This window comes from Styela clava, chromosome 2, assembly GCF_964204865.1.
Source record: "Styela clava chromosome 2, kaStyClav1.hap1.2, whole genome shotgun sequence".
Classification (NCBI taxonomy): domain Eukaryota; kingdom Metazoa; phylum Chordata; class Ascidiacea; order Stolidobranchia; family Styelidae; genus Styela; species Styela clava.
Genome location: NC_135251.1, coordinates 12,092,708 through 12,235,377, shown reverse-complemented (window position 1 = coordinate 12,235,377; position 142,670 = coordinate 12,092,708). Strand labels below are relative to the sequence as shown.

General features: G+C 34.8%; 3 protein-coding genes across 3 annotated transcripts; 1 reads left to right on the top strand and 2 right to left on the bottom strand.

The window, feature by feature from the left end:
* Positions 1-37,494: 37,494 nt before the first annotated feature.
* Positions 37,495-72,658, bottom strand: LOC120336711 (IgGFc-binding protein-like). Its single transcript, XM_039404446.2, has 42 exons — positions 72,539-72,658; positions 71,697-71,872; positions 70,731-70,966; positions 70,107-70,295; positions 69,529-69,667; positions 68,204-68,294; positions 67,324-67,494; positions 66,354-66,471; positions 65,744-65,873; positions 65,012-65,106; positions 64,746-64,924; positions 61,935-62,075; positions 61,166-61,260; positions 59,823-59,991; positions 56,523-56,700; positions 56,038-56,177; positions 55,312-55,419; positions 54,454-54,625; positions 52,993-53,110; positions 52,027-52,171; positions 51,725-51,854; positions 51,145-51,255; positions 50,943-51,034; positions 50,365-50,506; positions 49,582-49,835; positions 49,291-49,470; positions 47,267-47,424; positions 46,661-46,805; positions 46,120-46,286; positions 45,366-45,630; positions 44,840-44,937; positions 43,914-44,073; positions 43,336-43,457; positions 42,772-42,933; positions 41,927-42,201; positions 41,028-41,132; positions 40,751-40,842; positions 40,347-40,485; positions 39,730-39,858; positions 39,313-39,462; positions 38,441-38,594; positions 37,495-38,259 (listed from the first exon to the last, which is right to left on the bottom strand). The coding sequence occupies exons 1-42, from the start codon at positions 72,596-72,598 to the stop codon at positions 38,106-38,108; spliced, it is 6,234 nt and encodes a 2,077-aa protein (XP_039260380.2). The 5' UTR covers positions 72,599-72,658; the 3' UTR covers positions 37,495-38,105.
* A 20,067-nt stretch (positions 72,659-92,725) lies between these two features.
* On the top strand, positions 92,726-118,357 carry LOC120336719 (uncharacterized). Its single transcript, XM_078109866.1, has 9 exons — positions 92,726-92,740; positions 99,380-99,530; positions 103,791-103,926; positions 108,341-108,486; positions 109,358-109,481; positions 111,901-112,172; positions 114,300-114,457; positions 115,263-115,347; positions 115,761-118,357. The coding sequence occupies exons 2-9, from the start codon at positions 99,410-99,412 to the stop codon at positions 116,522-116,524; spliced, it is 1,806 nt and encodes a 601-aa protein (XP_077965992.1). The 5' UTR covers positions 92,726-92,740; positions 99,380-99,409; the 3' UTR covers positions 116,525-118,357.
* Positions 118,358-118,905: 548 nt separating this feature from the next.
* On the bottom strand, positions 118,906-133,953 carry LOC120336723 (uncharacterized). Its single transcript, XM_039404480.2, has 8 exons — positions 133,743-133,953; positions 132,496-132,631; positions 131,628-131,782; positions 130,102-130,222; positions 129,149-129,429; positions 126,128-126,309; positions 120,426-120,475; positions 118,906-119,434 (listed from the first exon to the last, which is right to left on the bottom strand). Exons 1-8 carry the CDS (start codon positions 133,879-133,881, stop codon positions 119,374-119,376), a joined length of 1,125 nt encoding a protein of 374 aa, XP_039260414.2. The 5' UTR covers positions 133,882-133,953; the 3' UTR covers positions 118,906-119,373.
* Between the last annotated feature and the right edge of the window lie 8,717 nt (positions 133,954-142,670).

The window sequence follows — 142,670 nt, the reverse complement described above, 5'->3', positions numbered from 1 at the left end:
ACAGAGATTTCAATCAAGACCAACGGGGCGAAATTTCCACTCGAGGTAGAGTTAGTTCTATGTATATGAAATAAAATACTCACTGATTGAAGTTGAAACTAATATTCGAGTAAAAATATGAAATTTCACTGCTTAGCTGAACTTTTGAATATATAAGAATTTGTTTACACTCCACAAATTCAAAATCAAGTCTTAATAAAATCTTTGATTTATAAAAATGAAAACAAATTATATTTAAACCTGCTGGTCCATCTTCAAGAGATTCATATGCTATGTTTACAGCTTGCTCTGCAGTTTGCATGAATTCTGTCACAGCTCGAAGTCTGCTGTTAGCTTTTTCAGCTGCTTCTAAATCTGTAAAAAAATATGTGAGAATAGAAATAAAATATTTTACGCTTGAATATTATCAAACAAAAACACTGGACTATAATTCCATTATTACACTGACTGTTGTTTTGAAAATGTAATTACAATCAAATGATTTTCTATAGTACATCAATTCTATTAAAACTACACTGGAATGACGTTATGACGCTATGATACATTTTCATGAAAGAAAAAATTGAAAAAAAATTAAAAAGAATCGTAGCAGATTTGCGCATATTTACTTTCACAAATTTGCCACGATTGTATGTTCATTGCATGTCGAAAACATAGTACCATCATCTACTTTTAATAAGTACCATATTTCTCTGCTTATTTTACAATTTTCACGTTCATTTTGTCATGAATGAGTCTAGACATAATTAATTTTTTATGTAGTTTATAGCATTACCTCCTCTATTACGACTATTTTCAAGCTTCATAACTGTATTTTTTATTTCATGTTCGACTTGTTTGGTTGTTTCTGTTGACATTTCATAGCTTGATTCTGTGTCGAAAATGCAAAGTAGAATATTCACAATGACGGATTTCAGTAAGGTGAAGAGGGGCATAAAAGCTAGCATAGTGAAATTCTCCACATTGAAATTTAAGATGTACAACAAAATTTGAAAAAACTTAAAATATTCACCGGCATTCAGAAAAAAAAATGAAAATGTTCACTAAATCATTGGGAGTCACAATAAACTTATACAGCGAAGTTAAAGTTGTTGTGTTTCAAGTTATTTTTAAATTGCAAAGGTATTATTAACCAGTAAACAAATGTTTCATTCAATTGGTATTCACATACTTTTTCCATTAAGAATGTTGAATAGCACTGGAATTGCTTAAATCAAGTATTAGTATGGGATGCTTCATTTTTTATCTCACCATCAATAAGATCACAAATTTTTTCAAATCCTTTGAGATAACCATAATTTGTTTTGGATGCCTCAGATTGTCCGTTGTTGCTTTTAATTTTGTTGCACTTGTCCTTTTTGTCTTTTGCTTCCTGCATCGAAAGTTCTCGCTTTGCTGCTAATTCTTCAATCTTAATTTCCATAGCAGCTTTTATTGCTTTCTCTGTAATACATGTATCACTGTAATCATCTAGATTCTAGATTCTACAATCTACACCATAAAAACAGCTTCTTAATGACAGTATAAGTATATGATAAGTAAAAATAAATACATATATATTTGTAAAATTTATCTCTCGGAAAGTACTTTTCTGCCTCAGTGCTAAAAAAATCCTGAAATTCACGTGAAAAAAACGGCGAGGTATAAAATTAATCAATTAATAGTGTTTAAATAATTTAATTATGAAGGCATAATTCATGGAAAAAGCAACTTAAAATTTGACTTGGTCACAGTAATTGACAATGACTCGCATATTTAAAAAAGATCGCTAACAAATATACTTACTTTGGACAGCAATTTTTGTATCGAAAATAACAGGAACTTCAACAACCTCTGGCATTGCAATAGCTTCACTCATTTTTTCAACTTTAGCTGTATCCATACCCGGTACTGTAAATCATAAAAATGTAAATCAATAATCTATACCTTATCATAGAAAGAAAATATTATCTTATTATCATTGCAAATATAATTAGCAAATTGTCACTTGTTATATAATGGAACAAGATATGATTTCACAGTTCACCACAAATAATTTATTCCTATATTGTTACACTTGTAAATTCTAGTAATACTCACACGATAGTACTTTGTTGATTTCTTTGTCACTCATTTTAGTTTCTTTGATCCCGTGATCCCAAACCTTTTTCACTTCCTCAAAATTTTGTTCACTTAATACAGTCATCATATCAGTACTCATGTCAAGTTTTGATACCATGCCTAGAATAAATCGAAAGATTTAATTTTGAGTCATACTTCATCTTGAAAATAGAATCTACCATTTGATGAATAAATTTACTTAAAATTCTAAACTTAATAGAGAGTCACTAAACTATAGAATAGATGAGTAAATTGAAGTAGATGAAATTGCAGTAATAATGTTTTTTGAGTTCTAGAAATAAATAATATCAATAGGTACAGTAATTTCCACCTCTGATTAGAAAGCCACCACATAATATATAAAAGGGACATTAGCCGGTGATTTAAAACCCTATGTTAATAGAGAATATTATTTTTTTTATTCTGCATTCTGTACGTAATCATAGCATTAGTATAGTTATGGCATATACATACATGAATACTATATAGTATACGTAAAAAATTTACAATCAATCGATAAATAATACACAAACATATGCATACACCTTCAAGAATTCGAGATTTTTCAGATATTTCTGAAATTAGTAATTGATCATATTTAGGAGTTTCACACTATCAATCCAAATGAAGATAGACGCTTATTCATGGAAGCTTTTATGTATAGTAGGACATGTTAATCATATCACATAACATTGACTTTTATTCACAACAATTTGATAAATTGTTATGAAAAATTGACGTTAACTTGAATTAGCCCAGCCATGATTCAATGAGGTATGCAATATGCTTACTCTTTATCTTCTCAGGCTCTACTTTCACTTCCTGTAGTTGCTCATCGGATGATTTTATTGTTTTTCTTGTATCAATATACGCAGCAAAATCTTGCAAAGAAACTGGTTCCTCAGTGACACTAGAATCTATATAAAAAACGATAAGTCCGAATTATATCTTTGAATTATATGTTACAATGCTGGATTCAATACATCTGTAATTGAAAAATCCATACCAATGCCAATTTATATTGAAATACGAAAAATAATGAAAACAAATAAAATTGGTGGCGGAACTTACCTCCAGAATCTGGTGTTTGTTTTGTTACTTTTTCATGCATTTTATGCATTACTTCTGACATTTTATTTTTAGTTAGAATTTCCAAACGTTTATCATCCAAATCTGTAGTTGTAGTTCCGTCTGTATTTTCAAGTTCTAAAAATTATATTACAAATATTATATTCAGCCGAATCATGCTGTAAATTCGATATTGTCAGCAGCACTGAATACCTACAGTGATAGGGTAGTAATTCAGTGATTGGTAGTAAGCAAATATGCGGGAAGTTTGACAAGTACGAGTGATCTCATTTACCTTTCACTAGCTTTCCGATGGATTTAGTACTTTCCAACATGTCTGTTATGAACGTAGTTTCTGCATATTGCCTTGCTCTTCTCACAGATTCTTTATCATCACCATCTGAAAAACAAACAGAAACGTTAGGGAATCATCAGATGAAATTATTGTGATTACATTTTTAATTGTTAATATCAGTTCTTTTATTATTACAAATGTGTGTTTGTAGGAGTCATTCCCAAGTTACCGTGCGATTTATAACCCACTGGTTTGTCTGTGGAAACTGTCGACTGGACAGATAGAGATTTGCGTCTTATATGAACCAATAGGTATTTTATCAATATCAAAAAATATGTATATTTATATATATTTTATTTGATTCAAATTCTCACCTGTCAAACTTTTCTCAAATTTATAGGCAGATTCCTTTGATTTCTGTTTAACAGCCATATCAAGAACTTCTTCTAATTTTTTGCCAGTATCTCCCGCAGTCTTGACAAGGGCAGCTAAAAAAAAAGATGGTATGTTCCTAATTTTACTGTTGAACAAAACTAAATTTTTAGCCGACACTGATATCATGTTCAACAAATCATGTTCATCAAATCAGAAACTTAAGTTTCTAATCTATTCAATAGAACAATGATAAGAAGTCCATTCCGTGCAAATATTTTAGTAAGAAGCCTAAAAAGAATTGAAGGGGAAAGTTTACGGCAACGGCATGTGCTTATATATTTAAATATTGTTTCCCTGTAATGACAACAACGTCAATATGTTTTTCAACTTAATGCATGATGTCTCACCTTTGAACTTGACTTCTTTCTCAGTTTCAACTGGTAATTCTTTCTCCAAAATTTCTGTTTGTGCTTTGAGTTGTTGTAGAATTACAAGATCTGTTTTCATCTTTTGTGATGGAGTCTCGGCAATGGATGTCTCGATATTTGTAACAAAATCTAAAGTGAAATCGATTCGCCATAATTAACAAGTAAACTTTGAAATGCATAATTCTTAAAACTAAAATCTGAAAAGTCTCTGAAAATTTTTTAAGTCTCCAATAAGTATGTGTGTAACAATATTTATTGTGTGAAAACTACCGCAAATTGTACCTTTTGATTTTGTGCATTGGTATGTATTTCCTTCCACCATCTTATAACCTGGAGGACATTTGCAGACAGTTTTACCATGGCTATTAGCTTGACATCCATGGCTACATTTAAGTCCAGTTATTTGACAAGAACCTTTAAACGAAAATATAATATCTCTTGAAAGCAAATCCTCAATCGTTACAAATCAAAATATTGCCTTTGCAAATTAGAATAAAAAAGTCGATAGACACTATTTCAGTAGTTAAATATTAAACAAGAATATCGGTCAGAGATCGAAGACTTATCGATCGAAAGTTAGGGGATCCCCCAAAACAGCGCTCTTACTCCATAATGACACCTTGAGTCCCATCACTAATTAATAAATAACTCGCTAAATATACGACATAATTCGCCCAAAATCAATAGGCTTCTGGTCCGAGATAAGATGAATGCACATGCAAAATCTGGAGCAGATTCAATCTCGCTTCCGTGAGATATCGCGTGCATCTAACGGACAAACAGACAAACAGACAGACAAATAGCTATCAACAAACTTGCCGATTAAAATCGATAAGTAATAATAGTTTCAAAGTAATCTTGCTGAATAAAGCAGGTTAGAATCCATTTATTCCCATTCAATGGCAATGGTCATGTGATAAAAACTAGCGAGTAGTGATATAACCAAATTTAAGTCACGTGTAATAGCTTGGTTTCATTATGTTAAAACTATTGATGTTGTAAATGAAAATATAAATCTTAAAACATTTCGTATTTCAAAGCAAATTCATCATCAGATAAATGAATGAACTGTCGTTTCAAATTAGGGTAACCAAAAAAACGTAAAATGCAAGGGAATACCAGAACTTAATCGTGCACAAATCTTACTGAGTTCAACTTTCGCATTAGCATCAATATTATTCGAAATAATGTCTGTGTAAGCCTTGATTTGATTGTTCTTAGTTTCAACGACCATTCTACGAACCACTGTATTCACAACATCATCGTCCTGGAATTCAGGCAGTTTCGAAAGCTCTGTCAAAATAAAAGTATAAGTTAGGAAGAAGTGAAATCACATAAATGTTGTTTTTTCATCATCAAAACATATTTAGGTCAAATGAAATTGCTATTTTTTAGAACTATTGCATACTATTTTAGTTTAGAAACTTTTCAGTTCAAATAAAAAAAAAATAACTTCATTTAGAAATTTCACATGAAAGTAGCATCTGAAATATTTTGTGACCTATGACAAACGTACCTCTAGTCACCACATTTGCATCTGGTATATTCTCACTTTCCCGTGATACTTTCAAAAGCAAATTGGCTTTTTGCTCGGGTTGAAATTCTGTTGTCTCAGAAGTGTCTATTAAATACAAAGTTTAATAGAGTGAAAATTTATAACATAGCAATGTCAGAACATAATGTCTAATGTCAATATAAGATTAGAATATATTGCTACATTTCATGATTCATTAGCTGCTCAAAGATGGGATCTCGAGTAACATGTTCCATCACATAGAGATAACCAATACGTAATAACGTGTTTTCGAAAGGGTTATATTACAATAATAAAATAATTGTAAGACAGACCTGTTGTTTTCTTCAAATATTCCTCGACTTGTTTTTCAACACCATCTACTTTTGCGTGGATATTCATAAGAACAGTAACTTTCTGTAAGTTTGCAATGCTTTCCGTGACTGGAGCATCTATGTAAATAAGAAAAATGATTTTAAAATATTCAATAATGAAGATTACCCAAATAAAAATATTAGAGCTTGTTTTTTTTAAACATAGACGTGTGTGCTTGCATGTATATGTATATGCCATTTATTCAAAATATATACAAATTAAAATATAAAACTTGTTCAAACTTTTACAAAATGGGAAATTGTGACAATTCTTGTGACAGTTGCTATGTGACATCAAATCATCAATTCGCACAAAACCTTATGTTTTCATATTTTTCTTCAAATGAACAAAAGAAAAATAACATAAAATGAAAATGAAATAAAGGTTAACATACCTGAACTAACAGAAGATGTTTTTAATTCAGTGACGATTTCTCCGATTTCAAACATCGTAATGTTTGAAAAAACTTCATCAGCAACAGAAACTGTCGTAACTAGAATTTGAGACATGAATTTAATTTTAAAATAACTTTTAGTTCAGTCATTTATTGAATAATCAATATTAAATTGAATCGGGATGTCTATAATGACGATAAGACAATATTTATGTGGCTAAGTATTCAATCTTTTTATGTGTATGTTATGAAGGTATGAATATAAATATTTTATCAGATGTTTGAAAATACAGACGAATTGTTGATTTTCAAATATTGTGGAATTGAGTGTGAAAGAATTAAATGAACACCTTCAGTTGATGATGTTTCTCTTGGTTCAGCAAGTTTGATCACTGATTCAGTTAGTATTCTGGCTAAATCAATCGTGGCATCTTTGAGTTTTTCTCGTTTTACATCTTCATCTAAACATGTAAATATATAAAAATTTAATCGTCAGAATTCTAATAACAGTTGATTGAGCTATGTTAAATACCATTAAAAATAAGAAACATATATTAATTGAATAATAATTGTAATGTGGATGTTATCATTGATAGCAATTTGAAATATGATTACAAAACATTGTCGGTATATGTAATCAGCTATAAAGACCGGGGATAAAATAATTGCAAATATTATACATGATAAAAATCATAGTAATTCTATGTTGCAATGCCAACTTACTTAATATTGTATAAGACTAAGCAATTTAGCTATAAAAATCCCGAAAAAAAAATAACCAGAACCTTCTAGATTTGACGATAGCCATGGGCTCATAAATCAAAGTATAATATTAGTTATATTCCTACATGTTGAACTGTCTTACCATCGAAGATGGTACTTTATAACGGTTCTATTATGTTATTTCTGATATAAGATATTGCTAGTTTGGTGTATAATGTTAGGCCGTGACACTTTCATAATCACAATACCTTTCAATCGGTTTACTGACCGAATGCGCTAGTGATAAATTATAGCGTTACCTGAGGGAGTAGTTGATAGTGGAGTACTGGCTGTTGATGTGATTTCAATTTCTTAAAATAAATAATGAACAATGTTAGTTATAGAACATCAAATCAAACCAAAATCACATTCCTAAAACAAGTAAATAACTTACCATCAGTCACTATTTGCTCCGATAACCACACCACACTGACAAGATCATTTGTCAGAGTTTCTTTGATATTGTTTGATTCAAACACAATACTTGCAATATCTAAGAATATTAATACAGTTTACATATAGTAGTTTGAATAAAATGTTCGAGTAAAATGTTTTTACTCAAAATAGCTGGAGTTAATTGTTTTTCTAGTCTTTGTCAAGATTTTAAAATATTTTGGAATACCAGTTTATTATACAAGCTATAGAAAAAAAAAAAATAGAAATACAACTTGAAGATAGCTACAATTTTACTGTTAATGGATAAAATCTAAATATCCTACCAAAAACAAAAATCCTCTTGTTACGTAATTAATCACGCCACAAAATAAACATTTTGTCACTTTAGATTATATCTACTAAATTTCATTTTATCAGAAAACCAAAATATTCTATAAATCATATTGAAGTGAGTAGACAACCTTTTATCTCTTCCGAATCCAAATTAAGTGCTTTTGATGCAGCAACCTTTGATTTCTTGATTTTCTCGTTTATTTGCATTATATGCCCTAACATATTAAGCCCGGTAGAAGATTCATCTGGTGATCCTAGATACGAAACAACAAACAAAATGATCAATTATTTCCGAAAAAACATTTATGTAAATAAAATACAGAAAAACGAGGTATATTTTGTTATGTCTGAAATAATAAAGTAAACTCGTTTTGCATTAAAAAAAAAATAATCTTGCACAATTGCTATTTTTTTGTTATTTCTGTTGCCAAAATGTATGTACATAAATGCAGTTGTCTTGTACAGATTATAAAAATAGTTGTTTCATCAGAATTTTGAACCAATAGCAATAGCAAAATTACCTATTTGCTTTTCATAACTGAATTTGAGAACTGCATTATCTATACGTGCTTCAGTGAGATAGGCAACGGTTTGAGTCATCGCTGAGCCATCTTCAAAAGCATCATCTAAAGAATAAGGTATGTGAAGCGTCATATTATTAACGAAGCATGATAAATAAAAAGTGAAAAATTTGGACGTTCAAAAGTGTTTCTGTTGAGCATCATATTATCTTTTCTACATCATATATGCTGTTAAAATGCCAACATTACATATATAATATATCAAGTCATCTATATTTAATAAAATGCTTTACCTTCATTGGTAACCACTTCAACAATTCCTTGCAAAGCCTTTGATTTATCCAGAACATTTTGAAGTATCAAGGCTTCTTCGTACTTTTCTCCACTATTTTGCAATGCAACATCTTCACCAGCTTCTGTGCCCCCTAATTTCAAAGCATTTTTGTACATATCTGCTGCCCTGACCTCTTCCATACTTACAAGAACTCGGGTGACGTCATCCGGATTTTTGCCTTTGGATTCTTCTGCTTTTATGAAATCTAAATTTAAAAGTATGGTTTACATATTGAAAGGAACTTTGTTGTGTATTTCCATTCGCATATTCCATTCTGTTTGTATCTCATGACTTCATTTTTGCTATATTGACGATGCAATCTTTAGTTTTTAGGTATATTTAGGAATGTGCCAATAACGTTGATCAAAATTCAAAGGTCATATTAATCGACATATCCAATTGCACTTACCTAGAATAGCTTTCTCATCTGATGTTATGTCTTCAGAAATAGAGTCTTCAAGAAGTTTGACTGTTTCTGCTTCTTGTTTATGGATTAAAATGATTTGCATTAAACTTGGAGATGCTTCAGAAACTTGAAGTTCTTCTGTAGGAACTGGAAAAAACAAAACAAATTTTTTTACAAATGATTTGGAAAGTCTTCGATCAAAACTTCCCGTCTAGTAATTTTATTTAAATTGATTTATGTAGTTTATAGATTGAAAATATATCTGAGTGCTATACAAATTTAGCAAAACGTACCAGGAGAGCAAGATTTGCCATCAGAGTCTAATTTCATATGTAGAGGACATGTACATTTCCCAGTCAATTTATCGCAATCGTAGATGCATTTATCTTGTAGTGAACATTTTCCTAAAATAATGAGGTAACGAGTAATTTAAATGTCATTAATCATATACAAAAGTTAAATGCGATAATCTAGTAGTGGTTGAACGTTGATAAAAGGATGTTGGATTCGGAGGCCTAATTATCGCAACATCTCGATCCTATCGCCAAGTTCACCTCAACTAAAGATGGAAATGGTAAATTGGGTTAGCTATCCTGTACCGAAAGGATTTCAGTCTTTGCAAAAATAGTTGTTCTTTACATATCCGTGGCTGCTTGCACTCAGCTTTTTCCGAATTGAAAATGTTAAAAATGTCTCATAAAAAACTAAAAGGTTGTGCGTCCTCAGCGAGAACGTGACTGAACTATATATACTTTATACATATAGAGACTCTTTCATGCATCAGAAGTTTTATTGAATTCAAAACACAATATGATATATATATATTTATAAACCTCTCGTAATTTCAGCAGCCTCAGTGATCATGCTTTGTATTTTTTCATCTAATAATGATAACTGCAGTTTCATTGAATTAACTGCTCTTCGTTTCACAACCATTCTTGTAGAATCAGAAGAGACATCTTTTCCTATTCCTGTTTAAAAAAAAATCATTATATTATGAGCATAGCTGTAAAATATCAATGAAAATATCATGATCAACATATATCATATCAAATTTTTTGAAAAGTAAAATTGTAATGAAGATAGAGTTTAAATTGTTGATATTCTAGAAAATAGGAAATTTCATAAAATTGATAATTGATAAGGTATCAAGTACCAACATCATCGAATTTCAATTGTTATTTATTAATTAATTCTCACCGAGTTTAATCTCTTCGTAAGCTTGAATCAACTGTTCTTTATCCTTTTCGTCTCTTTCCATTTTCTCCAGAATGACCAACTTTGTGTTTTCATCATCAGAAGGAACTATAAAATATAAAATCAGAGATAAGGTGATTTATTGGCTGAGTAGCTGATATGCTTTGAAGTTTATAGAAAAGCGAGTACCGGTGGTCTCAACTTTTGACCCCTAATGAGGTCAAAGTTAAGCCTTAAGCGGGACTTGGTGAACAAACTTGATTATGTTAACACGATTATGTTATCCAATGTGTTTATAGGAAGATCACCCGATAAAGTATTGGTATAAACAACCATACTATTGATTACATGATGATTGGCAATTAAGGAGCCATATTTAACCCAGCATCATTTATACTATCTTTAATAGCAAATATTAGTATGTTTTTCATCTTCAATTTTTAAATCTATAACATTATTATTACAGAACAAACCATTTGATGTTGTTGTACTCTTCAGAGATTGAATGATGTCATCTGCTTCTTTGTTGAATTCCATCAAAGCCGAAACTTGAATGTGTCTCTTGAGAGTGGATTCCACATCTTCAAAAAAATTTGGAACAAATTTATTCAAGTTTAAGAAGCTTAGCATATTGATTTGAAAAACAATATATATCGGAAAATACATTTACGATTCAGATTTTTTTTTCATATTATGCAAAGAAACTGTTTTAGGTAAGAACTAAGGTATTCATCACTACTTTCTTAATATCATTTACCCTAACAAACTTCATAGTTTAATTTATAAATTGATTTTGGATTTATAAAAATATATCAGTCACGAAAACAACAAATAATGAATAACAAAATTAGATAAGCCTACCTTGAACTTGTCCATTGACCAGATCATCATATTCTTGCATAAGCGTATTTCCCAGTTGCATGTTAATTTGTTTTGTCATATCGTACCCTGGTCCTGCAAATGCAAGAATGGAACTTGTGTGAATCAACATTTTAAATTTGATGTTATTGTATAAGATGATTTAAATGCTCATTACACATGAGTCGATATACTGTTACTTTCCGAATTGCCGCCAATATTCTATCTTGTGCACTCTCTATATTTATGAATAAAATATCTTTCTTAATTCAATAACTTGAAAATTCAACTCTTCCCGATATCATTAAATGTCAATTCCTTGAAGGCAAAGTCATCCAATTCACATAGTCAATTAGAAGAATCTCAAATAAAATAACTTCTTACTGAGTGAGGGTAATGTCGTGCAACTCAGCAAGGATTTGCCAAAGTTGAAGAAAAGGTTCAAATGAAAGTACATTTACCTTTAGCTCCAGAATTTTCTTTCTCTTGCATAAGAGCAAATTGCATTTCAATCTTAGACTTCAGATCTTGTTTCAATTCGTCTTCAATAACGCTTATTTTGGCCTCTATAATGAGTAAATTATTATTTTAAATCCACATTGTTATGATTATAACAATTGGCAATACAATTAAATATTGACATTATTATGGTTTATATATTAAAAAAAGGTTATTGAAAATACATATAATTATCAGCAGTTCATATGTGTCATAAATTTTGCAATTTTCATCAAAATATATGACATATAGGAAAAAATAAACATATGTAAGTTTCAACATACTCTCAGCTTGAACAATAGATTCGGGATTCAGCAAGTCGGGAAATGAGGCTTCACTTGTAATTGAAGTTAGTCGGATGGTTGATAGTTTCTTCCCAGTTACTGTAATATAAGTGATATAATTTTATATTTTGTAAAATTGCATCAAATCAATGTGTAGTTATAGAATCACTCAATAAAAGAATATATGTTCAGAAATATCGAATGTATAGATGAAAAAAAACGAAGCATGAATCAGGTTGGAGCGATAAGATAATCGCTTCATTCAAAATACAATTTAAAAGTAATTTTTACCTGATTCAATCATTGTTATTACATCTTGTGGCATTCCCAATTCCTCTATTGTTTGTGGCTGTTCCCAAACTTCATTTAATTCAGTAAATTGAACCTGGCTAATAGCTGATACAATATCTTCATTATCATCAATCTGATCAACAAAATCTGACAATAGGAAAACATATTTAAAAACCCACCATGAAATGTTACAAACAACAGTCAATTTAAAACATACAAAATATAAAAATCTGCATAATTTTGTGAAATCAAATTCAATAAACATAACTTTCAATATTACCATCGAGTTTTACGGGTGCACGTTCTGTTACTTCGTTGAGGATTTTGTCTGATGATTCAATAGTTTCATGAACATCCATAAAAGTTACGATATCTTTCAAATTCATTGAAGACGAAGATTCTGAACCACAGAGAGATGTGAATACATAATAAAATAGAGAAAGAGGGAGAGAGATTTATTGATTTGTCAACCAAGAACAAATAAATAAAAGCATACAAACAATGAATGAACATTGTTTTTTTGGTAAAGACGGGATCGACCGATACGACCATATACGGTCATCCAAATCAGCTCCCCTCAAATAATAGTATAATGCATCAGTAATATAATGCATCGGCAAGATTCTGCCGAGATTGCCTTACCTGCGATCTTTTTATACATTGAATCCACTGTTTCTGTCATAGTTTGTTTTGTTATTGTGTTCATTTGTTTGAAAGAAAGTTTGTCCTGAAGCATTTTTTTCTGTTCCGGTGTATCTGTAATTATCCTTGTCCGTTTAATAATTAATTTTTAAATTTCTTTCCATATTTTATAAGGATTAAACTTATACCTGCTTTCTCTATCTGCTCTTCAGCTTCCAATAACTCATCCATGGGCTCAGTTGATTTCAGCATAAACATGAGGTAATTTGATTGTGCCATGTTAGCCGCATTGTTGGCTGTGTCCACTTCATCTTTCGCTGAATGTATAATTTTCCGTGTTATGATAATACTGAAGAAGCTGATATATATGCAGGTGCAAAAATTCATTTATTGAAGGCTATAACAAGAACTACCCCAAGTGTTTCAAGAGTCTTGCTGCACACTAGCACAAATATATTTTTGTAACGTTTTAGTGTGCAGCAAGACTCGCGAATCACTTAGAATAGTTATCTTCACTCTTGCTACAGCCTGCTTACATTATATGCATACGGATCCACCGGCACAAAAGCATAGAGCCATAGACGACGGATTAAGTAGTTAGTCTCACAGAAACCAAATCATTAGCGCAAACTAGAACTAGGTTTTGATTTTGCAATATGCGTTCTCTTCGAGATTGCCAAACTTACCTTGCGAAAACAAATCCCTAAAACGTCAAGTGCCACTATGAAAGTCAATATGTAGACTTCAACCCGATAGAACAAAATTTGTGTGATAAACCTTATTTTTATATTTTTGATTAATTCGTAATTTTTCAATAAAATATTTTGATGAATATTGCTTTAAACTATGATTAAAGACAAATTTAATAGGAACCCCCTTTTTTCAAATAAAAACTGTTTTGAAATTTTGAAATTTCTCTTTTTTGAAAATTAAAAAAAAATGCTTGATTCGCAGACAATATACAATGAGAACAAACTGTACACAATCATAAATACAAATTTTCATTGTAAAAACGTTGAACGAAAAATACCTGTCAAAGCTTCTACTATTTGCTGCTTTGCTTCATGTTGCTGTTGCTGTAGAGTTGTTGAAAGTACTTCAATTATGTTAGTATCAGAGCCATCCACTGTATTGGCAATCGCAGCTGTTCAAAAATGTAAATGGGAATCGAAAAATTTAAATATTTTATACAAGTCCCAATACAATACATTCACTACTAAAATCATATGTTCAAACATCTTAACCATAGTAAAAAAAGTAACACTATGCTTTTTTGTTTTGTTTTACAAAAGTTTATTAAAACCATAACAGTCATTTTTTGTTTTGGATAACCTTGTTTATTCTATACGTGGGAACACATTTGGCCCCCAAGAGGTAATACGCATATAGTATTTCATGTATCTGTTTACCGTTCCAGAAAATTTATTTGCGGAGGACTTTTATAGGATAATTACCACTGCATTACTTATTTTCTTAACGCTTCCTTGAGTATTTTGGGTGGAAATGTTTGCTATAATAGAGCGAGAATATACCTGCCAACTGTAATTCTTCTTCACTTTCTTCTGGAAGTTGACTTTCTAGTCTTTTGTTTTCATCTTCAAGCTTCTTCAAGATAGTTAACTTTGGTTTTAATTTTTCGGGAACAGATGAAATAGACGCGGTCAATTCGACAGAAACTTAATAATAATAATAATAATAAAATCAAGTTAATAAATTTTTTTTTTTTTCATTTTTATTTATCAACAACATTGATTCACAAATTTATGATTTCAAAATAAAATATAATTCTATTGGTTATGATCAATTACAAATCATATATGACAGTTGTGTAGTACAACGATTTCACAAATTACCTCCAATGAAGGAACATTTTCCGTTTTCATCAAGCATTGAGTATCCAGGTGGACAATTGCAAAACGACTTTCCATTTTTTGTTTCGCAACCGTGGCTGCAACTCAACTTGGCAAAACCACAGGTTCCTACAAAGTAAAGTTAAAGAACATTAGATCTTGGTTAGATTTGGGTACGTATTTTTGAATTTATTAACAGCAAAGCAAAATAACAAACCTGCCAGCGCCATTGCACTTTCCTCAAGACTCCGTTCCACAGATCTAGTGTATGAAGTTAACTGTCCCTTCACTTTGTTTTGAATTTCCCGTGACATCATGATTGATATTAGTTCTGGAGTTCCATACTTTGTTATTGTTGTTACACCTTCTGGATAAAAGAATGCAGATTGAGTTTGAGTCTGATGAAGTAAGTATAACTTGATAATTAGGTTTTGTTTGTTCTAAAGAATGGAAAGATATTTCCGGTAGTATAGAAAGAACAGTGGCAGATTAAAATAGTCTTACTATGTAAAATAGTAAGAATTCTAATAATATTGGACTGCATTTCTTTATATAAATTTATTTTTTTTTTTTTTATATAAATGGTAGTGGTAATAGTTCTTTTTGGCAGCTTAATTGTGCCTTCACAGCCCTTTCGTATCAAAAAATTACATTTAAAAATAAGTTCCCAACCTTTGAGAACTTCGCTTGTAATTTCTGGTAATTTTTCTTCCTTTGTAACTTTTAGAATCAACCCAACTTTTTGTTCAGGTGTAACTTCGGTCTCAGCTGAAAATACATAAAACTATTTATAATTTGACCAACTTAACATTTAGTGCTAAACGGAAAATTATTTGAAAGTAAATAATTTTTTCATCATAACAAAGAAACAATAGGGATTTACTACGAATAGACACAAATTAATGGGGCGCCATTTCGGTCATGTTTTGAAATTTAACCGCAACTCAATTTATCTGGAAGGACTCAAAAGCCTTTTTTTTACAAGCTATTATATAGTATCTACATAATTTATTATGATATCCTTCATAATAAAAAATAACCGTTATACTCAACTCGGGAAAAGACAAACAGTATGAAAGTACTAAGAAGGAATTTGCATGCAAAATTGACACATAATTTCTATATATAAACATACTTGTCTCTTCTTGCATAATATATTCCTTAACTCTGTTTCCAATTTGGCTGACTTTTTCCTGTACATTCATCATTACGCTGACTTTTTTCAAATTGTTCAAACCCTCGGAAATAGCTGTAAAAAAAAGCAAAGTAAAATATGGTTTGTTAAAATTATTACAGCCAAATGTTTTTATTCTTGTATACAAATAAAATTAACTAACTGTTTTAGAGTATATATTTAATTAGTAAATTAACAGAAAACGATAAATTCAATGTAATATTATTACCTGCATCTGTATCGACATTTTCTAATTGATTCACAATTGTTGTTAATGTAGCTTCTGCTGCCTCATTCAACACAATTTCATTTTTGTCCAATTCTGTTGAATAAATTGAATATAAATAATCAGTTGAAATCATTTTTTAATTAATTGTGATATGTACAACATACTTTGTGATTTTGACTTGATGTTCATCAGTTTTTCCAGAGATCTTCCCATGCTTTTGGTCAGAGAAATTACGGCAGTTCTTACAAACGATTTTTGCACTGGAACTAGAAAACAGAAAAACTTGCAAATAACTGAAAAATTCAAAAGATAAATGTTGGAGATTATGATTTTATGTTGTTATGTTATTAAAAACCAACTCAAAATGAATTACATGAACACTCCAGCAACGTTTCCTTTAAACTGCGCCGCGTAGCTGGCCGAGAATCTCCGCGCAGTACTTCCGTTCTGCCGCGCACTGCTTAAGTATTAAAATGTTGTGTTCACTTCTATTTTTTCTAATTTTCCGCGCAGACCGTATTTTTAAAGCTCACATGGCCTTCTATTCCGCGCAACTAAGCAAGCTCTTACAGGGAACGTTGCACTCAAGTATTTTTACGTTTAAACGGCTGATTATTTAATTCAAGAATCACTAGTTCCCCACGTCAAATTGAATAATTTCAAATCTTACCATTATCAATTTTGATAGGTGTTGTTGGCATAGCAGTTGTAGTTGTGGCCACACGTTGACAGAACGGTTTATAATCATACTCTTTCAAAACTACGCACATCTCGTTTTTGTTGCATCCTTTGGTATACTTTATTTTCAAACGATTCATCCCCATGCAAGTTGTCGATTTTGTGCAATCATTGGATACAATTTGATAACCTAAATTTTAACAATTTTTGTTCACACAATAATTCAATTAAAAACTAATAAGTTTTTGTAATTAACTTTTTATTGCAAATAAAAAGGGGAAACTTAAGAAATTTAGCAGAAACTCCAATCGAATTTTCAAATTCAATCCGTGCGATATTCTCGCCTTTCATTGCTTTATCCAGCGAGGCTTTAGTTCAAATCCCACATGAGGATAATACATAACATGCGTGCGACATAACTGCGATGTTGTAGGATGATTCATATATCTGTTGGTCTGTTGCGGCTCCCTCAACCATAAAGTACATGCATCTGGAACGCGGGTTGAGCTAATTACCTAAGTCCATACCCAGATGGACTGGTAACAAACATGAGAGGCTATGGGTTCCCATAGGATTAAACCGTCTTATCGGCTTTCCTCCCCCTCCCCCGGATACATATGTGAATCATATTCTATCATGCTTGATGAAGCTAGAACGTCGGATATTGAATGTTGAATAATAGCTCAGTTATCAAATTCTAACTGGTCAAATATTGCTTGAAAGACAAAATACCTTTCGATTGATATGCGTTATTGATTTGACAACCACACTGGCTTTTCGGGATACATTTCCCGTTCTCAAATAGGAATCCAAGTCTGCAAACACATCTCCCAACTGTTCCTGGAACTCCACAACTGAAACAAAGTATTTCAAATGAAGAAATCTGATATATTTACATTAGTTTCATACAAAAAACGCCTTTAACAAGCACCCATGAGCTCGTAAGCAGATTCTATTTCATTTAAAGATCCGAAATATTCCCTGTTCAGCATTATCTAATATTTTATTACACCATGGGTCACACGGTTTGCAAACCTTATTTACATGCGATACCAACATAGTTTGCATCCAACGCTTCATTTGCAAGGCCACCGAGCCCAGTTCAATGCGCTTTGGCTTTGTTTATGAGGTTTTTATGAAGCTCTTTTTCAAAGCAATCAATGTTTTAAGAAATTTTGCCTAGAGTCGTGGCCAAAACATTCAAATATCCATAATTTGTTTTAATTTATAGACAGTTTAATTACTTAAAATATCGTACTTTCCCACTGCATCAAGATCATTGCATGTGTTAATGCAGGGACTCGCACATCCATCATAATAACTACTTCCAGTACATTTCATTTTCAATCCTGTTTCTTCTCTCCATTTACAAAGTCGAACGTCTTTTGATTTACATTCTCTGGCATAAGCAGCCACAATCTAGAATATATTTGGTATAAAATTATTGTTGTATTGTTTTGAATCATTTTGTATCGCGCTCGTCCCAAGCTAAACTGGTCCCGCACTAGTCTCAAGATAGCCCGATGGCAGACCAACGTTTTTCCGATGCTAATCCTATGCTTGTCCCACGCTAGTCCCAAGTTTATACTACGCTTATCCCGCGTTTGCACAACGCATTTCCTACACTATATTATAGCTTGTTCCCATCTTCATTTCTTCAGCATAGCGTAGCGTGATTAGGAATATTTCGACAAATTTTTTTCAACTAATCCTCGGTAAGGATGCTGTTATTACGAATCTCCTTCCAAATGTCATTCGAATTCCAAATTTGTCTAAATTCGAGCTAACTTTATAATTTTTAGCTGTAGAATAATGCATATTATACAGTTTGTATTACACATTTTTGCATTGCGGCTCAAAGTAGTATTTTTGAACTACATGGCATTGCTAAACAGAAACTCAATCTTACGGCCTCCAGTATATCCATATCTCCGCCCGATTCGCAGAGGTCTGTGACGCAGTTTTCGTAGAAGGCTGTCGGTGAAACGACGACGTGACATTTCTTGAAAGCCCCAGCTGTATCTGTAATCTTTCCGCAATATTTTGTTGACGACCTATAAAAGACGTTAAAGAAAAAAAGAGTGCAATACAAAATGGTAATACAGATGATATTTACAAGCTATTGTTCCGGTTTTATTTATTTCATTATTTTAGAATTATTCTGTATCTATAAAAGTCCCCGTCTTCGTAAAAACAAATTAGAAATAAAAGTAATATATGTGATATATGTACTAAATCAAGGGTTTTCAACTTTTTTCTGTTAAGAACCCCCCGAGTCACGAAACAATCAACGCTAACTCCCAGTAATCGGACACCAAACAAAGTTGTGATATATTGACTGACAATTTGTTGCAACGACAATTTATTGACCAACTGCTTTAACTAAATTAAATATTCGTGTTGATGTTTCCCGAGTCACGAAACAATCAACGCTAACTCCCAGTAATCGGACACCAAACAAAGTTGTGATATATTGACTGACAATTTGTTGCAACGACAATTTATTGACCAACTGCTTTAACTAAATTAAATATTCGTGTTGATGTTATTGTCCTTGTCCTCCACCTAACTAATGAATTCTAGGGATCTGTCTCAAGTTCTCTCACTTTCTGCAATACTCGCATCACTTTGTCTTTTGAGATTTCATAGTTTGGCTGAAAAGCTGTGCAATTCACATTGTTGTGTCAAAATCACGGCTAGATCAGGGAAAATCTACGCTGAGTTTCAATTGGCATGCATTTATATCTTCTAGTTACTTAGTTTTCCTTTGTTAAAGAATATTAAAAAAACACACACACACAAAAACTCGACTGCCATCCAAGTACCCCTGTAAATCTTCTCGTGAATTCCTGGGGGTTTTCGAACCCCTGGAAAGTCTAAGGTCCTGGAACATCTTTTCGGAAATATTGGTGATACTACAGATCTATGGCACGAGTCCATGAATAGATCACTTCTGGGTATTGGTGATACGGTGCTCGCCATCTTTTCGACTCCGTTTCGTGTTGTCCTACCACATGATCAGGGTTGAGAACCCCTGTACTAAATTATGCCCTGATTGGCAAAACTTTTTTTATCAACGCCATGTGACCTTTCTCTTCTTATATTTTAAATACTACTGGTACATTCCACTCCGCCCCTTTTCCACAAACGTTGTTCCCCCTTGTTCCCAATTAGTTTGGTTTTGTGATGTTTGCTCACACATAGCTTTTTTTCAGATAATGCGGTTTTGAGAGTGCTCAAGTCTCTATCAAACAGCCATTAATAGCATATGGAGGATAATCTTACATTACCCTATTATCAGCTTGCAATATTTATGGTCTGAGAGATGTACACTTTTATCTAAAAGATTATAATATTTTCAGCCCCAAGTTACATAGGTGTTAAAATTTGTATTGTTCAAACAATTACCATTTTGCGGCGAATTTGGGAGAGCAAGTAAACGCTGTAGTTGTTGTTGAAGCTGTGCATGTGTCGAGTCTGTAACTGTCTCCGAATTCATTGATGTCCGTGGTTGATAGACCCGAAGAAGTAACAAAATCATCAGTTCCAATTCCATTGAAGTTTCCACATAAACCGTTCATCTGAATGAAGAAATGCTCAATTTTGGCATTTTACTTACATGAATCATATTGTTAGAATTACCACTCATTATTAGTTACGAGCGGGGCTGTGGGTTGCAAATATTTTTTTCTGACGCGACTCCCAAACTTTAAGTGATTTATAAAACAACTTCCGATTCCTGGTTAACAATTTGAACTCTGAAACAAGGTCTCAACTCAAGTTTGACTCCGGCTTTAAATTTTAACTCGAGAAAACCAAATTTTGTTGACAAAGTCGTCGGCATATGCAGTGGGTTTTAATTTGTTTCTTGAACATTTTCAAGTAACTTGACAGTTTTTAGTTTCTGTTGGGAATCCTGACTTCGATTATCATCATAGAATGTCTCATATTCCAACTGCGAAATTCCGGTGGAGTTTAAGTATGAGACCTCGATTTCACGATTATGTCAATTTTTTTAAGTCCGATTACCAGTTCACAGCCCCGGACACGAGCAATGCTTGAACAATGATATAATCACACCGGCAAGAAAATGTCCAACGCACCAATGCAGTTCTATTTGGTAGAGTCGACATTAGTAAGATACAACCAATTTTTCAAGAGCTATCCACAAATCAAATCACCTTATATAGAGTGTATATACATAAAAGTATTTATATTGATATCCATAACAATACGTGTTTTATGCTTAAGATTGCAAAAACAACATACCTTTGACATATAATATGACGGGATGACAATTCTGACTTTTCTTCCGTTAAATTCAATTGAGAGGCCGAAGTCAGTTTCCAGGGACGACGTAGCGACGCCGCGTGGACGAAATACAACGCTGTAGCGTCCTAGTTTTGCAGACCATTCAGAAATCGATTTCCCTTTCACCTTTAAATAATATAAATGAAATAGATTATTCAGAATTATAATATCGAAACTATTAGTTTGAGTACATATTTTTCAATTTTCTTTTTGAAAGATACCTCACTCAGAAGGGAAGAAAACTTAATTAAAATTTCATCAATTTCATAATACTCCATTTTAAGAATGGTATATTGTAAAAGTTTATTGAAAATACTAAATTTGACACATGAAAAACGTCGCTCAAAAAAGGGCCGTTGTTACTTTTCCAGATCAAAGAAGTAAAACATTACTAGACATAAATTATGTCACATAATACAGCGTTTAACAATCGAGGAGGAATTACTCTCCAGGAAGAATTTTGTTGTTTTCGGAAAGAAAGTATCATTAATATTGTTCAGTTTTTTAGTATTATTGTAATACATATTTGAGCGCACTTTATAAACCATTCGATATTTGCAAAAGCCAGAGTTCGAGTTGCGCGCAACACCAGCTAAGGATCATTTGAAGATTAAAGAAATAACGGAAACATAGTTTGAATAGTGAAGGAGAAATAAAGAGATCCAAAATAGATAAAGGGGGAATATATAGAAGAAGATTGCGAAACACTGACATCATATTTAATCTGCTTCGAACCTGTAACATTACATAATATACCAGCTTACCTTCAATTTTGTATCTCTATCCATGGTAACAGTAACTCCATTGAAAAACGTTACTTGAACTGAGTGAAGTAGAGATACTTTGCCAGCCTTACTAGATCCTGGGCTCTCTTTATACACAGCCACACTAAACCACCGTTCATCTGTTTTCTCGAGAGCGATAGTTTCGGCCATCGTGTAAGCGCATTCTCCGGTGAAATCATATTTCGTGTCATCAAAATTGGTATAATGAGCATTTCCGTATGTTAGACAAACTCCCAATGCTAAAAATGTTGTAATTAAATAATATAATTACGTGTTTGGGAATATTTAGGACAGCATTTCTTAACCTGGGGTAAATTTATCTATTCTCCCATTTTTTTCAGGTCGAACTGAGACACGTCGAACTGCTCAATGAGTGAATTTTCGCGTTTAAAGTTAGAGCTCTTAAATACTTGGCTCGACAAATTTTCAGTAAAAGATCATCAATGGATGTATTGGGGGTAAATTTTATAATCTTTTCTGATAAAGGGGGAAAATATGAAAAAAAAAGGTTAAACCACTGATTTAGGATATATTAGTTGTTCTTTAACGATTACGATGCGATTTATTCAGTTTTAAAATTCAAAGAGTATTGATCTTTTGAAAAATACATAGATATTTTGTTGTGTGACTGAAATATCAGTCCTAGGTCTGGATGATTGTACACTGGCATTGAAATATGTGACTAATAAGTATTTCGCAAATGGCCAAAACTTACACATAAAATGGTACACAACCTGAGTTAATTTAATTGGATGCGCTGCTTTTTTTGTAAAAACAAAAACAAGGTAAAACCTACGACACCGTACCGACTTTTATTCCTAGTGTTTGTAATCACAAACAACCCAGTTGTCTAAATTGTGATGTCATAAGTAGGTTTAATAGTAAATTGTGTACGATTATGGTGGTTCACTCCGCCACTCATAGCTGCGATTCATCATAATAGGCGAAAACGCATTGGGAAGTACAGTTGAACATTTAACGCTAAAAAGTGGGAAGTAAAATTTTATTTATTCGGAAAGCATTTATCCGTACCAAACATAAGCCGATAATGACTAGGATAAAACTCTTTAGCAATTAATTTGTTAATATATTTATCATGTCATTAAACTTCCAGGCAAGAGTAACAAAATTTAACGAAGTTATGCCAATTCTACAACCGAACCTAGTACATAAATTTATTTCGCTTTATTTATATTCGGCTCTATTTATTATGCTTTAATATGCCCCCGGATAATAGTGTTAATATGAATTGTACTCAGTCACGAGCACAGCAAATATGAAAAAAACGGTATAACTAGTAAAATCCGAACGTGGTATTCACAGAATGTCCATGACTCCATACTTCCGAAAATACCCGACCTGGACAAGCAACCGGGCGAAAGGCCGTGGTTCGCCATATGATTAAGCCTTCTTATCGGCTTTTCTCTCCCCCAGGATAAATATGTAAATCTAATCCAAATGTGCATACTTACAAATCGGGACACATGAATATTTCCCCTTGTAATCGATCGCACATTTCTCTCCTTCTTCACAGCTCGTTTTTATACATGTTATCTCTCCCGTGTTCTGACAAGTGCAAAACTCACCACACGAACTTTCTGCGTTGTAAAATGTCTCTCCAGCCTAAAAGTACGAATGCAACATTCATTGGGGCGTGCAACACAACACAAGCAAAATATCGAAGCATGATCGGAGATAACGATAATTAGGTCAAAAGAAAAATTAGTTTATCAGGTAATGATACTGAGAACGTAGCCGTAAGCCAGACATGTTAAAGGTATAAACAGTCGAAATAAGGGTGACGGGCTCGAAAGCAACAAAAAATGTTAACATAATGCTACAAACCATCCAGTTTCGTTGTTACGATGCATCAGTTATATTACTTAATCATGATAGCAACAGCAGTAAACACTGAGATAGATCAGTTCAGAAATTAATCGAGACATCGTCTATTTAATTCTAAATTCTCAGCTTTTCGACGAATTTCACTAGATTTGAGAATATGGAAATTCTCCTAAATTACCTCATAATATAATCCATTCAACGTGCATCCACATTCAGACTCAGGAACACATTCTGTTCCCGACTGTATATAACCTTGATCGCACTCACAAGCTGTTAATAGCAAATTCATTGAATAAAAATTAGGTAGGATTATATAAAAGGTGACCGTGCATTTGAACCCATGTTTATATCCGCGGGTTCAATCTATATGCGGGTGCTAAAACCCATGGGTTAGGTTAGTATGGGTACAAATATCCGTGAAACGAAAAAAAAATCCATAGGTGCAATAGTATGCAGATGCAATTGTCGTGGGTTCAAATGTAATGGAACCGAAATATCACTATACTTGCTTTGACATTTAGCGACAGTCATGACCTGGGTACAATATACAGAAAGATAGTAATTTGAAGTTAGAACTAGCGGTGGATATGTTGAAAAAATCGCTATTTTAATTGCATATTAGCCTAGAAGGCATATATATTGATCCAGTATATAGACAGCGGGTTCGAACAGACCGCTAATTAGCATCAAACCTCGGATATATTAATTACAAGCAATTATGAATTAACTTTCTGCTGTGAATATGTTATTTAGTTACCTTCACGGCATGGCAACAAGCAAGGCGCTCCCATTTTTCTTGACGTGCAAGTCTGAGGGCAAGCACTTGCACATCGTTTGTACTGAGAGTGTGGTGGACACATCACAGCTGGAAAACAGAAATGTATATTTAAGCTTAGGAATAAATTCTTTGTAACAAATATTTGAGTAAAATAAAATGAGTGTTCTGTCAAAACAATATTTCTTTTTGCGCTTGGCTACCGGAACGCGGGAAATTTAATTTCTAAATATGGGTCAAGTGGAGCGGTGGGTGCGTGAGAGCTTGTTAAACATATTTATTTCCCCGGAAATATTTAATAGATCAATAGTTTCACATTAATCCTATGTTTTTTTTTACAGTAATCATTACTGTGTTGTCATTATTTTATTGCACGCCTCACTGGGTCACCAGTATAAATACTGTTCATTCAGCTGTAAAAGGGCAGCGTGTCCTTGATAATATGTCAAGCATGTGCTCTGTCTGTTTGAGTTATTTACTTTAATAATAAACTTTTATTTAACTTATCAGTATTGACCACAACTGCTTCAGGTCTTTCTTATTTTGATATTAAATAACGTGTAATTCACCATTATAACTTAGCAAACTCTGATCGAGCGTAACTTTGCTAAGAGATCAGTCTATTTTGCGTCTCAGTATGTCACTGAGCTAGGAGCAAAGTACGTTGCAGTTGCGTTGAGGGGATTTTATAGAATGAATGTCCTATCCAACACGCTCTCCGAGTTCTCAGGGGGTTCACCAAAGCAAGGGCAGTACCTCGTTATATATGAATGATGACGCTTAATAGTAATAGTAAAATACGTCTATTTGATTTTCTAAAGACGGCATGTAGTTAATGCTCAACGATTTATTGGTGAATTTGGCAAACGTGGACGGGAATTGGACGATGCGCTAAAAATGTGTTTCATCGGCCATTCATGATTATAAAGGAACATTTTATTGTAAGTCAAGCTATTACTCGAGCGTATGAAACGAAGACAAAGAAAAATGAACTCACGTAGATTGAATTTAGTTCTCCAATCGCATACCCAAATATCTTCGGCCATACATGCATCGGCATAATTTTTTATTGCACTTTCAAGGGTATCTGTGGATCCATTGTAGACTGCCATGTCGTACTGGCAATTCTGAAAAGCGAATGAGATAATGGTAAGAATTATTTTCATGACTGGATTACATCGGGAATATTTGTTTGGTTTAATGGTTGAGACATAAATGATACAATGTTGCGGAATCACAACGCATTATCAATATTGGTTCACACAATTATGACATACGAAGCCGTGCAAACAATCTCGTTGAAAGTGAAGATCAACAGGATATTTGAAGGAATAACATCTAGTTCTGCCCGACATCCCATACCCAGGTTTCTTACACTCTGAAAAAATTGTTGTTCTGTCACTCCGACATACGTAAACGTAGGTCAACGCGTCGATCACAAAACACTGCTTACTTATCGTGATTTTTACCCAACATAGCCTTTCAGATTGATAAAGGAATAACGACAACCCTCGCCCGGCTAACGTAGAGCCAATAAGGCTATAATTATCCAAAATATCAAAAATAATTATACGGTTTAAATCTCGTCTATACATTATTGCACCATAAAGGGATGATTGGGCGTCAGCATAGTGTTATAAGTATATATTCGAAAGGATTTTAAAATTGATCAACTATGAATTAAAATTCACAATATGAATAAAAAACATTGTGCACGATGTTGAAATTTTCAAATATCAGATTCTGAACAAAGAAAACATTGTTTGATATGCGAATTGACGCACGCAGTGACTTTTAAATCTATAGGAAAGTGAAGGCCGAAAATAGAAATATATTTAATGTGTTGACAGAAGGTGTTATTTTTTTACATGGCCAAGATAACGAACAATTTCAGTTCATACTAACTATTAAAATTGAAAATTTAACAAACACCATATTATAAAGCACGATGAATCTTATTTCCCACTATTTTCCCAATTTTTTATTTTGTATTGTCTGATTTGGCCAAAGCGAAACTATCTCAGACAAACACGTTACAGGAATGATGACAGAAAAAAGTTTGACTTTGGTTGGGCGAAACAATACTGAATAAAATTTGTTACAGAGTCATTATAAAAAAATGTTTAAAATCCTACCGTGAAAAATCCTTCGGTTTTGATTTGTTTGTGGCAATCAATAAAACATTCATCCAATAAATAACTGCAAGATGCACCAAACATTTTCTTCATCACTTCTGATACAATATCTGATACGTCTCCGTTTTGGCAGTCCTCTCTAAATTCAAAAATATAAATTGGTGAAATATTGTTTCCTCGATATTGGTTTCTTGATATTATGATCGTTTTTTTTTACTTTCCTACCCCTGTCCAAATCGCATTGTCTAGAATAGGACTTTGACTCAAACCTTTCAAGGCTTACCAAGACAAAGTTACTTTCAACTAAAGCAAAAGCAAATATTATTTCAAGATAATGAATCTATGTGGACCATAAATAAAGCTAACGAAGCTCTCTTGCAAAATTGGAAGCAACCATGTTCCAGGCAGCCTCAAATATGATTCTTTTGTGTGATTGAAGTTAATTTACATAGCCAAACTAGTTTAAAATTATCTAAGCTTTTTGAGCAATCTATTGACAAATTCAACTCATAAAAGTTTCCACACTTTTTCATATGTAATGAAATGATGGAACAAAATTGAAGTAATGAAACTATACAACTTCTTACATGTGTATCATTGCAATGTAATTAGTCCCAATACTCACGGTTCAATTGCACTATGAGAAGATCCAAATTCCACTTCATTTGCTGCCATTAAACCTGGTGTGTCACTGGCAGGTCCCAAGAGAAAATCGTCCTCTGGGTTGTCATTGTAATTTCCGCACAAACCTTGAGATTTCAAATAACATTAAAATTAGTTTTCCGTGTCTCAAAAATAGTGTGTATCAGTTGAACCACTTTTTTCTAAAGGGTTCTCTCGTAATGTGTGTACCAGGATAGGGTTAGGCCATAATTTTATTCCGATTTTCCTTATTTTAGTTCTATTACGAGTTCGGGGACTGTCTATGTTAGCCAAGTGAAGTGAGGTTTCAGTCCCTTTACACAACTTGATGTAAAGTAGGCGAAAAGTACCTCCATATCAGTACACACACTTCTGGAGCGTCTTTTAAACATCATTAATTTTCATTTCAAAATATTATATATCAAAACCAATGAAAACTACAAGTGAGCTACGCCCAAATATATGGACACGTCTGTTCGCAGTACAGTACGGTTTACCGTACCGTCAGATCACAGTCTACAAATATATTCACACCAAGCGAAGCAGTACAGTAGGACACAAAATGGCGTCCGATGTCCGCAGAATGTTCGGTGACGTCATAGCAAACAAAAACAAATCCCACAGAGCTAACAGAAATATTTGAAATAAATAAAATAGCCTTCTGGAGAAAAATTTCATCTTTAAAAGCAATTGGTCCAGTGATCAAAGAGAAAAGGGTTTTTTAATATTTCCACAAGGTGTCAAAAAAGTGTCAAAGAACAACAGGAACAAGAACAACATAACAACAAAACGATCGTTATGTCCACTAAACGTGTCCAATAAGATTAAGAAATAATAAATGAAGTCAGGTATTTCGCTATAATACACTGACCGGTGACAGATCCTTTATAAGCTCTAGGCAATCCAACTTCAACGATTGAGGATCCATCGTACTGAACAACAACTTTGGAAGAAGTTGTTAAAACAACATATCTTCCACTCAGAACGATTGAAAATCCATCTTTAAGTTTGACAGGTAGACTTGCACGAAGCCCATTAATCTAGATAGGAAAAGTTTTAAATGATTAAAGATCTGAAAAAATAGATTTCAAAGAAGCTATACAGCAAAAAAACATCAAAAATTTGCTAAAATATAAAAATAAATATTGTTCCTGTCTTATATACTTACCAATACTTGCGAGGATCTTTTAATTGTAATGACAGTGTTCGAAACAGTGACAATCAATGTCTTGAACCAGGATACTTTGTCGTTGCCTCCGCGATTTGAATTTTCAACCTAAACACGCAGAAATATTACCAAGACCATTTTACAAGGTCAAAGATAACTACAACGCTGTTCCAACGCTTCACATAATGATTACACAATAGTTTTCGTTTTTGAGACGACTTCAGCATTGGGTTCAGTTAACCTAAATCGGGCTAGCCTCTGAATAAATAAAAAATATTAATGAAACGTAGGTAGAATAACTTATCGCCGTTCATGTGTTTGATATTTTTAAACATGATAAAAATTGTCATATACAACGATATTTATTTGGCATTTTTTTTTCTTCCGGTAGCAGTCGGCATTTTGGTAGCTCGGAGCAAAGAAAGTTTTTTTATGCAAAAAAGATTTACCTTCACTGAGATATGTTCTAGTTTATCGTTATTCGGATCAGATTCAACTAGATTATAGAGACATGTTCCTTGAAAATCAAATTTTCTTCCATCGAATGAAACGTAATGTGGATCACCAGCAGAAGTACAATAGCCCATGGCTGGAAAAAATCAACGCGTTGTTAAAGTTAGTTTCCAAACTATCGTACGAATCATCCTATTTTGATAAATGGATCTATACTTAAGAAATAAGGTTTACAATCTTTAAAAAGAGTCATCCGTATATAAGCTGCAATTAATATGTTTTGTAAGCAGAAGGTATAAATTTGCGTCATTAACAATTGTTTTTTAAAAAATTTGAATATGCTTTACAAATTTGTAATATTCAATAAGTTTTCAGGGCATTGTAGAGAGCATTCAGTCTGTTATACGATACTTTGATTTTCTTGGTTTCGTTTTTAAAAGTTACATATTATGGTTTTAACAAATTCAAATCACGTTAGTCGCACAAATGAAATTGAGTTAGCCAGCATAATAAGTAACCGAAGCAGCTGATATTTTTCGAGCAAAGTTTCGGTAATGCAGTTATAACTTCTATGTTTACTCACCTACTGGAACATAGACTGTAAAACATCTTTCATACGAATATACTCTGCAAACAAAACAAAAAAGCGTAAAATAAAGTATACTTGCAAGAGAACTAAAAAAACGTACGGCCATTTTATTTTTGACGATAACCAAATATGATAGAAAGCTCTAGAATCGGTATATAAAAAATTGAGAAATAAATCTTACCCTCTGTCGTCCCTTGCAACCACACAAAACATATTCATTCCTGCATGCATGACAGTAGGCGTCCATCTGACAATGCTGTAGTATACTTTCTTTTGTACGTCAGTTTTAAGCTTCGTTTTGGAAAATCCAGTAGGGCCGACAACAAACAGGTTGTCAATGCTGGAATCGGAAAAAATGATTTATAGTGGGGAATAATGTTTTAGTTTCCGATAGTCATGAGATTCAGGGGGTATGCCCGACATTCTTGGATTGTCGTGATAATCAGTGAGCCCCTTAACGTCAGAGGAACGCAGAAAATGGGTTACGTGCATTGCAGCTGGCAGCTAGTGTTTCATAAGAAGTTTTAAAAGTTATGTATCAGATTGAGTATACGAGGTGTAGCTAAAAAGAAACGAGACTGACGTCACAGATTGCGCAACACGATTAACCATTGGTAATCAACACTTTTACAGTGTGGTGTAATATGTGTTCTTTGTTCAACAGCTTTTTTGACACAATATCGCAATTATTTTTGCTCTTTAGGAGCCATAGGTGAATGTGATTAATTGCTTGTTGAAAAAACAATTGCCGTGCGAGATCTGATTGAGTTTTTTGGCGATAGGGGGTTCAATTACAGAATGACGATTGAGCAATGAATTGACATTAAATTTTGTGTCAAACTTGGAAAAACGGCGACTGCGACTTCGAAGAAATTGTGTGATGTTTATGGATATTCTTCCATGTCCAGAACAAGAGTTTTTGAATGGCACAAGCGATTTGTGGGATGCAGGGAGGATGTGGAGGATGATTCGAAGTCAGGAAGGCCTTGCACTTCCACAACTGATACCAACATCGAAAAGGTATCAGTTGTGAGTTCAGTTGTGAAAGGCAGTTGATTCGCAGCGACCGTCGCTCAACAATTCGCGTCATTGCGAAGTTGGAAAAGACAAAAAAAAACGGTTCGCACCAGTTTGGTTGACACTTTTGGCTTGTGAAAGGTGAGTGCCAAAATGGTGCCAAGGCTGTTGACTGAAGAGCAGAAAGCTCAACGATTAAATGTTGCCCAGTTGACATGCATTTTTCCAAGTTTGACACAAAATTTAATGTTAACTCTTTGCCCAATCGTCATTCTGCAATTGAACCCCCTATCGCCAAAAAACTCAATCAGATCTCGCACGGCAATTTTTTTTTCAACAAGCAATTAATCACATTCACCTACGACTCCTAAAGAGCAAAAATAATTGCGATATTGTGTCAAAAAAGCTGTTGAACAAAGAACACATATTACACCACACTGTAAAAGTGTTGATTACCAATGGTTAATCGTGTTGCGCAATCTGTGACGTCAGTCTCGTTTCTTTTTAGCCACACCTCGTATATGTAAAGCGTGTCATGTTAATGCAGCTTACGTAATGATATACATATATATTCTAAAATTAGGTCACTGTTGTTAATGAGTTCGATACAAACGGAACCCACTCTTACAATTTTGAATCCCGACGCTTGATTCTGACAATAACTAGGTTCTGTAAACAGTAAACGTTTTAACGATGGCTCGATCTCAAGTTATACCTGAGAAGTGTAATAGCAATTTTGTTACATATATTACCGACAGTCGTTGTGTGCCAATCGTTAGCTTGTAGTGTTATTTTCAAAATAGGCCAAATTTTGAACCATATCATTAAGACTTTATGAATAACTATATCTCATCTTTACAATGATGTTCTCGCTTTTGAATCCAAATCATATATTTAATAGGCAGATCTAGATAACTTTGTATCATAAAAATTATGGGTTACCATCATTTATGTATAGCTATTCGAATATAAGATATTAATGTGAAAAAATTTAAAAATTCCAAACCCATCGACATTAAACCGTATTACAATCCCGTCTTTCAACTTCGTTGCATTGAAATTATTTATATTTCGAGGATTACCTGTTTAGCATTTTGCAAACACTGTTTTACTATTCTCACCTTTCATGATTCGAACTTGGTTCAATAGTAACATTTTGCATGAATTCACGATCTACTGCTCCACGGTAAACCATCAGATTTGCAAACCCGGAAGAGATTTGTGGCCGAAGTAAGCCAGCATTCGTTTTTCGTACTAAATTGTTACATATTATGTTATTGCACAACAAACGCTGTTAATAACGAACATTTTAAGCACGAAATTTTCATAATATAATAGGACAAGAATAAAGCAAACGCGTTCGGAGCAATAATAAACAAAATTCGACTAATCCGAACCTATAAATCAAAGCAGGTTAATTCCTCGCATAACGCACACTACCTATTTGATAACATAATATACAATGAAAAATCTCAGTCTCACGTATTCTAAGGTAAAAATTTCAATTTTCAAGTTAATGAAATCTAGTTATTTATGGAAGTGCATCTTTAAATTTTTTTTTCTACAATTCTAATTTGCGCTGTTCGCTGCAAAAGGACCTTGCACAATCAGCCACTGATATCTAACGATATGTAAAGAGCTAATATTTGCAAAAATAAAGATGAAAAGAAATATTTTTAAACTTTAATGAAGAAGGCTTAAGTATTGACCCAATTTCACCGACCAAAAATCCCCAATGATTATATAAAATTTCCTTAAAATAGATTGTTTGCCGTAAATTCCTCAGTTAGCTTACTTCTAACGTAATCATCTGAATATCACAATGCCCAAGTCACCAATATATTTAATATTTAACTCACCACTGACAAGAAATTGAAAAGGGTTTTTGCTAATTGCATCTTTCGGCGTCAATTTTTGTCCTTCGATTGTGATGTTAGAGTTTGGATGATCTTCTAAACTCAGAAGTAATGGATATTGACCCGGCTCCACTCCGTCTCCGAGATAAATAAGACTACAGGTTTTCTATTGAAGTTAAGTTCGGATTAAAAATGTTATTGATAAAAAATTAAATGCATTATACGATCGAATTTGTTTTTGAAAGTCAAGTAGTGTTTCAAAATTAAAATCTACATTGACAACAAGGTAATGATATCGCGCTGCAGGTGCGTAAAAAATAAAAATAATACTATAGAGTCGAGACAATCATATTTGTTTTGTCTTAATGACGTTATAATCCCCGAGTTTTGTCGTAATGATTGTTTCTGGGGGAACCTTGCGCTGTGAGAAGAGTGATCCACTAAAATAACGACACAAAGAATGTAGTTGTAGCGAGACAAGCATCATTCTCCGACCACAATTATTTCTCGTGTTTGTAAATTAACCATGGTTTCTGTAAATATTTTTCAAGTTTAATTTCAAATATCAATTGACGGTATCTCAACCGTACAATTATACCTCCTTAATCTGAATTCCTTTAGGTAATCTGGATCCTTCCTGTAGCTTACAGATGATTGTGTCACCATCAGAATCACGCACGGGAATAGAACGTAGTGCAGGTCGTTCGAGTTGGAATCTAGAAAATAGTACAAAAAATGCTCCATGATATATCCCTATTATTTTGGTTATTTTGAACATTAGAAGAATGTTCGTCTTGAATAATCTCATTTGACAACCAGAATCAAATATAATAAAATGCTTTTAATAACAAATAAAAGTAAAAAGAAAGACCCATTTTTTATTATTTTATATCAATTTAATTCAAAATTTTATTGCATCGGAAAGTTATTAGTTTTTTTTTTATCAAAACTAGTCTCGTCTGAAATAGACTTTATCAACAACCGACATGGAATATACTAGATTATAATCTAAACTGCTTTTTGATTGAAAAACTACGTCATACTGAGAACTAAAAATTCGACAACTACTTTGGCAAAGATGAATTTTATATTTTTATATCGTTTAATATCTTATTTTTTTGCTTCATCTTTTATTCCATAGTTTCCAAATATTTCTAGAGTATATAAAATGGAAAAAGACTTTAGACCTTGTAACAATATTGTAAAACTTTGTCATACTCGAATAAACTATTTTTAATTCTGTGAAAACCATTCCGTTTTATTCCAGCCAAATATAAAATAAACTCACTCAACAACAGGCATAGCTGAAGTAGCTGGTGATGAATTTGGAACTCCTGTGTCTGAACGTATTCCGACATTTGCTTGTATTGTCATCATCCAACTATCATCCGTACCATGCCAACAACATCCTCTTACACTGAAAAGAAAAGATTACAAAAAGTATTTATCAACTTCAAATGGATAAAAATCAGATGAAAGCGCAGCAATTATTTCCCAAATAAATTGTATCTGGGACACATGGTCATTATTTTTATCTAAACATTGATTTTAATATTAAATATTTTTGAGCTTGGTTAACTTTAGCATGATTGTGACTCGCCGCCAGAGAGAATCTTTGAGTCATGATGACCTGAGGTAACGTATCCTGAACCAAGTGCAGTTGTTTGGTTGCAGCCTAATACCGGTTCCGCAAAAAATTGTCTTGACCAGTATTATGGATTCTTGTTTATGTGCATTAGCTTTTCAAGACGAGACTCACGACTTCACGTACCTTATGTTGTGTAATCCTTTGGATTCAAAAACGTGCGTGAAAATATTGCTCCCAAAATTCCAATTCAACTTTGGATTGATATTTGAATCATCATATTCACTGCAGGTTAACTCTGTCATAAAATTTAGTAAAAATATAACTTCTGAAGTTGTCAATGGGTACAAATGCAACACTAAAACCTAGAATATACGCAAAAGTTACCTAAAACCCCTCATGAACGATATAATATTAGCTACAAATGGTAATTGGATACCATGGCTTACCAATCTAAAAATCAATAAGTAATTACCGATCTAAAGATCGATAAGTAACAACTAATCTGACGCAAAACATTATCGCCGAACTCGAACTTCCATATTCGCCAGAAATTTTTTTTTCCAGGCGCGACGCCGAGCGTAACGTAACGATGACCTTGCTATAGCGTGGCTATTAGGGGATATTCCTTATGTAAGTCACGTTGCCAGAATGTACCTAAGATGCATAGTCGAAAGGTTGCGTATACCGAAAATATTCCAGGTTCATCTCGTCCGCAACAGTAAAAATAAACTAATCCCGAAATCATGAATATTTAAACGCGGAGGTTGGGAATTCTCAATAATTGGACGATTCAGGCTTTGCAATTTTGCTCGGCGTCGCGTTTTAGAACGAAACTTCCGCTTAATACCGACTGCCTCGTTTCGGCGTCAGGGTTTGGCGTTGAGTTTCGTGTCTCACATATACATGCGGACACACTCGCTGTTACAGTAGTATGCATTTATCAGTTGGAACATACTACAGTTAGATAATCAACATCTAGCACGGTCGTGCTCATGATTAAAGTTGCGATGGAACATATGCGTTCACAGTCCCGGATGAAGGTAAGAAATACAAATTGTGTGACCGACCACAAATGATGATCGCAAAACCACCCGAACATACTGTCTTAGAATACTAAGTGAGCCGGAGGCTGGATTCAAAATTTACATGAACTGGTTCTCTTTTGTGTCGAGCTCATTAAAAACAGGTTCAAATTGTTATTCATTGGCCATTCCTTCGGTTTTTACCTTTCTAAAAGTATGTGCGGCCCACCAATGACTTGCAACATTTAATTTTGGCCCGCGAACGACAAAAGTTTGCCTACCCCTGCTTTACATAAATGAACCTAATACCAAACTTTGAAACGTCAGATGTAGCAGTAGTCGCCAGCTACCGACGTATACATACGTGCGTATTGCGTAATTCAATGTGAGTATTGGAACAGTATGAAAATGGCACAAAACGTTCAGAAGCAGATATGGTATTCGATTTTAGGAACCAGTAGTTCTCTTTTTTATCGAACCCGAATTTGCTACAATCTTCAGCCGTATAAACCAAAAGTACCGGTTTCGCTGATGACACGACATCCCAAGAACGTAATACTTACTTTTATGACCCAAATCGCAATCAGTGGTGCAAGGTGGATTTTTCTCCCATTTACCATCAAATTCCACTTCCAAATCATTCAATATGGAATCTGCATTGCAAGTGTCGGTCGTTCGTTGCCACCCGACTTGAAATTCAAATATCATCTGAAATTGAACTCGTGTTGAAATCGTGCAATCGAAAGTGGATCTAATTTCACAAACAGATTATTGGGCTTAATTTATATAATTTACAAATTGAACGCATGGGTAAGTAATTATTTTTGTCAACGGCTCTATCGAGATGATTTATAAATACAGATAAAATTGCTGATTAGATTTTGAAATAGACCATTTTTCAATTGGTTATTTCCGTCTGATGATTATCATTGTGTTGCTAAAACCTCAAAATAATGTTGTTTTGTGTTATGTTGCGTTAGAAGCAAAAAAATGGAATAATATACTTACTTCACGATTCGTTTTTCTGTAATTTTCGCTGGCTTTCATTGTCATGGATCCACCGAAAAAATGTCTTCCAGCTACGTGGTCACTAGCTTCAACCGGATTTGTGGTCGTTCCAGATATCATCATCAGATATCCAATCACCACCCATCCAGTTGTCCGGAAACCGGATTCCTGTTTCATCGCTGTCATTGCAGCAAACACCACCACAGCGATATTGATTCAACACTTTCTTATTAAATATTTAATAAATTTTCGTCTGAGTATTTCACGTGAAAATTCTCCTTCGGCGATTGTTAATAATCTGCGAGGACTTCAGAAATGCGAGAGGTTTTAAAGCATGTTAGTCGTCAACATCTTCAATCAAATCGATATCTAATAATAATATTATTTCGATGAAAAAAAATGTGGATTTTTTTTTCAAAGAGAAAGTATTATATTGCCATTGCTATTGCGTCAACAACAAAGATTTGCTTGCTCTCACGACAGCTGACAATAACTTTGTGGCCAATGAAGTTCAGCAAGATATAATTATACCGTAATCATATTTTATGAATTTGAGTTTAATTACATGGCTGTGTCTCGACTAACGCATCTCAGAGGATTTATCCATTGTTCGTCTAGGTGTGGTAATCTCAATGAAAGACACTGGGAGACATGTCCCGACAAGACTACGTTAATTACAACAATTCAAAAAATCCCGAAAGGCAATCCTGTCTCTATGCAGTGCGAAATTGAATCACATGGACTTGAAATTCTCGTGCGTACGTGTGTACAGTACGATATAATATTGTCTGTTTTCAATGGATTCGAACCGTATATTCGTTTACACTAACGAATATTCAATTAAGGATTATTCGCGTTTACGCAAGGAAGTTTTCTATATAAATATGTACTCCCGATTATTGAACGGAAGTTGCGTTTGTGACGGGTCGGGAATTCTAAATATTTGACCACAGTAACATCTTTAAAGCTATTCGTATATGCTAGTCTATTTCGGACTCTTAAGCGTGGCACTGTGCAGTCTCACTTATTAAAATGGATTCGCCCAGTTAAAGCTACCCGGTAAAACTGCATTTCAACGAAATGTATATATTTATATACATATCAGTTTCACAAATCAAATATAACGACATAATTTATTGTGAAACTAAAATTTTCTCTCCAAGTTATTTTAATTTTCAACTCATTCGCAAAACAATAATAACTCTAGTCCTGATAAGGCATTTTGCATGTATTCATTCCTATATTAAAATATAGGCTCCTGGTAGATTTATAGCTTCTGAAAATATAACAGATGACGACCTAGACCAAGCCAAATTTAATACAAAATATTGTATATAAAGACACTACAGATTTATTTATTTAAAAATCAGAACTACATGGTGGGTATAAGGTGCATATTTCATAAAACGATTATTTAAACAAATTCTGCTTCTCAAGACGAGGAATAAGTTGAAAAAATGAAAAATATTTCATCTCAATTTAAAGGTGTTTTTTCTTCAAAAAATGCAATTTTCGGGTTTATTGGAGAAATAAACCCGACATTGATGTGAGGTATATTAACGATCAGAAGATGAGAAATTGAGTTGTTTCCATTATCGTTATCATCTACGAGTATTTGACATTGTTAAACACATTTACACTCACTAAATATACAAAATTGAGAAGCAAAATTTTCAAAGATGACCTTGGCGAGCACTAAATAATTAGTAATGTTAATGTAGACTTAAGAATTGAAGCTTATTCTTATATAAATACGATTAAGGTATAGCACAATGCTAAAGATATACATTTTCCAAAAATTAGTGTTTGAGCATATGATTTTAAGTTCTACAGAGACTCATCACAATTAAATGTAGCAATGAATAAGAAGCTATTTTTATGAAAAAGAAGTATGATAGCTATTAAATTCTTCAACCGCATCTTGGAGCTTCATTATCTTCTTTAACCGGACATAGGAATCTGACTGCGAAATCAGGACATTTCTTTCCTTTTTCTTGATCAGCATTTTTACAGATCAATCCCGTATGATCCACCGAAAAGTTAGCTATTGCGGTTCCGATTTTCCTGTGATGGAGTGAATAAATAGGAAAATGAATAAATTTAAAAAAAAAATTAAAAAACCTTTTCGAGAGAATAAAATTAGAATATAATTACTTTACATAGCCTTGCCATTTCAAATTAAATTCAGGAAGAATTGTTTTAAAACTGAAAAAATCGAAAACAAAACAAAATATCGAGTGCTTACTTTTCGTTGGCCATTCTTCCTTCTCCAGCAATGGGTTTGTCACAAATTTCAGGATATTCTCGCTTCAGATATTCTAATTTCTCTTCATCTCCCTGCCCTTCTGGATCGTCAATGTCATACCATTTTGTCCACGAATATCGGCAAAGATTCATAGCTGAATGAAAAATAAGAAATTAAACTAATAACAAGCGTTAACTTCGACCTGAACCCAAATAATATTGTATAGTTTGCCAAGCGTGATAATTTGAAATATGAATGGTTGTACCTTTGAATTGAATGACTGTCCTGAACATATATGATTATATACCAAGCTCCTTGGTACAATAAAGGATGCTCCAGGAATATGTGTACCAATATGAAGAACAACCTGAAGCCTAACCTAGTACACATACTGTATTCAGGTTGTGCGCCATCTTGGTACACGTACTACGGGAGCACCCAATAGAGAATAGTATTTTATGGGTTGCAGTTTAAGCAGGCCCGCAAAGTAAAATACAAGCTCACGACAAGACTGTAGTTTAATTCGAATCACTGTAAATAAAAGCTTTTGAATCAGTTGACACAATAAATGATGTTTACCAGTGAAATTAAGTAAATGGTGATAATTGGTCAGATTATATGGTCTGCACTGTGTTGAGTGCCGATGACGCTCAAAATTATGTAAAACTTTTGTTTACAACCAAATTACATTTGCAACAATATTTTTTCCTGCCAATTTAAATTAATATTTATGTTTTTGCTATAATTTTAAAACTGTGGATTTGCATATACAGTACATCGAATGTACAAACCCACTAGTAATAACAAAAACAACTCATTGAAATAGCAAAAAGGAAACATGAAAAATGTGTATAGGTTTAGTGTTTATTTACCATCTGAAACAATTCCCGATTTAACATATTCTTTGTAGGCTTCCAGTTCTTCCACCCATGCCGACAAATATGTGTTCTTCCAGTTGTAAAATTCCTGTCTCCAAACGTTAAATTCAGTGTCACATTTGTTCTTGCCTTCTCCAAAGAAACCTGTTAAAATAAACACAACTAAGATTGGCGGAAATTATTAATCAATGTCTCGTATCTGACTCAGAAAGTAGTATGTAATAAATCAAGCGGGTAATGCACGATCTGTAGATCAACTTCGTGTCCAATGAAAAGCAAAACGCTGCGCAGAGATTGTATCACTTTGCTTCAATTAATGTCTACAATCTATATACTTGATCAAAATATTTTATGAGAGACCAAGTTAATAAAGATGATTTTTATATTCGAAAATTAACAAGAAAGCCTCACTTGGTGAAATACCGACGCATGTTCTGTTATCCCAAGTTAAAATGCGTCCAGGGTAGCAAGTACAATAAGCAACGTTGTCAATCGATTCGCAGGAATCTTCACACCCACCGTTGTCGTACTTGCATTTGTCTAAAAAAATTATGTATGATTAAAATAATGTATAATTGAAATCTCCGACTTTTTAGCTTAATATCAATCCTTCCTCCAAATGAACCAATCGAGCTGGATCAAAATGCTCGCATGCAGCTAGGATAACTTCGACAGCGAAGTAGGCCAAAGTCTGTGGGGAAATTTCTCTACCTCATAGCATATAGGTAGAGTGGAACTTTGAATAAGTGATTCGAAAAGCTCATTTTTGACAGATTGTGACTATCGGTTCCATAGAAACGTAAAATATTTGAAATATTGTTTCAAAAAAATGTTAATCCAAGTTGTATTTTAGATTCATGAACATTTTCCAATTTATTTTCAGTAGAACGAAAGCTGATACTATCCAATCGGTTAAAATTTGAACAGGAGGTAACAAATTTGGATTGAGTTTAAACTTTGACCCCTAATGTTTTAACATTTTTCCCATAAGCGACACATAAATTTGACTGCACAAATACAATTATTACCTTTCCAGTAGCAGTCATGAGCTCCATTGAACAATTCGCACATTTGGTCGTCGTTGCATTTGATGTCTTCACAATCCCAATCTCCATAAATACAAGTACAACGGCTTGTACACTCAGAATCGGTTCTAGATTCTCCATGCTGAAGAAAAACATAATGAAATAAATGATGTTGCATTGAGATGAAATTACCAGCTCTGTCTGTCTGTCTGTCTGTCTATTAAATAAATGCCTGAGAGTGTCTATAGTCTGCGAGTGTCGCCGTGGACAAATAGGATACCAAACTTAATTTAAACGTAATTTAAATCTTGTTCAATTTGGGCTACAGTGTTGAGACAATGAGCAGGAATAAATTCTCCCTAACAATATATTTCCATAATACATATATATCAACTAATGTAACAAACCTCGAAATAGTAATCGTCTTCCATGCAACCACACTTATCTTCATCAACGCATTTTCCATTGCTGAGAATATAGCCATCGTCACATACACAACCTGCAAAATTATTTTTGTTTACAAAAAAAATGAACTTTGAAACTATTATGTATTAAAATTAAACTTATTTAAAGAAATACCGGTAATTGAATATAATTAAACATTTGAATAAATAAAATTCCTCAGATTTGTTTCATATCTACATCATTCTTTTTCAAAGAATCAAGGAGAGACTCTGCGCTTACTTTCTGCACAGGTTGAGGTTCGGCAATCTGGATCTTTTTCTCCGCAACGAGGTTGGCACTGGCTTGCACATTCTACATAATGACTGTTCTCAGGACATTCCATCGCTGTAAATAGACAAAAATGGAATGTCAGTACCACTACTAAGACTAATATAAGCGGCTCTTCTTAGAATGAAAAATTAATAATGTCCATTTATTTAAATATGATTATTTGGATTAGTTATCGTATTGTAATTGCAGGTACTTTCAGTCGCCGTGATCGGTTAAAGCCTTAGACTTAACTGTATCAAATGGCTTAGGCTGTGTCGAGTCGGTTCTGGTTCTGCCAAATAAAAGTGGCTTTGTTAGATAGGAGTGTCAGCTTGTATAGGGGATTTTTTGAAGTGAAAGGTGTGAATGAGCGCCGTTTCGAACCTGCGATTCCACGAAGGGTAGTCAGAGATGCGGTGGCGAGCGTATTCCTAACGCTTAGCACGATGTGCCACACCGACGAGTCACAAAGCCACATCTTATACCTAGGCTCTATTCAATTTTCGAATGAAATTTATTCAATGTACCTTTTGTATTTCTAAATAATTGTCTACTTTCGCGCACTATTTTCTTTGTCCACTTCATAGAATGAGCGGTAATTACACACATAACTTACCACTGCTACGCTTGAGTAGGAGAGTTGGCAGAATCGTACGCAAGATGCTCCCCATATTTGCTTTTTAGATGGGTGGTGGTCCCAAATTTAGGAGTGGTAGATATATTGCTATTAGCGATAAAACTATTTGTAACTTATATAAACGTTATATGACTGCCCCTATGCACTGGTAGATACGCCGATTTATGGCTATTCAAGTTAGGAGTTACGTGTGTTGCCACATCTAAAAATTAGGGAACATTTGAAAACTTACGTATAGAAACAGCCTCTCTCCATTTTTCAATCTTCACTCCTTTTCCGAGACAAGCAAAGTAGTAAGCTTTCATAATCATTGCAATAGCCAACGACGATCCCTGGTTTCTACAAGCACTCAGCACACAACTCTTGAAGAATGGTTGAGCGTCCATCTTTTTATGACAGGCAGCGAACGGACCATCGGTATCAGTAAGCACACCACAGTCGCAGGATCTCTCATATCTAGCTTTGAGGGCGCAGGTTCGATCAATTTCTTCAGTATCTTTATTGCATCTTGTTATAATTTAAAAAATAGTATTAATTCAATGTTTAATTTTTCGGAAACATTATTCTCACCCTTAGTGGAAACGAGTGGCTTAAGTAGAGTTGATACCATTTGCGACAAAATCCTTTGCGCGAATTGAAAAATTTCCATAAAAGTATATAGCCTACTATATATGTATATACAAATTTATGTTCTTATTAAAGTCATTATTCTCCTAAAATTTCAGATCTATTATAAACCAGGTAACGCAACCGAGGATTTATCCTACTCGAACGAAGTGAGTATGTTGGATGCACGGTGCATATAAATATTCCTAATTTATATATTTCACCCAGAGAGTACATATAGATAAAAAGACGAAGAGTCCCTTTGTGTAACAATATGTCAATTCTAATAATAATCGATCTTGAAAAATAATTCTTTTTTTGTTGTATATAATAGACATTCAAACATAAATTAGTTAACAAATAAGTTAAGAATGTTGAAACGTGCGAATCTATCAGCAAACTGATATTGTCAAAACATGTCATTTCATTTTCTTTCAGAAATACAGTTTTTTTAAATATTTTCCAGCTAACCTGCTACAGCTAAATTCGGCCATTCTCCAATGATCACCCCATTGCCTGGGCATAAACATCATATCACCTCCTACAAGCATATCATCACCAGGTTGATCATTATAATTTCCACCTAAACCGTACATTTTCTCCTTGTACTTGTGGTCAACGTCAACGCGAACCCTGATTGGATAAAAAAAAAAGGCCTAGGTTGAAGATTCTCACCAGATGTAATACTTATATCTCTACTAATTAAGTGTATATTATTATTATCAATACCAAACTATCACTAGTAATGTAATGGTGCCGGACCACGTTATAAAACTATTTATTCCCTAATGTTATTAGGGAACGAAATATTATCATCCAGCAAAAACGAAATACCAGAAAAGTTTTTTTTCGAGGATATGATTTCATGAACTGCGTAACGGAGTTCGACAAAATATTTGATTTGAAACGTATCGAAATGACGGTTATTTTTAATTACAAACGAAAATGTATGATTTTTAAACCGTTTATTTTTCTTTGACGATACTTAAACTCATACAAGGAAATAGCGATTCAGACATATGTACCAACATGTACCAATCGTATCCATTGAATAAAACATGAAGTCCGAATTCGAAGCTGAGAACAACTTTTCCTAATTTCTTTCCAACAGAAAGTTGTCCAACTTGAGACCCAGCGGCAACACGGACGTCATCGACCTGAGAAATAGAAGATTCAGTTTTTATGTAAGTCAAATATTGAGGAGTTGAATATTGCGTAAGAGTGAGATATAGTATCGCTTTTCACTAAATATGCATCCTTTTGCCCTTCCGTATGGTGACTATTAACAATTAACGGCAACCTATTAGACACTTTCGACAAGTTCAAAGCTTACATTTCATTGTTTACCTGCCTTTTTCAGCTTGTTAAAGCAGCAAACTTACAGAGTCGATATTTTTGGCAATAAATTTCGAATGTTACCTGCATTATTTCATCACAAGATTTTAAAAATTTAAAAATTTATCAATTTACAACGGCACGAAAATTTGATATAACGTTACAAAATTATATCAGAACATTAACTTGGAAAAGCATACAATCAGGAGGAACTAATCCTCGTGTACCGGGACCCAGAGCCCAGGTGGTGGCTATTATTCTAAATAAATCCGACCTACCATGACAATTTTCTTGGGTGAAACTTTTATTACGTTTTCCTTGTCGCCTTTCCATACTTTTACTACAAGTGATATTCCTTCGTTGTATTCCCATCCACCGTTAAGGATATAAACCGCAAAAGCGAGTGAATCTTTTTCGTCAGAATCGGGTCGGCCATATCTGAAAAAATCATTATGAAATCACAGAAGCTTGAAAAATAGAAATAGAATCCAAGTACACTTTAAAGATAGTAGATGTGCTTCGAAAACATTTCGAAAATAAGTTTTTTCCGTATACGAACTGAGCGTTAATAATTTTGGTGATTGAAACCTCAACATGGCAGCCCACCTCAGAGTGTGACAAATCGGGTAGACAATGACGAAACAGAAAAATTTCGGTCCCTCGTAGGGCCGACCTTATTTGAAGTGACTGGCCCAAGTAAGCCTCGTATAAAAACTTAGGCTTAAACCTTTTCCTGCGTGTGTGTGTATTCTCCACTTTTATGTAGATTTTTGAGAAAAATTAGCAATATTTTAGCAATATTTAATCATGGATTATCGTTTAATGGCAATATAGATAATTTCTTGTACTGATAATATACTTGCACAGATAAGCAGTTTGTATAAGCTGCTGATATGCAATTAGCCATTAATCGAATCAATGCATTAGATTAGATATTTGCGCTAATAATTTGATTTGTGCTGGACTAACTACTTTTTTATATGCTTTTGTGCCGATGTATCCGTTTGCATATATTGCAAGGATGCTATAGCATGATTATTAAGATAGCTATCTTAAGTAATTCAAGAGTTTTGCTAGACACAAACACAAATATATTTCTGTAACGTTTGTTTTACCTTGGTGCAGCAAGACTCTTGAATCACTCAAGTTAGATTAGAAAGTTGGCCAAAGAAATAGGTATGTACACAATGACTACTGATATTACCCTGCCAATAAATATCCACAGTCGCCTTGGAAATCGAAGAACTTGTTGTCAAATGTCTTGAAGTGTATTTTTCCGTAAACAAGAGCATATGCAAATTCCTGAATCAAGAAATTTTCAATTAATTAAATTAAATTAAGTATTAAAAATAATTCAGTTTATTTCAGTTGAAAAGATGTTCTTATTCACGTTAGGCCAAGTATACGCAGAACTATTTATTGAAGTTTTAGTAAATGTCAATTTCACCTCCATTTTGCTATTTTGTGTATATAATGCACCCACACGGGGCCATCTTTCAAACACATCAGCTGCTCAACTAAGGTCTTATTAATACCGCGTATAGCTACGGTTTTAGACTTGATTTAAAGCATTTGATTAGCCGTACAAGATATTTATTTCTGTGTGGGTCGCATAATAGGCTACCGGTTCTGCTGCACCGGGGTTAATCATTTGATCGTCCATATATTTGATATTGCATACTGTTATTTTTATTTATTGAATGGTTATTTACACAAATAATAAATTTTACATCGGGAATGCATTGATATTCTCCAGAATTCGACAGCTTGCAGGTTGCTTCCTTGCCACATGGATCTTCCTCTCGTATAGCAGACCCAGCACCAACGCACCTATCAGAGTACGCACATCCTGGTGCCATATAAAATGCACCTTGCTCGACGTAGCCATCAACTTCGAAGTTACACCCACAAACAGAGTCTTCGACGCATTCACCGTTGTTTAAAACATATCCCAGTTCACACACGCACCGTGCAACTGTTTCTACCGATAAACACCTTGAAAAGAGAGATTTGAAATAAAGTTTAAACTTTCCGTTTAGAGTCGAAGAACGAAGCAGAACAATTTTAAACGTGTATAAAAGTAGACCTGGGCATTGTCGAATGTTTGACAATTTTAGAATTAAATCGAATATTTTTTCAAATAGAATCCCGACTGCTTCTTGTAATATATGTAATTGTATGCGACCTTTGTATTGTAATGGATCCTCCATACACATAAATTACTAAAATCATATAATCCATTACTCATACAGATCTCTGAGTGTTCGCACAAAACAAGAAACATGCTTCATTATTAACTTGCCAAGAAAAAAAGCGGTAAGTCAGAATTACAGTTCAAAATTATGAGGAATTCACCTACCCCTTGGAATACAAAAAAGTGAAAATTCAAAAATTGAAAAACTCTGCCTAAACCGTTTCGAATAATTTACTATTCGAATATTCGTTTTGAAAAGCTCAGTCCTATATATAAGTTTATAAATATACCCTGTGGAAGCTTCTGGATCTTGACAAGTATTCACACAAACAGATGCACACGCATCGTATCTACTGTTATCTGGGCAGGCTGGTAATGTAAATCCTATCTCTTCTTCCCATCTGCAAGACAGATCAACGTTCTTGTCTTCGCAAGCTTGTTTGTACACAGAGATTGCCTGTTAAAATATTTGTTGTAACAATTATTACTTTATTTTATTCAAGAGTCTTGTTGTTTACTAACACAGTAATCTTCATTCTTGCTTCAGCAGCCGTGTATTACACACACACAGATCCACTTATGCAAAAGCATACATATGATACTAAGGTAGTTGGTATCGCTTAACCCCGTTGATTGTTTCCCAATTGTCTATATACGGACCGGTATGAAAGATCATTATTCTGTATAATTGACACACCCCTTTAAAATTAAGGAATGCATACGATACATGACATTTGTATTAGAATTTACTATCACTTTTCATTCTAAAATACCATGCTTTCTATGCTAAGGAAGCTTTATTTTAAAAATTAACTGATAGATAATGCTTACATTTTGTATTACATCTACATCCCCTTCATATGCACAGGCGTCAAATACACAATCGTCAAAGTATGGTTGAACGTCAACAATATCATAGCAGTATTTTAGAGGACTATCGGGATTCTTCAACTTTCCACAAAATTCTGCTCCTCCCCTGTTACACAAAAGTATATTATGAAATTTGATTACTTTTCATTTATAAAATTAATTTAGCATATTAGGAGGAAATTTTTTAATTGAATTAAAAATAAATTTTTTTCAGTTTAATTATAAAACGGAGAACAGCCCTGACAAAGGCCGTCTCTAGGATTAAAACCCGTGTCTCACAACTAAAAATAAAACAGCAAAATTTTGATTAAAATATCACATCTCATAAAATTCATAGAAGAATTAGGAATAAATAAAAGTAATAACCTTCTAGCGACAAAACAATCACTCACCATTAAACCATTTCAAAGCAATTGGTCCAGTACTTAAGAAGTAAAGCGTTTTTTTGATAACAACATGATGAGGTAATATATTACCAACTACAACAACAACATATTAATAATAATAACAAAACAATTCATAGGTTCATGTCCAATAACTATGTTTTCTGTAAGTCGGTCGTCTTACCATTTAGCTTTATCAGCATCGGTACAAACTAATTCTTCTCTGTCGGGATCTTCACCGCATCCGTCAGAATACAAATAATTCTTTGTGAAATTCATGAGGGTTCTTCCGCCAAAATCGTCATCTTTGACCCCGGTATAATTTCCGCACAATCCACCAACCTGTAACAAGACTCAAACATACAGAGAGAAGAAAATTAACATAACTATCCTGGTTAGGCTTGCACGTAATTTACGGAATTACGGAATTATTTCGAGTTACGGAAGAGACCGATGGACGCCAACACACCTGGTTTCAACTTCTTCGGGTGAAATGACTAAAGAATGTAAGAGACAACTTACCAAACATGGTTTATTTGTAAATGCCGTTATAATTAATGTCGCGCTTATCAAACAGCAATATGACGACGGAAGAGAAATTGCGTAATGAACCAACGCAACTTAGTCTTTTCGGCATCGGTGAAGCGATTCAGACGGCAGAGAAACAACAAAAAGACGGGATTTCCCATGTTTATACTGCGCGAGAGCCATTTTCTATTACAAAATCTTGATGTTCTGTTACCGGTTTTATCGTTATATATCTGTCCGGACTTGGCCTTGTTTTCACAATGCCTCGCACTATTTCGGCCAAATATGTCTTTACAATATCTTTAAGTCTTTACTAAATGCGGCAACTTACTTTGATTTATCGTCGACTCAAATACCACCGGCACTCGATCAAACTTGTGTCGACTTGAGTTAGAAAAGTAAATTAATATTTTCGTGAGTGCAAAATAAATGTCACCAAATGCATTGTTTTGCGATATAACTTTGTATTTTCGGAGAAGGCATGTCATATAAGTACGGTATTTAAATTATGCGCAAATAATTAATATTTGATCTAAATTTATCGCAAATAGGATAGGATTTACATATTTATCCCGGGGGAGAGGAAAGCCGATAAGACGGTTTATCCATATGGCGAACCACGGCCTCTCGTCCGGTTACCATTCCAAGTCGGGTATGGGATTAGTTTTTACTGTATTGTTTGTTTTCGGAAGCATGGACTTGGTGGTGGAGGAAGCCGTAACCGACCAGCGGTTACGTGAACCACCCAACGACGGCGAGGAGTCCAGCAATCCTCTCGCACATAACCATCCCTGCATGGGATTCGAACCTGCGAACCCATGCAGAGTGACTAGAGGTGCGGTGGCGAGCGTATTCCTAACGCTTAGCCCGTTGAGCCACACCGCCGTTATAACATTTAGGCCACGAAATGATTTAATGTAAAATGAAGCATGGTAATCGGAATATCGTAAATAAGTCGGCATCAATAATTATTATAAAATGCTAACTAGGTAGTAAAGTCGGATAATGTAAAAAAACGGTACAATAACAAGTCTTCGTCGCGAGGCAAGCGCAAGTATAATCAAACGAGAGAATACGCTCGTCGTTGATTTATAAATTAGAAACCCGGAACCACTTACCAGTGTTGGTAATGATAAAATTGATCACATAAAATTGGGTGATAAAGTTGATAAAGGAAAATCAAAGCTAACTAACACAAAAGATAAAAATCAGAATAAAATTAATTTGAATTCACTCCTTGATATTTGTCTTCAGCATCTGTCGCCGGCGTATAGTACTGGCGGAAATATGAAAACCAAACTGTCCCAACTGTCGATGTCCCATTCGGAATAGAAGTGGATTAAATTGGTTGTTATGATAGGTTTAAAAGTGTGAAAAAAATATCGCAATTACGGGGTCATTACGTAATCGATTTGGCCGTAATTACGGAATTGATTTTTGTCAATTACGTGCAAGCCTAAATTCCTGGTATTAGAGTATCCTGGTATTATATCATAGTTAGGAATAACAGGATGATATTTTGCAATATATTCTTCAAAATACGGGTGATCGCTAAAAATACAGAACATTTGTCTAACAGCTATTTATTTTTCAAAGAATAACTTCCACGAATTTTTTCAAAGGCATATGTTATATTACATAGAATATTACAGCATGTTATAGTAATCAAATAGAAGATACCTTGTGCATATAGTAACTCGGTACATTGATGTACAAATTTGTTCCATCAAACTTGACTTCAACACCAAATTTAGTTGAAAATCTTGCTTTTCTCCCCAATATTTTAGTCTCGAACAATTCATTATCATTTGCAAACTTTTGTGTTGCTGGTAGCTCGATCCGTGTTCCGTTTCGTTTTATCTGTATTGAATGAAGAGGTAGAAATGAGGATAAACTTGAACGAAACAAAAAGGAAACTGAAATACAAAATATGCACATTTTTCAAATCGCTGTATATATATAAATACGTACCGTAAGAGTTTTTCCTGGTCCGAGTTGTATTTCGAAATCCAAAATTTTGATGGTCACGAGTTTGATGTATGATACACGTGTATTACCATTGCGATTTTCGTTTTGTGCCACAATGACAATTCCTCTGTTGAGATCAGTGATACCCATGCCATCTGTTGAGACCATGATATAGGAGCATACTCCCATAAAATCGAATTTGCTGCCATCTAGCGTTTGGTAATGAGGATCACCAGTGGCATAACATACGTCGACCTCTGAAAAAATTACATATTATTTTTAGTTGCTTCGCAAGTGGTAAGTCGATTTCAGCAAAGTCGTATCGATGGGTCAAGGTAAGATATGTTAACAATATATCATTTCTAATACTTCCATAGCGCGATTTATACTTGTACCTTGAACTAATCCTTATGCTAGAAGGACGTTGGTCATGAATAAACATTTATTACGACTGCTATTCACTTTCGCTTTGAATCTTCGTCATTCGCTCCGAACAAAGAAGACATAAGTCCCGGAATCTTTCTGTTTTGTACTGACTATCGAATTTATTATACCTTAGCTGGGGGGAATTTAATGCCGACACCGTTAAGTATAAAGCTTAAACCGCCAGGCCATCGCAAACCTGCATTGACCCGGTATTCATCCATGATTTGAACTGTCTTCATGCTGCCAGCCACATTCATATTGAGCACGAATAGGCAACGTATTAAGCAGATTTCTAAGTAATTAATCCAGCAAAAAATACATTATAACCGCAAATACAAATTTCTATCAACTATATTTTACGTTTCAGTTGGCATCCATATTTTCCGGAAGGCAGAACCCTGCATTCTCTATCTTCCTCACAAGATGTCGCTTTACATGTCAGTTTTCCATTAGTACATTCGCAACGTTGCAGACAGTTAGATGTTAAGAAATTTTCTCCTTTCTACAGAGCACAAAGAAATATGAATAAGAATGTTTAGCAATAAAAAATCTATTTCCAATACGTTGCTAGAGAATGAAAAAGCAGCAGTGAAATTGAAATGAAAACTACCTCAATATTTTCCGGGAAGGACCGGGAAAGAATGGCTCCACGAGGAAGGAATTTTGATGTTCTCATGGAGGATATATAACTTTGTATTTTTTGTAGTTCAGTTTAGTTATTCAATATTATTGTACCACGTATTTATGCATTTATGATGAAATATTTAAACTGCGCAAAATCCAAAGTACGAGATATGGGTATCAGTAGTTATGGATCCATTAAAGATTAAAATTAAACCAAATATTGGAGTTTTTATACGTAGTAGATGAGAAATGAAGAAATTCGAAATAGGCAAAGATTGGAATTTATTGAAAAAGGTTGGAAATCACTGATTTACCTTGTAGTATCGTCCATTTGCTGAGCAACCACATTGAGAAAGTCGAACACAGTCGTTTCCATCCCTCACAAATCCTTTGTTACATACACAGCCTGGATAAAAAATTTACGTTGAGATGATTTAGTTAGATAAGTTTAAAATAACCCAAATTATTACAGGATAAATATAAATAACTTATACGGAAGGTAGATAAATTCCAAACCTTCTGTTTTCGGTTTTCTAACGCATCTTGATTCTGCATTTGGATCAACGCATGTATTCGGACATCTGTTTGCATGTGATTTGTATTGAGAGTTTTTCTCGCAAATTTTCGCTGAAAAAAAAACCAGAAATATGAAGTTATGATGCCAATTTTTACACAAAAATAAAATATTCCTGATTCTTGTTTTTATAATGTTGTATAAGTTTTTCAATACGATGTTGATAAAATTAGTTTTTTTTTTTTCATTTGTAAACTTGTTGTGCATGTGCATCTTAGTACATCTTAGTGCATATTAGGTATCTTAGTACAGTACTCAGAAACTTAATGTCACTCAATAACGCCAATAGATATCGCTGAATTGGCTGGCCCCCGGTTTCGCAAAGTCAAAACGAAGGAAAGCCTTGTCGTAAGATGTTCCCGTGAATAAAAACAAATAAATAGCCTTTTAGCCACAACAATAATGTTTAACCACTTAAAAACTTTTGATCCAGTAGTTAAGGAAAAAGACCACAACAACAAGTAAAAAACAACAACAACAACTATCCATAGGGCCATTTCGTGTCCAATGATTACGACTTACGATAATTGAACCTGTCTCTCCAATCGCATATTTGAATGTTCAAATCTGCACAAAAATCTGCAAAAGTGGTCAATGCGTCTTCGACAGTCTTAGAATTTCCACCGGTCGCACACATATCGTAGACACATTCCTGTCATAACAATAATACTTTGATGATAGGCTATATATCCAATTCATATTTAGTTTAATCAAAAAGAAAGTCATATTTGCTCTAATATAAGTCCGGCCGTCATTGATTATTGCTGTGAACTTATATGGGACAAAACCTTGGATATTTTCTATTCTTAGTATAGAATACGTACATCGAAAAGTTCCTGAATACGTTCTTCGCTAGCACAATCCATAAAACAGTCTGTTTTTATCGCCGCACATTTTTCAGCGTATATTGCTCTCTGTGCTGGTTCAGTACAGCCATCAACATCATCTCCGACCTCGCCTTGTCGACATCTGAAAGACAGGGAAATATTTTTATTTATGTTTTCATTAATCTCCAGGTTACAAGACATTTCGTTACATTCTATATCTGTCGCGTATCTAACTGAATAAAATTATTATTTCGGTTTTAGAAACGATTTAACAAAGCTTAGAGCAATCACATAAATGGAGCTTGTAACACGGATACTTGAGTTATAAATTTTAAATCGTTTTGATAATTAGTTTTCTCTTTATAAGAATGAGGAATCGGATTTTAGCTTGCTTTCAATGCAGTCTAAGTCCTAAAGGGGCGTATATTTACACTTTTTTTGAGCCAGGAATCGGATCCGAAATTTTAAATTACCGGTAATCAGAAACATTAATTAAAAAGATTAAGTTGTCTAACGTTTCCTAAAGAGAATAAGTTGTCTGACGGTTCATAACAGCTCATTGAATAAGACTCCCATAAGCAAATATTAATCAGAAACATCGAGAGATTAAGTTGTCCGTTGTCTGACGGTTCATAAAAACCTATTGACGAAGGCTCACGCAGACAAATTTAAAATCTGTGAGTTCCTCGGAGTTCGAAACAAGAGTCGAAGACAGGACGGGAATGTGGAAAAAAACCAGGGCAGCAGCAAAGGCCAATAAAAAAAAAACGAAAAGAAGTGACTGAAAACATTTAGCGCCCATCAACAGTCTAAACCTAAAGGTCCTGTTTCCATCGACCTGAAATCGAGAGCTGGAATCGAAGTAATTTTATTTTAAGTCGGAAGTTGGAGTTGATTTTCCAACTGGATGACCCTAATCGTTAGAGCAGTATGATTCATTCAATCTAAAAAGAGAATTCATACCCTGGTTTCAGCGATCCTACTATTTCATGGGCATTTCCAAACAAAGCAGCATCAGTGAAGGTATTGTTACCGAACATGAAATCATTTGTTACGTCGTCATCATAGTTTCCGCAAAGTCCTGTAATATTATTTCAGATAATATTAATTGTTTTGTTAACCAATATTTTGAGGAATTAAACATTTACAATCCATTTGTCCAATTGTTTTTTTGAACAATATTTTGATTATTTTGAGGGATAAAACATTTACAAAAAAAATGAATAAAACGATATATAAAGCAGTGATAATTATTTTTTGGCGCGTCCCCTGGTTTCGTTAAAGAAAACAAAAGTTCTAAAGCTGTATATAATATAGAACAAAATTGTGTGTTGTGTGTGAAAGCGTTGAGTGTTGAAAGCGTTTTACCTAAATATGCTGGGTCACAGAGCTGATAAAGTGTAAATCGCGATTTTTCGAGCAACCACTGAAATATAAGAATATTTCAAAATATTCTTATTCGATATTTTAAAATGACCATAATCTTGTATGTTTCGAATTGCCAATTTATTACACCCTGAGCAAAGTGGTGGGCATTGGATTCGAACCCGGGATTGTAACGATACAATGCCAAAATAATTACGTTCAACACTTCAGCCACAAACAAAGTAGTTAGTTGCCTCTTACAAATACAAAGAAAATATGTGCAACGTATAACAACCATATACCGACATGTACATAACAAGTAGGACCCATTAATTTCAAAAATTGATTCCATTAATGTTAGATTTAAAAGCCAATCAAACACTTCTCTTTGTTCGACCGGAAATTGGCGGCTTCCGCAATGAATTTGTAATAAGAAGAAACCATAGAATAACAAGTCAATAAAAACTTTTAGTAACGACGGACATAAGTTCAGGTTAGTGACACTCAATAAGATAAATGGGCGTTGTAAAAATATCTCTATATTGATAGGTACGTGACAAATCCCGTAAATAACGGATACTTTTGTCAAATTGTTGATGTTCGCAAACTCTAAAAACTCGACTACGGCCCATGTGCGACACTGAATTTGTTTTCCCGTGTATTATGACGCCTCGAGTCTAAAAGTTTCATTTTCCTATTACGACGACAAGAAGAGACAATGTCTATGTCAATATCTAAGTTTGTATTGTAATATTCAGTCAATAGTTCTAGAAAGGGTTTTCAACTACGTACATCACCACGATACAATATAACCGCGATGTAGTTGTCGTGTATTTTACTTTTCTTGAATTGTATGATATTTTTGACAAATCTTGGTTTGTTTGTATCCGTTTGTAATTCAAATAAGACTTTATCTATGATTCAAATAAATAATTTTTTTTTCAATTTATTGTGGAGTTCCATGAGCAAGGGTCAACCCCTTCACGAACTCCACAACAAAAAAGGTTAGAACCCCTAAATAAATAGCAGACGGTCCCATTATTAACGAATGCAGCATACCTGTAACTTTCCCTCGATAGCTCGCTGGCAACTTCACCCTCAAATTGTGTTTTCCATCGTAACGTACCGTCATTTTAAAATCAGTAGTCAAAATAACATCTCCACCATCCCGTTTTATCTGAACATTTCCTCCGAGCAATAAAGCAGGTAAATTGATTCGAATGCCATCAATCTAAATAATAAATGCATGTTGCTGGACTCTGTTACCAATAAAAATACTTGGAACGAACGAGAAATCATATTCTAGGTATTTATCGGCATAGCTACAAAAAGCTGTTGACTTTTGCAGCTTGGGAGAAGATCAGAAGTAGACTGATTGTTTCCCAAGTTCGCCAATTCACATTGGTGAGTATCTACATTTTCTTAATGCTTCCAGATATTTATTATCGGACAAAAAATGGATATATGCACCGTTTTGCTAGACTGTTGTCGATGTGGAGCCGTCTATAAAAAATCCCCGTTTTTCAAATTTTTGGCATTTGAATATGAAAGGAATCGATAGACTGAAGTCAGTTACGGAGGCCGATATTTCACTCAAAATGTTTTGTTTCAATTCATGAGAACACTGTCTTGACTTTTGACCCTCGTGGCATGACGTCAGGCTAGTTCGCTATCTTCTCGCCAAGCCCCGTCGACGCTCGGCTGACACTTTAACAGCACTACCGTGAAATCTTCTGGCGTGGGGCCTTTATTTGTAATTTTGATTCAAATCATTCGAGAATTCAGATAAAAATTTCTATGTAGGTAGCGTAGATAATTGATGTATCACGTAGTCATTGATCTTTCGTGCCCTTTTTGAGCATTACTCTCTTGTTTTGCTTTCCTCATAGTATCCTTGTTAACTATTATAAAACTCACCAATACAACTTTTCCGTATTTAAAATGAACTGTGATGTTATACACGGTCACGAAAAATTGCTTCAACCAGGATACCTTTCTTCTGACATGTTGTTCAGTGTTCTCCGTCTGATAAATAAACGAATAGATGAATGATATGATATCACAAAAAATATTCTGAACCTACAGCTTTTTTATGATAATAAAATTCATCACATGTTTCCATATAGATTGTATTAATTATTACGAATACTAGGAGTGTTATACCAGAATCCCTAAAGTCATGCGTCTTTGTTGCGTTACGCTGATGATTCTAATTACTGAACTACTTAAAGCAGCAGTGTGCAACCTTTAGTGCAGGAGGGCCATATACAAAAAACTAGGCGGAATTTTATTTCACATAGGCTTTCCAGTAGTTTCAATCACAAAAGCCTTGAATATTGATCTTATAACACGCGTTGTTCGCTTCGTACAAGCTCACTCAGGTAGATGCTTTTCAAAGCAAAGAAATTGAAATTACTCGAACGTGCTAGATTAAACTGATCTAAAAACTTGTTTCACGGTATTTTCACTTGGCTGACACAGACAGTCCCCGACCTCGTAATAGAGCTAAAATAAGGAAAATCGGGAAAAAAAATTATGGCCTAACCCTAATCTGGTACACATACTACGCGAGTACCCAATTGTCAATAATCGTTCAAATCGATAATTCATTACAATTTACAGTTACTTCCATACAAAACTTACCGAACAAGTGATTGGCTCGATTCCTTGCGCATCCTCCACAGTTTGGAACAGAGTGTACAAACACGTTCCCATGAAGTCAAATCTTCTTCCATCGAATGTTCGATAATGTGGATCACCAGACAGACGGCAAGTTTTAGAACCTGCAATAGGCGAAAAAAAAATGTTGAAATATATAAACACGGGGGTTAAATGTCATAGAACAGTTTTGCCATGTATTTAAATTAAATAAAATTTAGAGTTAAATAATGAATCACATAGCTCTCAGAGAAAATTTGAAAAAGAGCAATAACATGTCAGTGACTTCTATCATCTTTATGCACTAACATTTAAAACTGATCGGTCCATATAATTTGGAAAAAGTTCATTTTTATTTGTTATATATTACTATGTTACATTCATTATATTTATATATTACTATATTTAGATATATTATACATACATTATACATACATTACAAAAATTTTATTGTTCCTAATTCAACTTACGTAAAAGTTCGCAGCTTCCAATAGATTTTAAACTCCATGATCCATCCAGTCCGCATTCGACGGATCCGGCTCCGTGTTGTAAGTACTCCGATCCGCAAGTAAGGACGCATCTTGAACCAACTGAACGACCATTTGTACATTGCAACGATCCTCCGCCGGGACTGATTAAAATTGGACACTAAATATTGAAAAGATAAATAGAATTTGATGAAATAGTTAACCAATTAAGCTAACCAAGTGGTTTTCACGTTATCAGATTTAAGTCGAAAACAACTGGTGAATAAAGTATCTACACATGGACGCTGTATACAGATATTTTATTAGATACCGGCGGGCAGAGTACTGGGACACTAAACATAGAAAAAGGAAAAAGCTTTCTTGGAATTTCCAAAACTTTTGGAACCAGTTATAATGTTTTGTTATTCAAATTTGCCCAAAGTAATTTTTACGCCCTAGGCCGGAATTTGATAAATCACTCATGAATAAAGGATCTGCGTATAGATTCATTTCTACAGACAGATTTGGCAGTACCCGTTGTCAGAAACATTTCAATACAATGCTGTCATGCCACAATCATCCATGTACAGTATATAATATATGAAATTATAAACGCTAATTGCATAAAAGTTAGCGTAGAAATGAATTCGAAAATGTGATAATATTTTACGAAAAAATCAACTTGGTATTTTTCTCAATTGAAGCGTTTAGAAAGCTTGATTGGTAATTTTCACTCAAACGTGACTTTTTGAAATTTGACATCATTTAGATATTCCATATTTTCATGAGCTTGCTAATTTTTGTACAAACCTATTCTTTTCTTAATTTATTATAATTTTTTGTTATTTAGTTTATTTATGCTCACTTTTTTTATTTGGTCAAACAAAATAAACAAACTTTTCCACCAAATTCCACAACAAAGGCAATGATAAGACAGGGATTTCGGTTCAGTTTTCCGCGGTTTACCCGAAGATTTGTAACTAATGCGGCGTATATAATAGGATCGTATATGTGAAATTGCGCGGTACATACAGATATAATTAAAAATATAAAAATATTTAAATATGTATAATAATGTCGTACATTTCGTTATATTCGAGGCGTGTTTTTGTCTTCGTTGACGACCATTTTGTTCAACACATATTACTAAAATATTACTCGCAACAAACAATGAGTCTTTTCTAGTAAATTCTTACCCTGTATATGTGGAAAAGAGCTGATACCACACATAACAATAAAAGTTGCAAACATCTGCATTGATGACCATAAACAATTTTTATATTGATATTCGTTGCTAGTGCAAATTACAATTGAAAAAGAAGAAGTTATGTCAGCTGTCCTAACAATCCGAATTTGAAAACATCTGTAGCACAATATTTTTGTGCGTGCAAATCAAAAAAAGAATAGAAGAACTTGTATAAACTGGATGGTGAACGTCTTATGCTCTGAATTATCGACATCCGCACGCAGGGTTTGAAAAAATAGGCAGGCTAGGTGCGTGACACACCAATCAACAACTCAACAGTTACTTAGTATCATTATAGTAAACGCCCTAAATTGGCAGAAAATATTTAAGCCTATTCATAATCTTAGAAAAACAAGTATTTACCTCCCGCAGATATGGAAATAAATACATTGATGTGGGAGTTTTTGGCAAAAATTAAAACATTGAATGGTGCTTGCGGCAATTTAAAAGACTAATCTACATTTCATTTTATCCCACCGAAACGAATAATATTCAAATTTTGGCAAAAATAATGTTTACCACCAACATTAGAATGTGTTTACCAAAAGATTGAACACACTGTTGGTCTGTATACTTTAAATTTCAATTTTTACGAATGCTATTTATACGCTGATCGACGTCATGAATTAAAGTTTATTTTTCATACTGTTATTGGACATAATGGGCAAAAAAAATATTGAAAAATGCTTTTTTTTTTTATAAACACTGGTGTGGTTTTTCGCACTGTTACCATTTCTCAGGACTTTGAGTGACAATGAATTGTGGTAACGGGTGTTGAAATCTACGCCCAAAAATACGATATAGTTCAATGCAAAGCAAACAACTGCGCCAATGATAACAGACCATGAAAGGAAAGTCTTTGCACGCACATTTTGAAAGGATTACATCGTTCGAGCATTCCCGTTATGTAGCATCGACCTAGTAAGTGCGCGATTTCAAAAAGAGACTTTATCGCTTGCCATGATTGGCATAATATCCCCAAAAAATAACAACATGATGAATAGTCCCAGGCTCTTAATATTAACGACATATTTGACAGCAGACGTGAAAGGTGTGATTGACTGTAGTCGCGGCTCCTCATCCACCTACGCATTACGTGCCCACGTACGAACAAAACCCCACCCTGCGTGGGTATGATCATTATTCTTTGGAATGTTACGCAATCCAGTACATGGTAAATTATATGTTATCACTTGTACTTAATTTCCGGTATAGGTCTGACGTTTTATTGCAACACCAGTTATTACCCTGTCATCGAAATCCATATTACAAATATTATATTATATATGAATATATATATAAAGAGTTCTGGGAAAACATTTTGGAGCAGTAAGAAACTTTAGTTCAAACAGAACAGAACTAGAAGCGACAAATCAGAATTATCGCCGAAAATAAAATTAAAAAATTCTATATTGTACTTGAATCAATTGTAGCCCTTATTTCTTTACAGATTGTAAAAAGAATTTACTATTCATAAAGATTTCGACAAACGCGAACAATACAAGGGTCCAACTGTTAACGCTCAATTTATTCTTGAGAGTTCGAGAAAAATTCCGATTAAATAGGGTTTCTATATCTCTAGATAGAAAGTCTGGGAAAACTACATTATTTAATGATTCGTTTACACCTCGATTTAAAATACAACCTGAATTTGTACAAAACAAAAATGAATCTGGAGATAAATTCAACGGTTCATTGGAAACAGGATTCTTCAACTATCAGATTTAGGGAATCGAGTCATATGCTAAAATTCCAATTCTTGAAACCGTGACAAAGCAAATAAATTAAATGCCGAAAAATCTCAACAATAATTTATATGCATTGTAAATAGTTTTACATTTTGAATTCTGAATAAAACAAAAAGTTTCGTTTCAGTTTTAAGTAGAGAACAGAACACTTGATAAATTTTTCAAGAAAGTGCTAATAATTTTTTTTATGTGATGATCACACCAACTTTTTCTCCGAAAGGTGATATGTAAACAAAATCAGCAGAAAAAGAAAGTTTAAAAAACTCGAAGGACGATTAAAATAAAACTAAATGAAACATAGAATCTCACCCGTGTTACTCCGTCGATGACGCTCACAACAAATGTAGTAAAAATGTAGTAGTTAGACGTGACTCCTGTAGCTGTTAAAAGAACTTTACTCAAAATTCCTTCTTTTGTTCCAGCAGAAACTCGAATTCGGATTTGAATTGTTTTCTCAGACCCCACAGTTGATGAGAATCTATTGAAATATAGATTGTGAGGTGCCACTCTGGTATGCGATATCTGCATAAGTTATCTCAATGGGATACCAAAGTGGTACCAATTGTGGTGACATTTCGATATTCGTTTATTCTCATAAAGACAATTTCACAAAATTCAGTTCCTAACCCTAACTAAAACCACAGAGATCACACAACCGATGACATTGGATACCAAAGTAGCACTGATTGTGAATATATAAAAAATACAGAAGATCTATTTTCCAATATATGCACACGAAGTTCAAAAACCCCATAGTATCCTACAGGTATGCGATCTGTCACAGTAGACAAATTGAATCAGCAGTCCAGATGTCATAAACACTGGAAGACATACATCACGATATCATAAATGTCTGTATCATAAATTCATGGTTAACAGCGCATTTTGGATGAAATATCAGTTCTCACAGAAAATTGAGTAATAAATAAAGTAGTAAACATTCTAGCATATAATACAATCTTTATAAGTAAATGAGAAAAGGTGACAAGAAGAAGAACAATAACAACAACACAATAACAAAATGATTCATAGATTCGCTTCGCGTCCGATAAGATAGTCATGATAGCAAAATCACGCTGGATGAAAAAGTTAGGACAGTAGAATTGATAAATCGATAAATCCTAAATGATTTGTCACACTTCTGATATTCGAACACACACGTGCACAAAATACATTTGAAGTAATAAAGTTCTATTCCACAACTTTTGAAATTTGACCATGTATATACGAAAAATGCTTTTGCACCAAGATTTTTCTGATGACGCAATATCCGAGAGGGTCATTTAACGTTAAAACCCACCCGTTATTCGACCCCGAACGACTCGCAAAATATGCCAAAAATGTTACTATCTTTAATGGTCGCAAATTCTTTAGTTATCTCAAAGATAGTCCGAATATAATAAAAATGAAATCTCGTTCGCTAGTTTTAAAACATTGTCTATACATACCTCAACTAAATCCATTTCTAGCAAGTTAAAAATATACGTGGTATAATTTACACAGAGACTCGGTGACCTGCCTGTAGTTTTAAAAACAAATCCATTGCATATATATACCTCGAGTAAATCTTCTGATAGCAGGTTAAAAATGTACGTGGTATAATTTGCACGAAGACTTGGGAATAGCAAAATCAAAAAGAAAAATCGACTCACTTTGGATTTCCAATTATAGTTGTAAAATCTTGATTATCTGACAAACCAATAATGATATCGTCGTCTTCTTGCATATTGCGAAACGTTGTTGTGACCTGACAAAAGTAAAGTTTTTGTTGAGATGTCAGTAATTACAATTATAAGTTATTTATGCTATTCCGATTATCATATTGGAAGAGTAAAAAGTAATATTGATTTATATATTACTGACAAGTTATCTCGATAACGCAAATTCCATCAAAATTATAGCATTTCTCACTTTTTACCAAAAGCAGAACGTTTCCCCAACCGGGGATAAATTCTTTCCAGTGATGAATTCTGTTATTCTTTTGAAGAAATTTTATTCTGTATTTGCTGTATTAGTACTAATATCTTTAGTTCTTTATTGTTACTAAAATCATTATTCAGGTACACAATAAAAACGGGGCAAAATGTTGAAAAGCAGGAGTACGACTTGTACATGATATCTGCTACTGTGCCAGGATTCATTGAATTGATGAATTACTTTTTTGAAATACGTTGATTTTGGGAGTTGGGAATAAATTGAAATTAAAATACTCTACCCCAGGCTAGGCCTCGTATAATGTTGAATAAAAAGGGTGGTAATACGAAATCGATCCAAAATTGAGGTACACTTTATTAATAGTCAGTCACTCACTGGAATTGGATCGACATTTTTGAATTTAAGTTCAGATTTATAGATTGTGCGATTGGTTTCGCGTCTCGAAATTACAAAACACATGAACAGAAGCTGGAAAAACAATCTTACTGTGATAGTATCCCCAGACTGAACAATTTGATCAGGGATAATTCCCAGTAATGAATTTGAAACTGTTGGTGTGATAGCACATGGATCCACTCTCTCGATTGGCCATTGTTGTTGTCCTTCTTCATAAACTCCTACCAATCTCTAAACAAAAAATTCAGAATTTTAGTATAATTTCAGTATCATTAAAACTAAATTAGACGCTATGTAATATATATATATATTGCTGTAAGAAACAACATGGGGAATTGTATGGCATAAGGAGGTTTAGTGGTCTACGTTTACATACTTCAATCTACCAGTTCAGTTTAATATTATTAACATGCCAAATAGCAAAAATTGACCAATTTTGCCACATGTTACAATTTAAACTCTTTGCAATGAGAAGTAAACAACCATAATTTGTAGTTGTTTTCATCTAAAATAAACGTGCAAAACTTTAAACTAATAATTATGTATATTCAGCATGGAAAATCCCATTGTTTTACCATTTCTGTTCTACCTATTCTTAGAATTCGATAAAATCTTGGAAACAACCTTCGAAATTGATTGACTAATTTGGTTCATTTATTGAAAAAACTGTTTGCATAGTTACACCATGGTTACACGCAGGGCTTTCCCAGAAGCACCCAAATGAGGCCACAATAGCTGAACTAAAAATTTGACTAATAGCTGGAGAAATAATTACAGCAAAATTCGTTCATGTTTGTGTTTGCATACACACGTTTTTGCAAAAATTCTGAAATCAGACAAAGCACTTATAGTCGCACGCAATGCGGTACTAACGAGTCTCAAGTACAAATACCAAACAAGCATGGCGAGTGAACAAAATTGTATTGAAGAGTTTACATCGCCCATATGTAACATGTGTTATTAATAAGTATATTTTGTTTTATCCCAAACTAAATCTAGATATGCCAAGAGCTTGTAACTTAGTTAAATACTAATTATCTAAAGAGAATATTTTTGAGAGAATGGAGCTTCCTGGCTACCGTTGCGCCTCACGACTTTCAAACAAATGCTAAAGTTTCTTAATCTCAAATGCAAATATAGGTTAACACTGTATTCTATTCAGTCTCGTTTAATCAAAAACGCACCTTAGTTGTGTCAAACACAATCATTTTCTAGTTCCTACGATTTCTCACGATTTTTTGGGCGGGACCACAAATTAATACCTCATTGTATTCTTCGTAGACTGTAATAAATTATCATGAAATATGAAATGTGCTCAAATACATGGTTACCGCGGTAACAGCCATCTATTATGGAGTATAGGCAAATGTACGGAGTGCTCCACCATGAATTGCCCAAAAGACAATTCTGGATCTTTTTATTAGTTTTTTGACAAAAACGAAACAACACATTAATACCCCTGCTGTCATTTTATTTGATAGTTTGAGTACACGCCTTATATTATAAATCCCCGAGTAAAACGATAAATCACTATATTTGATGTTTGAAGTAATAATGTGCCACGGACATGAGCTATCAACTTATATAGTGCAAGAGGCAAAATATGCTGTAACAATCTATATGACACCACTCAGTGCGTATAATTTGATCTTTCTAAAGAAAACTTGGTGCTAACTTGGGTATTCACATTCTATTTCAAAAAATTTCAAATTACTGTTGGTCGGGTCCTGGATGACCAATGTTGAAACGATGGCTATTAAATAGCAATTATCTTTAACATACGTTTTCTGCCTAACGACACTCCCAAATTATCTGGCACATTACCTCTGAAAACACCTGATTCGAGAATTTGTTATAAATATTTACTTGACTGTTCGAAAACAATCTTCTGCGCCACGATTGTCACAAATACAGGGATATTGAGCGTGAAAGGGACAGCTTTTTATTTTGTCATGGTAAACGTTACGATGAAAACAATATTTCCTGTTGCCAATCCCTATTATAGCACCGCTCTGGTAAACTCGAATACATTATTGTATGTCGTTGATGCCAACCTAACTATTTAAAAAGTGAAAAAGTCCTAGAGTTTTTATATTTTAATTAGACGGAAAATTTTGTGAAGAAACATAAAGAGGCGGATAACGATTTTGGCGACGACCCAGCAAAGCTCAACCTCCATACTTTTAGAAGGTGTTGAAGCGTTTGATACTGACAGATACCGAATACCGTTCAAACGGCAAAATACAATAATTAATTGTTTTGCACCTGCGGTGAATTGTAGGGCTGGGCATTCTGAATCGAATCAAACAATAAATTATTCGAATCGATAAAAACAACAATTTCAAATCGTGGCCATCTTGTTTTTGTTGAGGTATTTCTCACACCATTTTCATTGAAAATATACTTTTGAAATTCAATCCTGGCATACCATTCTTTTCTTCCTAGTCAGTTATTGATGAAACATGTTCCTTAATGAGTGTGAACACTCTGACTGTCTGAGTGATTAATTTTATGTTTTCAGTGATGTATATTTCTGGAGAATTCATTAAAAAAAATAGCGATTCGTAAATAATTATTCGATTTAATACTGAAGTCATCTAGTATTCGAAAATGCTCAGACCTTGGGGAGTTGTAGACAAGGCCGCTAAACCGTAAATATTCTACCATTAAAAAGCAAGAATAAAATTTTTTAATGTATAATTGAAAAAGTCAGTATCTAATCATTTGAAATTTATTCCTCGTCTGTTATCTATTTGGTGTTGTCGTGATAAATTTTTCCTGTTTTTATGGACTTCTAACTCTCTACCTTTCAAGCAAATTAAAAGAAAAGTGCAAATATGCCTAGATTGCAGTTGTTTATATAAATTAATTGAATTGCTGTAAATAGAATCATACTCTTACCACAAACATTGGTACAGAGGGAAGATCGAATGGTTCTTCAAGTCCATATTCTGTGTGGCTTTTCTTTACGACGGGAAGATCAATTAATACAATTCCTGATCTTGAGACGAGCTGACATCGCTGGAAAATGACTTTCTCTGCATCTCCGTAAACGAAGAAGTCCGTCACAGTTTCTTTGTCTGAAAAAAAGTTTGAGTAAATCAGCATTTAAAAATGGATATAATACAAAATTCATCATTTGTTATTTATTTTCGCTGGCATCTTACGTGCTTTGAGTTGACGACTTGCAACAAACTTTTCTCCTTTCTTTTGACTCAAAGTAGCGTGAAATCCGAGTGTACTCTTGGCCCGAATGAGTACTCTAGAAAAAAAGCGATTATAATAAGGAAATTTTATTCAATACTGTTGTTGTACACTAACACTAATTTATTCCGGTAACGTTTCGTACATTGTGTTAGTGTGTAGTCAGACTCTTGGGGCAAACAGAATAGTCATTTTTCTTCTCGATACAGCATTCTTTCGTGACACGCATACGAGTCCACTTACGCAAAGGAAAAGACAAGGAAGGGCTATAAGTCTTGCGTAACCCCAGCTGATAAATAAAAAATTTAAATTTTAAAAGAATTCACCCAAAGCAAGGCCACACACACTCACTCGGGAGTAAATCAAAATCATTTTGGAGCAAAAAAGTCCACAGAAACTATGAAACTATTTATAGACAGATGGTGGTGCATAGAAAACCACCACGTTTTTTTTGACTTCAGAATTGTTTTGCGTTATTTTTCAAGCGTCTAATTTATGGCCTAACCTAAGGTTTCAGCCATTATTATGCTCGTTTAGAATTGTATGAATCTAAAAAAAATAATTTTTATTCAAATATATATTTTTTCGTCTTGTTTGTCAATGCAATCCAAGAAATGTCCTTTTTATATTCTATTTATTAAATTTAACTTCGCTATATGCCATGAATAAATGAAACAATAGTCAGTATAGGATACCCGTATTTATTCAGGGAATTGAAAGTTCCTCTATCCAAGTCAAACGTGTATGTTCCCGGAGTAACACCATCAAGTCGAAATAATTCCAGCTCGCTAATTGAAGCAAGACTAGTTTTGATGAAGGTAGGCCCTGTAAAGGCATAAAAGTAGCATAAATAGCTTACATCAGAGTTGTGCAAACTAAGGCCCGCGGGCAAAATGCGGTCCACGGCGAAAAATTATTCGGCCCACGGAGAAGTGCCAATTTTGAAAGGTGTGCTGCCCGCGAAACTAGTTTTCAATTTAATTTCATCTGGTACGTGCGAGTAAATCGAATTCCTTTGCATTGCAAGGCCTAGTTCAATAAGTATATATGTTTATGACGTTAGAATGATCCAAAAGCAAGCTTGTGCGAAGCGAACAACGCATGTTAAAAATCAATGCCTACATTTTTGTGCCTGCAACTACTCGAAAGCATATATTGAATTAAGTGCGCCCTACGGTCTCATCCAGTTATTTATACCTGACCTTCCTGTAATAAAAGTTGCACACCCTTGGTTTACGTGATGGGGAAGATAAAAAGATTAAGATTTCAAAAATGGGCGAGATTTTACAGAAATGACAAAACTACCTGTCTCTCCTTTGTACTCAAAATCACCATTGAACTGGACAAGCAAAGACTCGACTGACGGGTCAACATGAACAGAAATTGATGATGCATTTGCATTGCTGATTGATTCCAAAGTCACCTAACAACAAGAATAGTCAAATACTGTATTGAGTTTCATGCCACAAAATTATCGGTGTGTGTACCAGGTTAAGGTTAGGCTATAATTTGATTTCAATTTTCCTTAATTAAGTTCTATTACGAGTTCGGAGTCTGTCCGTGTTAGCCAAGTAAATATACCCCCTGCCCATAGGCTTCCGTCTTTACACAACTTGATGTAAAGTAGGTAATATGTAGGTGTAATATTGGTACACACATTGCTGGAGCGCCAAATTATGATATAATTATGTGTAAAGTGGTCGATGGTAATCGCGCTAATCGAAAGAATTTCATAAATCAATGCTATGGTAAAGTCAATCACTCGTATATTGTAAACACGTTGTTTCAGTTCTCCGGACCAAACAACGATCGCGACGATAGCCTGAATTCTTATTTAACATTGCAACGTCATAATCGTATTATGAGTCGCTTGGAGTATGAGGTGCAGCAGTGCATAACCATTAAATTGCGGGTGTTTCAGAGTTTGCATTTTCCAAATACCTTTTCACATACAATGGAGTTTTATGATTGATTGTAGAATTAACACGATGGGTTTTCAATATTCGTGCCCTCACGATTTACAAAATCGCCCCTATCCAGCCGACCATATGTGGAAAATAACATTTTAAACAATAATTTATTTTCACTTATTGAACCAACAAAAATTCCCATACTTATTTGCATTATCACGACAAATTGAATTTTTCAATTTTAGTTACAATTTTTTATTTTTATTATCTTTAAGTGGTTGGTTATATCTGTCATCTTTCATCTTTCTACCTAGACCGGTAAACAGAAACAAGTTTGATAAAAGCACATCTAAAGGAAGCCTCACCAGCCCTTGTGTAGTTGTTGCTTGCATGACAGCTGTGGCTGCTGTAATTTCCGATTTTCCAACAAAGAGAACCGAACCACCGGTTTGATCAACAACTTGATCGTATAAAGCTCTTCCTCGTAAAAGCTCTCTCTTTTTTCTAGCAATATCTGTTGTTAAAAATATGTAAACCTGCAAAAAAAAAAGTTAATACTGAATCGAATGAATAAAATAGCGTAAACTGCATGTAAACAGTTGTAAGATACACAGTGAAATGCGAGTGAATAAAATTTAGAATAATTTTATTGGTTTAATTTCTCTGACGTTCAGATGAGACGCAACAACAGTTATACCAAGCTATAGCACTGAAATATTTTTTCGAACTTCATCATTAAACTAACTGTAGAACGTCTTTCTACCTATTGCTCATATTCGAAAGAAATCGATTTTAGATTCAAATTGGACCTTCACAATGTATTAATAGGAATTTGCTTTCCCATGTGAAAATCTGCACCTCCCAATTGATTTAAAAAAAATTTGAGTCGCTTTCGAATAAATATATGCAATATGTTTTTGTGGACTGGTTGGTAAATCATAGCCGTTTTACGTGGTTTAAACGATTACGGTACCCAGTAAAGACTATTTTCCAAATGAAGCCTTATCCTGGGTAAATAATACAAAATCAGCGATTTTTCTACCCCCTTTCCACTTTAGGATAAATGCAGCTCATTGTGCTCTAATGGGGATCTAGCAAGTTTACTTTGTAAAATTACATTCTCCATACCGCTTGGCCTTATGATATATTATGCCTTGGGTTATTTTCCAGTCTCGTACTAAACTATAAACAACGGTTCTACCGATACTTCCTTTCTTAAAAAAATAAAAACAAAAAAGCAATTACCGATACTTTCTTGATCAAGCACAATGCAATAACATGGTTTTGAATATCTGTATCCAAAGCACTTGCATCCGTGAAAACATAGACAATGGACCTGCAGAGAAGTAGTTGGAAGTTTAAATAAAGTTTGAGCTTAAAATAAGTATATCTTAGACTTTAGAGCAGGGGTCGGCAACCTTTTGTCGCTCGCGGGCCAAAATTAAAGGTTGCAAGTCATTGGCGGGCGGCACATATTTTTAGAAAGTTAAAAATCGAATGGATGACCGATGAATCACATTTTATCACACAGATCAGAAGGTAAATTTTGAGTAGCGCGTGAAGACTGATCATTTGAATATTTTTTGCGCCATTAAACCATTTGCACTTAGCATTAACTTTTTTGCTTTTAGTTGCCATTTGTCTGAATTATAATCAAATTATAGGCTCATTAAACGAGTAATTGTGAATTATATACTTGTTACGTTATAATACAATTTAGTCTACACATATATTCTTTTGCGTAAAGAATTTAATCGAAAAAACAGCTATAATTTGTTACTATAATTTAGTGAAGCGTCACGGGCAGGATTATATTGCCTCGCGGGCCGGATTCGGCGCACGGGCCGTAGGTTGCCGACCCCTGCTTTAGAGGTATCGCTTTTGATCATAACTTGAAAATTTTAATTTAACTGTGACGTTCGTATAAATTGTTTAGTGCACAAAACATAAAAGTAAGAAAATTGGCAATTTGTGGATAACCAAATTAAAATCTGAACTGATTGTTCTGCCAATGTATAAACGAGAAAAACGACAAATGCAGTGATAAATTTAGTGATACAAGAGAAAAAAACTTAAATATAGAGACCTTATACCAAAAAATTATGAATTGAAGAAAAATGGCGAAATTTTGGCTAAAATATATAACCCTGAGGCAAAAGTAACAGCGACCTATATTTCTTCCACCATCAAGAACTGAAAATTGAAAATCGTTTGGTCTACTAAGTGAAGAGGGAAGCGAAGTATAACAGACAAAAATAACAAACCCAACGACAATCATTTAGCAAAATCATTTATAGGTCTACTTCGTGTCCAACAAAAAGAAAACAATTTTGATCCATATAGCCAGAGTTTTGCATTTAAGAGAGATAATAGCAAGCATCGTCAAAGACTTGTCAAATTTATACTGTATGAATCAGTTTTACACGTTTTTAATGCAAACTACATTTTGCGTATACTTAAATGGTTTATAGCCATTTTAATTTATTTTTCTTACGACTCTGATTGTTGTCGTTTGCCTTGTATAAGGATGTGCACAAGCACCACTTAGCGATTGATTCAATTGTTCCTACCTGTATGCACTGCTTTGAGCAGCTTTCAAGATCCCAATCATTGCTAATTCTGGTTCATTGCCACCACCGCCCGCAGAAAGTAGTGCAAGGGCTTTTGTAAACTCTTCTGGGTCGCTCGTTTTGGTCAGAGGACCGTAGCCTTGATACAAAAACGTAATTAATTTGTTTGTGCTGGTAGCAATAGTTGCAAGTGATATATAATAATAATGTTAATAACTGAATTCGTTTAATAAAAATTGAAATCAAGGTACTCCCGTTATAGTGTGTACCAGATTGGGGTTAGATCATAATTTTATTCTGCTTTTTCTTATCTTAGTTCTATTACGTGTTCGGGGATTGCCTGTGTTACCCAAGTCATAGGTTTCAGTTTCTTTACACAACTTGATGTAAAGTAGGCGAACAAAATTAGTTACCTCCATATTGGTACACACACTGCTAGAGCGTCCGAATTAATCACAGAAATAGGGTGGTACAGGGTACAGTAAATTCTAATCTGTGCGTGGTTTGTAACGAAATTCATATAATACGATTTGCATACTAAAGTGACACCGTTTTATTTTATTTTACGAAATATATACCTGGGTCGTTGTATGGCATGAGTATGTAGTTCAAAGGAGCATCATTGGTTCCTTTTGTGGCGTCAATAATTTCTTGTACTCTTTCTTTTGCTGCCTCGATTTCACCCGCCATACTTCCAGTTGTGTCCATAACAAATGACAAAGAACTTCCCAACTTGAGATTAAGGAAAGATGCGAATGAATCGCTATCTATAAAAATAAAAATTAAAATGAGTTGTTTATTCCATATTGCGTAATTACGGCTGTGATTTTGGGTCGGGTTTGAAGTGGACTCGTTCCTTAAATAGACAGAAGCAGATAGCATATCACGATTATTAATGTAACTTTGGTTGAAAGTTTTACTTTCAAAACATGTTTGGAATTGGAATCATTTATAATAATTTGACTCGAAGATTAAAACTAAAACCAAACTTAATTTATAAAACGCGACATTTGGACGACTTATCTTTGCTAGCCGTTCTCAATTAGGTTCCATACGTCGTCAGTTTTGTCCGGTAATTACATACTCTAACTACATATTTTAAGTTGGTAACAAGAATTTAATCAATCGGATCATGCTAGATTTTACATACACAAGGAACCCGAACTCGGTCTATACATTTACCTTCAGAACGCTAATCTTACCAACAAAGTCGTAAAGGGAGAGGAATGCCGCACGAATTATCTGTGATACTGCATCAATGTTTTCTTCCGAAACGGTACCGTCATCGTTTAATCGGTCTTCCACAGTCTTTTCTATGTAAGCTGAAAACTTTTTTCTTGCGTCTTGAAATTCTCCAACGACAACAAGTTGTGTGACGTCAGAGAATGTTAAATTCGATGATTCGAAATATTCGAAATCTAAAAGACCTGCAGTGAAGCTGAAAAAAATGATTTTATGTTTGAAAACTTCAAGCTCAAAAAGTAAATACCAACTGGGATCACAGTAAAATCTGCAAATTTTCAGCAATATGATAATGAATTTGTACCAAACGTGATTTGAAAGTTCCCGTAGATTTAAAAAAAAAAAAACAGGAAAATTTGAAGCGAACAAAAATCCGTCTATGGACGCCTCTATCGAATTTAAAAGCGATGGCTACATTAATTGTGGAGAAAATCGCAAAAAGGACAATTTAGCACAACGGCCACAATGCCTGATCCCCTTTTTTAACTACTCCAATAACAAGAACAATTTAGCACAACGGTCAGTATGTCTTCCCTCTTTCTTTCCAATGACAGCGTTCATGTCATTGCGGCCAATTTGGTTCAGTGTCAGCCTAAGCGATTGTATAACAAAATTAATTCCGCTTAGCTGCAAGAAACAGTCAATTTCTGTTTCAAATCGAAATTTGAAAAATAAAACATCTGAAATTTTAAATCTTTGAATGTTTTGCGAAATTGTGTTACAAAATACTTTTCATTTGATCCACGTTTATTTTGCGAATGGAACTGTGTGTTAGGCCTTGTTAAAAGAACGTTTGAATAAGATAAAATCGAGATTTCATACCAACAAAAAAGCGCATATCGTGTCATTCATCGTTGGCATCAAAACATTTACATCATCTTTGCCTACTCTACACTTTACCGGTATTTTTACCAAAAATTCCCTACCCTGCTGTCGACGCATCTTTTCCATACTGCGTCTCGAATAACCCAATGGGAGTGTAAAAATCTTCCTCGTTTATTACATTGAAACCTGATCCATCCAACTTCACATTTCTGGAAAAATATAATTTGGCTGCGTCCGTGATTCCCTCCGAAAGTATGCTGAAGAATTCCCGACCTCCCTGAACAAATATGATTTATAATTTATTCATTGTTTTGAATCTAGGGACACGTGGTTAGAACATTTTGAGTATTATAACCGATTATCACCATATTATAACGAACCTGTAATCAAGTCCCACGTACACAATAATTACCCATGGTGTGATAATTTGGAGAGGCAATGCTTTGTTTTGTTACTGGTTGTAAATTTACAATTTGTGTGTCCAATATTGAAGAATTGGGGGAAATAACCTCATCGGTTTCTTTCGCAAATCATTGATTTTATTTTTATTTGATATTATAGGAAATATTTAATTAGACATAACGTCCTACGATTGGCACTTTGCGAGTATTGAAATAAAATGTCGAAATAATAACGAATCGAATTTTATTTTTTCTTCGTGAATAGTCATTGATTTTCTTTTTCTTAATAAGAAATATTTGATCAGGTATATAGCCTTATGATTGGCACTTTGCGAGTGATGCCGAGGTAATAACGAATCGAATTTTAATTTTGTTTCGTGAAAGATCAGGTAAAAAAGAAAAAAAGTCTATAAAGGTTGTTGAGGCTATATATCCTACCTCTAAAAGCGAACTTAATGTAAAATATGAATTAATTTTAATATTGAAATCATCTTTTAAAGCACTTTTCCCATAAAGTGTATGATAAACTTAATCGATAATACCTCGCCATGTCCAAACTGCACGAGTAAGAAAATGCAGGCCAAATGCAGCAAGATTTTCATCTTGAAAGTTCCGAAATCAAAATTAAACAAATATTTATTATCGGTACAAGGCTGTATAAAACAAAAATATGTGGTTGAAAATTGGAGATTGGATGGAAATTAGTGAATTAAACGGTCAATAAATTGAATTCATCTATTACAAAGATTTGTTTAATAATTGCCGTTTTGGGCCAATGGTTAAAACTTATGAACAAATAGAATCAATAATCATTTTTAATATTTACACTACAGCACAGTCATTGCAACATAAACAATTCTAGAAAATATCGATAGCATCGCTTTTTTTTCTTTTTTTTTCTGAAGTGCTGCATACTGATTTTAAAATGGACTCTGGAAGAGAACATTCACTCTGACTTAACCCTATACAAGTAGGTAGCTCTTTCTGATACAATCATGACTTTGTCATAGCAAACATCATTACACAAGTAATACAAGCGTGAGATAAGCAGGATATCGGTGTGTCCTTGACAAATTATTCATTCAAATTTCAATCCGGAAGGCAACATAATCTAATCGAATTCGGGCTACCTGTTGAAGATCTTGTGATTGTCAAACAAAAATACTAAATACAGATTGCTCCTATATGTAAACACTTTTAAAGCCTTTCTTATCGCATTTAATCTTCACTCTTACAACCCCAATCCACAAAAGATTTATTTAACCACATAATACTGCTTCCAGACCAATAAAACTATAAAAATTTATTTGTCTCTGAAATTGATGAAAATTGTATGATGACTCCACGAATAAATAGTCAAATTATCAACATAATAGTCACGACCAAAAACCCAAATGCAATTACACTTTTTCACATTTTTATATTTAGCAGGGGTTCGCAAACTCTTTCAGCTTGCGGCACACTAACAGCGTGATGAAAAAGTCGCTGCACACTTATTACAAATCAGTTTTATTAAATCCCTTATCCGTGAACATTATTCGTTTCGACAGTAAATAAGATTAAAAACAAGATTTTGCGGGTCTTGATCGTTTTTAGCTTTCAATTTATGTCTGCGCAGAAAATTATTATTTACAATCTATATATACCGACAATATAACAAAAAGACTAGTAACAGGATCAGAAAAGCAGAATTAACCCACATAAGTTATAAAATCTAGATGATTTGAGACAAAAAATAGCCCGGTATGCGTTATTTCATTGGAAAAATATGTTGCAGCGAAAGGTCCGCCACAGAACTCGAGTACATCTTGACCTCGATTTGTTGAGTTTACTGTAATTTCTCATAATGCGATAATATTATTTAAGACATTGGTATGTGTTTAAACCACTGAAGCGTTTTCCAAATGCACCGCCAAATACACAGAACGCTATAATAGCCATTGATCTAATGCAAAATTACGCCGACGAGTTCCCACTAATACGTCACCAACGGGACAAACGGTGAACACCAAAAATCTTAAAAAGGTATATAGAATCAAATTTGCCACAAAGATGTTTGCGTGATAGCCCACCCTAAAGAGTCTCTTTGATTTCTTAACTGCAAACAGTTTGAAAAAGATTGTGTAGTTGAAATCTAGCGACTTTGCTTTGAGCAAACTTGCATTGCTGGGTTCGTGTCGAAAACGTATAACACCTTATATATTGGAAAAGTGTTGCATATTACATCCCCTATCGATGGACATAGAATAATCTTTATACAAAGTGAACCAAAAAACGGAACCCATAGAATATGTTCCAAATGGACTGGGTTCCGGTTGTGGGTTACCGAACTACACCCATCACTGATTGCAATGTAATAAAGTTCATGTTGCAGTGTTGATTATTGTGAAAAAAATATCAGGAATTTTGTGAAAATTCGCGGCACACTTCCAAGACCTTGGCGGCACACTAGTGTGACGCAGCACACAGTTTGGGAAACCCTGGCCTGAAGAATAAATATTTTGTATTCTAATTCTAGTATTTCAATAATGCTCATCAAGCAGTATTTCTCACAAATAACACCCCAACACATCCACGATATCTATGCAGCTCCTGCCACTGTATATTTCCATCTATCAACTATATAGCCCTAAATACACCATACTGCATCGAGCCCATTCCTGAGTTTACTACATTAATACGTTCATATAAGAAGTGGGGTTTTTAAGCGGGGATCTATCGCTAATTCGTGCTCGACTGGGCGCGCATTTGACTCAGTAGCAAATGCGTGATGTTACTGAGTTCGGGGGCGATTAACGTGACAAATAAGAGAAACTTTCTCTACTAAACGGCTTTTATACTTCAATGGTGCTGCGGTTAAGCCCTTTCTTTATCTTTGTTACCAACGCTGTTAAAAAAAATTTGGAATTTTCTACAAAAGTATGTTATTATGAAATTAAATGAATTAGGAATTGGCGATTCTTGTATTACATAAGATCGGTCATGGCTGTTTCATATACTGTATGAAATGGGAAAATCCACCATTTATTTGAATAAACGTTTCTCTCAAATATTTACAATAAGTCGAAAATTGATTCAAAATACAATGAAAAGAGATTTGTGTATATAAGATCCTTATAGCCGTATTTATTGAATTCATTTCTAGATATTTTCGCTATACATTTACCTAGAAAGACATTTTCGCTAAACATTCACCTAGAAAGACATTTTCGCTAAACATTCACCTAGAAAGAGACACTTCACTCTATTACCATGCAATATAGATTAAGTAGCTGAATTTTGATTATAGAACATTGTTCATTACGTAGGGAGAAGTATATTGCGAAATCCATCTAATATTGAAAATATTTCGCGGGGCTTGAGCTTCGCTACCTAATCGTATAATCATGGCAACAACGTGCGCTTTATTGCGGGAGAAAAGCTCGGTTGAATGGGTTTGTGGACATACAATGCATACGTCAATGGGGTTGTTGCTTTTTCTCTTTTTGATTCAAAATATTTTTCTTCCAACCGTAAAAAAGTGGGAATATTTGGCATTTTTCTGATTTAATACATCGTATGATAAATCTGTGATGATTAAACTCACTCATGGAAAGTTCCATTCATAGCATTTCTGGGACATCGCATGCATTTCCGAATCTCAATAATACAAAATAGATCACGATTAGTAGTGAGTGTTTCTGTAACGCACGTTTACAACATTGTTGGTACAATGTAGGATTGACAATTGAAGAGTTTTTTTATGTCTAATCCAACCGGTTATCAACCAGGTTTCCGAGGCATCGTAGGGTTCTGCCAGTACAAATCAGGGGTTCCGAAAGTTTCCATTCAAATACGAGAATCTATATTGATAATAATACAGGGTGACCATAAAGTCCCTTCACATATTCAATTTTGTTATGAAGTCAGTTATCAATATGTCTTAACCAGGCTTGTTGTTTTAAAATTTGTTAAATATGTTAATCAATGTATTTCTGAAATATAGTCAAATACTTATTACATTCAAAGTTATTATTAAACATGCTGAATTTTATATATCATTTTGTTCAGTCAATATTAGATTTGCTTTCATTTATATTTATGGTTATTTGACTTCAGAAAATTAAACATAATTTCATTTAACAAGGGTTTCTCGAGTCTCTGGAATGATTCATTGTGGTTATGCTCCACCGAAAAGATTGAAAACCGCTGGTCTTATTTCTTCTTATATTACCGATTGATATTACCGTCACAAAACTGATCGTATAGTTTCTTTTTTTTGTAGCCGGGGAAATAAGCTTTTATATAAATTTGCAAGGTTCAATATACTTTAATGGTGTGTGTACCAATATGGGGGCAACTAATTTGCCTACTTTATATCAAGTTGTGTAAAGAGACTGAAGCCTGTGGGCCTTTGGGGGGGGGGGGGGGGGGGTACATTCACTTGACTAACACAGACAGTCCCCGAAGTCGTAATAGAACTAAATTGAGAAAAATCGGAATAAAATTATGGCCTAAACCTAACTTGGTACACACACTACGGGAGTACCCTCTTAATACATGTTGAAAAAAGTATGTACAGTCCAAAGTTTTCCCCCCTTTTTCAATGCCAATAAATATAATGAAGAAGAGATGAAGATACTGTGTTCCTCAGCATTGATATGATAAATAAATTCTAAACTTCAAAAAATTGTAATATTCTACAGCGAGATCAAAAACGGGTACTGCTGTAGTATGCGTATCAAGGTGGCGAACACCGGAACGTAGTATGTGTGTCAGGTTAGGCCATAATTTTAGGTACAATTACTTCGGGAGTCACTTGGCTAGTCCCCGAACTCGTAATACAAATATAATAAGGAAAATTGGAATAAAATTATGACCTAACCCTAACCTGGTACACATGCTACGTTTCGGTGTTCGCCATCTTGGTACTCATATTTCAGGAGCACCCAAAAACATATATAAGTTACATTGCGAAGTTTATAGTATAAGATGACAAGTCTCTAAACCTAATTTTTCACAAAAGAGGTTCGCAATAGATGATTGAACAAAACAAATTGTGTTTTTTATTTTCAATTCAAACTTTCGAATTCTAATGGTTGTTTGTGCGCCACCATGCGATAATATTTATTTCACTCTAAATGCCGCGTTTACGTGCATTTAGAGTGCAACTATATTCCTACTTCACCTTCTCAAGCTCCAAGCAATGAGCATACTAGGATAGGATTTGATTTACATATTCAACTGGGGGGATAGGAAAGCCGATAAAACGGCCTGATTTTTAAGATGGATTTCAACCTCCTCAAAGCTCTATTTGTGTAAAATTTCAAAATTTCATAAATGGTTTTTCATGCGGTATTTATATTACCTATCATTTATGGACATATAGTCTGTGTTGCAGCTAACTACTATACATCGTATTGGGTTGAAGAATACTCGGTCATAAATCTCCAATCTTGCGAAAATGTAACTTTTGATAATCGAGTGTAATGAATGACAATGTCGACACACGTATACAGGAGATGTAGAAGGTATACAGTAGCGGTACAGTAGTAGTTCAATATACGTTTCTGCATGCAGTTTTATAGAAGGGATGCAGCAACCTGATGGAGGGGAATCTGCCAAAGTGTTGTGATGATATTAATTAAGTGATTTTTGCTGAGTAGAGTGTGTTGACTGAGTACTCTTATTGCTCCACCGCCAAATTTGTGATATTTCTCTATGATTTCTTTCAGCAAGTTCTGAGGATAAAATATGACCGCAATGATGTATTTGTTTCACTAACATTAAAAAATAAAGTTACATAGAAAATGTTGATGTAAATCTTAGTAATGTTTATAATGTAAACGTATTTGCATGAATGATTTACGACAATTAGTTTATCGGATTTTTGGTGAATTGTCAATTGCACGCAATGGAGTTTACTGCTTTCACATTTTTAGCAGTCATGGAGTTGTAGACGAGGACTCGGTATTTCTTGCAATTACTTATGCATTTTCATGAAAGTGATAAATTAAGACTGTGGGCTACTTTGTTGAGCACAAATGTGGTTGTCATTTGCCAACTTCGTTTAAAACGCTCACCGCCTGAGCTCACCCTAATCTTAACCAAGTTGATAGTCTCTATTCCATTGTCCTAATAGTAGGAATCGTGACGTCATAGGTTGCTATTTTTGTTTTCAGGAGAAGAGGCCATAACCCATTGGGTTTCATTTTTGGACACGTTTAGTGGCCATAACGATCGTTTCAAAATTTTGTTGTTGTTATTTTCTTTCGTCATTATTAACATTAAAAAACCAATTGCTTTGGAATTTTCAGTGGTTCAAGATTGATTTTTTTGCCAGAAGGCTATTACTTTCATTTATTCCTGAATTTTCTATGAATCTTATAACATCTAATATTTCATCCAAAATTGCGCTGTATTAATTTTTAATTATGGGAACACGGTTTTTAATCCGCCAAGCGTGACGGCTGACTGTGAAAATTCTTGCGACTGAAAACCCGGAAATTTTTGAGAGTACGGTACCGGTAACGTCAAAGGTAAACCCTGCTTCGATCTAGTCCACGTGTCCATTTATTTGAGCGTTGCTCTCTTGTTTCATACATGTTCGCATTGGAAAATATTACACACGTACGCCCTCTACCGATGAGCGATTTATCACCTCTCACCTACGAGCAGAGAGAGATTTTGATTGACAACGTCGACAAACGTCAACATTAGAAGCGGTACAAATATACCAGTACTTCAATATGAGTATATATAAGTAGTTTGGGATGCCGCTTGATGTAGGTGAATCTCCCAAAGCGATGGTTCATGGAATGAAGATGTTAGAAGAGAGGTTTCGTTGATGAGCGGAAAGTACCGCAGAAACTGATTGCAATTTTTTACACTGGAATCAGTGTCTTAAAATGCAGCAGTCCTAAACTGCAGTTATACTTGTTGGGGTGCATGTCGCACATCTGTGTCTTAGGCCAGTAAGGTCTTGTACATTCCATCGCTTTTATACCGTTTAACTATTATGCAGATACTGTTACATTTTTGAGGCAAATAAACATACACACATACATTTTGTTCGCCTTTTTTCTATCAAGTTGTTTAAAGTAGTAGAACTGTAGCCTATGGGCAGAGGGTATATTCACTTGGATAACACAGCTATTCCCAGAACACGTAATAAAACCAAAATAAATGAATAAAATCGAAATAAAACTATGGCCTAACTCTAACCTGGTACACATACTACGTGAGTACCCAATATTCTGCCGATATCTGATTTGCAAATAATATCACAACAATATTTTGAAAAGAAGTGTTTACTTCAATCTCAGTTTTTTTGTGGATATAGTTTAATCAGACAAAAAACAACACGAGGTCGCAAGTTTCACGCTTGTCTGCTTTTACAGCCCCCCGTCCGATCGATGATTCAAATCGAGCGTATGATTTGCCGAAAGACTTTTCACGCCGCGTTGTCGTCGTGTGAGCAAATTATGTTTGTATTGGATGGAAAGAAGAACGTTCGTACTTAAAAATGCACCTGCGTTGTGCAGAAATACAGATTATAATTTCAGTTTGCAGCAAAGCGTATGATCGTGAGAATGTGAGAAAACATTTTAGTTACTAATAGCAAATCACAGAATAGTTATATTTAGATTATTTATTTAGATTATTATGCTGCAACGAAAATGCACGAAATTTTAAGCATATAATTTACTTCATAATTTTTACACTAGAATACTAATAAAGTACAGAATATACAGTACTAAAAAAGTTTTGTGTAGTTTGAACGTGAAACTGATCTATGGCGTTTAATGTCTTATTTGTCTCCAAGTCTTTACTCGTAACAAGGATCTACCCAGGTCGTCAATGTTACGGATATACTTCAGTAGATTGTTTTATTGGATTTATTGGAAGCCGCCGCCAAAAATATCCCCACCACGCTCAAAATGAGAAAATTAGTAATTACTTATTGATCTTGAGATCGGTAACTATGTTGATAGGTATTTGTCTGTCTGTATGTCTGTTTGTCTGTTAGATGGACGCGATATCTCAAGAAGACGAATTTGAATCTGCTCCAAATGTTGCATTTGCATTCATCATATCTCGGACCAGAAGCCTATCGATTTTGGATGAATTATGTCGTATAAATAGCGAGTTAATAATTAATTAGTGACGGGACACGCGGTGTCACTATAAGGTCATGATTCGAAACCTCAGTTTCGATCGATAAGTCTTCGGACTCCGACCGATATTCTCGTTATCCAGTTAGGGTGTAGAGTAGGAATGCAGATTGCACTGAAAATAAAAATTTTCAAATCATTCCTCACCCTAACCCCAAATGGATATTTACTAATTTGTTATTTTAAAACGTGACGGGGTGAATTCTCACATTTTTGCATTACACGCGAGGGAGTTGCACAAATGACCCGTTTCATGTTGTGAATTTTTTCTAAATATATATCGTATTGTGATAAATTATGTCCTGGATTGACTAACAAAAATCATTTGTTTTTAATTTTGTCTTATCGATAAATATTGAATATATTACCGTAGCTGTTTTTGCATGTTGAATTCCGTATCAGCAAAATATGAAAATGAAAAATCAGATCATAATCAGAAAACAGTGAGGAAACTTAAATAATAGGACTCATATGGTGTATATACAAAACATAAGTGAAATTTGCCGAGTTGGCAACTTTCGCGGGCTTTTTGGGGCACAAATTTGAACGACTAAGTTACAGCAAGCATTCGGATGTTTGAGTTACTTAGTACGTCAGAGGTGAGTTACTGACTACAATCTAGGTCCGCCAGTTTTATCGAAACCAACCCCGCTTCCGAAGTGGGTTTTCATAACAACTCATTGTTTACTTGCGATCAGTCTACGGAAATACCACCAAAATAATTGTGATGTATGAATGTGCTTGCGTGATGTGGGAATACAAAAACAGTATTTTTGTTGACGAATACCTGGCTAACTCATCAATACAAGCATATAAGAAAGTATGGAACAATATTCTAAAATTACTACGCCCTAATGAACAAATATGCCATACCGGGGAGCAATCATAGCAATGCAAACCTTTTAAGTTCCGCTTGACTGATCATGTGCACTTTTTAGCCTCTCATAATACGGGGTTATTATTATGAATAATGTTATTATTTTTCATTATTGTAAGTCGGTCACGTGTGGCTTCATGTTAGGCGGCGATAGTCAAAAAAATTGTTGTATTTCAAAAACCAACGCCTATATTGTGGACTTGATGACAACAAGTTTCTCACAGAAAACTCTCATGTACCCGTGGATAACACACGATGCTCTGCGAACCGCCTTATTATGTTAATTATGCAAAATGAAGGATGCTAAAAATGATGAAAACTGAGGCCGTGATATTTTACCAGAGTTTCTCTCTGCACGGTGGCTTCATTAAAAAGTTTAATATTGGACACGAAATGTATCTACGAATACTTTTGCTGAATTCTTGTTGTGGATGATCTTGTTGGCTTTATTTTGATGTGATATTAGTGCTTTTCTTCTCAACATCGTACGTCGGCAATATTATTGACGGGTTAGTTTTGTTTGACCGGGGTTCAATGGCCATTACGAAAACTTCAAATATTAGCATACACGAAAACAATTGTTTTTCGATTGCCTGATATCGAGTCTCGTCTGTCATGATGCGAAATTCAATATTGCATTTAATGATAAAAAAAATACAGTTTTTTCAAAAATACAGTTTTTCAGAAGTTATTTCAGAACGCTCATTTCCTCGGGTAGTTGAAATCAAAGCTGTCAACTTTGACCCGATATTGATGAGGACTAACCTCGCTGAGTGTTACACAGGCATGAGTCATAGGACTGTTCGAATGATAACTTGTTTACCACAAAATCTTAGCACGCTCTTTTAACGCTCTGGCCAAAACCAACCAGTAACTAAAGGAGCAAGTTTGTCCCAATATATGTAATACTCCTGTAGTGTGTGTACCAGGTTATGGTTAGGACATAACTCCATTCCTTCATAACAGTTTTATTACGAGTTCGAGGTCTGTCTGTGTTAGCCAAGTCGATATACCCCCTGCCCATAGGTTTCAAACCCTTTACATAACTTGATGTAGAATAAGCGAACCAAATTAGTTACCTTCATATTGGTACACACACTTCTGGAGCGCCATATATATTATATCAAAATTATTACAAATTGATGAAATAATTCACAATGAATTATAATTTTTCACTTTCGCTCCGAAAATAAAAATGTGGTTTTATTAAAATTATTAGGAATTGATGAAATGCGTTTCAATGAATCACCTCTGCTTTAAAAATAAAAATGTGCTGACTAGACTAGACGGTCAATTAATCAAAGAAAGAGCGTTTTGTGAAACGTCGCAATGACTTTGCACTTTCAGTACATACCGATTTAATTATTTTGTGATTTTTTATAAATTGTGTATTTTTACAAAATTTGTTCACGAAGTTGTCACGGTAAGATGCAACGCTTTTATTTCTCTTCGTTTGTTTTGTGATTTTTGATAAACTGTGTATTTTTAACGAATTTTGTTCACGAAGTTGTCGTGCTAAGATGCAACGCCTTTATTTCTTTATTATAGTGAGCTCACTAAAGAAACTAACATTTTAAACAAATTTCATAACGAGACTCGACATATGTGTTGTAAAATTTTACCTTTTTAAAAATACAAAAGCGGTATTAATCACATCAGAAGTGGATTCATTGTGTTCATCAAATTGAATCTATTTTGCTTTCGTATTAACTCCGATTCACCCTGTGATATATTTGTGCCGACTCTCTCTATATATGCCATTTAGAAATCAACACAAAAAAGGTAATTTTCCTAAATATATATAAAGTCAAAACTCAATGCAAATTACAAATGAATGATATCCGAGAATTGCTACTAAAATGACAGCGAATATCTAAATGCAAAGTTTTTTCCGAATATAAGGTTCAAATCTATTGCCATTGAGAAATGTCGTGAACGCGCCAATATTGGAGTACTGTATGTTCTTAACATAAAATTGTGATTCTGGGAACACTGATGGCCGTCTTTACCTGGAATATCAAATTGTTTGCTTTTGATAAATATTGTACTGGACAACAATTCTACAAGGCATGGGTAGGATTTAGGTTTGGGCTTAGAACTCAAGTGTTAATAAAAATGGTTTGCTCGATTCATCTCGAATATTCAATTCACTCGATTTCGATCAATTTAAACCCATGGCGGTGTGATAAACCTAACGCAGACATAAACAAGCTCGTACACTAGGCTTTTATCAGCTCAAACGCCAACTAAAGCAGTACGAACCAGAGAAATACTTTCAAATCAAAACACCATTCTATTAATTAAAGAACCAACGGTATACGTCAGCAGGGTCAAATGTCGTGACCTTTTTATGCGTTGCTAGATTATAAGAAATACCGTTACTCCTGAAGTATGCGCACCAAGATGTCGCACAACTTAAACCCTAACCTGGTACACAACCTGAGTTCAGGTTGTGCGCAATCTTGGTGCGCATACTTCAGGAGGTCCCATAAATCACCACAGGCGGCCCCAATGCATCAACGGGTCAACGCTCGGCAAAAATTAGCATTTGTTTTTTTACCGCTATTGATTTGGTTTATGCGGGTCTTGTTAACCAGGCTGTGAACCGGTATATAATGCAAGGACGCTGTAACAAGTGTGAAGATAAATTTTCTAAATGATTCGAGAGTTAGTTTGCAGCAAGAATCGCCTAAAATATTCTCACTATTGTCGACAAACAAACGACGCACATGAAATAATTGATTTCATGGCTTTACAATTTTATATGGTGTTCATGTTCATACAATATAATCAGGTTTTACGATCATTTTTGTCTCCTATTTCAAGAAGAAGGAATGAACAACGCCGTTCAGCAGTTCTTCGACATATTCATATCATGTCAATGTGGATTGCGGCTACTTCCATCCTCGTGCGTCAGTCCGCCACTATGTCACCCTTGGCCTTAGACCAACAGCATTTTGTGCTAGCAGTATCCTACGATAACAGCTTGTTTACGCTTTCAAACTGACGATAACGTCTGTGCACTTGCCCACAAAAATAATTCAGTCATGCTTTGTACATGATTCCTTGATAACTCAAGACTACTGGAGCTACTGTTATTTGGAAAGACCGGAATCTTTGCGATTTATTGCACCCTGTAGGTCAGAGTTCATGAACCCGAAATGTGCAATCTGCGATGCCACCACAGTTAAGTCTAACGATTCAAATCTTTACTCACCGTGGAAGAATTCCGTGAACACCTTGTTCGGTCGACATCCATTAACCCACGAGTTTCAGGAGAAAGAACAAGGCATGTGGTTAAAAACAGAGCGCCCGTTCACACGCTATGTTGACTGTAAACAGAAATATCAGGCTTAGTTCCAATAGAACGAACAAGCAACAAGCAAATTAATTCAATCCAAAGAGGCTTAAATAGTTTACTAATTAATGACAAGAAAGCTAGATACGCTCAAATACGAGAATCAGTTGCCGACAAACTACCGTTATGTAAACATAAGCTGTTTGAATTAATCACGTGACCGTCATGAGCAATCATGTGGAACATTAATAACACGACGTTATTTGATAAAATTTGAAAAAAATATTCATGTTATACTATTTAAAGACAGTCGGATATTTGAATACGAAAAAAAAAATTCGTATTTATAAAAAGAGTTGAGCAACTCGTCAGTACAATTTGGCATTTTAAGTCCTGGTCAGTGGTCTCGATTATGGTTCACTTGGTGCATATTTAATGATGCAAAAAACATCCCAGAACGTCATTCAAATAACATACGTCATATAGTGGTGCGTGCGTCATGAGGTAGGCTACAGTTTTGAAGTGAATGGTGAAGACTGCATAGTAGTCATTAAAAAGATTAATGCAATACCCGTAGATGCACGTCAATCGTTTCGTTGTTGGAATTCTGCATTAATATATAGAGTTATAAAATAAGGTTATTATGTAATGATTTGTTTTTAAATGCATATTTTTAATAGAAATGTTTTTAAATTTTCAATTATTCATCACACATATTTGGTATGTGGATTGTATTATGTACTAAGAACTGTAAGTTGAAACTAAGAATCGCGAGATTATTGGGATAGATTGCTTATTATCTCACTTGTGGGGATTTGCTTTGTCAACAAGAGCAATACCACACAACACTTCAACAATATTTTTGTATTGCTCGATAAGTATACGGTAGAAATACTGTTTCTTTTGACTTGGCAACGCCAAAATTAGACCATAATTTTATATTTGGTAGATATTCGTCAAATACTATTCATAGCGATAAGTAATGAAAATTAAAGCGACGTAAATTAAACAGCAATTTACCGGGAATATTTTCTAAAATCCACAATCTTTGCCAATTTTACTTATCAATGTTATAACACAAATTGCTATTCTAGTCGTGTTTCCTTGAGATTGCTTTTGCAGAATTATAAAATCAGCTTTTTGGTATAAACATAGTTTCATGCAAATTGTGTTAAATTCACTTTTCTTTTCTATGATACTTGTGGTTACGTGCGCAGGCTTGAAAACAGAAAACCCCAAAAAATAGAAAGTTAGTCTGGCGTACCCACAGTGTTATATAATAAAATATTTTTGTGATTTCTTATTATTGTTTGTCAGTGACTATTGAGGCCGCATCTTATGAATCACCAATTCACGTACCAGGTACCACAAGCTGTATCTAAAGTTTGTGGGTCGGTAAATTATTTACTATGGCAGTGTGATAGAAAAGTTGAAAAAAAACGCTTTCTGACTAATAATTTTGTGATTATGTTGAACAATTTTAAATATCACTTTCAAAAATCGTAATTGATGCATTGTGATCCTTTTTGAAAATGCTTTATTTAAATTGAGATTCAAGCTGATTTGCATTATGATCATCGTGTATATTCATAATTAACCACAATATTTGAGTAATTTAATTGGTAGCGATGCCAGAAAACCCATTCATAATATAAATATTTGATCATTAATCTGATAAAATACTTGACTTTTATTTTATGAAAATACTTATCACCCATCATTCACTTTTCGAGGTAAGACAAACTATAATTCAATAACGATTCTGCAAAAATATTTGACCTGTAGTCGGTATCGGCTTGCTATAGTACACAACCTAAAATTGACTCCACCACAACCTCTTTCCACGTGAGATAAATGGTAAATATTATTTTTCCATCGTTCTGTGTCAGCTTGTTTCAAACCCACTGATGGTGTAAATAGCTTACGTTGTAAACGACGTACAATATTGTTTTATCAAGCACTTGGCGTTTTGAATTTTGAATCTTGGCCGGTACGTTGTTCCAACAATTATAAATAGATAGAGATAATAGCTGGACGTTTTAAATTTGATAGATAAACTTTATTCGGTACTCCCGTAGTGTATGTACCAGGTTAGGGTTTGGCCATAATTTGATTCCGATTTTCCTTATTTTTTTACTATTTTAGTTTTATTGCAAGTTCGCGGACTGTCTGTGTTAGCCGAATGAATGAATACCCCCTGCCCATAGGTTTCAATCCTTTTACATATCTCGATGTAAAGTAGGAGAACAAAATTATATATCGGTACACATACTTTTGTAGCGCACAATTTTGAATCTAGGCCTGTTACATTGTTCCAGCAATTTTAAATAAATAAAGACAAAAGTTGGACGTTGCAGATTTGATAGATGAACTCTATCCTACATAATTATTTTTGTAAAATTACACGTCATCCATAGCGTGCGACGGATAAGCAACTTCATTTAAATTTCATGGAAACCGAGTTCCATTCATGGTCACTTGTCTCACCTATGAGACTAAAATGATTTTAAATTAAAACACAATAAATAATATCCTAATCGATTGACTCGATTACGTGAAAGAGCAAATATGACGGAAGAATTTGCATTTTAATTTATTGTGGACCAGTCAAACTCGTCAACGATAGGAATGATAAATTGATATTCAAACCGATGTCTGGCGTTGATGACAGTTTTAACCGATTAAATTTCTTAATTAACAAGAGAACGATTGTTAGGAATAGTCAAGTATGGCCCGCGGGCCAAATCCGACCCGTTGGGTAATTCAATCTGGCCCGCCTAATGCTGCCACAACCAAACTGAAAACAAATTTTGATGTTTTAGTTAAAAATAACCCAAGAAATTTGTTGACATTGCGGTGATATTTAGTTTTGGCACGAGGCTCATTGTTTTCCACTGTTGCTTTTGTAACACTGTAAACATTGTTCATGAAATGTCAATGTGGATTGCGGCTACTTCCATTCCAAAAATTATTTACGTCATACTTACATGGCCCGCCAGTCTGAGTGGGGGAAAATTTTTTGGCACTTGGTCCAAGAAAAACGCGCCCACCTCTGATTTAAACCAATTGCTTTGGAATTTTCAGTGGTTGAAGATTGTCGTTGTAGTTGTGAGGTCTATTACTTTTATTTATTTCAAAAATTCTGTGAGCTCTGTAGGATTCGTTTTTTTTGTGTGTGTGTGTGTGTGTGTGTGTGTTTGATGACATCATCAAAATAAATAATTGCGCACCTTGTTACGGTTCCGCGTTCGCGCTCATTGCGATATAATGGTCAGTCGAAGTCGCGACGACTACGCTTTTGGTCCGGGTACTGTGAAAGATTAGATGATACCCGTACTACTTCGTCTTGGTTTTAGTATCCATATATTTTAGTATTGCTATCTTGTGTATTGAGATTATTAGAAGTATTGACATTTTCGTCTGCATACGCTGCGAACATGTTGTCCATTCTTGGTAAAGTTTATAGCATTGTTCTCCACATAGAGAAACAGGGGGGGGGGGATGGATTCTACTTTGTATTACTAATATTGTTTAGTTATTAATATTAGGAAGTACATGCTTCCACAAATAAATAACTGGCCAACAAATTCTATACCCGAAATGAACTGGTAACTGTACGAGAGGCCGTGGTTCACCATATGTTAAATTCATCTTATCGGCTTTCTTCTCCCCCGGAATAAATATGTAAATCATAATCCTATTTGCTGTGATATGTGCATATTTATGGACACCTAATAAACCACGGAACTGTACGAAAGCTGAAGTGCAGAAACCACTGGTTTAAGAATTAAATCTGTCGATATTTTTATTGGGATTATTTTACTAATACCGGATGCTTGCAAATGAAAGCAAGTATAGTAGTATGTATAAATATATGAAATTACTTAATTCACTGAAAAACCGCTACCGTGAAGATATTTGGTTTTGATCCTCCGGCAGTTTTCTGTCGGGTAAAATATCAATGGCGGCGGGATGGTGGAACACATGACACCGTCGTCATATACATTATTTAAAGATTTTCGGTCAGAAATATTGAAAATACCGGCTGCTGAAATCAATGTCAAAGTCTCGTGATGTTGTCTCATATATAATATAGTAATACATTTTTTTCAAATTATTTCGTTTCTTTGTTTATAATTCAAAACAATGTTAAACATTTTCTCTTATTAGATAGTTACTTTTCAGAAATGAAATGTAGAATTATACTTGGTTAATGTTTGGTAAGTTAGGAGTAGGAATGGTCATGATGTCCCAGTCGTCATTTGAATAGCACACTCTATAGACGGCTTATTGGGCTTGCAATATGAAGATCGGGTATGGTAGCTACATGGGATGTGTATCGCCAATCAAGTATGAGTTTTATATATTGACTTGTTCTTTAATGTGTTCAAATGTGCTCTGACCTGAATAAAAACAGTAAAACCATATTTTTGATTTTATTCTGAGGCTTTGATATGTGTTAAAGCAAAATATATCTGCCAACAGTTCGTGGAAGATCATCTCCGAAAATTGTGCTTAACAACATGCTCAATTCAAAAATAAACTTATCAAATTAATTTTGCATATTTAGTCTGTGTTTAAATGTTACATATTTCTGATTACGGTATGTCGAGACACTTGACTCCCTTTTCATAAAAGCACTATATGTTAACAGGGAAGTCTGAATTCAATTGGCCATGCTGAGATATAGACAGTCTGTAGTTATATTATAACACTGTATATGGCTCCGTGAAAATGACTTTAGCTAAGTCTTCGTTGCCGATCGTCGCAACATCTCAATCAAAATATCGTAGTACTTATTTATATCGCTTATTACATGATGTCGTTTTGATCAGTGTGTTATTTTTAGGGTATGATTGCCTTATACTGCGAAATATCAAGTATATGAAACGTTTTGCTGCATTGTTATTAGTTGTTTAGTGATGTACCTAGAATTGTCGTCTTCTACAACGATTGAAACAAGACTTTAGTTTTTTTTACACCAACGCCGAGCGATATTCCTTACAAAATCTTTCGGTTTTATTCCAATTCGTGGGAGCACTGTTTTCACATTTGACCCTAGTGCTGATGTATTTAAGCATAGCTTTCTTGTTTGGTTGAATATGGCAATATGCTCCAAACAAACTTGATTGTTTATTGTGTCACCGAAAGACAAGATTAAAAAAAAGACTTCTACAAAAAGGTTCAGTGTGTGCGTCAAAGCATTATTGAATGATCCGTCTATCATACATTTCAAAACCAAATGCCCAGAGGTCACAAAACGCGGTATTTTCTTCAAAACATTATATGAATATGACGTAAGTTCATTATCTAGACGACAATGTGACATGGAATGCAGTGCCAGATTTCAGAAAATATATATGTGTCGCGCATGGGATTTTTAAGAGTATAGTTTTAATTGTATTTTATTGCTAAAGCTGTAGATTTAGTTAGATTCAGTTTTTGGAATATTGTCATTTAGTCCTACTCATGAGTTTCAGGTTCAAGAATTTCATCGGGCGATATCAGTCAGTAAATTTATCATTTGTGGTACCGTTTATTTAGAGTATTTGAATATTTTTCAATTATAACCAAAATTTTGAACGTTGGTATCAATAGATTTTCGGATTTGTTCCCAATTTTAACCGAATTTTATATTTTGCCGTTTTTCAACTGGCAGATTATTTGACTCGTGATGTTTATGTTTTTGTCGTATTTGGACGTTCTTAGCATCATTCTCAGTTATTGAAGCGACCACAGCTCAACAAAACACATAATAGAACGACTATACTATTGTTTAACAATCGCTAAGAACCACTTGTTTTGACTGCAGCATTATTAGCAAAGTTTAAGTATATTTTCGAAGATTAGAAAATGGAAGAGTTTAATTTGGGGACAAAATACAGTTTTTATGTGTACAATTTTAGTAATTTATTTCATGAAATACCAAAAATTTGATGTTTAATTTGTATTGAAAGAACAATACCTCTTAGAGTAAAGTTCCGAATCATTGAAATGCTGGTAAAAAAGATATAAACTGGTTATTTTCCAGCAGAGAATTTTGCTGACGATAGATCATTTACGATAACATATCCCTATATACAATGCGGCACGATGATTCAGAAAGAAAAACAAATTGTATCATAAGAATGAATCAGAATAAAAAAGACAGCAAAGTAGATATATCTCAATAAGCTTTTCAGATGCCTAACAAACATAATTGTCAACTTTTGTGGTCAATCTTGTGTCGCTCTACCGGCATAAGTTTGATGCATCGAGCCCGTGGAGTGTTAACTTTGCCATGAAAGCCGAAGAGCTTACAGAAATAATTTTACTAAAAATTTAAAACAGAACGCTTCAGAAGTATGCGTACCAACCAATAAGGAAGTAACTAATTTTGTTCGCCAACTTTACATCAAGTTGTGTACAAGGACTGAAACCTATGGGCAGTGGGTATATTCACTTGGCTAAAACAGACAGTTCGCGAACTCGTAATAGAACTAAAATAAGGAAAATCAGAATAAAATTATGGCCTATTCATCTTTAAAATTAATATCCATTGCCAGCATTTTAATTTCCCACTCATGGTAATATCTCGTTTAGCTTATCTTACGCCTCAGTCGGAGCCGATATAACGTTAACGAGTGGCGGTAATCATTAGTTACGATATACAAATCGTTAACTTTTGACCTTTTTCCACTTTAGGGTATGGATTGGTTATTTATTTTTCTAGTGATTCATGCAACATATGATTTTCAAAAACACATTTCATATGTATATTTATAGTGTATGATACCGGAGAGATATTAATATATGACTCGCAGAATATTAAAATGAAGTGCACCTGCATGCTACTATTAATGTACCTGTGTCAAACTCATTTCCAACAACAACAAAAACAATCAATCCAACAATATCCAACAATGTTTTAGACTCATTTCAAGTATAATTCTATATTATCTATTACGGTATATCTGTGTTATCTCTGTCATATATTTACTTTGATCATGGATCTTTACAAAACTACGAAGTTCTCGATATTTTTACTGTCCCACATAGCCTAACCAATTCATTACACAGTATGGTATTGGGCGGAAAATTATTAATGTCACTAGGTTTACTGTAATATACTCTTACCGATTGCATATTGAACCTTTGGTACGCACTTAATTCGTACATGGCCATAGCATTACCTTGACTTTACACGCATATTTTTGTCATTCAGGTACGTGCACTTTTTACGCAAATGCTATATATGGCTCGGTTTTCTTGTGTAATTATTCCAAATACAACGTGGTATCGAATAGACGTCAAGATTACATTTGTAAAGAATATTGATCCGCTCGAGTCCACACGTAAGCCTCACGTTTGTAATTAGAATAGCTATTATACGTTAGAATTGTATGGTAAGTATCTTGTATTGTTTAATAAGGAAATATCACAGGAAAGACCAAACAGCTTGCACAGCCCTGAGGCATTTTTTTAGCCTTTACCTATATGCTTTGTATGTTTTATGTGACTAATTCTGATTTTTATATAACAGGCTTCAGAATATGGTCTAGCTAGTGTTTTTTGAATAATTGCCTATGTGAAAGTATAAAATCTTGTTGATTTCATACAAAGATAACGTTGAGCAATTGATACAGTCTAGCGAATGTATAAAAGATATCATATCGCATTGTAATCTAGTGATTAGTAGAGTTGGCTCTCCAGAAGTGTGTGTACCAATATGGAGGTAACTAATTTTGTTCGCCTACTTTACATCAAGTTGTGTAAAGAGACGGAAACCTATGGGCAGTGGGTATATGCACTTGGCTAACACAGGCAGTCCCCTAACTCGTAATATAACTAAAAGGAAGAAAATCGGAACAAAGTTATGGCCTAACCTTAACCTGGTACACACACTACGGGAGTACCGAATAGTTGAATGGTGTATGTTTGTTATATGTGACAGCAATTAAGAAGACGTGGACGCGAAATCTAGTATTGTTATGATAAATTTAACGGGTTGATATCTGCCTTGCTCGAAACTAACTTAATTAGAAACTCTGTGAAAAATCGATTTTGCGCTTTTTCAAGGCTTACGTATCATATGACTTGCATCTAAAATAATCCGCACCCCGTGAACGCGTTGAAATTGACATGGTGAAGTTAGAACGTTCAGCCTAACCATATAAGCCTCACAGGTCACAGATATCGAATTCAAAATCTGTGGCAGTCACCACACTGTTGTATTGTTGATGATCTTATATGATTTGCAATATCATTGTGATATTCTTTGTTCTTGTAATTTTTAATCTTATTTTAGTACTTTATGATGAACTGATTTATGGAGGTGTCTTAGCCAACCTTAAAACTCAAAAAATGTTTAGTCATTACTGCAATTATGATGCCTGCGCTATAGAGTATCTTGTCCTGATAGGAACTTGTCTTAGAGGTAGGTCAACTTTGTTGCCCACTTCTGATTATATTTCATGATTATTGTTTGTTTGTTTATTCTCATTGCATTATGTACTTAAATCACTATCTATCAGAGTGAAGAGAACTGAGGAGGCTGGTTTATACCAGAAGGACATCTTATTCTTTGATAAATAGTTTCTCGAGTATCAGTTGTGAAGGTGCAAAAAATCTCATTTGAGATGCATATACGTACATCGGGCGATCAGTAGTTATAAAAGGAAAACGAACGTGGTGCAGAATACATGCATTGATTTTTGTATCATTCTGTGTAATATAACATATGTCTTTAAATAACTTCGTAAAAGTTATTCTTCGTAAGAATAAATAGTTGCTTGACAAATTTTTTGTTTTTCTAGCGGCCACCCTGTATTATATTGCCGAGAAACGTTTTATAAAATTGAATCTTTCATGAATTTGAATCGAATTAATAACAAAGTAAATTTATTTTAAAATTAAAATCATAATAGCAAAGAAACATATTATCGTAAGTATACTAAACGAAGCAAAGTCACGTAGAGAAGGATTATGAATGAATAGCATTTCTGATAAGCTATATATCTCATTTAGGTGTGATATGGAATGTGATGTTTGCTTTATCTATGCTTATCCTATTAAAAAAGTTAGGTTTAATGTTGATCTCACAAATTTATTACAACTTTATAACTTCAGTAATTATCTTCCAAATTAATCCAACCAAAACACTGTATAAGTCAAATTATAATTAAGATGAGCTCAAAGCATTTTTGTGCCAATATTCAAACAATACGAAAGGTTTAATAATCGATTTTTATAAAGGAAGCACTCTCAACTAACAAACTGGCAGAGTATAGAATAGATAGACGCATGCGTTTAATAATAAGGATTTTTAATTTAATATATTCGGGATACTAGCTATTCGAGGAATTCCTGAAAAATCGTGTTTTGATTTTTCCAATATGGCAATTTTATTTTTTAATCTAGCCTTGCTTCATGATATATACTCATAGACTAACTAAGTTATTTTTTTTAAAATCGAGTATAGACGACTCGAAACCGAAAGCGAGAACCTATTTTCACAAAATACAGGAGTTTGTAGATTTCCATATGTTATTTTAAATTTTATTACTGAATTGTTATGCAACAATATATGACTAATTGAATGAAAAATGATTTTAAAAACTTGTGCACGTAAAATATTAACACACGTGACAATTAGGTCACGGATAAACCTCACGATAGCGAGAAATGTGTCTATCAAAATGCTTTGAAAAAAAAATATAAATTCATTATAAAGTTCCTCATATTTCGATTTGAGTTATGAGATAATAGTTGCGAATCACAACCTGATTGCATCTAATATAGTTTTGGGTATTTTGCTTTAACCGCTAGGCCGTTGCAATTTTTAACTTCTGCGTTTATGAGTTGGTCATGAACCGATATCGGGTATAGAAATTCTGTAAAGATAGCACGCTATATAAACATTTTGAGTGGACAAACTTGGACCATGAAACCGATGCGAGGTTATTTTGATAAAAGTAGAAAACAAAAATATAGTTCACTGATTTAAATTTTGCTTCATTTTTTCCACAATTTTTTAACGTTTCATTATTTTGTCTGACAGTCAATACCTTGTATTTGAATTTCGTTACCTTCATTCTAAAAAGTAGTCAAACTTGTCTAGATTTGCATAACAATACAAACGCCTGTCTTGAAACGTTGGAACGCAAATTAAAGTTTTGATTTATTTATATATTTTTACCGTTATTTCAAAGAAAAATATACGTTGAAACATTTTCTTTAAAAATTGGCAATTAGGTTTTATATCGAATGGCTAGACGGGAAAGTATTAACAATATTAGAATACACATTAAATTCGTCTTCGAAGGTGGAATGAAATGTTGAAATATTAATCCTATTTATATCCGCATGGCGTAATTCAGAAGATATAGTTAAAAATCATCAGTAATTTTACTTGCGATGAGCCGTAGTATGTAGCTAACTACTGCACAAATCTATTTGCATGATGCGGATGGAATTATATTATACACTTCAAAAAATCCACTGAAACGGTGACTATTTTGCTATTTAACTACGTAAATGCAATACCAGCGTGCTTTTAGTTCTTTGTTGACAACTAGATATTATTTATTTGTTTGAATTGTTTGTTACATCATATCATATATATATATATTTTATTGCTTGTGATTATTAGGAACCCGAAACATGCATTTTTGAAAGAAATACACTTTGAATGATGTTTATAAATTTAGATCAATTAAGGTTATTCACATGCTAACACTAAATGGTGTGCATGTGTCATGTTACAATTGCAAAGTTCTGTTTATATTATTCCAACTTTATAATCTAAAATTCTAACAGGACTGATATGAACACCCTGAAAATTGTTTTTACAAGTGTTTAAAAAATGCCGCGTCGCATGCTTCCATATGTTTTCGCGTTATGTCGGGGCAACAACTTTTATAATAATTAAAAGCAAAAATGATTTGAAAGATATGAGGGGATTTCCGAATAGTACATTGCGGTATTATTTATTCATTATCAAGATGAAGGGTTTGTAAATAATGCAGATTAAAATGATGCTACGCTTCGAAAATTTGACGTTTCCGACATGTTAGGTTATCTTACAAGATGATTTTGCGGAATCTATCTAGTTAAGCCAGGGTTTCCCGTCCCAGGAGGAATTTTGCCGTTTTGGGGGGTGAGGACTTTGCTTTTTATCTCTGTAGTATTGATAATATTGTTTAGTTTTTTGTTATTGCTATAATACCTATTCGTAAACACAATAATAAACTACCTGAACTGTACAAACACGGGAGTGCGCAAAAGATTTTGATCCGCTTTTTAGACCTCGCGTGACCTTGTAACAGATCCGGCTTTTGCTAATGAATAGAAAGCCTGCGAGAAATTTAAGAACAGATTTTATAAAAGTAAGGGTGAACTAATCACACTGAGTCTGCTTCAGGTAGCGGAGATCCCTTTGAGATAGCAATTATTAAATGCAAATGGAAGAAACCACAGGCCAATGTTAAATGATTGTTATCACCAAGGAAATATTTAAAATAAAAGAGGGTTCTTAAATAAGTCCTGAAGAATATAATTTCTCAGTATTAAGGTGAATTTGGGTATGATAATACTTGTATCGCTTCGGACGACGCAGATCATCTGGAATAGTATTTCAATGCAAACGACAGAAACCACTAGTCAATGTTATAAAATTATTACTATCATCAAAAAAGTATTTACAAAGAGGATTCTTAAATACGTCCTGAAGAATATAATTTCCCAGTATTAAGGTAAATTTGGTAACGATATTGCTCGCATCGCTTAGGGCGACGAAAATCACCTGGAATAATATTTGAATGCAAATGACAGAAAACGCAGGCCACTGTTCTAGAAGGATTGTTATAACCAGGAAAGTATTTAAAATAAAAGAATTTTTAAATACGTCCTGAAGAATATAATTTCTTAGTATTAAGGTAAATTTGGGTATGATATTGCTCGCATCGTTTCGGGCGACGAAGATCACTTGGAATATTATTTCAATGCAAATGACAGAAACCAAAGGTCAGTGTTTATGAATAATTGGTATCATCAGTGAAACAATGAAGTGTTAAAATAACAAAACAAAAAAATGTAAAGGCCCGAAGCGAATAAATTCTTAGTATCGAGGTAAATGTGGCTATAATTAATCACTTTTATTTCCCGATCATTTTTGAATAGAAAATCCCACATGCTTGATCTTTGTACCGGCATTTGTAGATATTTAGACTTTTTAATTAATATAAATAAAAATATACTCGATAGCAAGAACTTACAAATATTTTCATTTTTAGAAAGTTTGCTTTAAGCAAGTTCATGTGCACTTACTCAGAAGTTATATAAAACTGAGCTTGAGCCAAAATACAATTTTATCGGTACATTTTACGGTAGAAAGTACAAATTGAATAGAGATGCCAATTAGTTCAAGTCAATATCAGATCAGAAAAAGATCGAAGTTCAGATTAACTTTTTAGTGACTATACTTGGGATTGAGGTCTTACGACCTATTTTATCAATTCGTCAGATTTAACGAGAATTTTTAATTCACTACTCCGGTCTATAAAGCGCGTGCAGTATGTTGTTTGAATTTTTGCTAAATCATGCTACCGTGTTTTTAGATTAGATTTTGCTAATTGATGATGTTTTACTTTCTCCCTGCGTAAGTTTCGTTCCTTTAGCATGCCCTGGTGAAGTTTTACTATAAAGAAATTTAAAACTATGTTGGTTTGAACTTTCGCTACTTTACTTATAGCTATATTATCATACTATCGTGGTTCTAGATGTATTTGGGCCTTGATAATTTTTTCATTTTTCTTGCTTCAGATATATACGCTAGTGTCAGTTCCATATCATACCCTAATAAAAAATTTTATCATTCAAAACGTCAGCAAATTAAATCGTTTTCTAACAAAGATTGTGCTTTATTTATCCTCGAAAAGGACATACCTGGTGACAATCATGCGCTATTTAGGTGCAATGAGTATATCAGTATATAAACAAAAAATGAAATTAATCGTCATATCATTGTGCAACCACAAGTCAACTCTCACACATTTGGCATCGGAATTTACAACGATGTCAAGCATTTACGTGGAACTATTCTCGTTATTTCATGATCATCTGTCAAGTTCTGTGTGGCGTGATTACATTTTTTTTCTTGTTAGATGACGTAACCAGGTCATTTTTGCAAGTCATTCTTTAGAAATTGCGAATTCCCTCCTATTGAATTGATTACTTCAATTGTTATACTCGTCCAAAATGTCTACCGTTTCGTTTTTCGTTTTTAAACTGATAAATTTATTAAGTAGTTTCGTGCGATAGTTGATGAACTCGCGTTTAATTTATTTTGTTCGTGTTTACAGTAATAGAAAGTCAGTACCTTTGTTCTATACATAAAACTAAAAATAATATTACAAGTGGTTTGTGTACGTTTGGCACGCTATCTGACAAGTAGACCACACGTTCTTGTTCAATTAGGTTTGGATCATTGATGGATTTGTCAACGTGGCGTGCAGAGCAATCCACTTCCGATTATCGTTATTGTTTCCAATGTATATTCAATAAAAAGAATATTATTTCATTTATTGTAATTTGAGAGACGTCGAGTGCTGTTTAGTAGTGCGGGATGAGAAATTAACATTAGCTATGTAAGTTGAATATGGAAGTATAATAAAGTGTGTCGCAATACGTGTTTTTTAGTCAGGAGAATTATCTAAATGCTAAATAGTCTTTGAATAGTCTTCCCCGAAAAAGCTTATGAGGCCACATTATGGAGAGTGGGTTTAGTTTTAAAGACGCTACACAAGGTTGATTCAGTACAGTGCAGTTTTTCTGTAGATAAACTGAAAAGTTTGGGGGAAGAACACCAGGAAAAATGTTAATGTTATAGCCCCCTACAAAAAAGTTTTATTATAGATTCAGAGGCATCCTAAAAGTCGGGGAGGTGTAAACTTTGTTTTCTTTCGCATCGGAAAGTTTTGAATTATAATTTCAATCATTCACATTTGACTTTTATAAACCTATTATAACATGTTTATGTCAATGAGTAGCTGTTACTAAACAAGTAATTTCGATTTAATATGATGGATTACCAAAATTTTGGCTCAAATTTATTCTTAAGTAATGCGCTGTTTGAGAGTTTAGGGACGTTGGGATAGCGTTTGGGACTCTGTTTGTCACTCAACTATACTAGTCAATAATTTCGCGATATCCACAACATTCATTTTTATATTAATTACGGGACGCTAACTACAGACGCGATATACATTTCCATTTCCCAATCTTGGACCAAACGTACATTGTGAATTTATCATTCGACATGTCATTAGTCAATTCCCAGCATAAAGGAAATAAACGCTTCCCGAAGTTTCATAACGAGCTTGTATGATTTCCTTGTTATATAAAACCAGTACCCAATCACAAACACTCACTGTCTTATGAAGACGAACAATGAGAAGCATTTATTTTCAGCGAAGTAGAAAATTGTGTGATTTATAAGTCCTGTGTAATTATAGGTCATACACGTACCACTTAGAGTGTTGTTTGTTGATTGCAGATGGTACCTGCAGATCTGGTTGCATAACATAGTTTTGTCCTTAGTTTACATGCGAACAAACATCGACGAAAACTAACCATTGTTGAGGTACCTTGTAAAATTTAGGGTCAGGTGGGATTACTGAATCGTACAGTAATTTTTGATTATTGTTATGCAATCGTTTGATTCATCATTATATAATATAAATTCGACGTAATTTATTACTTTGTTTGTTTCCTAGCATATTGCTACAACGATGCATTCACGCGTGCAAGAGATACAGAAATTTGAAGTCCATGTAAAAGTGTAAAACGATACGAATTAATTTTTTCGGAATGTATTGATCTCTTGCTTCGGACGGAGCTGTCTGCTTGTACGCGACAGTGAACAATAGGCTTAACGTACGGATTAGACGCAAACGCAGCCCCTGTTTGACGCGCTTCAGAGACGAAAAAAATTTAGTTTCATGTTAATAGACAGAAAAGCATTTTGAACCATATTTGTGAATCCAATTTCAAAATTGAATAAATTTTTCATTTACAGTGGTATATATTACTAATTAATCAGTCCAAAATGCCTGCGTTCATCAAATTATTAATACTGCTGATGCCAGCCTGCTTTTCTCTACAAATTGAACAATTTAAAAAAGAAGATGTTTGCACTGCTGAAGCTCAAAAGTTGGGCGAAGATTCAGGTAAGAAAAATTATTTATTTTGTATATTTTGTTGCAATTTTCAAAACATTTAATGGTACTCCCGTAGTATGTGAACTAAGATGGCAGACACCGAAACGTAGTATGTGTACCAGGTTAGGGTTAGACCATAATTTCAGGTCCAAATACTACGGGAGTCATTGGCTAGTCCCCGAACTCGTAATAGAACTAAAAAAAGGTAAATTGGAATAAAATTATGGCCTAACCTTAACCTGGTAGACAGACTATGTTCAGGTGTCCGCCATCTTAGTTCACATACTACGGGAGCACCCAGTTAATTAATTTGTTATGATGGTAACAAACAGAACGGTCAGTTTTGACTTGAAAGCGGAATCAAGATTACAGCTATATTTCAATGTCTTAGATGTTTTAATAAATGAAAGATCTAGATATCGCATAGTCATTTTTTATCGGAAGAACACGATCCGTTTGGCAATCGATCATTGTCACACGGTCGTAAATGACAATTACTGACAAGGCTGCACAAAGCGCAGTCAAATATCGATTAAAATAACGATGAAAGTGATTTTCTTTGCTACAGTACAACCTTTTCTTAATGGGTTTAGTGTCATCGTATCAAGTTATAAATTTAATTCAAATATATACAACTTAATTGACCGTAACGTCTTGTACATTATTAATCAACACGATATTCGACCTCGTTTTTGTTCTTTTAACTGCCCAAACGTTGCACAAAAATTTCCATTTTGAGTTCATGAGTTCGCTTATATAAATATTTAATTGATGTTATTAATTGTAATTAATTGCCCAAACGTTGCACAAAAATTTCCACTTTGAGTTCATGAGTTCGCTTATATAAATATTTAATTGATATTATTAATTGTAACGTGCTGATGATGGTGTTTTCTATTTTCAAATTATTTTTTGGCAACTGCCTGAAGGCGTGTTAGGGGCCAGTAAAAAGTAACTAGTTGCGTAAAATTCTCCAAAAAAAATGAGCTATTTTGGGACAATTTTTTCAGCGAAACCTACACTTGCGTAATTATATGTTTTTTCCACAAAAATTACGAGTTTTCTGGTGATCGGTTTTAATTTGTACCTCAGTTCTACTTAAATTACAATACTGAGGCGAGTTTCGATAATTGTTCATTTTAAATTACTCTTTTGTTATTTCAAACTAAAATAGAAGCTACTTGAGCATTTGTGCTTGACCAAGTCAGAACATGGTTCGGGACCAAAGCAACAAGCCAACAATAAAAACAACATAATAGCGGCGAATATATCACAATTTTCACTCAAATTCAAGTTAAAATCCCCTTATCTTCCTTTTCCTAAGCCCATTTTAGATGGTCATTTTCCAAAAAAAATTTATTCGTTAACCATTAGTCCCTAAAACTTTACTCATGGCTGCTTTGTGAACCACTGTCAAATACCCAACCAGCATTTCCATCATGGCCCGGCAAAAGAGTGAGCATATGTCTCCATATAAGAAAAGCGTATGCTAGATTTCTATTCATCAAGATGACGCTTAACTTTTAGTTATTCATTTTGTATTACAGTCTATCATTGAATTCCAATTGACTTCAACGTTGAATTATATCAATTTTGTGTTCTCTCTCTCAAATATTAATTCTAGTTTCTCGAACTCTTCAACAATCCGCTATATCAGTATTCTTTCACGAAAACTTGAGGTTGGATCGATAGCACTTTATTGGCTGCAAGTTATCATTCAGTTTGGGCAAGTAGGGTTGTATCGGTATTTCCGTAGTGTGTGTACCAGGTTAAGGTTGGGCCATAATTTCATTCCGATTTTCCTTATTCTAGTTCTAATACGAGTTCTGGGACTGTGTGTGTTATTCGAGTGAATATACCCCCTGCCCATAGGTTTCAGTCCCTTATCGGCGTGTTCCCTTTGCAGATCACAACACGCATTGTTCAGTTTTGATAAGGGAACAATTATGGCCGGAGTGATTGAAAATTTGGTAATCATAAAAGCTATTTCAAACTCAATAGAGGTGACTATGACCCAAAAGCTCGTGAAAGGACCTATGTTCCGTGTACAGTACGGTGTCAAACACTGGGGACATCGGGTACGTCGCGGTACCAGACACGGTGATTTATATGCACGTTCACTGAACTTTATATTTATTAATAAATTTGGATCATTCGTACAAAGCCCCCTCTACTAATGCGAAAAATGTGAGATTTGAGTAGAACACCCCGTCACGTTTTACCATAACAAACAAGTAAATATCCAGTTAGAGTTCGGGTTTGATTGGAAAATTTGAATTTGAATATATTCACTACAAGTCGGTTTTCGGTAAAATGAGTAAGTATAAACTCTCACATCAACAATTTATTATCCCTATTTTTTAATTAATATTTTCAAGTATTTTTCCAGGGATATCGGTTAGGTAAATTAAATAAAATTATCTCGACATTATAAAGTAATTGAATTGCAAGGAAATTGAATAAAACTAATTTAGTAAACTGCAATAAATGACAAACTATATATTTCATTTAAATTTGAATTTATTAAATCGTTATTTAAATCGATAAATATCTTTGCCCGAGGCACGCGTTCACTCCTTTGTTTAATTTGGTTGAAAGTCATTTGTGATTTTGTCACAAAAATGATTTATGGTGATATTTAAAAATTGATGATTTTAAAGCAAAATATCTGAGTCAAATATAAACAAACTATCATTATGAGATCATAATATGTGACGGAGATCTATATAAATGAAACGATACGGTTTGAGTTTTAAAGATTTTATCGCCATAATCACGGCTTCAGAGAATATTATTTATAAAAATTTAAGTACAGGATCGATGCATAAATATATAGATGTAACGTTCGTTACCTGGGTTCGATATACTAGAGCAGTGCTACTCAACTAATTTTGCCGAAGATCCGTATACAAAACTTAAAAATTACTGGGGTCGGGTATCAGGAATTATATTTCGACATCCTCAAACGCGCACTGCCTCTGTCAACCAATGAATATTCGCTTATCAAGATAGCGCTATTCGCATTGTTTATTATGGCGTTACAGTTTCTTCTAAAATATAGTCAGGTGCAAATTATAAAATAACCTTATAAAATAAGTTATCCAATAAAAGGAAGCCTCCACATATCCAAAGTGATGATCAAATGATCCAAAAGAAAAATTAGGTGGGGTCCGAATCCAAAACTTAAAATGTCCAAGGTCGGACCACGGTCCGCCTGTTGAGTAACCCTGGTCTACTCTAGAGCAGGGCTACTCAACTGGCGGACCGCGGTCCGAATCCTGTCCTTTCGGGTATTCGATTCGGACCGCGCATAATTCTTTATTTTGGATCATTAGCCCCACTTTGGAAGTTTCCTTTTATAAAATCACTTTTATAGATTTAAAAATATTTATGAAAAGAACTATAACGCCATAACAAACAATCTTGATTAGCTAATAATCATTAGTCGGCCGAGGAAGTGCGCGTTTAAGTATGCCGAAATATAATTTCTGGCGAGACCGGACCAAAATATTTTTGAAGTTTTGTATGCGGACTTAGGTAAGAATAGTTGAGTAGCCCTGCTCTAGAAAACCTATCCCGTCCCGTGAACATGAGACGCAAAATTCGGACGGCATTTATCAAAATTGGGAATATTTTGGTAAAATTAAGGGTCCCAGATGAAATTTGACATATTATAAAAGTTATGCCTTGCTGGAAAACACTTCAATCTTTAACTGCTGACAATTTAAAAGCATGAGGTCCGGTAATTGAAAAGCAAAACAACAATAAATATGATTTTGTAAACGTGCAATGTTCGTGTCTAAAATTAATTTTCTTATTCGAAATTGTTGATTAATATCTGAATTGTCATTAAATATTGAGTGTTTTTAATTAAGTTCGATATCAAAGCCACAAACGATCATTTTAAACCACAAATGATTTATCACAATACTGTAATAAAGATAGTAATTGAGCTGTCGAGATTGGAGGTCCGCAAATAAACTTGAGACGGCCTTGTGGGCTGCAGTCGGGAAAACCCAAAAGTAACCAAAATACGGCGAGTTTCCTTACTTTACAATTTATTCAAGAATGATCCTGTTGCCTATTGATATGTTGAATGTGTGGCGTTCATTTTTTTCATTAAAAGGGACCACCTTCGGTCCACCCTGAACTTCGGTATTATGATCCGCATTTTATTTAGGACGAAAAATGAGCAACTATTTTATTTGATCATCTTACTATTTACATTTTCTTTTCTTCTATTTTGTATAAATATGTAATTTTTGACAGAACTAAAGACCTGTACCAAGATGACACATTCCAAGGTTTACAAATCGACAAGTCAAAGAGAAGTTATCGTCAGAATTATGAAATCTAGGATAATACATCAACGATATCCTCTCAACTTTAATATAACAATTTTAAGGTGAGCAGAATACTCGTACAATTTAGTCTGTGTTGAGTGGATGTTTCTTTACCAATACAGTAGCTGTTTTTCTACCTTCACCGTTCAATCGCGATCTGCTACAAAAAGTACGCAATGTACGACTAACCACTACATATATTATGAAATACCACAGATCACCTGAAAGCGACTTAAAATATATCAAGAACAACAAAAAAAATTGCTCAACCCAATATTGCAACCGGACCCCTTTTCTCATTCACAGCAAAACAAGGCAACTCCGTTTTTTCCACGACCCAAGGAATCGATTAAAGCGATTATCACATTTATTTAAAACAGAAAATAGAAAAAAAAAATAAGTAGGGAAAAAACAATCAAAAAATCCAATCACAATACTATTATTGATTATCAACAAATGTTTTTAGCAACGCGATATAGATCCATGAATATTTCAGACTAGGCTGAACATTGGGATCTTTTGTACAAAGCCGCCGTCACTAATGTAAAAATGTGAGGTTTGAGAAAATCACCCCCGCCAAGTTTTAAAATAATAAATTAGTAATTACCAATTTGGGGTTAGGGTTAGGAATGGTAATGATTCGGAAATTTAAATTTTCAGTGCAATCTGCATTCATAACCCTAACTGGATAAAGACAAATTTTCTTATTGTGAGCGTGAGCGTTTTTTTTTATTAGTGTCCGTAGTCTGACTTTAGTGATAAAAATCCATTTGCTACATTTATTGGATTGCTTCTAATTTTGAAACAATTCAGTCTGCGGATTTCGTAATCAAACAATTTTTTAATCATCGAAAAATGAATCCACGAAAATGTCAGACTGGGGTGAACATTCTAGTGCCTTTACTATGTATGTCGGTAATAACTGGTGCTATCACTCAACTATGAATATGGAGTGGTATTGTGTGGTTCAATGTGTGGGTGATCCGATCCTAAATAGACCACCGAACTTTTATTGCTTCTAACTTTATTGAAGTAATGGCCATCAGTGGGTCAGTTTATTCCGGCAGTTACACACAATTTAATCTATTCATAAGACGATCACTCCAAATATTTGATAAATAAAAAGTAAAACATGAGAAATTGACACTTACGAAAACAAGGTTCCGGAGCTCAATGACAGAGGTGCGCTCCCAAAAATCTCAGAATGAAGTGAGCGACCTGCGGGAAAATTCACGGTTGCCAGATAATTGATCGGCATAGACTGCCAACTTAAATTATGTTTGGGATTCATGTATGTTACGTAGCAGGGGAATATTACAAGCAAATAATAATTAGTAATAAATTTTGGATAAGAAATCACTTCATTTAACCCTACTGCGCAAAAATAATTGTACAAATATTCCAAGATTGACTCTGAAAAGCGATATTGCGAAAGAATTTTCCAGAAAATAATCTATAGAGTCCATAATTAAAATAGGTGAACATTTCTTACAAATCTGTTTACCAAATTTTTCGATTGCGTTTAAGTTTTACAATATAGCTCATTGTTGTTATAATTCAATTATCAAAAGCTCACAGTTCTATTCACGCGAACCGTGGCTGAATTAATCTCAATTCATTTGACTTCGAAGTCTAATAGGTAGCAACGATGAGTCGAACGTTTCCATTTCTATCTATTACACTTTATACCAAACCTAGTAAATACCAAGTCTTAAAGTCGGGAAATACACAACCACCAGAAGGTTTGAGCGGTGTTTTGGGTGGTTTTAGACTTGCGTTTGGAATGTAGATAAGCTGCTTCGGGTCTACAAGCAATAACATTGGTTACAAATTGTTATTAAACACGCCCATGAAAATGATTTATCGATTGCAATGAAACTTTGACGTTGATTCTGATGTGTATATTAACATTTTATAATGCCGTTATACACTGTTGCCACTTTTTATTGCATTGATAATTGCATGATGAAAATAAAATATCTGAATTTGAATATGTAACCGAATGAGTTGATTACACAGTCAGTCCCACTTGGGACGGTTTAGAGGTTGTTATTTCTGGGCACGGGTGGTGATCAAAACAAAAACTGCTCGCGTTACAAAATGCTGTTGATAACCTGGTATGTTTGCAGCCTGGTATGTTGACGACGGCGTTTTTTTTTTGTGGAACAAAAAGTAGTTGGAAGGGTTTTTGCTTTACATTGGAGTAGCATACTTTTAAAATTCATAAAGAAATTCTTTTTCACAAAGTGTTTTGTTGAGAGGCTAATCAATGGTATATTTTTGGGGCTCCAGAAGTGTGTGTACCAATATGGAGGTAGCTAATTTTGTTCGCCTACTTTACATCAAGTTGTGTAAAAGGACGCAAGTCTATGGGCAGGGGGGATATTCAATTATGCCTAACCCTGACCTGGTACACATACTGCGGGAGTACCATATTTTCAATGATGCGATTAAATTGAAATCATTTCCAAATTTCCAGAATTTTCTAAAGTTGACCTAAATAAGATTAATTGACAATTGCAACAAATGTGACTCGAACCGAATAATATTTCCTCGAATCATATCCTTCCTACTCCTTACTGTTTGCCAATTCCGTCTTAGTTATTATCTTCAAGAATTTATTGTAAAAGAGAATTTATTATTCCAAATATGAATTGATTGTCAGAACTGTAGCTTCCCTTTACAGAATAAACGATACTTCCGTAGAATATGTACCAAGAATTGGGGTTAGGCCATAAGTTTATTTCGATTTTCCTAAAGCTTAACGGTTGAACTGAAAATATTTTAGTTCTATTACGAGTTCGGGTACTGCCTGTATTAGCCAAGTGAGTATACCCCTGCCTACAAGTTTCCGTTTCTTTACACAACTTGATGTAAAGTAGGCGAACAAAATTAGTTACCTCCATATTGGTACACACACTTCTGGAGCGCCGAATAAACATTCTTAGGTGAGATGTAACAATAAATTCCCAATCATCTTTTAGTGCAAGAAGTGTTAGAATATGTTTTGATCTATTTTTGAATATTTTTTAAATCGGATAAAAAACGAATCAATTATTAAAAAGAATAAAATATTATAATATGACAGCTTTTTATCAGTGTTCTATATTATTTATGTGCAAAATTAATGAAGCCTATAACATTCTGGGAATTGTCGATCATTGCCCGTGTAAATTGCATTTAAGTCATCGAAGGAGCGTATGTGTATGAGCGTATAAGTAGCGAACATCTATTTCTAAAATCGTTTCCTCACCGATGAATTCAAAAGGCAACAAAACAATGATTAAAACTCTTTGCAACTGTACGTTACTATGAAAATTGTAACTTTTGTATTCATGGAAAGCATCGTAATATAATGTACAACATGCTTTGCCCGCTTGACATCTGAATCGCGTGCACTTCGAAGAAAACATAATGACCGGAAATTACCCTGCATGTACTATAATGACCATTATTTGATGTGAAAAATTTAATATGCATGATACTGTTATGACCTTTAATTATATATATAAAGTTACAACATCAGACACGCCGAACTTTTGTTTTTGTCAGTATTTGGACAGAGTGGCGTCAATCGAAAATTAAAATGCCAATCAAACATTGCTGTTAGAGGATGTTATTGTGTTTTGCGTTAGATTTCATAAAGAAAGATTTTTAAATATCACCACAATAACAAACACCAGTAATATAATGATAATACGTAGCTAATCTTGAAGTAGCCATTCGAGGGGGGGGGGCAAGGTTTTTGCAACAGGGGCCAAAAATTTTGCCCACCTAGACTTCCGGGCCATGTAAGTGTGACATAAAAAAGTCACATTTTATGAACACTATTTACAGTGTTACAGATCAAAATGGAAAACAATAAGTCTCGTGGCAAAACTAAATTTAATCACAATCTTAACAAATTCCTCGAGGTATTTTTTAGCTAAAACATCAAGATTTAGGTTTAGTTTGGTTGGGGCAGCATCAGGCGGACCAGATTGAATTACCCAACGGGCCGGATTTGGTCCGCGGGTCGTAGTTTGCCCACGTCAGATCTATGTTGTACTATTAAACGGACTAAAATTGGAATTCGCGATATTATAACGTACCTAACCTGTACGTTATAATATCGTTATCTTGAATAAAGAATTCATAACTCGACTAATTTGCCTTGTCAGATTCCGCTATGTCACGATGGCGTGTAAAGCGATATACAGAGCAAAGGCAACGCATAAACATACGAAAAGATTTCATATATTGATAATTCGTCGATCAAGTCTCCGAATATGAAGAAACGATCGGAGACATGCATTAGCTGTTCTGTCGTGTATCAGCTTACACATCTAGTCATTAGCGGCCATTTGTTCCTCACAAGAATAATTTTACAAGACAAATAGTCGCTTTGATAATCCGAACAACAACTATCATTTTTCTCAAAAATTTAAATTGCAATATAAGAGATTTTCTCACTCATTTTTTCTTTTATTATTTCAGAATTTGGCATGGAAACTATACCTCAATAGACAATTGCTGTAGCTTGGATAAACCTTGTAAACTCCCAGCATCTGACGGAGCAGAATACACCATTGTTGCACCGACAGCCAGTAGAATTTATCCATTTTGTCATAAAACAATTCATGGTAAGAATAGTATGAAAATATTTTTTTCACTAGATTTGTGCCATCAATACAAGGTGAGCCTCAACTAAGTAATTTCGGAATAAAATTATTACCTCCAAAAGAACTTACAAAATTAGTTACCTCCATATTGGTACACACACTTCTGGAGCGCCAAAACTTGTTATGTGCAGGATGTGGTTTGGGAACCTTAAAATAATATATAATTTACCAACCCTGCTATTAAAATCATTCACGCAATCACGCGAGAAACCAATTCAATGTTATATTTACGCGGGCTATATATGAACCAGTCCGCGACGAGGCAATTTATCAAACTAAAAAAAAATTGAGCTGGATTTCCATGAGCGTGTCAATACAAACATGGCAATCCTTTTAATATAGACGAATCGTTTGAAGACATTATGCTAGTGATGTGTTTTTTTTATATGGAATGGATGAAAGCCAGATCATATAATAAGGATAAATTTATGGTAGTATGTATGCGAGAATATCTTGGCCAGTGGTTCTCAAACGGTCGGGCGCGCCCCACGGACGTTGAAAATTAAATATATAAATATTTGTTACATTTGATCTTGCCCCGCCTTATTTTGGATATTTTCCTTTATTTATTTGAATATTTACGTTTCATTTACGTATATTCAGCGTGTTGTTTGTATAAAACATACTTTCGTCTTACTATCTGTTATTTGTAGCTTGTTGTTAGCTAAATATTTTTGAGGTGGGGCGCGAAACTTGACAAATTCTAAGCGACGGGATCGGCTTAAAAAGTTAGAGAACCGCTGATTCTATCCTCAAAACTATATTTTCGTTTACGCCCAGTTCACTGATGCAAAACATAGCAATTCGTTCATCTTATTATTTTTGCTTTTAGTTACTCGAGGGATGCCAGAATGGTGTTATATCAATCCAAAGTGTCCTTGTGTATATTTAGACAATGGAACTCTGACTCTTAACGATACATACTATGACCTATGCGGTACTGACTGCTCTAAAGGGTGAGTAAGCATGTGCATTTTACTTATTATCTTTAATGTATTTAACTGAGTCATTGTCATTAAAACTCTATTAATTCATTTTATTGTCCTCATGTATTGCCGTCTTGCGGTATTCGATTGCTTTTCAGTCACTTCAATCACATCAAATTGACATTTATATTTCAACCTATTTCCGCTGAACGCGCGTCTCATTGTATTTCCACAAATTCTTCATTGGGCTTTGCCAGTTACTATATAAGAAGGCATTACACTCTCTCATTCAGAAGTATAAGACACTCATCTATATGAATAGTTACACTCACTCGCTCGCTTAGAAATGAAAGATACTCATCTCTGAGCAATGTTACACTCACTACCTCGTAAGTAAAAAAAACTCATCTCTGTGAAGTGTCACAGTCATTCGGTCAGAAGTAAAGAAGAATCATCTATGAACAAAATTACGCACACTCACTCAGAAGTACCTCCAAGTTTACGAAATTGGCAATTTTATGGAAACCTATTTCCGCTAAAACCGTGTCTAAGGTCATCTTACTGTAACTCCGCAGATTCTTGTCTGCCTGCGTCATAGATTACTTTGTTAGTATATACAGAGGACCTATAATCTCGGAACACATATTCCAAACCCCACCACACTGTTTATGGACAATCTTTTCGTTCGTAGAAATATCGACAGCACGTCACGATTATCACGATTATTTATTTATTTGCATGTTTGTTCGCGATTAGATTCTCTATCAAATACCATGATATATCCTGGAGGTCCGATTAACTTCGATTGAACAGACTCCACAAAATTTCAACAAGTATTATCGTTGATTAGTAAGATTAAAACAAATAAACTGATAATCATTTTAATTGATGAGGTATAGACAAGTTTCTAACAAACTAGTGTTTCGGGATAATTTATGTCAAGAATGTATCTGTGACCGCGTGATTGTGTTGATACCAAAATTGATAACTTATAAGTTACTTGTGTGTATCTTGTGTGAAAGTATGTGTAACTTGTGCGTGTAACGTGTGTGTGTTGATAACGAAATTGCAAAATCTGTTCCGTTAAAATAACAAAAATTTGATGCCGGATGAAAGTAAAATATTGTGATATTTATGCAAAAATATCGGTAATTTTACGCGATGTTTTGTAGTACATTTATTAAAATTAAAACAAAAGATTTTTTGACTGGCAAGAAGAAAATATAATCATTTATTTATTGTCTTTGCTAAAAAACACAAAACCTATTAATTATTTATAACCGATATAAAAATGAAGTAGAAATAATGTGAGTTTGTAGTTTGGTAAATTTCCCGTTCCTGAGTTTTTATATATTGTGGGCAAACAGCAAATTTGTATTAAGTCTGGTTCTGACAAATGACAGGTTTAAAAACCCAGAGATTAAAATTATTTTCTGCTCATTTTATAACATGCCAATATTTGACAATTCTTCGATCATTTACTGCAAAACAATAGAAGGTCATCTATCATACAACGTACAGAGATAACAGATTTTATCTTTAAATGTATCACATGACAATTTTTTTTTTTCAAGTTTGAAAGAAGAAACATGAAAACTTGAAAAAACTATGAAATATTATATAGCATCTCGAGCAATGAAATAATAATAAACAACCTGACATTCATAGCGTAGCAAAGCATTGCAATTTTGCTATATATGAACATAAGAATTGTGTTTTGCATATATCGAACGTAAAGTACTTCTCAATTGACATACTGTCATGACTTGCGAGTGCGTGAGTATCACACGTTTCCCCAGGACATTAATCATTATTTGAACAACACACCAATCGCGAGCCAAGACTATTTTTAGCCATTTTAGAGTTCGCTTGAGTTTTGTTTTCCCATGTGGTATTTTCACCTAGTATTCTTATTTCTCTCACAGATCATTCCATCAGTTTATTATTCCTCATTTTTCAGTTATTTTAACGCTCTTTCTCAGAAGTGATGGTTTGCGTTAGGAGGATTTCGTTGGCCTTCAGAGTTTGCATATATAATGCGCGTATAAAATTTCAGAGAAACGGGGTTTCGCTACGAAATTAATTATTAATTTTTATCCAAAGATATGTATCTTGAACTTTATTGTTCGATTATCAGATAAATGGATTTAAGTTTCGAACGTAAATTGATATATTCACACCAGGAAAAAAAAAAATTGGTTAGAGTCACAGTTGATTGCCGTGTTCTTTACATGAAATACTTTATCATTAGAACAATATATGAAAGGTTGTCAAAATACATAAAAGGTTGGATGAATGAAACAAATTCGACTTTTATAATTGCGCGACACGTTTTTACGGACTGTAGTATGACGTCTGGTGTTTTATACCATCGGTTTTTCTTATAATAAATTATCTATTAAATGTATTAAAATTACACTCATAAGAAATTTCTCTGTTTCTATTACAGAACAAAAACGGATTTCTGTTTCTTTGAGCTCCCTGGCAGGTTTGGACAATACGGACACAAGACAAGTTACGGATTAACAGTTAATGTTCAAAACGTAACTTTCAGCAGGAAGAGGGCATGTGAGGAAGGAAAGAGAAGAGAAGGTGTATTGAGTTCCTTATCAAGTTTGTTTCAATCATACGATGCAAAACCTGGCAACACCATTTGTGCGTACTACCGGATGAAAACGAACTACACGGCGGATTGGCGTCGTCATCCTATATGTTTGACAGGTAGATGAATAATTTCAAGATTAGCTCGCCGAATTGTACTACATAAAATTTAATAAAATATTGAATGAATTAAAAACTGAACAGAGTTTATGTTGGTATACTTGTCATATTTTAGGTACCATAGATTGTTTTTTTTACTCCGTACATATGGCGTATCGTGCTACAAGACGCAACTGGTACTGGTTCTGGATTTAAGTGTAGGAAATGGGCATAAATCACTGCCTTATTTATACATTGGGCGCACTGGCTTATAAGACACGTGATCGCGGATTTAAAGTGTGCCTCATGGTCAGTAAATTACGGTGCAGCTCTTGCTTTAATTAAGGTAAACCAGACCAGACTACTACTGCGTGGCGCGTCTGGTTAGCGTTAAAAATACGCCTGTCATCGCACCTCTGCTTATCCTGTGTGGGTTTGAATATCATGGATGATAATTATGTGCGAAAGAATTGCTGGACCCTTCACGTGGTTCTCGTGGCCGCTGGTCGATCACGGTTTCCTCCACCGTCAAGTCCATGTATATGGAACAAATAACTGGCCAACCTAGCCTATACCCGACATGGACTGCAAATAGGGCGAGACGCCGTGGCACTTCATATAATTAAGCGGAGTTAACGGCTTTCCTCTCCTCCAAGATCAGAAGTGATATCACTATCACCTTAGAAAAATGTCACACATCCTTTATTAAATATGCGGAACAACTGTTGTATAGTTGGTGTATATTCTGAATGAAATATCGCATCTCATAAACAAATTCTTTATTTTCTATTTGATTGATCTGATGGCAAAGCACGTATCTAAATAGCGGAAATATATTCGGGCAGTGTTTGTATCACAACAATTGAGCAGGCCTTGCTTGTATGCATGCCGTGAAGCGAAGATGTAACACGCGGCAATATGGCGCATCGTGGTAAGCACCCACATTTGCCGTCGCATTTCTGATTACCCTGCGCAAGTTCGCAGATTGGAATGCTGTGTGAGGGTAAATATCTGCCGGGATTGCTGGACTCCACACTGCCGCAGGGTGGTTCACGTTACTGCTGGTGGGTTAGGCTTCCTCTACCATCAAATCCATGCATCTGGAACGAATAACTGTCTAACTAATCCCATACCCGATATGAACTGGTAACCGAAAGAGAGGCATTGGTACGCCATAAGAATTAGCCGCAGTATCTGTTTTCCTCTCTCGCGAAATGAATATGAAAATTTTATACACACTTATTGTGAAAAATCCGTGCCTATTGGCCACAGGGCAGAATCATCGTGAGTGATACCATATATTTATGAAAACTCCAGTCAACCAAATCCACTTTGTTTTCTATCCAACCGTGATATTAACGCACCGCCATTGAAGTATATTTCGCTATTGATGTTATTTATTCGAGATCGATAATTAGCGACGTCACCAGCCTGAACTTGCAAACAAAAACTAGCCAATTCGATTGACTGTACTTGAGCTATTTATCCACAACTATCACTTTCAGGTTTAAGTCCTAAAAACTCGCTTGTTAACACGCGGAAGCAGTATTTATATTTAATGAGAGAATGACTCGAAACAGCGTTTCCTGCTAGAGAAAATACACAACCAAGATAGAAATTCTTAAATGTATGAACACGAAATTTCAATAACCAGCCGCTGTACCGGTAGCCTATGCGCCACTCACACTTAAATATGGATAAGCATCGGATTAGCAAAACGGCTACGCTTGATGGTATGAAAACAATGTTCCATATATTAAAATAAAATGAATAAATTTTGAGTGAATATCGGATTTCATATGGCCTATACGCGAATTATTCAACATAGAGATGGAGTTGCCCAATAGCTCAATAACCGGCTTTTGTTCCTCGCGGCTTCTCTTATCCAATTGAAATGTGTGATTATTCTTTTTCTTCGTACTTTGTGTAAAACTGACTTCTTTACTGGTTGGAAATAATAAACTTGACTGACTTGACTGACTGAGTCATCGATGTAACCTTATTACCAACCAGCTTTGATGATCGAAAAGCATACGGTATAAATATTGCCGAGTATTATGTATCTTTATTATGTTGTTATGTATAACATTATTTTTCGTGTCATGTAACATGTAACACATGTAACCAATTCCGTTTATCAATTTACAGATCCCGTGCCGTTTCCGTGGAGAATAATTCTGATAATCGTTGCCATCTCGTTAACTGTCCTGATAGTGTTGATCGGTTTGGCAATCTTGTATAGAAAACATATAAAAACTTGTTTCCCATCCTACAAGAAAACGGTAGAAGAAATGAAGTCGATGAAGGTACGTTCAAAACTACTCAAACTAATATAATTGGAATGGTTCGTCCATTTGCGTTGCGAAGCCTATACCTGTATCCAATTTATTATCAGTGTCTATGACGTCACAATGCCCTAATAGATAGATTGTGCGAAGCGAACAACGCATGTTACAAGATCAATAACCAAAATTTGTGTGCCTGCAACTAGTAGTAAACTTATGCCAACTAAAAGTGTAGCCCGCGGTTTCATCCAGTTATTTGTATCTGGCCCTCCTGTATTAAAGGTTGCACAGCCAAGGGGTTTGAAATTACTCGTACGTACCAGATTTGACTAAATTAAAAACTCGTTTCGCGGGTCGTACAATTTTTTCTTGTGGGCCGCATTTAGCCCATGGGCCGCAAGATGCACACGGCTGTTTTAGGTAATGCCTTCCTTATGTAGGTTTGGTTGTTGCAACCGAACTATTACGAAAATGCAAATTTTTCAAGCCGTCATAATGTGGCATAGGGTTATTTGTTCTACTTGGGCGATATAACGCATTTAAGAAGAAATGGGTAAAAACTGCTAAGCTAGCCCTCATCATTGCTACATTGCCCACCACTACGAATTTTTTCACGTCCCGCAGCTCAACCGACACGATATCACCTTGCACGAAAACTGGAACTCACGTATGAAATTCGGGATAATTCCTCCGTTTATTGCGCTATGGAGAAAATACGTTGTAGACGTATAGTAAACAAGTTACTGGCATATTTCGCAACCGTGTCGGTATGATTTGCATTAAGAACATTTATCACTAGTCTAAATAAATAATTGCTCTGTTACAGTTTGATTTATCGACAAATTCAGAAGACGGATCGTTCAAAAAATATGAAAAAGATATAGAGATTCCGAACAAGATTCTTGGAAATGGTAAATGCTTGCAAAATTTATTGGTTTTGCATAAAAATGCATGAAAACTACTTTATTGATTTAATGGATTCTAAGCTTGTGCTATAAGCAAGTCGCACCCCGCTTCTTTACAGTTACCATATTTTATCATGTGTTCATGAATAAGTATAATTGTAATATTAAAAAAGGATATTAATGATACTACAGCAAATACATAGCAAACTTCCTCCCACAAAACGTCAAAATTTCTCCCTATGGAGAAAATTCTCCCCGGATGGAAAACGTTACCCCTAAAATTCCTAAAAAGGACAGTTAAAAAGACAATCTTATTTCTGTAACTGAATAATTCACTAGTTTATTTTCAGATGCAATGAAAATATTCTTTCCTATCCTCCCTACGATGCAGATTTATTTTTATTATTATACTTTTGCAGGAGATACACCTTATCGCCGAGTCAGTCTTGAAACGCAACGTTATATTATTGTACCGTCGTCCAACCATCGTTGCACATCAGGATCCTCAATAAATGAAGATGAAGACCAAATATTTCATGAAAGATCTAACAGAGTGGACGACGACGACGATCAACTTTCCGAAAAAACTGTCGAAACTCCATGTGATAATGAGGAACAAGACTCGAAAGAATTTTTTCCACCTGATGATAACAACGACGAACCTGCAGTATCCGGATACATGCAAAAAGACTTCCATTCTGCGTTAGAACCTACTGTGGTTTCAGACTTGAACGAAATAGAGTTTTGTCCTTATCAAAGTAAATTTATATCTTTTACTTCAACTTATGATCAGTCTCACTCAGACACAGAGATAGAAATTGACTCTAATGAGGAAAACGATAAACTAAAGGCTGAACAGACATTTCTGAACAAATTCAAACTGCTATCAAACTCAAGCAAATTAAACGAAGAAGATTTAAATGCGGATGCTCCAGAATATATGATGCATTCTCAAAACTATTTATGGACAAAGAGCACTTCCACACTAGAAAACATAGATTGGACTACAATGGACGATGGGTATGTCCCAAAAGAAGCAGTGCGAATTTTGCCTGCTAATAAATTGTCGTCCAATATATTACATTCTACGCCATCTACACCTCAAAAAAAAATTTTGCCGGCATTAAACGAGGCGGTTGTTTCAACTGACGGGGATTACATGAGCAAAAACGCTTTGTTTTGAAACATTCCTGAATAATCATATAATCTGATCTATTTAGAAACTTCAATAAAAGAAATGCATTCAAAAATTCACGTACATTCACAAAGCAGTACTAAAACAAGCTCATCCCAATTCTAAAAAAAAACTCTATCCCATTTGTGGTTACGAAGCTTATTAACATTATTTCGTTATCTTATCCGGGTACGATTAGAATATTGTGATTGGTTCACCAATTCACATGGAGTTTTTATGCTACATCCAGCCTCCTCATTTGCTACCTCATACACTGTGATTATTTTTGAAAATATTTTATCTAATGACGTCTATAAATAAGAGTTTCCATTTTTTTATTATCAAATACATTGTTTTTTGTCAGTTTTCTTCCACCGTTTTTCATGAACTATCTCAGCTTAGGAATATATTATTTTATTCCTGCACGCCCTCAAATGTCTAGCATTTGACTACCAAGGCCGGAACAAAAAGGTGAAAATGCAATATTATCAGTCCATCAGTATCAATCATATTTGTTTGCATGTAATACTAACCCAAAGCAGGGTTGTTTATACAAAGAATTAAATACAATTTTCATGTAGGCCGAAAATATCAGACTTAAAATAAGAAGCAAAATGTTTGAATCGCAAGCAGGGTTACAGGCCAAAAAGATTAAACAAAAGTGTTAGGTCGACCAAGATTTTTGGTAATTGACTGAAAGTCAGAATAAAAAAGATGTTCAGTATTGTTTTATTTAATACTACTTCCAAATTTAAAGCCTTTTTACTTAAAGTAAATTCAGGTAGAATTCGGTTTGTGTTTCCGGGTTTGGTTTTCAAGTTACAATTCTTGTCCTTGCAAGCAGAGTCGAATTGAAAAATATTGTTTCTATCTGTATTCATTTTCAACCAACCATTGTAGTTTGGTCTGGATTTTCATAGAATTACCTCCGCAAATCAACCAAATTACCTTGTAGAAACTATAAAAACACGACGTTTTGTTGCTATAGTTAATTTTTTATTTTAATAACAATCGGTTTTATGTTTAAATATATATTTTGTTATTATTCTGCTATGTATTATTTTCGAAGTATAAATTTTGATGTCAACGCAATCGAAGCGTGACCAAATAAGTAGATTGTATATTTGATTATGCGGTGATGTTTCTGAACGAGGTTGGAACAACATTTTGTCAAATATTCTCAGAAATTTGGGTACTCCCGTAGTATGTGTACCAGGTTAGGATTAGGCCATATTTTTATTTTATTTTATTTATTTTGGTTATATTGCGAGTTCGGGGACTGTTTGTGTTAGCGAAGTCAATATACCCCCTGCCCGTAGGCTTCCGTCTCTTTACACATATGTATTCGTGTATGCTGTTAAATCTCTTACCTAACGGGGGGTTTAACTATTCAAAAAGAGAAGGACTAAGCCTCAGCGCCGGTGTAGTTGTTTCAAACTGACAATTCCCAATTCTAAAGCCTCAATATGACGAACAAAAATGAAACGATATAAAAGGGTTTATGTAACGGTACTGTGTTTTGAGTATTCTGAGACAAAACTTAATAAAATACACTACATTTGGCAAAGTTATCATTATTCTCCCACGTCTTCACTCCAGGGTGTTGTATAAATAGTGCCAAAAAGCTACTATTTATCAAAGACCGGAATTTCAGAGATTCGGAAATGTTTACCCATTTTTTTTACATTCCGAGTATTGATCCGAGACCTCTAACTATCGATTTCAGCATAGTTAGGGCTTTAACTATTGGACTATCTCCCCCACGATTTTGGTACGGAAAAATATGATGAGTTGGATAATTTTATCATTATATTTACTTTAGTAAACCATTCAATTCGTTTTTTATTTTTAAAAAAATTTGAAAGTGGTGACATTTTTTGACAACAACAGGATATTAATTACCATAAAATGGCCGGAAGTGAACACACCATAAAGTGAATGTATACTTAATACTATTTTTCAACAATCATCATCTTGAGATTTAATTCTATATTGATAGATTCATCTCGTATAGTGGGGTTATTATGTTTCTGAAGGTTCCATTACATTTGAACCCACGTACATTTGAACCCATGGCAATTGCACCTGTATGCTATTGCACCTATGGAATTTTTTTTGTTTTTCGGATAGTTGAACCCACAATAACCCTAACCCATGGGTTTTAGCACCCGCATATAGATTGAACCCGTGGATATACACATGGGTTCAAATGTACGTGGGTTCAAATGTACGGTCACCGTTTCTGAATAGCCATTAGAGATTTGGCTTATGCATGTCGATTTTTATCTTGAATATTTGTGATTTATATCGTATAGTTTTCGATGACAAAGAACGCTTTTTTTGCATTATATGACAATAAATAAATATTACTTTACATTATAAAACAACCATTCTTACATGAAATTTATTTTTCCAGAAATCAACTCATCAATGTGAAAAATTTGCGCTCATTTGCCATAAGCGAGTTTTTGAAATCGTCACATGACTTTACTTAAGCAAAACAGCAGCAGATATATTGCATATATATATACAATTACTATTGAGCAACACTTCAAAAAAAATGTCGATGAAAAAGTGAAATTTACTAGAAAGTAAGATCATTAACCTTCATGTTTTTATGGAAAAACAAGAGACCCAAGAAAATCTCTAGAAGACCCAATCCTTGGTCTCGACCCGTCTATATTGGGAAACACTGTGTCATGTGAATGCTATTAATGTGTGGATTTTGGTCGGTTGAAGGTTTGAGACAAGACAAACAAATAAACAATTTATTCGCTAACACTACCACGTATCCGTTTATTTATATATTTATAGCTATTCATCAAATATGCATATGATATCCTGAGTAGCAGCAACCTTCACACTAAACTTTGATCTCCGTTTTGTAATAAATGTTTACTGTTGTCTTCGTCACCAACCCTGCAAAATTTCAATCCGTAATCAGTGTTTACTATTTGAATAATAAAAAAATGATAATAATAGCCCAAATGAAAGTGCATCATCAATTTGGTAGTATGGAAGTATGCGAACCAAGATGAAGGACACCGAACGTGGTCTGCGTACCTGGTTAAGGTTAGGTTATAGTTTTATTCCAATTTTACTATTTCTTGTTTTGTGTGTGTGAATTTTTAAAGCTTCAAATTTAATAATGGCATATGCTTTCACGTTTTTTCGAAACATATTTTCTGTATAAAATAATTGAATATTAATATTTTATATTTGAATTAAATAATTGATTTGAGCCATTTACTAATCGAAGTGTATAGCATTAGATCATTCGCTTAATTTTGCCAGAATGAACTTTTGAATATCCAGAATATTTCAAAAATAAAAAATAGAGTTTCATTGCGAACAATTTCGTAGGAAATGTTCCAATGTAATTTTTTCATCAATTGAACTCAACATTTTCCAAATCGGTTTACTAAGCCTCGCTGCTAGCTCCGCAAGAGGGAGATATAAATACGCGCTTACGTGAGAATATTTACCGCTAAAATCAGCCCGACGAAAACCGTTCTTGCCAAATTACACAAAATCACAAAATACAAACATGGGTACCTAAAAAGCATCATCGTGTAGGAATTGAGCAACCCGGTTTGCTAAAATCATTGGCGAAATATATATGTATGTAAAATGACACAAAATTTGAATCGATAACATCACTAATAACCAATAAAGGCCGCAGATTTGATCTCTTTTGCGACATTGAAGGTATCGTATTAAAATGGTCAAAAATATTGGATGGCGCACAACATAAACATAGTAGTATGTGTACCAGGTTGGGGTTCAGGTTGTGCGCCATCTTAATGCACATACTTCAGAAGCGCCTTCATAAAATGTTAAAAACCAGGATATAGACACAGTGCCTATATCTACAGAAGATATTAGATTTGGAATAAAAAATATAACTTACTTTTCATTAGGATCGTTAAAATTCGCAGTTTTGACTTTCAGCTTACCAGCCTGAAGAAAAGTAAACATTTTAAGATATATTCAAAGTAATGGTACTCAATTTCTGTCATTTGTTATCTGTGTGTAAATTTGCAGTCTGCTCTTATAAACAAACGGTATGCATGTAGCAAACAAAGAGGAATAGATTGTCTTGTTTATACCGACGATATGGAAAATTGTTAAAGGGTTTATTTATTCAATAAATGAGTAATCAGTTCCGGTCGGATAAGATAAGTATCTCTAAGTTGAAGTATCTGATAGCACTGATAATTTCAAATTAATTGGATGGCAGCGGAGAGACATTTTCCGCCTACTACAACAATAACAGCAACAACAACAATTCAGTAAAACAATGCATATGTACACACTTCGTGTCCAATAAAACATTAATGTTTGAGCGTCAATTCAATTCATTTCACACGATTCCGATTTTCAGATATACTCCTAACAAATTAATATCAATATCAGATATTAACTAATCAAAACCACATATACATTTTTATTAACATAACTATACAAAAGAACATATGTATACAATGTCTCATGTTGGATAGTGGGTACTCCCGTAGTATGTGTACCAGGTTAGGGTTGGGCCATAAATTTTTTTCGATTTTCCTTATTTTAGTTCTATTACGAGTTCTGGGACTGTCTGTGTCAGCCAAGTGAATATTTATATCACCTGCCCATAACTTCCAGTTCATTTACACAACTTGATGTAAAGTAGGCAAACAAAATTAGTTACCTTAGTATTGGTACACACACTTCGTGTTGTGCCATACAACTTTTACGGCTATTTCGAGAACATTTTGGTTTCAAAATAATAAGCACCTCTAACTAAAAGTACTAGACATGTATTTGAGCCTAGTTTATATTTGCACTTCAATACCATTTGTCGATAAGGGTTTAATTATCCATGCACCCACGTACATTTGCGCCCGCAGATTTTAGCACCCACGTACAGATTGCACCCATGAACATTTGCACCCACAGATATTTGCATTTCGACTACGTTTGAGGTATTTCATTGAAAGAAAATGACCGACTCAAGTGGGATAGGATTATAACTCGCAATGACAGTAAAAACTTAGCGACCCTCAGCAAGAATACAAGCTATGCTTAAAATATCCGTCTTCATTTCGAATGTCCGTGGATTCAGATATGCATGGTTACAAAGTACATGGTTGCAAATGTAAGTAGGTGCTAATGTACGAAGGTGCAAAAATATCCGCCGGTGCAAATATACATGGGTACAAATGTCCGCGGGTGCGATCTATATGCGGATGCTAAAATCTATCTAAATTATTTGATGAAAACCTACTACAGGGAACACGATTGATGAAATGTCGAATAAAATGCGATAGAGCGTCAACTTTTAAATCCTTGGTGAAAGAAAGGCGTCAATCTTCTGGGAACCAATGAACATCCTTCTCTACCGACACCCAAATTAATTGTTCGTTACAAAGTCTGAGTGGCACTTCATTATTAGATTTGCTCTTTGTACCTCTGGACAAACTTTAAAGAGTCCTTGACTCATTGTTAACTTTGTCAAATATTTGAATAAGACGGTGATATAAGATATTCCGTGACAGTTCTCACGTGTAACTTAGAAGGGTTTTCTTTTTTCTTCAACCTAGCAATTGCCTATTTCTTTTTATTAGGTCTGTTTTATAATAGTTTTTCTTACGTAAGTCTTATCGAAATATCTAGAAATTAACACTTGAAATGACTTTTGTTCCTACTAAATTCTATGTTTGTACAATTTTGGGTCAGAACGAGTAAAAAATTTTTATCATGCAAAGCCCAATTCTAAATTCCATGGCTCTATATTCGAGTCCATCTAAGCCCCCCCCCTCCCCCCCAAAAAAAACGACAATAATGTAATCTCGCAACACGCTCGACAATCATTACACAATTGCAGAGAGGGCATGCTGCGGGCCCCCGCAATGTACTAACAACCAGAGAAAGAAGATTCTCGCGGGAGTTCTGAATATTTCTGAACAGATGATTTTTGTCTCTCATTTTGCTTGCTGTAATTCCGGTTTAAAATCGTTTTCAACCGTTTATATGGTACCTTGTACATTAGGACTACCACTATAAGGTCTTCTCACCGCTTCACACGAATGATGGGCGATGATATTCTAATACAGGGTTCTTAACGTTTTTCCAATTGTTAATTCCTTGACTTCAAAATTAAAATCAACCCCCTCAACTTTGTGTATTTTCTAATGTGCCGTAGGGAAAATGTGACACAGAGATGAACAGCCTCCCGCAGTAAGGACGCAATAGCACGTATTTCCTAATTAAAAAGAGAACGCTGCAGTTGCAAAGTCGAAATATTTGCAAACTGCTATGTGACCAACGGTCGCATTTAATCATATATTTTCTTGCTTGCAAAATTTACCCCGACGTTGCTCAATTTGTTAGATGGAGCGGATTTATTTTTTGCATAGTGATAAGCACTTCGAGACTGTCGCTGTCGCAGTTCGAGAACTCGGGCTTAAAGTCCACCAATGCCAATTCACTCAGGGAATGATACATAGAGTATATACCAGTGGCGGCGCGTCAATAGGGCCAACCGGGGCAATGCCCCGGTTGTTTTTTCGGTATAATAAAAAATATTCGAAAAATACCTCAATATCGGTTGCACAGACTGTCTACACTAGCCATATTTTCCCGACATGGTTCATTTTTCGCTCGCAAAGCCTTCGCCGAACGTCGACGGGGCGACGCCGATTTTGCCCCGGTTGCTCATTGTATATCGTATTCTCTCTTTTATCTTCCACTCGCCGCGTTTGTCTCGTTTGTTTTCTGTTTCTTTTACTAAATTATCGGGGCCGATCGGGGCTAGCCCCGAAATTATGACGACACAATGCCGACGTTTCTTACAACAACATGTTGACATATCCACGCATTCCTTCTCGTTCGTTGGTTGCTTGAAGAGTTGATAGTTTCCTCGCCTTCGTTTCTGTCGCTTGTTTCGCTATTTGAATCAGTTAGACCTTTAGTCCATTTGCTTTCGATTTTCTACATTCCTTTTGAGCTCCTCACTTCTTTCCGGCTTCGCATTTCTTAGCCTTAGACCTCATAATGAATAAGGTTGAACAAAAATTAGAGGTACAACGTCTTGGGCCTTACCAACCAAAAAATTGTTCACTGGAATAATCCCATGACAGAGGAAAGCGTCGGCGTACATTCTGCGCAGAAACTTGGTATAAAAAACACGAATGGTTGTGTTACAGCGAGGACAAAAATGCACTTTTTTGTTTTTATTGCCTACTTTTTGCTACCGCCCGTGACTCACGTTGGTGTAAATTTGGTTTTAGAGATCTTAAACATCTTTCCGAGCGTGCCAGGGATCATCAATCTTCTATGGAGCATCTGGACAATGCAGTAAAATACCGAACATTTGGAAATGTTAATATTGCAGCACAGTTGGATGAAGGACGCGCGGTTTCTATTCGTCGGCACAACCAAAACGTCGAGAAAAACCGCCATGTTCTCGGTCGATTGATAGATGTTTTGAAGTTCATTGGTTGTCACGAGCTGTCCCTCCGTGGGCGCGATGAACGGGCTGGCTCTTCTAATAGAGGGGTATTTTTGGATATGGTGGAATACACCGCATCCCTAGATACAGTATTGAGAGGTCATCTTGATGCCGCAACTGTTTCGAAAGGGACATCTAAGGATATCCAAAATGATTTGCTCGACTCAATGTATAAAATTTATTTACAACATTTGGCTCTGGAAATTGAGAATTGCCAGTTCCTTTCGATTCAGTCTGACGAGACAACTGACATCACGTGCGTTTCCTAACTGGCTGTGATTTTTCGGTTTGTGAAAGATGGTAAACCTACCGAGAGATTTCACAGCTTTGTACCAATCGTTGATCGCACGGCTTGCGGGATATCGGCTGTACTGAAAGAAGTGCTATAGCTTTACAACGCGAAGTCAAAATTGATAGCTCAAACTTATGACGGCGCGGCAGTCATGAGTGGGTCGAAACATGGTGTTCAAGTTTATATAAAAGAAGATTTTCCTCATGCGCATTTTTTACATTGTTATGCACACCAATTTAACCTCGTTATTAAAAATATGTGTCTTGATACCCCTCTCGTCCGTATATTTTTTGCAAATGTTTCGGGGTTTTCTTCATTTTTTTCCGTTTCGCCGAAGCGCTCTGACCTCCTTCACCAGATATGTAGCCGCCGTCTCCCAGCTTGTGCACCAACACGTTGGAACTTCCAATCACGCGTGGTGCAGGGCGTGTCCAAAATTAGGTCTGAGCTCATTGAGTGTTTCAATGGCATTCAGAGCTCTCCGGTTTGGGACGAACGCTCTGTGAGGGAGGCGGCAGGTCTAAAGCGTCTGCTAGAAGATGGTGAGTTTTCATTTTTTTCTCCACAATATTCTATCACGTGGATGTATTATACGGCGCATTGCAGTCAAGGCTAATGGATGGAGCGTCTGTGCAGTCGTGTATTTCAGACTTCTGCGATGCTGTATCTCGTATCCGGGAAACAATAAAATACGACGACACATGGAGTGCTTCTTTACGCCGCGGGCAAACAACGCAGCGTTTGATTTTGTCTGCAAAGGAATGCTGTGACATTCTGGTGAATCAAATAGGCGATCGTCTGCGCACTGAACACCTTGCCGCGTTCTCTTTGATAAACCCCAAAAAATTTTCAAAATTTGCACGTCAATTTCCCATCCATTTGTTGGCTACTGTCTCCAAATTTTACCCCATTATAAACGTGGGTAAATTGGAAAATGAATTGCGATGTATATACACCAATCAAACATTTTTGAACATCACATCAACTTGCGCGCTCTATGGGTTCCTCATAGATAACATTCTAGTAACTACCTTTGCGGCGTCTGCAAAATTTCTGGACATCATTTTGACGACGCCTATTTCTTCCGCCGACGCAGAGCGAACATTCAGCACGCTGAAGCGTATTAAAACGTATCTCAGAAACACAATGAAGCAAGATAGATTAAATTCCTTGGCTGTTTTATCCATTCACAGAGACGTTATTTCTGGGATGCATGACTTTAATCAGCGCGTTATTGAGCATTTTGCTTCCAAGAAACCGCGGCGTATATGTTCAAGCAGTAGAAGTCTAGCAGCATATATATCTATGAGTGAACGACGCATGTCGTTACCTTTGCATTACCTTTCCTTTCTTCATAGTAACGTTTTAAACCTTATTTTAGGTTTTGTCTGCTTTCCCGAAGTTTCTGTTAATATGTCATTGTATTTATCTGGGTAAATATTGCCTTTCCTTTTGAAAGAGGTTTATGTATTAATCCCTTGACTTGGACCGGTTTTAAAGACACTTTCTTATCGTTAAAAATTGTCGCTTTTGCCGATTGGTTGTTACCGATGGAATGGTTTTTATACTCATAAAATGATGGGAGAACTTACAGCGCTCATCCTGTCCCCGTAGATGGGGGTGACTTGGTCCCGCAGTAGCTTGCCCCGGTTGTCAAAATGACCACGCGCCGCCACTGGTATATACATAAGCTACATGGTAACCCGTGTTATTCAGAGAAGCGATGAATAATACTAAATAAAGATATTTATCAAAGATGTAAAATTTAATTGCTAGCAATTTCTCATATCCAAGAACATCATGATTACATTATAAACGTGACACTCACCATGCGTTGGCTCCTTTTACAATGTTGTGATAGTGGTAGATGACACGAATTTCGTTTAATAACCGCAATAATTATCAAAATGATAACACCAAACATGACAAATACCACGATAACAGGAGTGTTTAATGAAGAGGTTGGTTTTTGACCTTCACTTGTAGAACATTCCGCAGACGATAGATCAGCTGAAAACAAATAGCGATGAAATTAAAATGCGATTACACATAAGTTCTGCGAAACTCATTTTCATTAAATGAGATTAACCTAATAACAACATTAAAATAATATTATTCAGCATGAAGCCTAAGGGAATATGATAAAATGCTGACTCATTAACATACCATCCATCCATATTTTTTAATATTTGTATTCAAGCCTATTTTGTCAAGAATTGAAAACAAAATAAATTTTTCTGCATTGAGTGTTTTTGGATGGCGATCTGTCAAATCCTAACATCTATCCTACACATCAGGAGTGGGCAAAACGACGATCGCCGATCTCGAAATAGTCGATCGCGTCGAATGTTGAACGAACTTGACAACGTGCCAATAAGAAATTTCTTTCCAAACAATAATCAATCAGCGGTTAGTTTGTTTTTGTTTTATAATGGAGCGATGCCTTGGCCAACAAATGACTGTCTTTACGATTGTTTTTGTATAAAGCTGCCAACAATAGTTGTCTTCTCTGACGTGTCAAAAATCATATTCGTAAAAGTGATTTCAATCTGATAACCAGTTTAGTGTCAATCTTTATAATTTCAATTCTTGGTTCACTTACTTCGAGATAAAATGTATGCGCAATCCTGACCCGAGACAATTCTGCAAATTCTCCGAAATACCACGAACTTTGAACCTTGTTTCCATTTAGGATTTTATTTTTTAGTTGATGCATCAAAAATGAAACGATGACCCTAACCAACATGGATGGGTGCGAGGCGGCGCCACTTTCGCTGATATCTGGGTACCGTCGAAAAGTTGGTACTCTCGAAGTATGTGAACCGAGATGTCGGACACCGAAACATAGAATGCGTACCAGCTAAGGGTTAGGTCCCAATATTATTCCAATTTTCCTCATTTTAGTTCGATTACGAGTTCGGGGAGTAGTCAAGTGACTCTCGTAGTATTTGTACTTGAAATTATATCCTAACCCTAACACATACAGGTACACATACTACTTTCCGATGTCCGCCATCTTGGTTCACATACTTCGAGAGTACCGAAAAGTCTTTGCACAATCCGTCGACAAAGAGTTTGATGAATATATACATATGGCATCTTAACGAAATCATAGCCTATACTTTTGAGACCATTTGCATTTGCTTCTCATTAGACCTTATTCATTAAAAACCAATCCTACGCGCAAAAAGAAAAGTGATGTAAACAAAACAATTTTAACATTAGCTCTTATGGGGAATGTGATCACCAGAGCAGAAATTTGCATTTTTCGTAATTTCCTAGATATCTTTCATTGTATACGTGAGCAGTTTTGAGGATAGAATATTTTTTACATCTCTTTCGATATTTTTATCATGATAAACATGGTCAAGAATTTCGATAATCGTTCACTGAAATTTTAATGAGCGCGGTGTTTCCGATGACGTCATTCTCACTAGACCATGAGATTCTGCCAACGCGCATTTTGACGCGTATTATTTGTTGAAAAGTCAGGGCTGATATGTAGCTGCCGATCGAAGAGAGAGGACCATTAAAAGGTCTTTATATCTTTATACGCTTTTATTTCTGGCATCCCCGGGAGTTGCTCTGTATGATTTGATCGCAAGGCATAACGGAGATTTAGTCGGACAGGTTGTCCACCCCCGCTGTATAATATAGGATTTCAATTTAAATAATAGGTTTTCAGTTAGAATTACAGTTTTTCTGCGTATGTGTGATGTGTTCAACCACATTTCTTATCTCATGTTAACAAATTATATATAATTTAAAGTGCAAATATATAGTGAAAAACGATACTTAGAACTGCCACGACCGAAACCTAATATGACGTCAGAGGATAAATCATATCGTCACGCTAATAACCGAATTGCGTAAGTCATTTTTGGCGATTTTGAGTTTTTTATAGAATAGGTATTAATGTAATGCTGCGCACCTGTCTGTTAACTCAGATTTTATTTTAGGAATTCCGAAACCCATAAAAATGGAGATTTAGTATGACATGCACATTTGTGCAATTGTTTCGTCATAATGAATTATCATTGTTACCGCGGCACTATTGTGACGTCACAAAGGCAAAATAACCTCGGCGAAGTATTTTCGAGTTTTTGCATCTCGGATTCTAGCTTAGCGCGTATTAATTTGAATTTTTACTACAGTATAGGAAGACGTGCACTTGTGATATTCACTATCCGAGTCCAATTTACCTTGGTTGGCTTTTATATTCGGTGCATTGCTGTTTTATTCTTTATATTTAATCTTAGTCTTATTTCGGTGGGTGTGCAGAAAGTGTTATATGGATGAAATATATATTTTTAAACATAAAAAATAATGTAATTGAAACTGATTAGCTATTTTGGGGATTAGACATTGTAGATACTGAGAATTACATTCGTTTTTGGAATGTTTGGTTTTCAGGACTGGTGCATATAGTGAAGTTGCAAAATTGCGTATGTCCCCAAGTCATAGACACATTTCTGCCTAAGTCACAGTGCGCCATTATGACGTCACTTAACTGCGTCATACAAATTAACTTAAATCCGGCTACGATCAAAAAATTGAACCATGGCAAATTATTGACTCTCAATTGCATAACAAAATAATTAGGAAGTTTTTCACGTTTTTCTCAAAACTGCTAAAAATGACTTACGCAATTCGGTTATTAGCGTGACGATATGGAGAGAGATTTTGGACTTTGCAACTTAAATGTGATCAACAAGCGTTATATGGCCTAATATAGAGAAGAGTAGTTAAGCCTATATTCTCAATGCAGAAAATAACTCTTAATCGAAGCAACCGTTTGATTTAAAATACAAGCAGATTGTGGATAAAAATTTGTTTCTTTGTCACTCACCTGACGCACAAATCGGCGTTTCACTGAATTTATTATGAAACCGATTGATTCGATAAAATACACAAATCAATTTTCCACAATTTGTGTTGTGCTTCTCAAAGTGTTCAAGTATGTTGAAGCGATCAGTATTTTTCACCATATCAGCTTTCACAACACTATTATTAACGATAACATTGTTTCCATCTAATGTAATATTCGGGATGTTTACAGTGACACCATCAGGGCTCACATCCCCCAGTTGGCCATGTTTAGATGGAACTTCGAAGAACAGGAAATCAATTCTGAAATAAATGAATGTTGTTTCGAAACTAATCATATAAATGACGAATATAATTTCTGCATGACTAATATAAAATTTTCTATCTTTGGCGACAACGTAAAAATTGCGATATAAGATTATAAACATTACTCATGTCTAACCATAACCATCAAGATTTGATGAAACAAATCAGGTCAGATTTGAAATTTGATGGAAACACTTTCTGCACGAACTGGAACGATGCTAGTTAATCATCCGTCTTACTCGCCAGTTTTGCACTGGTCTTCAAATATTACGTTTAGATATATATTCATGAGTAAATGAATAACAATATATTTCATTCATTCACTCATAATCGCTGAAAATCGGTATTTATATCTTGCATTTTTCTTGTACACTAAGTGAACTTCTGAATCGATTTTTTTGAATCAATTTTATTTTTAATCGAAGGGGAACACTTTTTATTTCATCAGACTTGATTTTCAGCAAAGAAACTCGGGGCTCTATGTCTCACCGTATCGCTACCGATTTTCACGGTTTTACCGGTAATGTGAGTTACTTCGGCGGGGGGACTTGGTTTGCGATTAGGACCTGAATGTACTATTATTGGATGAATTCAATTTTTTCTGACGTCGTCAACAGCAAGGTCAAAAATTTACATTTAAAAATTAAATCAACTTGCTACAGAACTCACGATGTTATTTCTCCTCTATCATAACCAAATTTTTCGTCAACATGAATAACCCCATCGTCAAGAGATAAACAGACTCCTTCATCATCCAGAAAACACCATTTCAATTCGACGGCCTGATATTCTGAAAATTCCAAGTGATTTTATTCAAGAAATTGAATCGCTATCTTTGCAATCATTTCATTCAATAATTTTAGTGTCTTCTATCAGTAATATTATTTGCGGGTGTGGTGGAAACGCGGAATATTGAACTTTACTTTTAGGGAGTCGTCGCTATATTTGGTATCGAACCGGATATTTGATTCTATGATCATAAAACTCTGCGTTCAGTCAAGAATCCGGGGTGTCCTACGTGAACAAATAGCAATCGAATATGTAAATAAGAAACTCCATGTATGGAATTAGCGTTGCGTGGAATTTCTTGACATTATGCGAACGAAAGTATGTAATTTAAACAATGCAAAGGGCAAGTATGTAGTGGAGGAATGTTTGCGAAATGTCACGGTCAATATTTAATCCTCCAATCGTTCTTCCCAGAGACAAATTTTACCATTATTAGGATTAAGTCCCGTAATATCTTAGCAATGTTGAAAATGCGTTGCAAGAATTTACAATTCAAAAATAGGAATTCAAATGCTATTGAAGATGTTATTTAACCAAAGAGTAAATGCTATTTTATTTAACTGATGATTGTGATTGACTGTGTCGTATAAGAACGTAGATAACGTATGCTGTTATTCTTGAAATAGTAAATTGTGGGTAGTTGTGTACATAGCGCGGTTAATTATGGGGATTTAGCCATTATATTGTATACAAACGCTCTAGCCCACGGAGACTCAAGTGCAGAGTGCAGAGATCCGTTTATCAACAACGTGCGGGTCTCAAACGCCGTGATTGCATATTTCGTCGATGGAAGTATTTTGTTATTATATATATATTTTAATATTCTTTTGTTCAAGTATCTCGGTAATTATTTTACAAATATTAAAGTAGACGGGACGTAAATGTCCAACGCAAACAAAACAACACGATCCTTGACCATATTTCGACCCTGATTTCGTCTCTACTTTCAACAAATTAAATAATTAAGAAAATTCAACTTCCACGAAAGAAATATTAGATCACGGCAATCGAGCCTTGAGCCCATTCGATAAACGAGCCGCATTACATAATTATACCGCGGCGGTGCGGGTCATCGTGCTAAGCGTTAGGAATACGCTCGCCACCGCACCTCTGACCACCCTGTGTGGGTCCGCAGATTCAAATCCCATGCGGTGATGGTTATGTGCGGATTGCTGGACTCCTTTCCGCCGTAGGGTGGTTCACGTATTCACTGGTCGGTCAAGGCTTCCTCTACCATCAAGTCCATGCTTCCAAAAACAAATAACTAGCTAACTAATCCCATACCCGACATGGAATGGTGGTAACCGGACGAGAGGCCGTCGTTTGCCATATGGCTAGACCTTCCTATCGGCTTTTCGCTTCTTGGGATAAATATGCAAATTCTACTAAACTATATCCCTACCTACCTTGAATTTCATATTCACAATATTCGTGTTCATTACGCCCGTACGGGGCAAATATGTGATAAATTCCTTGTTTTTTGAAAGGCGGCAATTCGCAAAACTCTCCCAGCCGCAACGAGCAACAACCTTGTACATTCGACCAAGTGTGATCTATTTCTCTGGAAAATTAAAATTTTGTTCAATAAAATTGAGCTTTTTCTATTATATATACAGTGTCGTCAATAGAAAAACAGAAAAAAATTCGGCGACATAGCAGACCGTTTGTCAGTACCCAAGTCCGATTTTCATTTTTGATATGAATATTCACTTTCTATCAAAGTTTACGAAAGCTGTTTACTGTATGCTTCCATAATGTGGAAGTCAAAATTAAAATCAAATAGGACCTAAGAGGTATCAACCAAAAGCAACCTAGAACCTCAACTATAAGAAGGTTCCTTATTTCAGAAAACCACCAACCAATTTCTTTAAAAAAAAAAGGTTCACTGATAATCACGCCTTTCCCAAATGTGCGAAACCCCTGTGTCACTAATTTTCCGTCCACTGTGGTCTATAAATTGTGCATTTCAACATAATTTTCAATTTCGTGAAAAAAAGTACTCCCGAAGTATGTGAACCAAGATGGCGGACACCTGAACGTAAGATGTATACCAGGGCAGGGTTAGGCCATAATTTCGGGTACAAATACTACGGGAGCCACTTTGGCTAGTCCCCGAACTCGTAATATAACTAAAATAAGGAAAATTGGAATAAAAATTATGGCCTAACCCTAACATGGTACACATGCGTGTCCAAGTGTCCGCCATCTTGGTTCACATACTTCGGGAGTATCGGAAAAAGAGAAAAATATAAAGTTAAAATATTCTTAACTTACTGAACAACCGAGAAAGTCAAATTGCTGGAATTATATCCTTGTGGGCGTGAAAGACCGATCCAAAATTCCGTCTTTCCTCTGGTTTCATATAACGTTGGATAAGTCATGCCACGGCATCCGTACGTGTTGGCGTCATCTACAATTTGATAGAATAGGAGATAGTTTATAGAGTTGATTTGGCATGTATAATTCAAAGAATGGACTTTGACGAAGCTCAATTTTCAGGCGGTTTCGTTGTTATTATATTGCGATAAGATAAGAATTATTATTATGATTTTCTAGTAATTTGACTCCTCGAAAATAATTTAAAAATAAAATATGATCGGAAATCAACTATTTGCATTTTATCACGGATTTAGAAATTCTAAATGGAATTTCAATTTCATACCGTGACGAGCATAAAACCGCGAGTTTGCGTGGTTACAAACTGTTACTATTTTCAAGGACTGATCAAGAGTGATTCATCTATGCGCTTAGCCCGACGACCACTCTAGTTGGAAAAAATAATATATTATTTTAACAGTGTGAATACGGAAGACGTATTGAATGAATTGAGGCATGAGGATTATGTTATAGGTTGTCTGGCAGATCAAACCACGAACTCGAATCTGTGAACGTTAAAATCTTCGCAATATGCAAATCAATACGGCTCGATACCAAATGCTCTAAACATTATTTGGCTGTTTAACTTAATTCGTAAGATTATCGAAAACCTTGAGGCATATTGGCTTAGCTCCAAATTGCATAAGCCGGCTCGTTTTACTTTCTGTCAGAACATACTATTAATCAAATATTTGTTTAAAGACACGTGCATCTAGGAGAGTATGTTAACGATTTCGACATCAAGCGAAAGTTACATTTGATTCTGCATAACTTTATTTTATATAACTTATATCGTAAGATTATCGAAAACCTTGAGGCATATGGGCTTAGCTCCAAATTGCATAAGCCGGCTCGTTTACTTTCTGTCAGAACATACTATTAATCAAATATTTGTTTAAAGACACGTGCAGCTAGGAGAATATGTTAACAATTTCGACATCAAGCGAAAGTTACATTTGATTCTGCATAACTTTATTTTATATAACGACAAATTATCTTTTTATTGTGGATTGAAAAAAAATGAAGCAGTATACGAGTTGAATAGTTCCGAGAAACCGTCAAAATTATACGTTCGTCTTCAAATTACATACATTAGATAATGATTTATTCACAACGAAATAAAACAAAAACCGAACATAACTTACTCCATAATTTCCCAAGGCATTCCGTTGAAACATCGCACATATTACCATTGTATTCACACACTTCGGGAGTTTTTGCCCTAGCATAACTAAGAAATATGAATAAGCAAATCGCCTTCCCCCACAAAATTTGTCGTGTCATTTTTTATGTTTCGTATTGCAATAAACTAAATTAAAAAATAATATCTGGAAAACTATATATTTATTAGTTTTAGGGAATTGTTTCTCGTACATTTTCAGCAATAAATTTCAGTGGGTGGCTGGCTGAATCGCACTCATGTTTATAATCTGATTGTATATAGAGTGCAATCGGGGCTCCCGAAGTATGCGAACCAAGATGGCGGACAACGGAACGTAATATCTGTACTAGGTTAGGGTTAGGCCATAATTTTAGGTATAAATACTACGGGAGGCTCTTGGCTAGTCTTCGAACTGATAATAGGACTAAAATAAGGAAAATTGGAAAAAAATTATCGCCTAACCCTAACCTGTTACCCATGTTACGTTCCGATGTCCGCCATCTTGGTTCGCATACTTCGGGAGCCCCGTGCAATCCTTATAAAATTCTATCTGATATTACAACACGAATGCATTTCAATTTTTTTGCCCCCTGTTTTTTTTTCTAGTCATTATTCAAATTTTTAGGCTTGCAATGACTTTCTTGAATACTCAGTCAACAAATATCTATCATATTTTTGGCCCGTAAAAATTTAATAAACACGAAGAAGAAATATATAGACACGAAGGCCAAAACGAAATGTTTTTTTCACACTATTCCCACGAAAATATGCGGGGCGAATCTGAAACTGTCGACTATCGTAACTTACTAGTCCTATAGTAGCATCGCACTCGTGTTTATAATCTGATTTAATGTTACTTGCAATCCTTCATCTTCCGTCTAGTATTACAATACGAATGCATCTCAATGCTTTCCTGCTCTGACTTCAATTTAGGGTTGTGTCCCACTTTTATCTGACTAGGCGAACATATATATATATATACATTTCCGAACGCACAGTGACTAATTCAATGAGCTAATTTCTTCTTCTAGATATCACGATTGGCTTTTAGACTTTTCCACGTGCGTGGTTAGGTTTCCTATTTTTATTTTATTTTTTCATAAACAACTATGAACAACAGTCGTATACGTAAAAATAACACGTAATCTTGGTTTTGCAATACTGACTGTCAAACCTAATACAAAAACATTTTCTTTGTTTCGAGGAAACTGTTATGTACTATGGCGGATCGCGTCTATTAAGCGCTCGACGAAACAGGGCGCTTGGATTAACTCAATCGTCCACATAAAATCGCTCTTATATGATTACTTTGGCCTGACCAAATGTAAAAGGCAAGGTAGGACGGAAAAGGGCAAAGTCTCCTGTTCATAAACATTCTTAAAAACATTCAAAACCTTCTTAAAAACATTTCACAGTACTGACAGATTCGCCTTAGTTTCTTCCCGCCTACTATTTCCTCTATAATTTTGGTTTCGGTGAATAAGAATGAATCCGATATACCAGCGGGCGGACACGATTGTCGTCATTCTCGCCGCGATATTATTAGTGCGTGATATTAAGTTGAATCCTGACTTATAGCAACAGTGACATAATCCATCGTTAGCCGACGCGCCTGGAAACGATATTTCTGAACCGTGAATAAGTTAATGGTAATGTCTGTCCAGAACAGATTCAAGCTTTGCGGGCATTCTTTTTTATACGTGCAGTATACAGTGTGCACATGCTTCCGTTGCGCAACCCATTTAATATAATCTAAAAGGACTGGGTTCCATTTTATGGGGCAGGGCCACCCTATATCTGATATTTTTTTTAGAAACGCAAGATTATTTCCTATTCGGCCTTCCCTACCTTATTTATTAAGCCCTGGTTGAGGCATAGTAAGCCACGTACGTTTGAACCCTCGACAATTGCACCTGCATACTATTGCATATATAGAAAAAAAAAATTGTTTTACGGATATTTGAACCCTTACTATCCATAACCCATGGGTTTTAGCACCCGCATATAGATTGAACCCGCGATACATACATATGGGTTCAAATGTACGGTCACCGCGCTGGAATTATGCGAAAACATTTTTGTACAAGTGAAATTTTACAAGCTTGCACTTGTAAATGAAAAGAAACCGGATATCAGTTAGAGAAACGTGAGAGAAATGTAGCCACTTTTGTCTAATTACATATTTTATGCATTCATAAATCTTAATTTCCCTTCTAAAACACACAAGATATTCTACGCGTTTGCCTATTGTGCTTGACCTCAATTCTCTAGCCGTTTGGCCAGCAATTGAGAAATCTTTACCATACAGAGTTGAGGTTGCTGAAACTGACAGATATTTGAGGACAAACTGTGACAAATTAGCAGAACACATGTTTCTATCGCGCTAGCATGTAAGTCGGCGGTGTAGCAGCGCATCGTGCTAAACGTGTGGAACACGCTGGTCACCGCACTCCTATCACGCTGCATGGATTCGCAGTTTCGTAGACTTAGGTTGTTTCACGTAACCGCTAGTAGGTTACGTCTTCTTCCGCCACCAAGTCCATGAATCTGAAACAAATAACTAAACTGGCTAACTAATACCCGACACGGACTGGTAACCGAAAGAGTGGCCGGGTATGCCATATACTTAAGCCGTCGAAAGTCGAAACACCGCCTTTTCGATATATCAGTGTTTCGAAGCGCTCGGCCTCAGATACAACAAAACTGAAATCAGAAAATTTTAAGCTAAACATTCAGATATCTTCTATGGCAGGGGTGGCCAACCTTTCACATACCATGCGCCACGTTTTAAACATAATGTTTCAGATGCGCCGTAAATCTCTTGTATTCCCACGCCTAATGTCCGCTTCTTGTTGAAATTATATAAATTTATAATACACACACGTATATGTATAGTTAACTCAAAGAAAATTCTCGTATCTACGCAAAAATTCGAGCAATTTACGATAAACAGATTACGATTGATTACGAAACAGGGAACCATTGTGACGCCATGCTTCAAGTAAAAACTACAGCCTTCGTTAAAGTAGGAGTAATACGCATTCTGCCTTATGAGCATTAGGCAATAAAGCTGTTTTTAACAACGAAGAGAAAAAAGTACGATTAAGAAGCTGTTTGGCCCAGCGTCGCGTGATTTTACTCCAGGCTTCTTCGAGATTAGTACTTGCGTCACAGCAAGCGATTTTACGCTTTGCTTTTGTTGACAACGGTCATTTGAAGTTTGGATGAAAAAGATGGTATTTAGGGGTCATTTTCAGCATGTTGTGGGTTGATTTATAATAAATTTTTTAGGCTTGGGCAATTCAACTGGTTGTTCAATGGTTATTGGGAGATATTTGGGAAGTCTGGGCAATGGAAAATCCATGTTTCAAGCTGATAAATGACGATTTTCTATTTTTCCAGAAGTTCTAAATTTTTTACTTCAGTAGGGAAAAAATAGTAAATTTTACTAATTTTTGCTAAAAGTCTAGAATGAATGTCATAAAGTCCGTCCAAAAGCTAACGTCGATAATCGCCTGTTGTTTCTAATTCCAACAAGCCGTAAATGGGCGACGTGGAGTAAGGAGAATAGATTTTGGGTACAATCAAAAGTCACCATGTAAATCGCAAAAAAACGGCTTGGCGTGGAGAAGCCAAGTGCAATTAACAATTTTGGCATGGAAGGGTTAAAGATGCAATGCGCCACCTCTAATCATGCAATGCATGCATGTTTGGCGCATGCGCCATAGGTTGGCCACCCCTGTTCTATGGCATTTTCAATTTTGCTGAACGATTATCGAAAAAGTCCTTGTCATCATTCTGCGAACCTGTTTTCGTGATTAGAAACGTGTGCGCTGACACATTGTGTATTACTTACATTCAATTACTTAAATTGCCGACATGGGTAAAATTTTTAGTTCTTTTTGATATATACTATGAAAATGCTTATTGCCTAGGCCAGGGGAGGTTATTGAATTTCAGAGTAGCTCAATTTAAGCAAAAAACTATTAACATCAGAGTTGAGTTAAAATATTGAAAAATAATGCGATTAGAGAGGGAATTCAAGAGAGTAGTGTCGATAACAAACTATTGTGGGCTTGGAATGGCATTCCTGAAAATTGCATTACTCTCCGTGCTTTCGCTTGTGAATCTCTGTTCTCTATTTTGAACTTTATCAAGTCTCGTAATGAAAGTAGCCTGACTGTGCAAATATTGGTTTTTGTATTTCCCTGTAGGTGACCAAACATAAACTAGATATAAATCTCTGTCAGCGGCAATGCAGTAGTAAAAGTCTCACGTGGAAGTATTTTGTCATTGAATTTGCCGATTTTGGCATGCGAACTGGAAATGGTTGCCCTCCCATGGCTTAGGCTAAGCTAATTTGGGCCGTTGAATTTTATAATATTAAATATAAGAAACCTTCTATATTTTTGCTATTCATTATTCAAATGTCCGTGCTTGAAATGACTTTCTATACCACGTGGTAACTCATACTTAGTCAACAGGCACATACGACATCTTGCGAATGGCCCGTAATTAGCTTTTGAAAACAGGAGCGCAAAGCTCAAATATATGACGAGAGCCAAAACGAAACAATTTACGCACAATTTACTCAAATATATTACCCTGGACGAAGCTGAAACTGGGGACTATCGTTACTTACTAGTACTAGTAACTGGGCTGCTCCATCTATACCAGATACTGTGTCAATGATGATTCATGTGTCTTGTGGCAACGAGAAAAAAATGCTAAATTATTCGATTCTCATTCGACTGTAGCATTGATTAATTCAAAGTATTTACACTTCACAGTAAATTACCATAAATGCCTACAGTGCGTCACCGGGATCGAAAAACTTCCGACTTTCGCGTCGCAAGATTTCGCAAAATCAAAGTGCAAGACAGCTGTCACGCTTTGCGGAATAAAATCTGTGTTTCTAAAAATAATACCAAATTTTAGATGAAATATCAGCTCTCATAGGATTCATAGAAAGTTTTAAGAATAAATTAAAGTAATATCCTTCTCGCGAAAAATACAATATTTACCAATTGAAAATTTCAAAAGCAATTTGTCCAATAGTTAATGAGAAAAGCAATTTCATTACGATAAGACCAACAGGATAGAATACCAACAGGAACAACATCAACATACTAATAACCACACGATCCATAGGTCCATTTCGTGTCCAATAACGCTCTTTGACGTTTGTCCTGCTGAAAATGTGCTACCTTTGTCCCGTCTTCAAATCGTGGTGATAAACTTTCAAATCCGAGTAAATATCATGATTAAATGATAATTCATTTTCCTAAAATACGGTAATTTCTATAAAGGATGAAATCGTTTTCCAATATGCCGATAAATACAAAATTATGGCATTTCAACGATACACAATAGCAGAGTGGCAATAAAGAACCATTAAAATGTGCACAATGAATGAAATTGTAATAAATGAAATTGAGTATTACACTCTTCTCCCCCCATTAGAAATGTCGATATTGTGAGGGGTTTGAAAAAGAATGATGGTATACCTGCAACATACACACATAGTATAAGATGGTTAGTTTTATCCTTTCCCCTGGGGCAAGTTTTATTGGGTATATATAAAAATAAATGCTGGGTGATATATTGCATCATAGTAAAGCCAGTTAGTTGGAAGTCTGTCACTCAAAAAGCAAATCATTCAGATTTCCTTGAGACTAGGCTTATTATATGGCTGTAGTCTTGCAAGGGCACGTAGAATCTTTGGCTTTTCAAGATTTGGCAATTTATCTTTTGATCTATTTTTGTTTGTAGAATCTTGATAGATGAAATCCAGCGTTCTTGAACTCGTGGGATTTGGTATCCTCCTTGGTGTATCAGAAAGATCGTCCGGAACAGACTTATACATCGGTGTCCTGCATTTTGTACGAATTATTACTCTACTCATTACGAATTATTACTCTCCCGAATCAATCTATTTTGACAACATACTGGTGAGATTGTCGTACTTCAACTGTTGTCCCAGTTCGCTCCCATTTCTTTGGGTGGTTGTCCGTCAAGTTCTGAAGGTAGACATGATCCCGAACTTGAAGAGGTGGCAATAGCCGGGCGTGAGCTTTCCATCTTTTGTGTTCTCTGCAATGCCCCCGGGCAAGAGCTTTTCACGATGGCCCATTAGCTCCTCCCAAGTCTCATGGAGTGAGTATATGCCTAGGGGAATTGGGATCAAGTTACGTATAGGTCGACCAAATATGATTAAGAAAGTGGAAACACTTGTCTCTGGGTCAATGTAGTTTCTATATAACAGCATGGCACGCTGAAACCTGTCAACATCCAGACACACTGGTAATATATTTAAGAAACGATAGTTCACTTTTTTAAAATCGTATTAACGTATTAATACGACTTTGGTATTAAATAAAAATTCCGGGTTGCTAATTTATTAATCAACTACTAGCGTATTCTCTCGTTTGATTATACTTTCGCTTGCCTCGCGACGAAGACTTGTTATTTCACCGTTTTTTACAATATCCGACTTTACTACTTAGTTAGCATTTTATAATAATTATTGATGTCGACTTATTGACGATATTCCGAATTCCATGCTTCATTTTGCATTGAATCATTTCGCGGCCTAAAAGTTATAACATTATTTGCGATAAATTTAGATCAAATATCAATTATTTGCGCATTATTTAAAATACCGTACTTATATGACATGCCTTCTCCGAAAATACAAAGTTATATCGCAAAACAATGCATTTTGTGACATTTATTTTGCACTCATGAAAGTATTAATTTATTTTTCTAACTCAAGTCGACAATCCTATTTGCCAAGATTGACACAAGTTTGGTCGAGTGCCGGTGGTATTCGAGTCGACGATAAATCAAAATAAGTTGCCGCATTTGGTAAAGACAGGTAATCATATTTGGCCGACATATTGCGAGGCATTGTGAAAAACATATTGTGCAATGCCAAGTCCGGACAGATATATAACGATAAAATCGGTAACAGAACATCACGATTTTGTAATAGAAAATGGATCTCGCGCAGAATAAACACGGGAAATCCCGTCGTACCGATGCCGAAAAGACTAGGTTGCGTTGGTTCATTACGCAATTTCTCTTTCGTCTTTATATTGCTGTTTGATAGGCGCGACATTAATTATCACGGCATTTACAAATAGACCATGTTTCATAAGTTGATCTCTTACATTCTTTAGTCATTTCACCCGAAGAAGTTGAAACCAGGTGTGTTGACGTCCATCGGTCTCAACACAATTCTATTCCTTATCTACGGTTAATATGTACATTGGCCATCCTAGATAAGTTGATAATAGGTTAGTAAATGACGCGTTATGCCCTCCCCATCTGCCTAACAAGAGAGAGAAAAACGGCTGCGAATACCGCAACTCAAACTTCGTTTACTTAAACTTTAATTTTTTACAATCGACGGAATTGACTGCTCTGAAGAGAGCTCGTTTCAATCGCGAAAGCTCCCCATGATTTGAGAAATTCCTGTGTTATCCCAGAGGTGAATAGAGGGCCTCCATCAGACGTCACTTCTTCTGTTATTCCAAATGTTACAAATGAATCTCTTAGCCGCTTGACTAGAGCGCTAGATTTGGATCGGAATACCATCGGCCAGTTAGACAATAATCAGTGGTTCCCAACCGCCGGTGCCGGTCCGCGAAGCTTTTTCGCCGGTCCGCGAGAAATTTCGTTGTTTTTATTCCGTCTCAATCGCTTTACCGAAGACGAAGTTGCGTTGGTTTATTACGCAATTTCTTTTCCATCGTTATATTGCGACGTAATTCGCGACATCTTGGCGCCGAGTAATCACACTTTTCCCTTTTTTGGCCTCGATTCATCGCGAATGCGCTCCGATCGCTTTACCGAAGATGAGGTTGCGTTGGTTTATTACGCAATTTCTCTCACGCCGTCATATTGCGACATCTTGGCGCCGAGTAATCACAATGTTTGCTTTTTCTGGTCCGATTCATCGCGAATGCATTCCATCAAATATGGCAAAATTCAAAAGCTAAAAATTGGCACGCGTTCTTTTTCTGTTCTGCGTCATATTCCTGATTATTATGACCATTTATATAAAACGTTATGCATATTTCCTTTGTTTAAACCAGAAAACAGTCAAGAGCAGTATAATATTCCAGTAAGATATGAACTTGTTGCGACACTGCAGGTGGTCACGAGACGCGCAAAAAAATGGGCGGCAGCGATCTTTTCCAATATTTTGAGCAGACATAGTAGGATTTTGATCCTGGTGCCAACTTGCCAGTCAGAAAAAAAAAACTTAATTAAAATTGTGATTCAACTTTACAGTCCAGATTTAAGAAAGAATCACTGTCACAATTTTGGATATCTCTTGATGGCGAATACCCATCGCTAAGTAAGCAATCAAACTGTTGTCCGTATTTTCAATCAGTTACTGCGTTATGCGAAAAAACATTTTCATCACTAGCTTTAATTAAAACAAAGCAATAAAATCGGCTACTCGCCTCTGCAGAGCTACGTGTTGCAGAAACTTCTTTTGAGGCCTCGTTTGCAATCCAATATTGGAAACGAAACAGCAGCAAAATTCTCACTAGAGTTAATTGTGTTTATACAATATTTGGCATGTACATGTTTTTTATGTGAAATGTTTTATGCGTGCCTTTCTCACGCATAATGGGTGCCCAGTACCAGTGGCATAGCATCCACCCCCCCAGTGGCCCTAGGGCCCACAGCGCCAAGGGGCCCAAGCGGTTAGAATTTAGAAATGTAAGCCGCAAAACCAAAAGTTACATTGCAAAACCAGTAATGCACATCTAATGTTGATGTTAGTTCTGCTCAAATCGTTTTGTTAAGTAACAATGCCAGGGAGTCGTCGATTTTCGGCGTCTTGTGGTTTGATCGCACCGGCAAAATTGCAAAGGCTGTCACAATGATGTCGAAA

Excerpts from the sequence above, each read along its gene's own strand:
- LOC120336711 (XM_039404446.2), bottom strand. The coding sequence starts at position 72,598 with ATGAAAATCTTGCTGCATTTGGCCTGCATTTTCTTACTCGTGCAGTTT. Across the intron at positions 55,420-56,037 it reads TCGAGCCAATCACTTGTTCG|ACGGAGAACACTGAACAACA; the intron begins GTAAGTTTTGTA and ends TTTATTTATCAG. Across the intron at positions 38,260-38,440 it reads GGAAGAATGGCCAACGAAAA|GAAAATCGGAACCGCAATAG; the intron begins GTAAGCACTCGA and ends ACTCCATCACAG.
- LOC120336719 (XM_078109866.1), top strand. The coding sequence starts at position 99,410 with ATGCCTGCGTTCATCAAATTATTAATACTGCTGATGCCAGCCTGCTTT. Across the intron at positions 112,173-114,299 it reads TCATCCTATATGTTTGACAG|ATCCCGTGCCGTTTCCGTGG; the intron begins GTAGATGAATAA and ends ATCAATTTACAG. Across the intron at positions 115,348-115,760 it reads GAACAAGATTCTTGGAAATG|GAGATACACCTTATCGCCGA; the intron begins GTAAATGCTTGC and ends ATACTTTTGCAG.
- LOC120336723 (XM_039404480.2), bottom strand. The coding sequence starts at position 133,881 with ATGACACGACAAATTTTGTGGGGGAAGGCGATTTGCTTATTCATATTT. Across the intron at positions 131,783-132,495 it reads TTGACTTTCTCGGTTGTTCA|AGAAATAGATCACACTTGGT; the intron begins GTAAGTTAAGAA and ends TTAATTTTCCAG. Across the intron at positions 130,223-131,627 it reads TTGTGAATATGAAATTCAAG|AATATCAGGCCGTCGAATTG; the intron begins GTAGGTAGGGAT and ends TGGAATTTTCAG.